The sequence below is a fragment of the Schistocerca americana genome, chromosome X (genome assembly GCF_021461395.2).
Source record: "Schistocerca americana isolate TAMUIC-IGC-003095 chromosome X, iqSchAmer2.1, whole genome shotgun sequence".
Lineage (NCBI taxonomy): Eukaryota > Metazoa > Arthropoda > Insecta > Orthoptera > Acrididae > Schistocerca > Schistocerca americana.
The window spans coordinates 216,456,194-216,567,482 of record NC_060130.1 but is presented as its reverse complement, the minus strand read 5'-3'; the positions used below and the strand labels follow the sequence as shown (position 1 = coordinate 216,567,482).

At 43.3% G+C, this 111,289-nt stretch overlaps 1 protein-coding gene across 1 annotated transcript; it reads right to left on the bottom strand.

Moving 5' to 3' along the window:
* Positions 1 to 11,850: 11,850 nt before the first annotated feature.
* Positions 11,851 to 98,936, bottom strand: LOC124556610 (heat shock 70 kDa protein 14-like). The gene is made up of 6 exons (XM_047130577.1): positions 98,791 to 98,936; positions 97,609 to 97,789; positions 97,367 to 97,447; positions 96,987 to 97,221; positions 46,010 to 46,208; positions 11,851 to 11,941 (listed from the first exon to the last, which is right to left on the bottom strand). The coding sequence occupies exons 2-6, from the start codon at positions 97,666 to 97,668 to the stop codon at positions 11,884 to 11,886; spliced, it is 633 nt and encodes a 210-aa protein (XP_046986533.1). The 5' UTR covers positions 97,669 to 97,789; positions 98,791 to 98,936; the 3' UTR covers positions 11,851 to 11,883.
* Positions 98,937 to 111,289: the final 12,353 nt, after the last annotated feature.

Sequence of the window (111,289 nt, the reverse complement as noted above, 5' to 3'; positions counted from 1 at the left end):
AGGTGGAGATTTGAACCTCACTCATCTTGAAAGTGAGTTCCGATTTTGGTTTGTTATATCAACTCAATTTGAAAAAATTTAAGAGAGTCATTTGATGATTACATTTCAATTATGTACCTTTTTGCAGCTCTCTCTCTCTCTCTCTCTCTCTCTCTCTCTCTCTCTCTCTCTCTCTCTCTCTCTCTCTCTCTCTCTCTCTCTCTCTCTCTCTCACACACACACACACACACACACACACACACACACACACACACACACACACACTCTCAGAGGAGCACCTTTCCCTTTCTGTCTTGCCTTCCTTACTTTCCTGCAGTTGGCTGGCTCTACTTGTGTGCTAACAAACCATGTCAAAGTCTGAAGTATCCATATACCTCACCACCATAAACACACTGAACAATGGATGCCCATACAGGACATGGGGATTTGCACCTAAATTATATTAGTATTTTTTCACACTGCTATGTAGGTTTAAGATCATTATCAAGATCTATAACATCTACCACAGTCTCTGCAAACACACTTTGGTTTACATAGATAACATAACCAAATATCTGCATTTTACAGTTCTGAAAAATTACACCCTGTTACTGAATTTTCCTTAGCATAAAATGCAAAAGAGACAGAGCCTCAGAATGTAGAACAGCTGTACAGCCGGTACTAGACTGTCTGTGATTCTAAACTGTTACTTCCGGAGCCAACTAAACCAAATAACCAGAAATGAAAGAAGTCATCACCAGCCAATGGCACTGCCCGATAACTATGACCTGCTGCCTTTTCAGGGATTGGGATTCTGTTGTATAGGGGTAATTATAAGGAATGTTACTTACAACCAGTGAGGTGCCAGTATTGTAATTTGGCTCGGAATGACTTCCTATGCATGTGAGTGGTGCCAGCTGTGTGCAGCAATGGCCACAAAGTGCATCAGTGTTCTGATTAACACTGGGCTATTATCCTTCATAAGGAATAGTGTAGTTTGTTCTTGTAACCGTGTCTGTGTGTATTGTGGTTGATGCTTTCATTAGAGTGGTGTGTTAAGAGTTCGCACAAATGCCAAAAACAGAAACAATGACAATCCAGGAAATGGATGAACTCTTGGCAAGGCAGTTTGCCGAGCTAAAGGAGATAAATGAAGCTTTGCAAAGAGAGGGAGACTTTTAATAGCGAGAATGAGCATAAACAAGTGGATGTAGTGGAAGCAAAAGCTTTGGTTAGTTCACCTATCCCTTCTGTGGATCCTGTCACAGCTAATCTAGCAACTCCTTTTTCGGGTAGGGCAACCGAGGATGTCTCAGTGTTCAGTGATGACCTGGAAGCTGCCACTAGGTTGGGCAGTTGGTCAGACAAGACATCCTTGGATGTGTCTAAATTACAGTTGGTTGTGATGCAAGCAGCATACATCAGTACCATCAAGTGCTGGATAAAGCACAGACATTTAAGCAGCTTAAGAAGGCCCACTAACCACGTTATCGCCGAAGCAGAATATCGCAAAGTTTTTTTAGAGAACAGCTTAATGGGTTGTCTCAAAAGTGAAGCGAGTTGGTAGAGGCATTCATAGGCAGAAGTAGGAAAATCAATGCTAACTTGTACGAGCTTACACAGAAAGTAGAAGCAGACAGAATTACTCCACAAGAAGAGGAGAACAGGAATCAGATGTGTTTTTAAGAGGACTTCCAGCAGACATGTCAAGGAGGGCGACAATGGAAAACCCGAAGGATTTTGGTGCCACCATTATGGCTGCTAAGCAAGTGGAAGAGATCAATATTGTGGCCTGAGGACAAGATAAGGGTTGTGTGTTTCTTTTTCTACACAAAGGTGAAATGCTACAGCTGTGGACATATGGACCATGTTAAAAAGCAATGCAGAAAACTTCAGTGTTACAAATGTGGGTGGGTACTGACCTTCAGATGATGCGTGTTGCAGAGGTACTGGAATGCAATAACAAGATGGACATGTTGCACTATATTGTGCACTGAAGCCTGGTACATGTGAAGGAAATAGATGGGGATTGTATGGTTTTGGAAAGTGTGGATGATTTTAGCTCTGATAAGTTGACCTTATAGATTGCAAACTTGGAGATCATGGACGAGTATAATCTGGGTAGGTCGTGTGAGGACCTTTGCCACAACCAGACCATCAACACAATTGCATTATGCGAGAAGGTAAAACAATTTGGAGGGAAGAGATAAGTCAACAATGAAAGTCTTGTTAATATGATTTGTCAACCTGTTCAATCCTGGTCAATCATTACCTGCAATACTGGTAACTCGCCATACCATACCAACGGTTAACAATGCTCTAGTGTATAAGAAGCCGTACAGGATACCTAGGCACCTATAACCTATACTGGAAGAATTTATTGATCAACTGCTGGCTGAGGGCAATACTGAATCAAGTTACAGTCCATGGGCAGCTACCATTGTAACAGTCCTGAAAAAAATCATAGAATGGAACAAGAAAGCATAGATTTTGCTGCATGAGCGGTGATGGACAGACATCCTGTACTAAATATAATGGAGATTAGAGAGAACTTAAGTCAATGTAAATACTTCACAATGTGTATGAGGAGTGGTTATCACTGTTGGAAGTGGTTCTGGAAGAGCGGCCAAAGACCACATTTACTGTCCCTTGGAGTCACTATCAATATTTTAGGGTGCCATTTGGTCTGAAGAATGTGCCAGCTATCTCGGAGGCTATTAGTATCCGACGGAGTGCTCAGAGGATTAAAATCAATACTGTTTTTTATCTCAACAACATAATTGCATTTTCTAAGGATATGGAAGAGCACATGCAATGATCAGAGGAATTCTTTAAGAGGCTAAATCCAGCACAGTTAACACTCTGTAATGAGAGGAAGATGTGAAAATTGACGCACGCCTAACTTCTGCAGAATGTGCTTTCTTACCACCACAAACTACATAGCAATTTCAATCATTTTTATGGTTCTGTAATTACTAATGGGAATTCATTGAAGAGTTTGCCGAAATTGCTAAGCTATTGAATCATTTGTTGAAAAAAGGTGTGGAATTTCCATAGTCAACTTTTAGACAGCATTTGAAAAATTGAAGGGAGCATTGACAACAAACCTGGTACTGATATTCCCAAACTATGAGGGACAATTTATTCTGTCATGTTTCACTAGGCATTGCCTCCACCTCAGAAGGTATGGGAAGGGGAAGCTGGCAAAGCTTGTAGACGACAGTGTAGTGGGTGTTGGTAGGATCACTCATGGAAAAATTCCATGTAGTAGTTGATGTTGAAGCTGCACCTATTTTAGAGTGAAGACAGCTGATATGTATACCTGCTAAAAGGAAGTCCCTCTAACTAAAGGCTTGTATTCAGAGGAAGTCATGTTTCCAAGAAGAGAAGGAATTAGCATATTTCATCAAAATATAAAAGGTATTAGAGATAAAGTTAGTGAACTGCTTACAGATGTGATTCTGGAATTATTGGTATATTGGAGTACCACATAATAATTTGACAATTCAGGGGCTTCCTTTACCAGGATACAGATTAGCTGGCTGTTTTTCAAGGAGTTCTTTGTGGGGTGGGGAAGTTGCTTCTTGTTGTTGTGGTCTTCAGTCCTGACACTGGTTTGATGCAGCTCTCCATGCCACTCTATCCTGTGCAAGCTTCTTCATCTCCCAGTACCTACTGCAACCTACATCCTTGTCAATCTGCTTAGTGTATTCATCTCTTGGTCTCCCTCTACGATTTTTACCCTCCACGCTGCCCTCCAATACTAAATTGGTGATCCCTTGATGCCTAAGAACATGTCCTACCAACCGATCCCTTCTTCTAGTCAAGTTGTGCCACAAACTGCTCTTCTCCCCAATCCTATTCAACACCTCCTCATTAGTTATGTGATCTACCCATCTAATCATAAGCATTCTTCTGTAGCACCACATTTCGAACGCTTCTATTCTCTTCTTGTCTAAACTATTTATTGTCCATGTTTCACTTCCATACATGGCTACACTCCACACAAATACTTTCAGAAACGACTTCCTGACACTTAAATCTATACTCGATGTTAACAAATTTCTCTTCTTCAGAAATGCATTCCTTGCCACTGCTAGTCTACATTTTATATCCTCTCTACTTCGACCATCATCAGTTATTTTGCTCCCCAAATAGCAAAACTCCTTTACTACTTTAAGCGTCTCATTTCCTAATGTAATACCCTCAGCATCACCCAACTTAATTCGACAACATTCCATTATCCTCATTTTGCTTTTGTTGATATTCATCTTATATCCTCCTTTCAAGACACTATCCATTCCGTTCAACTGCTCTTCCAAGTCCTTTGCTGTCTGTGACAGAATTACAATGTAATCGGCAAACCTCAAAGTTTTTATTACTTCTCCATGTATTTTAACACCTACTCCAAATTTTTCTTTTGTTTCCTTCATTGCTTCCTCAACATACAGATTGAATAACATCGGGGAGAGGCTACAACCCTGTCTCACTCCTTTCCCAACCACTGCTTCCCTTTCATGCCCCTCAACTCTTATAACTGCCATCTGGTTTCTGTACAAATTGAGAATAGCCACTCGCTCCCTAAATTTTACCCCCGCCACCTTTAGAATTTGAAAGAGAGTATTCCAGTCAACATTGTCAAAAGCTTTCTCTAAGTCTACAAATGCTAGAAATGTAGGTTTGCCTTTCCTTAATCTTTCTTCTAAGATAAGTCGTAGGGTCAGTATTGCCTCACGTGTTCCAATATTTCTACGGAATCCAAACTGATCTTCCCCTAGGTCGGCTTCTACTAGATTTTTCATTCGTCTGTAAAGAATTCGCATTAGTATTTTGCAACCGTGACTTATTAAACTGATAGTTCGGTAATTTTCACATCTGTCAACACCTGCTTTCTTTGGGATTGGAATTATTATATTCTTCTTGAAGTCTGAGGATATTTCGCCTGTCTCATACATCTTGCTCACCAGATGGTAGAGTTTTGTCAGGACTGACTCTCCCAAGGCCGTCAGTAGTTCTAATGGAATGTTATCCACTCCCGGGGCCTTGTTTCGACTTAGGTCTTTCAGTGCTCTGTCCAACTCTTTATGCAGTATCAGATCTCCCATTTGATCTTCATCTACATCCTCTTCCATTTCCATAATATTATCCTCAAGTACATCGCCCTTGTATAGACCTTCTATATACTCCTCCCACCTTTCTGCTTTCCCTTCTTTGCTTAGAACTGGGTTTCCATCTGAGCTCTTAATATTCATACAAGTGGTTCTCTTTTCTCCGAAGGTCTCTTTAATTTTCCTGTAGGCAGTATCTATCTTACCCCTAGTGAGATAAGCCTCTACATCCTTACATTTATCCTCTAGCCACCCCTGCTTAGCCATTTTGCACTTCCTGTCGATCTCATTTTTGAGACGTTTGTATTCCTTTTTGCCTGCTTCATTTACTGCATGTTTGTATTTTCTCCTCTCATCAATTAAATTCAATATTTCTTCTGTTACCCAAGGACTTCTACTAGCCCTCGTCTTTTTACCTACTTGATCCTTTGCTGCCTTCACTACTTCATCCCTCAAAGCTACCCATTCTTCTTCTACTGTATTTCTTTCCCCCATTCCTACCATTTGTTCTCTTACGCTCTCCCTGAAACTCTGTACAACCTCTGGTTTAGTCAGTTTATCCAGGTCCCATCTCCTTAAATTCCCACTTTTTTGCAGTTTCTTCAGTTTTAATCTACAGTTCATAACCAATAGATTGTGGTCAGAGCCCACATCTGCCCCTGGAAATGTCTTACAATTTAAAACCTGGTTCCTAAATCTCTGTCTTACCATTATATAATCTATCTGAAATCTGTCAGTTTCTCCAGGCTTCTTCCATGTATACGACCTTCTTTTATGATTCTTGAACCAAGTGTTAGCTATGATTAAGTTGTGCTCTGTGCAAAATTCTACCAGGCGGCTTCCTCTTTCATTTCTTAGCACCAATCCATGTTTACCTACTACGTTTCCTTCTCTCCCTTTTCCTACTACCGAATTCCAGTCACCCATGACTATTAAATTTTCGTCTCCCTTCACTATCTGAATAATTTCTTTTATTTCGTCATACATTTCTTAAATTTCTTCGTCATCTGCAGAGCTAGCTGGCATATAAACTTGTACTACTGTAGTAGGCATGTATTTTAAATTAACTAAGGCATTTGATTGTGTAGATCACAAAATACTGCTCCAGAAGTTGGACCATTACGGAATACGGGGAGTAGCTCACAACTGGTTCACCTCTTATTTTAGCAATAGACAGCAAGAGGTTATTATTCACAATGTTGAGAATGGCTGTGATGTGGGGGTCTCAGTGGGGTACAGTCAAGTGGGGGCAGACCCAGGGATCAGTGTTGGTGCCACTCCTGTTCCTTATTTATATAAATGACATGCCCTCTAGTATTACGGGTAACTAAAATATTTCTGTTTGCTGATGACACTAGCTTGGTAGTAAAGGATGTTGTGTCCAACATTGGCTTGGTTTCAAATAGTGCAGTTCATGACCTAAGTTCATGGCTTGTAGAAAATAAATTAACTCCAAATCACAGTAAGACTCAGTTTTTACAGTTTCTAACACACAATTCAACAAAACCTGACATTTTAATTTCACAGAGTGGGCATATTTAGTGAAACTGAACAGTTAAAATTTCTAGGTACTCAGATAGATAGTAAACTGTCGTGGGAAGCCCACATTTAAGATCTTGTTCAAAGACTTAATGCTGCCATTTTTACTATTGGAACAATATCTGAAGCGAGCGATCATTCGACACAAAAATTAGTCTACTTTGCTTATTTTTATTTGCTTGTATCATATGGTGGTATATTTTGGGGTAAGTTCTTGTTGTATTGTAGATTGCATTTACTTAAATTTATGGATTGACTTTTTTTGGGTTCATATACATTTTATTTTCATCTATTATTACTTTTATGTTGTAATTTCATGTACTGACATGTTCCATGACCTGGGAGATTCTCTCCTCAATTTGGTCCTATGGAACTTGACATGTAAATAAAATAAAATTAATTTGAATGTTGATCTTTGTGCATCATTATCTGACAGGCCATTACTAAATTTGATCACAATGTGCTTCTCAATTTGAAGACAAGCTATTGAAAACAATACGTATGATCCTGCGACTATTTCCCCACGCTCTAGTTGGAAAGTGTGACATCTTTATCAGATTGGAAGTTTATTAATGTTATTTTTGCTGTAAATTAGTCAAAAATATAATATTGAAATCTTGACCAAATTAATTTGATGTGTATCTTATAAACTGAGATTGACAAAGTCCTAAGTCTGGAAAGTAAAGTCATCTCACCGAACTGAGAGGTGAAGTGAAAACTATACTGAAAAATAACCCATCTTTAATCCAGTTTCTAAAAATATGGATTGTACCTAGTAAGATGTCCTAGGTCTTTGAGGCATGTGGTTTACAATATATCATGTGAGTTTGGTGTGAATTATTACAACAGTGTAATCACATTATTAATGAACAGTGCAAGAAACACTCCAAAATGTATAACTAAGACGTTGTGAGAAACCATTCATTGCAAAGCATGGTGTTACCAACACACACAAATTATTATTTGACAACACTGAAATCCTGGCACACACCTTGTGTTACTGGGATTCATTTATCAAGAAAGCAGTGGAGATTCAACATGGAGGAAAGATCTAGAAAACAATATAAACTCCATACTAATGCGAGTGGCTGATCTGTTTCCTTATCATTGTTGTGGTATTATTGGTAAAGCGAGCATAAGCATGAGCATGAGCAGTGCTAAAGAAAGCATGAGAGCTTTAAATCTGACAGATATGTGTTGACTAGAGTTTGTTTACATCTTACAGCTTGTCATACCGAGGTATTAAGGAGACATTTTGGGAACTTGCTTACCTGTGTTACCTGTTTTGGTGAATTTCAGTAGTTGTTTCTGTTCGAGTGAGTGTATGTTCAGTGAATTCTGGAAGTAGTCAAAGTTACAGGTTTTTAGTTATCCCAAGATAGATACCAGAGACTTTATGCTCATTTCATTAATAATGTATCAAGTTACCTCTTCATTTTAATATTTGGTGGCTAAAATCTGCTTCATTTTAAATTATCAAGACTTTTTATTAAAAAAAAAAATTACACGGACTTGATCAAATCTGGTAGACGTAATATTACTGAATATATTGCTGTGTTAGTCTAGAACAAAATTAGGGAAGTAGAACCCAACAACATACAGATACTAACTTTATATAAATTAATCCATCGAGTAGGAGGAGTTGTCAAACAGAAATTATTTCAGTTGCTTTTAAAACTTTTATTATGTGCCTGCACCCTTAATTTGTAGGTGATGTTTTCAAATATTTTTACAGCTGAGTAAGTTAAGTTGTGAATAGTGGAGGCAATTTTTGTTCCAAGTGTTAGACTTACAAACAATACTACTATTTTTAAATTGTGCCTGATGCCTCACAACAAACTTCATAAGAGAGGTTGTTAGGATGCCAAAATTTTTAAACAATTGTCTTCATGAAGTTTGAGGATGACCACCAGATATCCTTACAGAATATTTCTGTATGATGAATATCTTGGTTGTAAAGGATGTTGTGTGCAACATTGGCTCGGATTCAAATAGTGCAGTTCATGACCTAAGTTTGTGGCTTGTAGAAAATAAACTAATGCTAAATCACAGTAAGACTAAGTTTTTAGTTTCTTGCACACAATTCAACAAAACCTGACATTTTAATTGCAAAGAATGGGCATATGATTAGTGAAACTGTAAAGTTCAAATTTCTAGGTGTTCAGATAGATGGTAAACGGTTGTGGAAAAGCCAAGTTCAGGATCTTGTTCAAAGACTTTGTGCTGCCACTTTTACTATTCGAATGATATCTGAAGTGAGTGATCATTCGACATGAAAATTAGCCTACTTTGCTTATTTTCATTCGCTTATATCATATGGTATTATATTTTGGGGTAACTCATCCCACTCTAAAACGATATTTTTGGCTCAGAAAGAGGCAGTTCAGGCAATAAGTGGTGTAGGTTCATGAACCTCTTGTCGAACCCTGTTCACGAGTCTGTGTATTTTGACATTGGCCTCTCAATATATATATTCCTTAAAGTCATTTCTTGTTAACAATATTAGCTCATTCCCAAGAATAAGTAGCTTTCACTCAGTTAATACTTGCCAGAAATCAAACCTGCATTTGGATCAGACTTCCTTAACTGTTGTGCAGAAGGGTGTGCAGTATACTGCTGCATCCATTTTCAATAAGCTACCACAAAAATTCAAAACTCTTTCAAATCGAAACCGAAGAGTTTCCTCATAACTCACTCCTTCTATTCAACCACAGAGATGGAAATGTTGGCTGTTATTTATGCTATTACGTATTTCCACTGTTATTCGTACACGAAAAAGTTTAAAGTTGTGAAGGACCATGCTGTGTTGAAGTGATTGCTGGGACCACAAGAGGCTCCAAGTATGTTAACGTATTGTGCTCTGAAATCAAGTGAATTTAACTATGAAGGCACATACCAATCAGGAAAGAAAAACAGAATTCTGAGAGCCCAAGAAGGAAGATTTGATTTCTAGTATTTAGGGCACAGCTGCAGTCCACAAAGCACTATGGCCTGTTGTGTAGGAAGATGAAATACAGCCCCAGTGTTGTGCCAACTGCACTTTACATGATTAACGACTATCATATGACCTTATACATGGTATTTCATTACGAATGGTCTATATTCAGGGATATTAAAGGAACGATCATTCGAAGCAAAAAAATCTGGTAAAGATGGACTCCAAAATGCATGTCGTAAGTGCTATGAATACCTCATATTCGATACTGTGAACCAAATCTCTTCTACCATGAGCTCTTTGCTTTCCATATTTTGGTAGGGGGTAGTATGGACCAAACCAAGAAAAAATGGTGTAGTAAACATAGGCTCTAAAATGCATACCTTAAGAGCTATGAACCCTTGTTCAGTAGAAAAGATGTCTTTCACAGTAGCAAAGCTATTAAAGATATGCATTTTTGAGTCCACGTTTACCTGACAATTTTTTCTTGTTGTGGTCCATTCTACCTCATCCCAAAATATGGAAAGCATGTTTCATAGTATCAAATATGAGGAAAGCTCATAACTGTTACAGTATGCATTTTAAAGCAAGTACAGTGGCAAAGACAATGGTGAAAAGCTGGTTGCTGAAGTTTAGTGTTCCTGATACAATAATTACAGATCAGGGCACTAATTTTATATCCAGTATGATTAAGCACCTACACTCCTGGAAATTGAAATAAGAACACCGTGAATTTGTTGTCCCAGGAAGGGGAAACTTTATTGACACATTCCTGGGGTCAGATACATCACATGATCACACTGACAGAACCACAGGCACATAGACACAGGCATCAGAGCATGCACAATGTCGGCACTAGTACAGTGTATATCCACCTTTCGCAGCAATGCAGGCTGCTACTCTCCCATGAAGACGATCGTAGAGATGCTGGATGTAGTCCTGTTGAACGGCTTGCCATGCCATTTCCACCTGGCGCCTCAGTTGGACCAGCGTTCGTGCTGGACGTGCAGACCGCATGAGACGACGCTTCATCCAGTCCCAAACATGCTCAATGGGGGGACAGATCCGGAGATATTGCTGGCCAGGGTAGTTGACTTACACCTTCAACAGCACGTTGGGTGGCACGGGATACATGCGGACGTGCATTGTCCTGTTGGAACAGCAAGTTCCCTTGCCGGTCTAGGAATGGTAGAACGATGGGTTCGATGACGGTTTGGATGTACCGTGCACTATTCAGTGTCCCCTCGACGATCACTAGTGGTGTACGGCCAGTGTAGGAGATCGCTCCCCACACCATGATGCCGGGTGTTGGCCCTGTGTGCCTCGGTCGTATGCAGTCCTGATTGTGGCGCTCACCTGCACGGCGCCAAACACGCATACGACCATCATTGGCACCAAGGCAGAAGCGACTCTCATCGCTGAAGACGACACGTCTCCATTCGTCCCTCCATTCACGCCTGTCGCGACACCACTGGAGGTGGGCTGCACGATGTTGGGGCGTGAGCGGAAGACGGCCTAACGGTGTGCGGGACCGTAGCCCAGCTTCATGGAGACTGTTGCGAATGGTCCTCGCCGATACCCCAGGAGCAACAGTGTCCCTAATTTGCTGGGAAGTGGCGGTGCGGTCCCCTACGGCACTGTGTAGGATCCTATGGTCTTGGCGTGCATCCGTGCGTCGCTGCGGTCCAGTCCCAGGTCGACGGGCACGTGCACCTTCCACCGACCACTGGCGACAACATCGATGTACTGTGGAGACCTCACGCCCCACGTGCTGAGCAATTCGGCGGTACGTCTACCCGGCCTCCCGCATGCCCACTATACGCCCTCGCTCAAAGTCCGTCAACTGCACATACGGTTCACGTCCACGCTGTCGCGGCATGCTACCAGTGTTAAAGATTGCGATGGAGCTCCGTATGCCACGGCAAACTGGCTGACACTGACGGCGGCGGTGCACAAATGCTGCGCAGCTAGCGCCATTCGACGGCCAACACCGCGGTTCCTGGTGTGTCCGCTGTGCCGTGCGTGTGATCATTGCTTGTACAGCCCTCTCGCAGTGTCTGGAGCAAGTATGGTGGGTCTGACACACCGGTGTCAATGTGTTCTTTTTTCCACTTCCAGGAGTGTGTCATTTACTAAGCACTCACAAACTCAGGACTAGCCCTTGGCTCCCTCAGTCTATCAGGAAAACAGAATACATTCACTGTACAGTTGGTAAGATGTTGAGTTGTTGTTGTTGTGAACTTCCATCACAATGATTGGTACATTTACCTTTTGTATGTCATGTCAGCTTACAATTCTGATGTCTAGTGTAGTGTTGGTCCATCACCATATGAGGTAATATATGGTACAAATCTGCCTTCTGTTTTTGTGGTGATTAAGCCTAAAATTGGAAAAACTGGGAATCAGTTACAAAGTTTGCAATGACATTACACGATGTTTGTAAGAAGGTAAAGAAAGCAAACACAGATGCACTAGAGAGTCAATAGCAAATAGGATCACACATAGACCAATTACCACAGTTCAGAATTGGTCAATGGGTCTTAGTGATGAATCCCTGCTCACCTACGAACAAAACAATGAAATTTCTGATGACGCCACAGACCATAGCAGGTCATAAAAATGAAGTCACTCATTAATGTAAAGTTATAATTACGAACAAAGACTCCCATTGTTCATGATGGACATGTTAAGCCATCTAAGGGAACTGTGATGCTCTGCTGCAAGTGCTGACATCACTGCCAGTAGAGAGCACTAAATCTAAGAAAGCAAGGGAAGAAGGATGAGCAAAGTGTGCATTATGTGTCTTACGCAATTAGATCACAATGAGGAGTAACAATGATTGTTTTGTTTTGTTTTAAGACATTAAAACAAGTAAGGTCATATGCGTCCATGTCAGAACAGTAGAACACAAAGATGAGAAAGGAGTTAAAAGCAACTACAAGTTAAGCCCAATCAACGGACAGCCTCTCTTGGAGAAACAGCCATAAAGACAATGGAGGTCCTGAACTAAAGATTAAATGTCTTTCGCCATACTGCTACAACGGATAAAAAGCAAAACACGGTCAACAGCTCTCTCACTGTTCACTAAAATGGCCGATAAATTGGATGGCAAACATACAGTACAACTTAAGTGGTTAAAAAAGGGCATCCCATAAGGAAATGCCGAACAGTTAAACGTTGATGACAATGAGCATTAAGAAAGTGGTGGGAAACACCACTTAACAAATGATGGCTAAAAAGACAGTGCCCAACACTCAACCTAGCTAAAATGATCTCCTCATGGCAAGGGGGCCAAGAGAAGGTTGTCCAAGCTACTGGGAGAGGTTTAATTCCCCGCAGCTTATTACTGTGAAGGGAAGACTAGTGGTAATGCCAAAGTGACACCACTTGCTGACAGATGGCGATAAGCAGATCATCTGAAGGAATGGAAGAACTAGCTGGCTGAGGTAGGAGGACTGCAACCTTGGCAGCAGCATCAGCAGCCTCGTTTCGCATCAGACCAATGTGACCAGGAACCCACATAAACATCACTGTGGCCCCATCAAGAGTGAGGAAGTGAAAGCTTTCCTGGACCCACTGCACTAAGGGATGGATGATGTGCATCACACATAGGCTCTGAGGGTCTAGAGTCACAGCAAATGACACAATCGAACAGCCTGTGTCGCTGGATGTATAATGTGGCCTCATACAGGGTCCCGCTCTGCTGTAAATACTGAGCAGTCTTCCAAAAGCTGACACCAAAAATGCTCTGTGGAAATAACGAAAGCACACCCAATACTATGGCCAGTCGGAGAGCCATTAGCATTCAAAAAGGTACTACCGCGAAGTTCCGTACAAAGATCGAAAAATCTTATGGGGATAGAGTGAGTCTGGAGTAGTCTCCTTATGAATCAAATGAAGTACAAGGTGAACGTGAGCCGCTGCATGAAGCCAAGGTGGTGAAGGGTTCGCACCCAAAGGAAAAGTGGCAGGTAGTTTTAAGTTAAGCTGCTGGTGCAATAACCGAAAGGAAACTCCAGGAGATAACAGAAGAGGGACATGCACCATACTGACGGTTAAAGGAGGAGGCATAGGATGAGTGGCCAGGCACGGCAGACAAACGGCATGCATACCTGCTGAGGAGAGCATGTACGTACAGTATGTAGTGAGTTGTTTGGGTGCACGACAGCAAGGTCTTCAGCGCCCTCTCCCAGTAACAGATTAAGATGGGTGCCAAGAAAATACTCAGAATAGTAAGATAAAACAGAACGTAAAATAGAGGTAACAAGCTTGGAAAAATATGTGCCTACCCACACCGAAGTGTGGGACGAAGCATGCCGTCAGCAGTAAAACTTGGACAACACAGGAAGAAAGTGGTAGAGGGACCTAAAACATTATAGCAGATGGGAGTGGCTAGCTGACCACAAGGAAAAAAGGGAGGAGCCAGCCACTTTGCAAGACACAAAAACCTCCAGCCTAGAAGTTTAGACCAGAGTCCAGACACCTCACAAAACTTGAAAATCCTAGACACACACATCTCATCATTAGCTAAAACACAGGGCAGATCCCCATCAACTTGTGCTTCTGCCCTTGCATCACGGTATGAAATGCAGTCTGTTAAAACGTGCCAGACAGAGATGTGCGCACCACAAGCATCACAAAACGGGGGATCCTCCCCCCCCCCCCCCCCCCCCCTAGTGGCCAACCGAAGCCCTTCATGGTGCACAACGTTCAACATCTTTAAGTAAGAAGGCCTCTAAGACCCATACACCAGGCACCCATAATCGAGCTGAGATAGCACAAACGCCCTGTAAAACTGGAGCAGACAAGTCCTGTCAGCTACCCATGTACTGTGGCTAAGATATTTTAAAATACTTAAAGCCTAAGTGACAGTCGTTTTAGGTCTTTAAGATGAGGTAACCATGTAAACTTTGAGCAAAAAACGGGCCTCACAAATCTCACCGTGTCTTTAAAAGCAAGGACAGTGTCCCTCATCCTCAACTCGGTAAAAGGTTGAAAACGAACGAGAACGGTGAAAAAGAATACATGTGGACTTCTCAGTGGAAAACTTGAAACCACTCTTCTGCGCCCAATCATCCAAATGTCTAAGAGTAAGTTGCAACTGATGCGTTGTTGTTGCAAGGCTTGAAGAAGAGCAAAACAAAGAGAAATCATCCACAAACAAGGAACACTGGACAGGACTTTTCACTATGGAGGTAATGCTATTAGTAGTGATGGCAAAGACAGTCACACTTAAAACACTACCCTGAGGGACACCGTTCTCCTGCTCAAAGCAGTCAAACAGGACGTCACCAATTTGGTATCTAAAATATCGTGGCGAGAGGAAAGACTGAATAAAAAGAGGAAGACAGCCACGAAAATCCCATTCATGAAGCTGCTCCAGGATGAGATGCCTCCAAGTGGTATCGTACGCCTTCTCGATGTCAAAAAATGCACCTAGAAGGTGATGATGGTGGTGGAAAACTTGCTGTATAGCCGGCTCCAGGAGGGCAAGGTTATCGAAGGTGGAACAAACCCTCCTGAACCCACACTGAAAGCGACTAAGGACTTGCCGGGATTCTAACATCCAGACAAGGCGCCGGTTGACCATCCGCTCCCAGGTCTTTCTTGTGCAACTAGTGAGGGCAACACTATGGTAGCTACTTGGGCTCATGCGGTCTTTCCAGGTTTTAAAAAGGGAATTAAAACTGCCTCATGCCACGAGTCAGGAAAGTGACATGACGCCCAAATGGCATTAAAAAGTGTGAGGAGGATTTCTTTGTTGCGCCTTGTGAGGTGCCGTAGCATACAGTAATGGATCCTGTCGTGACCAGGTGATGTGTCACGATAATGCAGAATCCAACTCCCACATGGAAAATGGGCAATTGTAAATTTCATTAGAGGTGGACTGGAAGTCCAGAGTATACCTCTCAGCAAACGCTCTATGGCACTGGAAACCCGGATCCTGACTGGCTGTTGCAGTAACCGTGGCAAAATACGCTGCCATAGCGTGGGCAATGTCTCGTGGATCCGTGTGGAGAGTGCCATTATTCATTACAGCAGCCATGGTTCACCTCCCTCCTCTCCCAGAAATTCTCCTGATGGTCTCCCACACAATGGAACTTTTGGTGGAACGATTAATGGCGTTCAGGCACTGTTGCCACGACCTCTTCTTGCTCTCTCTAATAATGCAGCGACATTTTGCCCTCGTCACCTGAAAGGTTGTAAGATTCTCAGCAGTCGGTCGACACGAACTGGCGCAGAGCCGCACGCCTGGTCCTGATTGCAGAGCAGCATTCGGCACTCCACCAAGGGCCAGGTTGCCTCTTCCGGTGGCCTGTGGACTGTGGAATGGATGTTGCAGTGGCATGGTGGACCATTTTGGGGCCCACGCCATGTCGCAGGTGAATCCAGAGTGGGACGTGATCACTGCCGTGCAAGTCAGTGACCACTTCCCATTGAGCACTGGCGGCAAGAGCTGGAGAGCGAAGCGAGAGGTCAATGGCAGAGAATGACCCAGTCACTGTGCAGAAGTGAGTGCTCTGTCCTCCATTGAGCAAGTAGGCACAGGATGACAGGAGAAGCCTCTCAACTGCTCTACCCCTGGGACAGGTAATGGCAGAGCCCCAAAGTGCATTGTGGGCATTAAAATCACCACAAATAATGAACGGCTGGGGGAGCTGTGTAAGGAGGTCAGTGAGGGCTGCTTCATCAAGTGCATCATGTGGAGGCAAGTAAAGAGAACATACGGTCAATGGATGACGCACGTGCACAGACACAGCGACGGCCTGTAAAGTCGTCGTATGAGGGAGAGGCGAGGAGTGGTAGTCCATCCTGACGAAAATACCTACGCCTCCTCCAGCTCTCTCTCCACGAAGGCTGTCCTTTTCGTAGAGTGTATAGCCTCATAGCTCAAGGGAGTATGATGGATGGAAATAAGTCTCCTGGGGACACACACACATAGTGGTCTACCCTGAGAGAGTAGACAACGTTCCTCCACATGCGTCCTGAACCCCTGCAAGTTCCACTGAAGTATGGGAGCTACCTATGACGGTGGTAGCACCTTCATCCTGTCTCTCCGATGGGGTGGGGACACTACAGCAGGTGGAGCAGCAGGAGTGAGGCGAGAGGATTGCCCCACACATACGTTTTCCTCCATCAGCTCTGGGGAAGAGACAGAAGAAGCATCACATAAAACGACATCTGCATGGTCGGACGGTTTACCACATGATCTGACCCACTGTTGCTGCTGTATAGGAACTTTCTGCGGTTTGGTGGGCTTTGGGGGAGCCGACGTGGGAATGGTAATGGACGTACTGGGCTTTGGAACAGCCTCAGCTGTCGGAGGCGCCAAGGGCTGGCCCAAGTTCGCCACTGTACCTGTGTCTGCCGTTCAAGTAGGGGCTACAGGCTCAAACACTGGCTGCGTTGCACGTGCACTGACATCTGCAGGTGTTAGTGCTAACACTCACCACCTCTGTCTGCGTAGAGGCATCGGCCATTGGAGTAGACTGCTGAACCATGGATGCAAAAGATGTAGCAAATGTGGCAGGTTGCATTGACTTTTACATCTTCTCGGCCTCACCATAGCAGATACGCTCAGTTGTTTTAATTTCCTGGACTTTGCATTCCTCTAAAAATGTTCGGCAGTCCCTACTCCAAACAGGGTGGTTCCAGAGCAATTTATACATTTGGTTGGAGACAAGCACCCAACTCCTTCATGAGCAGCCTTACCGCAGTTGCCTATGTCGCTTCGCTTTTACACCATAAGGTGGTATGCCCAAAACGCTGGCATTTAAAACAGTGCATTGGGGTCGGGAAATAAGGCCTCACACTAAGGCGAAGAAAGCCAGCTTCAACATGGTCAGGAAGTTTCGTGCTACTGAAGGTCAGAATAAAGGAGTTGGATTTGCTAAGATTGCCATCAATTCTCTTCATGATATGTTGTACATCAACGATACCTTCCGAAGGCCACTCACGTTGCAGTTCTTCCCTGGGAATGTCGACTAGATCCCGGCATGTCACAACATCTTTGCTATAATTCAAGGCGCTGTGCATTTCAGTGTCTACGGCATACTCCCCAAGGCATTTAGCAGATTAGAGGTTAGTTGCTTGTTGGGAAGTGGAAGTTTCCACTAGGAAGGTCCCATTACGGAAACGCTTCAACGATTTTAAGGAGCCACAGATTACCTTCAATCTCTTTTGTATATAGAAGGGCGAAACCTTCTCGAAACTACCCTCCTCCTGTTTCACAATGAGAAACACATTCTGATTACCAGAATGCATTCTGTTACCAAAGACTTTACATGTCAAAGAAGTGCCAGAGTCAGGGGGACTGCGTGCACGAGCCATCTTAAGAGAGTGGGTGTTAGAACCTTCCAGCAGCCCACCCTTTCTGCTGGGAGGAGGAAAAGAGGATTTCAAAGGATCCATTTCGGTCCCATGAGCAGCTAGGGAACTAGAAGTCCACCTAGACAGAGCCCCGCGTGCCTAGGTAAGCCTTATAGAACTGAGGTGCAGCAGGTTCCCCAGAGGTTGTCCACTAACGAGTGTTCCACCTCAACAGCCATGCATCTTATAAGCGCGCAGCACACCTTGAGACTGAGGGGTTGTTTATAAGAGGTTCATTCCATCCTCACGATCCGGGCGGTCAAGCCAAGATCCCCATTCCCTGAGACACACAACATTCCACTGCCGCACAGCATGGTGGTCGCTGAAATATGCCCACAGCTTACAGTGACGGAACTGGCGGCACTTACCAGTTCCCAGCTCATGAACCCCAGGGTCGCCAAGCCCGTACCAGGCACATGAATGCTGGGCCCCTGGGGGCACTGAGGAGAGCGTCATGTATTGTGAGACAGTCACAGTTTGGCAGCTTCTGCATAGAGACTCTCAACCAGGGTAGTGAGAAAGGCGCCAGTGGCCAAACGGATGCCACCATGATGGATTGTGCTTAGACGACGTAAGATGAATGGATGTACAGATGCATAAATGAAACATTCATAGTCTACTTTCAAAAGGACAAGGGACCGGTGCAAATGGAGGAGGGTGATCCAATCTGTTCCCCAGGAAGTACCACAGAGAACACACAGGATACTGAGGGACAGAGTACAGTGGGCAGCCCGGTAAGTCAGGTGGGGGGGGGGGGGGGGGGGGGGGACCAAGAAAGTTTCCAATTGAGCATGAGCCCCAGAATTTCGTAGTTTCAACAAATGGAAGAGCAACAGCCCCAAGATATAAAGATGGTGGAAGATACCCATTGTGCCACCAGAAATTCATACAAACAGTTTTGTCAGTGGAAAACTGAAAGCCATTGTCGATACTCCATGATTAAAGAAGATCGAGACAGTGCTGGAGACACTGCACAAGCAGACAAGTCCATGGAGAATAACAATAGATGGCAAAATTGTCAACGAAAAGGGAGCAGGAAATGCCTGTTGGGAGACAGCCCATAACAGGGTTAATGGCGACACCAATGAGAACGACAGGATGGAATCGTGAGGCACACCGTTTTCCTCGATAAAGTTCTCCGACAAGGCAGAACCCACACATACCTTGAAAACCCTGCCTTTTGAAAATTCCTGAAGGAAATGGGGCAAGTGGCCTTGAAAGCCCAACATGTATTGAGTAGAGACAATAACAGTCCTCCAGCAGGTGTCCCAGGCTTCGTCCAAATCAAAAAAACACGGCCACAGTCTGACATTTCCACAGAAAACCATTATCGTATGAGTTCACATAGTGATAAGATGGTCAATTGCAGAACGGCGTGCTCAAAATCCACATTGTACAGTGGTTAGTAAATTGCGAGACTCAAGCCACGATACCAGCCTGTCATGACTCGTACATTCCATCACATTGCAAACAAAGCTGGTGAGAGAAATAGGGCAATAGAGAGAAGGAAGGCGTCTGTCCTAACTGGGCTTGGGTACGTGTATGACAGTGGCTTCACGTAAGCATCTGGGAAACATGCCCACTGTCCAGATACGATTGTACATATGAAGGAGAAAGTGGTTGCCCGAAATAGAAAGGTGAACATCGTCCAGCCCTGGGGTGGAGGAGTGGGATGAAATGTGAACATGATTTAGCTCCCTCATAGTAAAAGCAGTGTTGTAACACTCAATTCTGGGAAGAGAAGGGTATCACCTGAGCCTCATCCCCTCGTTTCCGATGGATGAAGGCAGGGTGACAGTGGGTGGAGCTCAACACCTCCGCAAAATAGTGGTGTTGGAAGATAGCAATAGGATCCACTACATCATCATCTGCTATGGTCAGGACGGAAACTGTGGAATGGACCTTGGTCCCAGAGAGCCGCCTGAGTTTGGCCCACACGATGGAAGAGGGAGTGGAACTGTTAAAAGAACTAGTATTCAGCTGTCTTTTTTGCCATCCCAAAGAACACGACAACACTGCACATGCAAGTGTTTATAACAATTACAGTTCTGCATCATAGGATGATGGTCAAAAACGAGGAGCCCATGTCTCCGTGTGCAAATTGGATCACAGTATACCTCAGTCAACCATGGGACAGGGACATCGTGTGGTGAAGACGAAGTGCGAGGAATGGAATATTTTGTGGTGGTTAGGATAACTTTGGCAAGGGATTCTACCTGGTCATCACAATTGTGGAAAAGTTGTTTGCCAAAGGTCGCTAGGGGGGAGTAAAGCCGCCAGTCGGCTTTAAAAAGCAGCCATTTTGGTTTGCACATTGGGGGGGGGGGGGGGGGGGGGGGGAGAGGGGGCGAAGGGGGGGGGGGCGGGCGGGGGGGAGTGTGTAGGAGTCAGCAAATGGATAGCGCACAGTAGTAAATGGTCACTCAAGTATTTATCACAGAGAATAGACCACTCGAGGCTACGGGCAAACTGGGCAGTGCGGAATAAGAGGTCCAAATGGGAATCAGTGGGTGTCGAGTCTGACAGGAACATGGGTGTTCCAGCATTAAGGCAGATGAGGTTGAGTTAATTGAGGTCAGCCAAGATGGCATGTCAAGGACAGGTTTGCAAAGAGCCCCAAAGGGGATGATGTGCATTAAAGTCATCGAGCAGCAAAAAGGGGTGAGGGAGTTGCCCAATCAGCTGGAGGTAGTCTGCCCTGGTGACACCGAAAGATGGAGGAATGTAAACAGTACGAAGAGAAAAGGTGAAGCAAGGAAGGAAAATGCGGACTGCAACAGCTTGCAGCTAGGTGTTCAGGGAGCCGATGTGACTATGAAGGTCATCCCAGATGAGCAGCATGACTCTCCTACGAGATGGAATGCCATCCTCATGGGGGAGGTCAAAGCGGACAAGAAAGAAATGCAAAAGGTCAAAGTGATTGTGAGGACACAATTTTGTTTCCTGGAAGCACAGAATAAGAAGACACTGCTATTCCAAGAGCATCCATAATTCCTACTTGTTGGATCTAAGGCCATGAATGTTCCACTGGATGAGAGGTCTTAATGAGGAAAGGGGAGGGGAGAAAAAGTGAAGGGGTGTCACCTAGGCAGCTGCCAAGTGCCAGCCTTTGAAGATACTCTGCTACAGGGAATGGCACAGAGGCTGGAGGATCTTGCTCCACGAGATCTACAGAGGCATCGACATTCTCCCACAGTCACTGTGTGGAGTCCAGGGCAGAAAAACATTTGGTGTTGCGCACTGGTGACACGGAGGTCAGCCAGGTGAGGGTACCACATGGTGAAACCATTGATGAGGATCTCCATGCAGGCGAAGGAGAAGACCGTTTGCCTCTGTTTTACTTCTTGGAGTCTTTGTGGTTGGCAGATGATGATTCAGGTGTTTGTTGGCTGGAGGGACGTGAAAAGTCTTTGTAGGAGTATTCCTTCTGTTCTTTCCAGCCTGCTGGTTGTGGAACAGGTGATTTCGCCGAGTGAGGTGAAAATTTGGTGGCCGGTTGCACAGTTGGAGCAGAAAGAGATTGGGATGCTACCATGACAGGGCGATTTTACAACATCTTTTGTGGAACGAGATGCAGCAGGAATGGTATCGTTAACTGCCGGATGGTAAAACGCAGGGTTTCTGACTAGCCAACAACTTACGACTGACTGGGTAAGGTACTTTTTCCTTCACCCAGATCTCCTGGATAGCCCACTCATCAAGATACGTGGGACAATCAAGGAAGGAGGCTGCGTGGTAGCCATTGGAATGATACAGCGAGGAGGAGGAGGAGGAGGAGGAGGAGGAGGAGGAGGAGGAGGAGGAGGCAGACACTTGTTCTTGTGAGCATCCATACCACAGGTTAAACATTTGGCCAGGTGTCGACAGGACAGTCGAGTGTGGTTGTAACGATGACACAGGCAGCAGCGCATTGGGTTTGGAATGTACAGTCAGACTGTGATAACTTCATAGCCTGCTTTGATCTTTGATAGAACCACAACCCTATCAAATGCGAGGAAAAGAGAGCGGGCGGGCACTAAAGATGCGTCTCCCTTTTTCATCACCCAATGGACTTCAATGAAGCCTTAATCAAAGAGGTAAGTTTGGATTTCTGCCTCAGGCAGACCATCGATCAGCCTACTGTAAATAACACCAACGAAGAATTCAGTGTTCCACGGGCCTCGTCACAGTTGTGCTTAACAATCACAAGTAGTCTCCAAAAGTACAGTGCCTCTATGTAAACAAGAGCAGGATTTTACAGGGCCAGTGGTTGCATCAATACCTTTCTGAATAATGACTGAATTAATCGTAGCAAAAGACTGACGTCTTCAGTACACGAAACCACAAGGAACTGCAGTGCAGCTGGGAGGGTCTTTGAATCGTTAGATTCTTTCAGTTTATGTTTTGTGTACTGAGATGATGACGTTGGCTCACTGAAGGAAATACCCCACGATTGCCAGCGTCTCTGATGGCACGCTCCCTGTGCCCGGCCTGTACCAAGGGATAAGTGCGAACCCTACCTGTCGACCCGGGGATGGGAATTACACATTAGCCAGTCATCTGTTATGCATCAGATGCATGGGCCAGCCTTCAGGAGAGTGCAGAGAGGAAGAAGAAAAAGAGGATTCTCAAACACTGAAGTGGAGGAAAGATAGGAGAATGGGAAAAAAAAACAGTGGAATGACTGTTCTGATATCAGGCTACTGAAAATGCAGGATACATTCCCAAAAATATCCCGTACATGCTGCGCAAGGGAGGGGAAAAAAGAGTAGCAAGAGGATAGACGTGCAGCACGAAAGGGAAAAGATGCTGCAAAGGCTGGGGCTTCGTGGTAGCCAAGCATGAACTCGCCAAAGAATGACGACACTCCTGGGGGGTGGGTGGGGGCGTGTTGTGTTTTGGGGCTTCCTTCACAAACATTCAAACGGGTGCAATAACCCCTTGTGATTCCACATCCCTTCACGGGAGGTGTAGTGGACGCATTACAAAACTGACAATTCAAAACGAGAGTTTTAACCTCTTGCCACTGAAGTTGAGACGTGATGCACAAGAGATAAGGAACAAAATACAAAGACTGCAGGAAACATTTGTGGAATTGCATTGGGAAGCAGAAAAAGGAGTATTAACAAAAATACAGGGAGAATACCAGCGGTTATGACTTTTGTATGAGAGACAGAGAGAACAGTTATATTAGGTAACGGACTTAGCACCACGAGCATTGGTGAGATTAACAAGAATGGGGTAACAGTTCAAATATCAGTGTAGTTCCCACTGTTGAGGGGGGATACACGGTTCATCTGCGCTCAGTGAAATGGAGAGTCATAGGACAATTTGTATTGGTAAAGCAGAGGAAGTGTCACTAGTCTTAGACCGGAAGGAAACCTACGTACTGATGTTGGCATACGATCATGCTGAAGAAGGAACGGTACAGTATGTCTGAAGAGGTGGGTTCAGGCTAGTGTGCTGGCATGTGAAATACAACTACTTTCAGAGGAGCCAGAAGCAGCCAGATGTCAGAAGGGAGCACTAACATTGCACCCATATTTTCCAAAATTAGGTTCACTCTGTATTTTCCCCCACAGGTGGCAATAGTGAACTGCTAAGAGCAAGAAAGGCCAAAGGGAATCACAAGGTTAGAGTTACAGGACGACGGAATGCTAGTCAATGGTATGTAGCAGGGACAATGTTTCGGCTTCCAGCTACTATCACTGGAATAACGATGAGAAATCTGACCCAGCATTTATTGTATTGGCTGGAGATACAGCCAGACATGTTGACTACTAAGAACGTAACCTTTCTGAATGAAACACCCAGGATCTCCTCAATTCATTAGATGAGTTGACAGCATCACAATGGGGGCAGACAGCCACTGAACACATGGCACAGTATGTATGGGAGCATCGCAATAACCAACACCACAGTGTTTTAACTACATCAGTTTCTAGTGTTGTATTGATTCTGACAGCATTTTCTGTTCTCTATATCTACCTTAAATAGAAACCCAAACACCACCCTTGAACTGAGAAGTACATCAAACACCAATCAACTGGATAACTGGTAGCAATTAAGGATTACCCAAGTAAGATAGAAGTACAACCTACTTTTTAAATGACAAGGAATAAGTGTGATTGATAATTGTAAAATGTTTGAGAGAATGTGTTAAGATGTGAGAAAGGGATCAAATGATTGTACTAGTTTGTAAATAACTCAGTGGGAAGACATTTTTGTGGGGGCACAAGATTGTCCAGAGGACTGACCTTAGTTAAGATGTTTCACCATTAAGAATATGGTCAATGAACTTGCGATTTAGACCAGACTAGAATAAGGAAGAAACAAAGTGTCCCATATACTAAGGTCATTTTGTGAATATATATCAAGAGTTATAGAAGCACTTTAAACAAAATCTGGGGCATACTTTTTAAAGGAGATGGGTGTGTGGCACCACAAAATATTGTACTTGGTGTAGCCAGGTAAAAATTAAGACACCTTCCCTGGTATTGCAAGAAGCCATAGAAAGCATGAGTGTTAAGCAATGCCCTAGTCTGACCCCAATTCTGTAAAACGACAACATATGGAGAGACGTGGCAGCACTCTGTTGATCACAAACTATGAAGAAAAAAAAAACTTGTTCAGAGTGTAAGAACATTCATTCAAGGATCTGACAAAGCAGAAGATGTTAGCCAGTGCCTCCAAAGAGTGAAGTTGGTTAATATTACCTCTCTGGTTATGTTCCTCCAGGAGATGACAAAACAAGAACGGCAGAACGAATTTATTTATCACCAGTCGAAAGTGGTGTCAGGCTACTACGGTTTGTTGCCTTTTCCAGGCTTGGGGTGCCGCTGTCTGAAGTGACCAGCAGACTCTCGTAGTCCCTTCACCGCCCCTGTATCGGATCCCTATTCTCAGATGTTCCCAGACATGCTAAGTCTGCCGACACCCAGCTACGAAGAGCAACCTATGTTGATCTGCTGTCTACTCATCTAACAGTCTGCAAGCTTCTACAGAATCACAAATCCCATCCTGGGAACTCTACCACTGCTAGTCACAGTGCCACTATTCGTGCCGTGTCTGATGTAACAATATTAGTGCCTCTCTTCCGGCGGGTTTCCTGGTGGCCTACAGTATGAGCGTGGAGACTTGCAGCCAGACTTCCACCATTGCAAGGGTAAGTGGGCTTCCTGTTACCCACTTCTGCCTCTGTTGGCAGACTCCAATGCTGGGGATTGCATCTCCTGTTTTGGGAGCCGCAACGTGGTCTGGTACGCCTCTGCGAACCCTGTGCCGAGATGTTCTGCTACAACTAGGCAGTGCAGCAGACAAGCGGGACAATGACCTGCTGCTTCTGACATCAATCACCACGACAACACTGGCCATGAGCTGACAATAGCATTCCTCGACTGGGCGCGCACTGCTCGACCTACAAGCACTAGTGGCCTGGAGCAAAGTCCCGACTACTGTTGTTCTCTGAATAACAAATGTTAACGTTGTCAACACTGTTTTTGTAACATCCCAAAAGGAATCTGCCAGGTATCCACTCACCTCACAGCTGCCCACCCTGACCTGGGTGACTAATAATGACCTTCTGACCTTGATCTACCCATCACTGCCAGGGACCTCAACAGTCGACCAATGCGGTCATTACAATATGCACTGGTACTGCCCACTTAAAACTCTACAGATATTTCCCTTGGATGCTGTTGAGCCATTACAATCATCGTTACCATTATTTCAACTCTCAATTTTGGGGGGGGGGGGGGGGGGGGGGGGGTGCTAATGCCAGAAAATGCTGGAATTGTATTGGAATCCCAGTAGTGCAGTGACATTTGAATCCTAGTAGTGCAGTGAAGTTCACTGTGATTAATGTATATTCTACTTGTGTGTGTTCCTTGTGTTAGTTATATTAGTTATTAATTTCTATACTCTATATAGTGTTAAGAATGTAGGTTGCAGTAGGTACAGGGAGATTATGCTTGCGCAGGATAGAATAGCATGGAGAGCTGCATCAAACCAGTCTCTGGACTGAAGACCACAACAACAACAAAAAAAACATAGTGTTAATATAAAATGAACACTCCTTGGGTCCATCTGCATCACCACTAATTCAAAGGGACAATCTGGCAGGAGCAGTATGATTTTGCAAAACAGACTTATGATTTAGCTGTGTACACAGAGTGGGGACTCACTTTGTTACTGTTCTGTTCAGTTTACAAACCCATTATAGCATCAACATTATGCTGAATTTAATTTCACCTTTGCCTGTTATGTGCCACAATCTGCACAAAACCCCAGCTCCTAAAAACATTTCTGCCCTATTACAATTTGGTGACTGTTGCACATCACTCTTTTGAAGAGCCTCCATTCAAAAAATTTGAAGTTCAAGAGCAGTGCAGGAAATATTCACTGAATTTAAGAGATTTAAGAGACTGTGTCAAGAAGTAAAGTCACACAAAAGACCATGCATTGTTTAATACTTGGCTCATCCAGTTTTGCATTGATCCTCCCATATAATATTCTCCACAACTGTGGGCTGAGAAAATTGTGAGCAAATTTAAAGTAACTAACTGTGGGAATATACAACATGACTGTTTGTGCAGTTATCACTTTTAAAGCCACACAGTAAATACAGGCAATATTGCAAATTTCAACAATACAGCAAAGCCTACCAATTATTTCTGGTAATACCTAGCGTAAACAGCAACAATCGAATATGCATTCCCTGGTTATAAGCCCAGGTAAACAAAACCAAATGATTCATTATGAACTGGCTGAGAATGCAGATAATTTTTAGTTCCTTTCTATAGTTCCACTGGACTGACCATTCACAGTAAGATACCTGCTTTCTGGTGTGTTCCAATTTTTTTCCCCCTAAACAGTATTGGATGAGAAAGCAGTACATTTCACGACAATTTCAACAAAGCAATAGAAAAACATCTCCAAATTTTAGCACTGTATTACAGTATAAGCAAACTGCACAACCACTTCAAATACTGTAACATGGCAGTAATTACTAAATTTGTCAAACATTTATCAGAGCTGGTTAGAATGAGACATGGGCAGCACTGGGATTTCAAATCCAGCCTCACCATTGGCGAATAAACACTTTCAATATTCTCTCAATGAATAGCAATCTGTAATTTGTTTTATACACTAGTAGTTTCATATGCCCTCTTACCTGAAACTGCTTCTTAGATCAGTATTTGGAAACTGAACTCAGGAATTTATCAACAATATGTTTCAAGGCAGTCCATTCATCCTCATTTACAGACTATCGTAAGACATTGTGTATAATAATAATCTTCTACAGATACACAATTTCACTTCCATTTTCTAAGGAAAGTATTTATTGATAAACTACAAAGCAAGGGACTGTCTAAGTGCTGCTTAAATTGTTTATTGAGATTCTCATGTGCAGTATAAACAGAAACAGTTTATCACACATACCAAACACACGGAAAGAAATAAATGATGTTCCAATAAACTCATCAAATGTACAATATGCTGAAATGTCCGTAAGGGAGGAAAAGTGAAAAGACAATTGTTGGAAACACATTCCATGATCTCATCTATTCATTACATGCAAAATTGTTAATATATTGTAGTTTCCAAAAATCAAGAAATATGCCATCTATTCAAGTGCCACAACCACTGCACAATTTTTGAGATGAAAAGAGCAAGTAACATTTTTTAATCTCTGTGAAGATACTTAAAAGGACCAAAAATTATGATTTAATGTCCTCTTAAGGGCAAAGTCATCAGAGTAGGAACAAAAGCTTGGATTGGTTGGGGGGGGGGGGGGGGAGGAGGAAATCACCAATCAGCAGTGTCCTTTTCAAAGGAACCATCCTGAGATTTGTCTTAAGAGATTTAGGGAAGCCACAGAAAATAAAACTCTGGATGGCCACATGGGGATTTGAAAAACTGACCTCTTGAATGTCAGACCACCATATTAGCCACTTGTTTCCCCCTGCTAGCTCAGATATTTAAAGAAAATTTGTTTAACTTCTTTTTTCTATAAAATACTTATAAAGGTTGGCCCACAGGAAATAGTATATCTTCAATCGGCCACCCTGCAAAGGTGTAGATTATTCACACCATCTACTGCATCTAATCAGGTCCACATCATATGCCATTCAGTTCAGTATGGAACGCTGGCCAGTGCATGTGCATACTGAGGCAATAGGGGAGTTATGTCACGTGCAGAGCATTGCAGCAGTCTATGCTCCATGGTAGACTCTGCCTTTTCCATGTTCCAGACAGATGAAACAATGGTGTAAGACAGACTGTGGAGCCAGTGTGAAACATAAGGGACCTGAAATGACAATCTGAATGCCAGTAAATATCCAATGATTTCATGCAGCTCTGCAACAAAGCCCACAGTGATCAGTCTGTCACCATTCCAGACCATCACAGATCCTTCACACGTCTTTGCTGGGGATTGTGAAATAGGATTTGAAGTTTCCTCCTTATAAGATGCAAGTGGCTCAACAGTTACAGTGGGGAGACAAAAGTGAGTTGGTACAATTTCCACGCAATGTTACTGGATAGAATTGACCAGTAAGAGGTATTTCTGATGAATCTCGTGATGTTTGATGAAGCAAACTTTCATATGAATAGGTTTATCAATAAATCAATCTTTCAATATTACTCTAGACACAAATCTGTAGCTCATTCATGAAAAGTTGCAGAATAGCCCACATGTCATCATCTGGTGTGCTTTTTGACAGTTCACTGGAATCATTGGGCCATATTTTTTTGACAACAATGGGAAGTCAGTACGTGTCAGTTCTGAGCAGTATGCAGCCTTTATCAATAATTTCTTCAGTCCACACATTGCAGGGAAGTTTTCATCTAAACACAATATGGTTTGCAATTACTAAACTGAGGTGCCACTTTCCACATCGATTACTATTATGATTCAGTGTTATCCCATGGCTAGTGAGAGCACCTGATCTTTCGGCAGCAAATTTTTTTCTGTGGGATCATCTTAAGAAAAAAGCTTTTTATATGGCTCCACAATACTGATCAATTGAAAGCCATGATACATAAAGACACAGAGAAAATTCTTCAAGAAATAGTTGAGAATTCAACAAGGACCTTTCACAAACCTCTTTAGCAATGTATCACCAATGATGTACATTTTATGAAATAAACTTTTGTTTGGCTTTTCAATAATGGAAACGTGTGTAGAACAGTTACCTGTAAGTTATACTGGTCTAAATATAAGCTAAACTTCATAATAACCAAATGAAAAAGTACTACTTCCTGAGGGCAACCCTGTATTGGAACAATTTATTAAGCACTTCTGTGATTTTCTTGGTATGGTTAAACAAATGTATGATGAATTGTAAACCTCTTATTTGAATCTCATCCATTAACCCAACTTGGTAAGGACACCAAACTGCCAAAGAATTGGTCAAATGAAGGTTTCATAGGTGAGCTCCTTTGTGAATAAATTGCACTTCCTACGAATCCTTTCAATAAATAAAAGCCTGGCTGGCATCTGATTTCCCCAAAGTCAGATTTTTGTGTCTATTCCACCTTATATCACTAAGCACATGAACTCTACATCCTGATTTCTACGACTGATCACTGATTGGGTACTCAAACATTATTATACTTTTCATTTATCTAGAAGCACAATATTAGATTTATTTATACTGACAGTCAGTAATCAGTCTTTGCACCAAATACTGATAAATTACAAGTCTTTCTGGAATTTGTAACAATTTTCTAATGTCAGTATTATCTGGCACAACATAACACAATAAAGTGAACAGTAATCCTACTGAAACTTCTTGGTGGATTAAAACTGTGTGCCAAATTAAGATCTGAACTGGTAGGAACCTTTGCCTTTTATGGGTAAATGCTCTACCAAGGGAGTTATCCAGAAACGACTTGCAACCCCCCCCCCCCCCCCCCCAGTTCTAATGATATTAATACTGCACTTCTGTTCAGTACACAGGATGCTACTTTATTTCTATCTGTGGATCCCTTTACTAACAACATAGTGGACTCTTATTTGCAAGCAAGTCTTCAATCCTGCTTCATGCCTGTTCCGATATTTTAAAAGCATATAGCTTATTTACTATGCAACAGTGTAGAACTGCACAGCACATGTGATCACAAGGTTTTCCTGAAATGAAAATTATTTAATTGTGACAAATCAAAAGTTGAAACTCATGCTTTCAATTTTCTCGTCCTTATAGACAGGAAATCGAATTCGAGCTACTAGGTGCCACCTCCAGACACTCCTACATTGCTGTAGGATAGGCACGGGTAACCTGCAGGCCTAATTCACATAATTACTTAAGCTCACACACCACTTTTCAAGTGATGCAATAGTAGTGCCTCAGGTGCAGGAAGTGAAAACTGTAGCACCTGTGACAATGTTTATGGGAGTGACACACCACTATAAATGGCACCCTGCTGCCATTTAAATCAGCACATTTCCTGAGTAGTCAGTAGTTTTCATGTCATTGTCACCTGTTACCAATGTTTACAATCCATCAATGTGTAACACAGATGTAGGCAGTACGCAATAAGTAACATGTGGGGGGAGTCAGCGGTGGTATAATTGCATTATGCATGTGCAGAGTAAGCAAAACTGACAGTGGTCTGTGTCACGAGTTGCAAACCCGAGGCAAGGTGAGCATCAGCAGAAATATCCAAAAATAGGTCTTGGATGGAGTACAATGTGAGCGCTTCACACTCTCCCCAAAAATTTCTTCTGCAGGTCAAACTGAAACCAATGATGGGCCGAATCCGGCCTGCAGGCAACTGGTTGCCCACCTATCCTATACATCATCACTACTATTGTCAGTTCTCGAACAGCCAATCACATAAAATTCAAGAAAGGAAAAGCATTGCAGCATATGCAATAACAAGTATCACAAGCATAAATTTCAGATCACTCCAACTTCTTCAATAGATACCAGGATTTTAACTCTCAAGAGTAAGAATTTCTCATAAGGATGATAGTATTTCAAGCAAAATATTAAAAGCATGTACTTCAGTTACAGCTGATGTTTACATCCATATTTTTAATGCATCACTTTCACAAGGTATCTTTCGAGACCAGCCAGAGCCCAACAATATTAGAACACTTTTTAAGAAAGGTAATAGGACAGACGTTAATAACTAATGACTAATTTCACTATGAACTTCATTTTCTAAAGTTGCTGCAAAAGGTAATGTATTGAAGAATGGTCATGCCTATCTACAAATAAACTGTCAGTCAAAATTTGAATGCCAGATGAGTCTCTCCACTAAATATGGCATCTACCATTTCACTGACCACATACTGAAATATCTGACTAGCGAGTCAATACCTACCAGGACGTTCTTGTGATGTATGTATGACATTTGATTTTGTAAATCACAACATTGTTTTGGATAAACTTAAAAAGTTCAGTTTTCAAGGTACAATGCTTAAAGTGGTTGAATTTATACTGCACTGAGAGGAAGAAAATGGCCATGTTAGATAGCTCATGAAGTTTTAATGATGAATCTCCCCCCGAGTGTGGACAAATTATTACAGGCATTCCATAGAGTTCAATTCTGGGAAAACTCCTGTTCATGATATGTATAAATGATCTTCCACCTTACAGTAATAAAGCAGAAATGGTGTTCTTTGATGATAATGCACCAATCACATTCAAGTCCTTCAGAGGTGTGACAACAGACTGATCAATAAAAGAAATGCTAAAAAATATTGATTCTTGGAATATTACTTAGAAAACATACACTTCACTGAAATCTGTACAAGGCAAGATGTATCACCAGCACCAATAATAGAGCACTGGGAGATAGGAAGCATGTAAAATCAATTGTTCAAAATTCCTAGGTGCACATATAGACCAAAACTTGAATAGAAAATCACATATTACAGATTTCTTAAAATGCTTGAATTCAGCAACATTTTCTCTACATGTAATTGCTGATTTTTTTACTGAAAGCATTAAAAACCAGCTTACTTTGCACATTGTCATTCATTGATGTGACTGGAAATAGTTTTTTGAGGCAATTCTACACACAGACACTAAGTATTCATCACACAGAAATATTCTGTAAGGATATCTGATGGTCATCCTCAAACTTCATGAAGGCAATTGTTTAAAAATTTTGGCATCCTAACAACCTCTCTTATGAAGTTTGTTGTGAGGCATCAGGCACAATTTAAAAATAGTAGTATTGTTTGTAAGTCTAACACTTGGAACAAAAATTGCCTCCACTATTCACAACTTAACTTACTCAGCTGTAAAAATATTTGAAAACATCACCTACAAATTAAGGGTGCAGGCACATAATAAAAGTTTTAAAAGCAACTGAAATAATTTCTGTTTGACAACTCCTCCTACTCGATGGATTAATTTATATAAAGTTAGTATCTGTATGTTGTTGGGTTCTACTTCCCTAATTTTGTTCTAGACTAACACAGCAATATATTCAGTAATATTACGTCTACCAGATTTGATCAAGTCCGTGTAATTTTTTTTTTTAATAAAAAGTCTTGATAATTTAAAATGAAGCAGATTTTAGCCACCAAATATTAAAATGAAGAGGTAACTTGATACATTATTAATGAAATGAGCATAAAGTCTCTGGTATCTATCTTGGGATAACTAAAAACCTGTAACTTTGACTACTTCCAGAATTCACTGAACATACACTCACTCGAACAGAAACAACTACTGAAATTCACCAAAACAGGTAACACAGGTAAGCAAGTTCCCAAAATGTCTCCTTAATACCTCGGTATGACAAGCTGTAAGATGTAAACAAACTCTAGTCAACACATATCTGTCAGATTTAAAGCTCTCATGCTTTCTTTAGCACTGCTCATGCTCATGCTCGCTTTACCAATAATACCACAACAATGATAAGGAAACAGATCAGCCACTCGCATTAGTATGGGGTTTATATTGTTTTCTAGATCTTTCCTCCATGTTGGGATTCAGGTGACGCCATCAACTCCATTAAAAAATTTAGGACACTTGTGGATCTCCACTGCTTTCTTGATAAATGAATCCCAGTAACACAAGGTGTGTGCCAGGATTTCAGCGTTGTCAAATAATAATTTGTGTGTGTTGGTAACACCTTGCTTTGCAATGAATGGTTTCTCACAACGTCTTAGTTATACATTTTGGAGTGTTTCTTGCACTGTTCATTAATAATGTGATTACACTGTTGTAATAATTCACACCAAACTCACATGATATATTGTAAACCACATGCCTCAAAGACCTAGGACATCTTACTAGGTACAATCCATATTTTTAGAAACTGGATTAAAGATGGGTTATTTTTCAGTATAGTTTTCACTTCACCTCTCAGTTCGGTGAGATGACTTTACTTTCCAGACTTAGGACTTTGTCAATCTCAGTTTATAAGATACACATCAAATTAATTTGGTAAAGATTTCAATATTATATTTTTGACTAATTTACAGCAAAAATAACATTAATAAACTTCCAATCTGATAAAGATGTCACACTTTCCAACTAGAGCGTGGGGAAATAGTCGCAGGATCATACGTATTGTTTTCAATAGCTTGTCTTCAAATTGAGAAGCACATTGTGATCAAATTTAGTAATGGCCTGTCAGATAATGATGCACAAAAATCAACATTCAAATTAATTTTATTTATTTTATTTACATGTCAAGTTCCATAGGACCAAATTGAGGAGAGAATCTCCCAGGTCATGGAACATGTCAGTACATGAAATTACAACATAAAAGTAATAATAGATAAAAATAAAATGTATATGAACCCAAAAAAAGTCAATCCATAAATTTAAGTAAATGCAATCTACAATACAACAAGAACTTACCCCAAAATATACCACCATATGATACAAGCAAATTAAAATAAGCAAAGTAGACTAATTTTTGTGTCGAATGATCACTCACTTCAGATATTGTTCCAATAAAAAAAAATGGCATCATTAAGTCTTTGAACAAGATCCTAAATGTGGACTTCCCACGACAGTTTACTATCTATCTGAGCACCTAGAAATTTTAACTGTTCAGTTTCACTAAATATGTCCACTCTGTGAAATTAAAATGTCAGGTTTTGTTGAATTGTGTGTTAGAAACTGTAAAAACTGAGTCTTACTGTGATTTGGAGTTAATTTATTTTCTACAAGCCATGAACTTAGGTCATGAACTGCACTATTTGAAACCAAGCCAATGTTGGACACAACATCCTTTACTACCAAGCTAGTGTCATCAGCAAACAGAAATATTTTAGAGTTACCCATAATACTAGACGGCATATCATTTATATAAATAAGGAACAGGAGTGGCCCCAACACTGAAACAGACTCACATTCCACAACAGCAAATCACAGATTTAGAGATATGGGTCCTATTGCAACATAGGCATTTAAATCTAATACTGCAGAGCGTATCTGGCAAGAGCTCTACAAAAATACAGGATAAAACAATTCATTGCATCAACACAGTAAGTAGACCTCTGAACAAAATTAAAACTATAATGCAAGTTGTGAAAGAAGTTTGACAGTAGTAGGTGGCTGCTCATCATATTACATCTCATCACGGTTCGTGTTTTGAGACAGCCTTCTTTTCTGCAGCTACCCAACAAAAGCATGAACATTTAATCAGTTATTAAAATAGTGGAAGGACTCATCTGTAAATAAAAAGTATCAATTAGGCTGGAAATGACCTGTACAAATTATGTTAGAGGTACTCTGTCTCAAAGACATGCTGAACAGGGGACTCACTCACTTTCCAGATAGGTTAAAACATGAATTAGGTAAAAATCACTTTATAACTTATGGAGACAATGTAGACAATATCAAGCCAATTTTCTTTCTATCAGTAATTTTTTTTTTGGTTCTCCGGAGAAGATGATGTTTATGAAAAAAGGAACATATGGCCAAGGACGGCAATCCATCTCGTGGTGGAGTCGAGCTGCTTATTCGTGATGACATTCGTAGTCAAACCCTCTCACTCAACATCCGGCTGCAAGCTGTTGCAGTGCGCATTCTCCTTCCTCGCTTCACCTTTTCTCTTTGTACCGCCTAAATCCCTGTCATTCGGTTTCAGCAGGGCAGACTTCCTCTAGCTCGTTGGCAAATTCCCAAATCTTTTTGCTGCTCAGTGACTTTGATGCGCATCACCCCCTTTGCAGCTCTTTGTGAACCTGTCCGTAAAGTGCCCTCTCGGCTGACCTTCTCGATCAACTCAACCTCTTCTGCCTTAACACTGGAGCACCAACGTTCCTTTCAGACTCGACACACTCTTATTCCCATTTGGACCTCTCATTCTGCACTGCCCAGCTTGCCCGTCGTCTCGAGTGGTGTGTTCTCTTTTAGACATACTTGAGCAACCATTTCCCCACATCCTATCTGTTTGCCAACTCCTCCCTCATCTACTTACTAAATTAATTGGCAGCTTTCAAAGGCAGACTGGAGGCTTTACTCCTCCCTGGTGACCTTTGACAAACGACATTTCCCCAGTTGTGATGACCTTACAAACGCTACCCTTACTGCTGCAGAATGTTCCATTCCTCACATTTCCACTTTACCACATCATGTCACAGTCCTTGGTGGACTGACGCGTACCGTGACAATTCATGTGCAGAGACACACTCTCAGCGTTTTTAACACTGGAGAACTGCATTTGATGTAAACAGTCGCGTGCGCAGTGTCATCACCCTCTTTGGGATGCCAAAGGAGCTAGCTGGATTTCATTTACTAATTCTTTTAACAGTTCCGCTCTGTCTTCCATTGTGTGGGCTAAATTCCAACGACTCTCTGGGCCTAAGGTCAATTCACCAATTTCTGGCCTGAACGGAGCAGATGATGTCATTGTGGAACCCATTGCTATATCCACCACCTAGGGCCACTATTTTGCAAATATTTCAAGCTCCACCCATTACCGCCCTACCTTCCTCCATTGGAAACAAATGGAGGAGGCTTGGGTAATACCCTTCTCCTCTTAGAATTTTAAATGCTACAATGCAGCCTTTCCTATGTGGGAGCTGATCACTCTCACTGTATCCCTATCTTTCACCCCACAGCTGGATGATGTTCGCATTCAGATGTTGCAGCACCTTTCTCTTGCGGGCAAACATTTTCTGCTTAACACATACAACCACATCTGGGCAGATGGCATGCTCCCCAGACGCTGGTATGAAGCCTTCATCATACCCATTCCTCAGCCCAATAAGGACAAAGACCTACCTTCTAGCTACCACCCCATTTTCCTCACTAGCTATGTTTGCAAGGTTTAGAACATATGATTAATGCCCGGGTGGTATGGTGACTCAAGTCTCGCAAATTACTAACGACTGCATAGTGTGGATTTCAGGCGTGCCATTCTGAAGTTGACCATCTCACCACTTTGGCAACCCATGTCATGAACTGTTTTCTGCAACAATAACTGACTGTGGATGTGCTTTTTGATCTGGAGAAATCCTTCGACACCAGCTGGAGGACCGGTGCCCTCTGTACTCTTTACATGTGGGGCTTTCCAGTCTGCCTGCCACGTTTCCTTCCGGAATTTTTAAAAGACAGACTTCTCAAAGTACGTGTGGAATGTGACTTGTAGGACACTTTTATCCATGAAAATTGGATGCCTCAGGGGTCCATCCTGACATTCGTTGTCCTTGCTATTGCCATTGACCCTATTATGGCCTGTCTCCCGCTGGGTATTTCCGGGTCCCTTTTTGTTGACGATTTTGCCATCTATTGCAGTTCCCCATGGACTTGTCTCCTTGAGGGAAGTCTTCAGCATTGTCTCATTGTCTTTACTCATGCAGCATCAACAATGGCTTTCGCTTTTCCACTGACATAACCATTTGTATGAATTTCTGGCTGCACAATGGGTTTCTTCCACCTTCTTTATACCGGGTGATCAAAAAGTCAGTATACATTTGAAAACTTAATAAACCATGAAATAATGTAGATAGAGGGGTAAAAATTGACACACATGCTTGGAATGACATGGGGTTTTACTAGAAGCGAAGAAAAAAAAAAAAACCTTTTGCTAGACGCGTGAAAGATCTCTTGTGCGTGTCGTTTGGTGATGATCGTTTGCTCAGCTGCCACTTTCGTCATGCTTGGCCTCCCAGGTCCCCAGACCTCAGTCCATGCGATTATTGGCTTTGGGGTTACCTGAAGTCGCAAGTGTATCGTGATCGACCGACATCTCTAGGGATGCTGAAAGACCACATCCGACGCCAATGCCCCACCATAACTCTGGACATGCTTTGTAGTGCTGTTCACATTATTCCTCGACTACAGCTATTGTTGAGGAATGATGGTGGACATATTGAGCATTTCCTGTAAAGAACATCATCTATGATTTGTCTTATTTTGTTATGCTAATTATTGCTATTCTGATCAGATGAAGCACAATCTGTCTGACATTTTTTGAACTTTTGTATTTTTTGGTTCTAATAAAACCCCATGTCATTCCAAGTATGTGTGTCAACTTGTACCTCTCTATCTACATTATTCTGTGATTTATTCAGTTCTCAAATTTATACTGACTTTTTGATCACCCGGTCTTGGGCCTGTTGCTCTACCGTTTGTTGAAACTACGAAATTCCTGCGGCTCATGATTGATAGAAACTTTCTTGGTCCTCCCACATGTCTTACCTGGCTGCCCGCTGTACCCTGTCCGTCAGTGTTCTACGGGTCCTCAGTGGTACTTCCTGGGGAGTGGTCTGGACCACCCTCCTCCGTTTGTACAGATCCCTTGGCCTTTTGAGAGTAGACTATGGATGCTCCGTTTATGCATCTGCACATCCATCCATCTTACACTGTCTAAATACAATCTACCACCATCGAATCCATGTGGCCACTGGCACCTTTTACACCAGCCCAGTTGAAAGTCTCTATGCAGAAGCTGCCTAACTACTGTGGTCATAACGATATGAGGTTCTCCTTAGCAGATACACATGCCATTTGTCTGCCATACCTGGCCACTCATCTTATGTCGCCTCCGTCAACGACTCATTTGACCGCCAGTAGGTGTGTCCCTCTTCTCCGTTACCTCCTGGAGTTCGCTTTTGATTACTGCTCCAGCAACCTCACTTCACGCTATCTGCCACTTTCCCGATGGATGTGTACCCTTCGCCACCCTGACTTTCTGTGGTGGCCCATGTTCACCTTGAACTTGATTCGCTTCCTTAGGAAACTTCTCCAGATTCGATCTATCGGTGTAAGTTTCTCAACCTTTGCACGGAACTTGGTGATAGTACCTTTGTGTACACTGTTGGCTCTCTGAGTGACCATGGTGTCTGGTATGCCTGATCATTGCCACCGACCATTTTCGATATCTGCTTCCAGAACACTGCTCAGTATTAACAGCAGAGCTCTTTGCTATGTATCAGGCCACACGGTACATCCAGCGACACAGGCTTTTCAATTTCGTCATCTGCTTGGATTCTCTCAGTGATTTTCTGAGCCTCTGTATGCTGTACACTGTCTATCCCTTAGTGCAACAGGTCAAAGAAAGCTTCCACTTGCTCTGTCTTGATGGATGGTCTGACAGGAAACAAAGCTGCTGACACTGTTGCCAAAGCTGCTGACACTGTTGCCAAGTCTGCAGTCCTTCTACATCATCCAGCTAGTTCTTCCATTCCTTCCAATGATCTCCATGTTGTCTTTTATCAGAAGGTGGTGTCACTTTGACATGACAATTGGTCTTCCATTCATGGGAACAAACTCCAGGGAATGAAACATCTCCCAGAAGCTTGGCCGATCTCCTCTCTCAGCCCTTTCGCCGCAAGGAGATGATTTTAGCTAGGTTACGTACTGGGTACTGTCTTTTTAGCCATCGTCATTTGTCAAGTGGTGACCCACCATCACTTTGTGCTCACTGTCATCAACCTTTGACCATTAGCTGTTTCCTGACCAAATGTCTCTCTTTTAACCACTTACGTTCTACTGTATGTTTGCTGTCTGAGTTATCGGTCGTTTTAGCAAACGGCACATTGGATGTTGATTGTGTTTTACTTTTTATCCATCATAGCAATATAGCGAACGACATTTAATATTTAATTCATGGTCTTCATAGTCTCTATGACATATTTCGTGTACCTTTCTCCAAGAGTAAGTCCTTGTTTCACCTGCCTTTCCTTCCGTTGATTGGGCTTAACGTGCAGTCACATTTAACTCCTTTTTCATCTTGGTGTTCAAAGGTTCTGACATGGGCGTGTATGACTTTAGTGTGTTGTTGAAGTTACAGTTTGTATGCGGGACAGGAGTGCCAACAGAAATTATTTCTTTTTTCTCTTTTTGCAAGTAGTTTGTAACAACTGTTCACAGCTTGTGACTGGTGGATTACTATTGTAAATAATCTGTTCTTAATTATGACTACAATAAAAACACCACCATTCTTATTTAATTAGTGATGACATTATAACATCTAACAATGGAAAATCCAGGATGGAATAATGTCAATATTATGAAAAAGATAGATTGCCAATCACCATATAGCAGAGATTTTGAGTCGCAATCTCTCTCTCTCTCTCTCTCTCTCTCTCTCTCTCTCTCTCTCTCTGTGTCTGTCTGTCTGTCTGTCTGTCTGTGTGTAAACTTACTTGTTTGACAGTATTTTAATTATGCCTATCTGCAATTCAACATTTCTGCTACATGCAGAGTAGCACTATCCCTTTCATAATACTAACATGGTTTTATGTATTTTAGGTATGCTAGATTCACAATTTCTGACTCATGATGATGACCTATTCAATCGGCAGTTTATATTTCAGAATATAACATTCTTAAGAGTTGTTGGTTGGTTGACTGGATGATTAAAGGGACCAAACTACTAGGTCATCAGTCCCTTTTTCCTCAGACAGACAGGTCTACATGCCTGTAGATCAGATAGCCTACCACACGAAACCCACGGGAGGAAAACCCCAAGGTCTATGAAGGTGAGATAATGGACAAGAAGAAGAAAGAAAGAAAGAAACAAAGACAGAGAGAGCACAAGAAAGGTGTTCCCTCTAGGGAGCAGCCAGAAGCCTCCGAAAGCACAGTGCAATGCAATGAGGGAACATACATCCCAGTCTCCCCCCCCCCCCCCCCCTTACCAGATGTAGCCCACTCAGAAATCACCTAGGAAAGAGACTAGCAACATGGACACGACGAGAGAAGTACAGAGAGACAAAAGACGAACAAGTCTAACAGACCATGGAAGGGGGGGGGGGGGGGGGGGGGGGGAGTAAAAGAGCAGGTAAGGTGAGGACCAGGCTGCACCACAATGCCCAGATAGTCACAGCACGGACTTGGCAGAGGAGGCAAAGAGTGTTCTGCCAACCCATCAATGGGCCAATATGGGTAAGTGGACCTACCTTGAAGAGAGCAGTGAAAGCTCCCTTCAAGAATAAAACGTAAAACTAAGTCAGCCACTGAGGCATTGTCTCCTAACACCAGAGACAGCGAGTGAGGGAGATTAAGAGCCCATTGCATGGTGGTTAAGTTCGGACAGTCCAGCAAAATGTGGACTACCAGCAAATGGGAACCACAATGACAGAGAGGTGGGTCTTTGCGACAGAAGAGATGACCAAGAGTTAGCCAAGTATGGCCAATACACAGCCAGCAAAAGGACGATCAAGTCTTTGAGAGAGGCCCACATGAAGGACGTCCACAGATTTGTAGTCTCCTTAATCACCCTACTTTGTTTGGCAAAGTCAGAGTGAGCCATTCCAGATTCCCTAACCTTCATGGCATAATACTGATCAGAGGTTCATTACTGGAATACCAACATCACAAATCAGTTTACAGGTAGCCAGTTTGGCCAGGCTACCAGCAAGTTCATTTCCCAGGATCCTGATGTGGCCTGGGGTCCAGACATACAGGGAACCCTGGATAGCAATTACCAAGGGACAGTGAAGGTAACATTGGTCAAGGGATGCAAACTGCACAAGGAGTTGCTGAAGATGAGAGAGGATCCACCGGTGCAGAAACTAATATGTTCAAGAGCACGAGAGATGGCTACCAACTCCGCAGTGAAAACATTACAACCATTTGGCAGGGAGCACAGTTCAGTGTCCCATGCGAGTATAAGCAAAGCCCACGTGACCAGCACCCATTAAGTCATCAGTACAGACTACTTCTGAACCCCAAGATATGACAAGAATGGCTAAAAATTGGTGGCAGACGGCCTCAGAAGGAACAGAGTCTTTCAGATCTGGTGATAGGTCAAGACAACGCTGTGGCCGAGGGATGCACCATGAATGTGTAGTGAATGGGCCTGGAGGAGAGGTGATAGAGGAAACAACTGGAGTTCAGAGAGGAGAGACAGGATGTGGATTGCGATTGTAATCCTTGATCTGGACTGCTGTTGCGGGGGATGGATTGCGGTGTTTCGACGGGATTCTTTCAGGGCTTTGTAAAGCTGTGGAAAGGTAGTACGATCTGCATCCCAGCTGGTGTTACTCAGGCAGTGGAGACTATTAAGGTGCAGCTAACACTTTCGATCAGTCTAGCTTAGATGGGGAATCCACATCAACTTAGGATCTAAGACCAGTCCAAAAAACCAAAACGTTCCCACCACATTGAGTAGTTGGCTGTTGAGGTAAAGTTCTGGTTGTGGGTGAACACTACAATGTTGACAGAAGTGCATAACATGAGTTTCGACACTGTAAAGTGAAAGCCATGGGTGAGGTCCCATGACTGCGCCTTTCCTATGGCACCTTGCAGTCGATGTTCAGCGACATCCATACTAACAGAGCCCTGTGGTACCCCATTCTCTCGTCGGATTGTGGGAGGAGGAGGGGGGGGGGGGGTGGTATTGTGGGAAGCAGCAAGTTGAACCTGCAAAGTATGGTGGGATAAGAAGATGTGTACAGTAGCTAGGATGTGGTGTCTTAAGCCTTTTTCAGGTCGAAGAAGATGGCTATAAGGTGTTGATATTGGACAAAAGCTGTTTGGATGGCAGACTCCAAGCAATCCAGATTTTCAGTACAGAGTCACCTCGGCAAAAACCGCCCTGGGATGGAGGCAGAAGACCCCGAGACTCAAGGAGCCAACACAGCCGCCAGCTCACCATGCATTCAAACAACTTGTAGAGAACACTGGTGAGATTAACTGGGTAATAACTATTCATCTCTAGAGGGTGCTTGCCCTGTTTCAGTACTGGGATGACGATGATTTGTCGCTGTTGCAATGGGAAGTCGCCCTCACTCCAGGATGCAGTTAAAGATGGCAAGGATATGACACTGACAATCCACAGATAGGTGCTTGATCATCTGGTTGAGGATGTGGTCCGATCCTGGGGCAGTGGGCTAGGACACTGACAAATCCCCACTCACTGAATGGAGCATTATACGGATCCAGGTGGTGTGCAGTAAAAGATAACTGCTTTTGCTCTACCCACTTTTTTAGGACACAAAAAAGGGTTGACAGTTCTCAGACTCAGAGGCCGTAGCATAATACAGAGAAAAATGTGGCATCTGTGTTAGTGTAGATGGCACCATTCAACGTACCACCACCAGGTACACCTGCAGGTGTCTGGTATCTGTAGATACATCTGACCTTGGCTCAAACCTATGAAGGGAAGGTTCATGGTCTGATGGTTGAAGCGTACTGTTCCTAGCATTCTTGTTTCCATCGTTTTATTGGATGACAGACCCAGGCATGGAGCCACTGAAAGGCAATAACGTGCTCCATCGATGGGTGCCACTTACGGTGCTGGAGAGCTCGCCTACGATCTCTAATGGCCTCTGCAATTTCTGATGACCATTCAGGTATTGTCTTCTGTCGGGGTGCACAGAAGGAACAGGGAATCGCCAAAATCAGCTGCTCAAATAATGGTTGTAGTTGTATTCTGGACTGCCTCATCAATATCTCCATGCAGTGGGGAGCCAAGGGCAACAAAAGAGGCAAAAGCATCCCAGTCAACACAGCTGAGAGTCCATCTGGGCAGGTGTCCATGGGAGTGACGCTTTCTTTCACATCACTTTGGTATAATGTCACCCTGACCTTTTCAGGTAATGAATCACCATCAAAGGCCAACATGAAGGCACTGGTAGCGACACTGTTGACCTTTGGTCCCCAATGTACATGACTAACAAAGTGTGCACCCTGGCACTCCAAGTTGGTGCGTAGCTCAGCATCAGATTGTAAGAGCAGGTCTCTGTGAAAATAATTCCCTGAACCATATTTAGACTATTATGGGGAGTGACAGTCACCGGTATGTCACCCACCTTGTTAAGAGCTAGTAGCACCCGTGATTGGGCAGAGGATACTGTTTTGATCAAAATTGACCCACTTTTCATTTTAGAAATGGCTGCCACTTCCCCAAGCTTGACTTCTATGTTCTCCACAAAGAAGAAGGGTTCTGTGGCCAAGAAGGAATCCCCAGCAATCCTTGAGCAAACTAATTATTGGGGGGACAGGGGGGGGGGGGGGATATTTCTCTGCTTGCCGCTTAGCCCTATGGAAGGAAATATTTTATGGACATATCTCTCTGCACTTAAATCGTACTTTCCTTCCATAGAGACTGCTGGGATCATACAGCTGCCGGCGGAAGATAACTTCATCCGATTCATTTGCGGCTCATCCGCCATGGTGCCACCCACTTCGAATGGGGGCTCTTGCCATGTGCGCCACCCAGCCTCAGAAAATGGCTACGTGGCCAGTAATCCGTTGCTCGGAGTCCCCGTGTCCCAGTCACAATGGGCACATGCACATAAACCTTGGCATACATGGGAAGTTTTCAGCTCACACACCAACAATACGATACCCACGTGGCCAGGGGGCTACCACTGTGCAGCTATTTGATGACCACCATGACAGGATGGCCACCATGCTGGAGTTTACACTGCATTGGGTGACCTTCCCTGCATGGTAAACATTTCTGGAGAATCTGAAAACTGATGGCAGGTCAAACCTAACAACGGGGACTATGTCTTTACTTAATGAAAAGTTGTAGAAAACAAAAAAAAAAAAAAAGCAGAAACTCTAATCCCAGTCACAAACAAGATCTGAGCTGGGTCTGCATCAAGAAAACCATACAATGGAGAGACAGAGGGAGAAAGTGACAGTGGAAGTATAAGCTTGCAGGACAGAAACGAAGTAATGCTGCAAAGCATGGGGCCCCATGGTAGCCAAGCAGGTAGGTACTGACACGAGAGTTGTGAGCCCTCAGGGGCTAAATGAGTAATATTGTCATTGAACCTTGGTGGGTCCTTCCCCACATCTCACTACATCCCATCACACAAACTCAACCAGCATGTTTCTGACAAGGCTTGTGAATTTCTCCCATTAATCAATATTCTCCTTCCCAGATGTAAATAGTTGCTCAGATAGTTTGTTGTCATTTTATTGACACATCATGCACAACTTTTCATTCAACACCACTGATCAATGATGCTGCTGTAGCTCTGTGTTTGTTGATTCATCCATTTATTTTCACTGAATTGAAAAGTTCACATTTTTTTATTGACAGCATAAATTGTATACTTACATCGTATGTATTCTACTTAGTTGGCTGTCCAAGATAATTTTCAGATAAGATATTTAGTACAATTTCACTAGAACCGCCATCCTGCCATCTGTGTCATGCATGGCTGGCTAACAGGAACCTCTCCTATGGCTAAAACACGATCAGGTAATTTATCAGAAATATTTTTCCACAAATCTTCCGTAGCATTCCATGCCATCTCAACTGATGTAGTGTGTCACCAATAGATAGTTTTAGTAAGAAATTTTGGCCCACCTTTAAGGCTTAACTTTACCCAAATTATCTATTGTTGACTGCATTTATCTCATTACACAAAAATAGACTTGTCACATATATATTCCAGTCAGAATTTAAGATTTTGTTTCTAGTTTTACCCAATTTTCTGTTCCACTTGCTACACAAGCAATGCTGTTTAAGCAAGTCACAGTAATTCAGTGATCTTGCCTTTAATACTTGTCCAGTTACCTAATATTCAGTTTTCATTTTCACAGTTGACTTACATGGCTATTTGATCTCCTCAATATGACATACATGTGAAGTGATCATGGCTCTTTGATGTTCAACATCTAAAGGTAAACAGGCTTACAAAGTAATTTATCTAAAAAAAAAAAGATGCAAACTATACTGCAAACTATACATATTGCGCTATTGAAGGAAATCCTTTCTGCAGGTACTGCATGCCTAACCAATTCAGGGAGGCACTTTAAAATTCTACATCCAATACAGATTAAGTCAAGAAATCTGCACCCAAGATCACCAAAAAAATCAATGGAGCCTCTAGTTTAAATCTACCTGGCTCCAAACCAAGGATTCCAATCAATACTGGGCATGAAATAACAAATTGTGAACTGTGATTCCATTAGACGAGTGACAGTAACCCTGTTCACCACCAAAAGGAACTAAGATGTTGACAAGCATTACTTACAACCAGCTGTAACCATTGCACTAAACAGATGGCTGCAGAGCTGCTTCTGTATCTCAGACGAGACCTTCCCACAGTAAACATATGGGATATCCAAAGGACTTCCTTTATGATCTGATTGTTATTTTCCAGAGGAGATCCATCATCTGCGTTAAATTGGAACACCTAATAATGAGCAATCTGACCGTAGTCTAGATCATGCAGGATCATTGACCTCAGGGTCAAAAGATAAAGCAACTGATGTGGGTTCATGTAACAACAGTCAACATGTCTTTCTCATATACACTTCACTATAAAATAATATTTTACTGCTATTTATGCAGATTTCCTCAACAAACTGAACCACTGACATCTTAACATCAAAGTTTCATCTGTTAATAAGAAATTAATAATTTATTTGGAGAAATGTAACCCACAAAACACAGCACTGAAACGTATCACTGTGGAATGTTTATCAGCTCTATTGATGAAAACATCAGCCTATGTGCACATGCTATGCAGTGTTTTGGGGCCAAAGCCCTCAGAGTAAAGTCTCAGGAGAAAACATGCATTCCTCCAATCTTATGTAGGCTAGTCAATAGTGGAAACAACAATTTCAATAATGAGCAGCATATTCGCCCTAAAATATATGTTAACAATGTTGAACACCTCATTTAGTAGCTAAAGATCATTCAGATTGTTTCATAACTTATCACCAATACCAAGAATAACATACTGCATTACAGCACTCACCCTCTCTCATCTGGGGACTCAACACCACAGCCTTGAGCAAGCAAGGCTGCTATAGGTTCACTAATTACTTGCAGAACATCGAATCCTGCATCTTCTGCTGCACGTGCCAGTGCCTGACGACTACACTTCGAAAAATTTAAGGGGACACACAGGACTGTGCGCAGATCTGTATCTGGAGGTACACATGTGGAAGCAAAGCCTGAAACAAATAACAAAAAATAAAGAAATGCTTTACATTACTACCAAACCACAAGCTTCATATTTGTTTACAAACACTATATTTATTGTTGATTGACAGCTAGCTGGCTGGTCGTCAGTAGAGTCAATGCCTACAGCTTATTCTTTTCCATCAAATAATTTGAAACACTTAAAAAACTCACAGTGAATGGGCCAAAGAGTTTTGTTACTGCAAAGTATTGATTCCACTGTGAGAGTACTTATTAGTTACACGTTCAAAAGGAAAACTCTAATAGTTTAATCATTTTGTGTAATAGGACAGTGTGAAATAATGAGTGAAAAGTCACTGAGACCAAATCATTCTCTCTATTTCAGCAATCATATTCCCACTTGACAGCTTCTACAAGCAAAACATGTCAAAGCACTACACCAAAGGAAGTCAGCATTTAGAAGATAGAAGTATATCTGTGATAATACAGGATCGATGTATTTAACCATAGCACTACCTGATAAAATCTGTAGCCACTCTTTGGTGGCTATGTCTTTTTATCCTGCACAAAAAATGTGTATAAAATTTTAAACCCCAAAACTTCTTCAAATTGGCTGCCTTGTCAGGATCCAATTCTGTACAGATTGCTCGCAAAGATAGCAGCCAAAGTAAGATTGTAATTTTGACATGTTACATATACACTGTCCAGTCACATTAATGTGACCATCAGTCGAAAGCCTGAATAACCACCTTTTGCTGCATAGACCACTGCGAGACATGCAGGAATAGTGATAGTGAAGTTCTGGAGGGTAACGACACGGATATGGAGCCATGCAGACTCCAGTGCCATGGCCAGAAAGTGACAGGTTTCTCTTGAGAATCCACCGCGAGAACAGCTCAATCGAGGTGGTCCCACAGATTATCAACCGGGTTTAAATCCAGAGGGTCTGGTGGCCAGGGGGGTACAGTAAATTCATCCTGGTGCTCTTCATACCACACACATACACTGTGAGCTCTGTGACACATTACATTGTCCTGCTGGTAAATGCCACTGTGTGAAGGAAAACACGAACTGCATGTATGAGTGAACATGGTAACCAAGGCTAGATGCATACTTATATCAATCATCTGTGCCTTTCAGAATGACAAAATAACTCGGGTAATGCCTTGAATATATTCCCCAGACCATAAAGCTCCCTCCTCCAGCCTGGACCCCTGTGCTTTCAGATGATTCACACCGTGCACACCAATGGCCAGCTGTCCAACAAAGAATCATAATAATATGAGTAAATATACTGCTACAGATTTCTGAAAACAACTATCAGACAACATATATAAGTGCCTGAAGGTCAGTGCTCTTAGTATCTTTTCTTAATAATGTCTGTAGCTTCTGTCTGTAGTTTTTATGCTTATACTAGCAATTAGTGAATAATGGAAATCCAGTCAACCATGTTTTAAGACAAAGATAAAGAAAAGTAGGAAAAATAATGTCTAAGGTAGGGTGGACAGTGATCAGTGATGTCTGAGTAAGCTGTATTGCCTACTCAAGTTGTGTACACACACACACACACACACACACACACACACACACACACACACACACACACACACAAGTTACATCTCTTACAACATTAGACAGTATAAATTGTAATTATAATGTTTCTACTTTGGAGCAAAGCAGTTTGATACATTTCTTAGAGTAGCTTAATACATTTAATCAAGAAACAAATTTGCTAACTGAAAACCATGTTTGCACTACTTTCTAACAAAAGAACAATCTCTGTGAATTTAGTTTAGTAACGGCATTGGTGAGCTCTACTGTAAAGAATGGAAAGTTTAAAAAGTCATCACCCCTCTGTGTCATAAAAGTTGAAGTATTAGTTTATTTGGCCAAAGATGCTGTCAACAACCATTCCATGGTACACTTGGATGTATACAACTAAAATGAATTTGGGGGACCACAGGAAACCTAAATCAGGCTGGCTGGACTGGGATCCAAACAACTTTCCTCCAAAATACAAGAACAGCATTCTTGATCACTAACCACCACATTCCATCAGTGAAGCCTAAAGAAGTCTACACACACTTTTGGTAAAACTCCATCTTATTCTTTACACTCCCTATACAGTTTTTGATGTACAAATCTAAAACCACTCCTGATCATAACTGTTTGTTGAACAGATAAATTATGCTTGAATTCAGTAAGTTCCCAAGGTAATTATTTGATTCATTACTGTACTCATACTTAAAAAGACAGATTCATCTCAGATATTTAACCAGAGTTATGTCAGTAACAAGCATTTCACGGCAAGTCACATGGGGGATAACAACTGCAAAGCAAAGCAATAATCTGAAGGTCCCATCATGATCATAGTCCATGGTGGGCTTCAGTTTATTAGTAAAATATTGGAAAACTGTGGTATCCTTACAAATTTACTATGGAATATTCCTCAACCATCTGGGGTGAGTGACTGAAGCTCTGATAAAGTCAGAGGCTACACATGTGATCTGGAAGACATTGTGAGAAATATGTCAACAAACTGATGAAAATGAATATTGGAAACTTTAAGTGGTTCATCCCGCAGTTCTCCACATTTCTTCCCATAAATGTGTATTACGTAAATTTAAATAAATTCAACAGAAACAGCACGAGGTACAGAAATTAAACTATTACAGCATGTGAATGAGCAGATAGGTATTTGCAGACAAACTGTGAGAGACACACTGCACCTGTGGTCATACAGCTCAGGGAGTAGAAGTATTGACTACGAAAGGCATAGGTTCAAGTCTCAGATTCAGTCAAGTGAAAAGTTTTATTCTGAAGGAAAATTTAATTACATGTACACTCCAATGTAAAGTGAAAGATTCATTTTTATTAAACACATGTAATCATATCAGCCATTTCAAATGGAAAAAAAAGTAGCAAAAGGCAATTATTACTTCTTGTTCATTCTTACGACACAAACCCAGGCCCGAGGACTGCATGGGTAGCAGAGGCCAGCAGACTGCACAGTTACAACAAGAGTGATGGAAGGTCAGGACAGAGGGACTGGTCCCCCACCTCCACAGGCACACACACTGTTATCCTCTCAACCATCCTCCAGTGATAAGGGACACGAGGCACAGGTGGCGGTCATCTTAGTTCCAGCCTGAGCATCGGAAGTGAAGACAGGGTGCCAAATGCGATTGTGGTCACAGCCAGAGCTGTTTCGTGTTGGTGGGTCAGACAGTCATGTCTGGCCTTAACATCAAGCCACTGATGCTCTCTGTCACCAATGATGACCCCTTGGGTCCATCCCAGACACCAACTGCATATGCATGCCCAGACAGACATTCCACCCACAGGCAGGCCTATATGCAGGTTTGGCACACAGCACAGGATGCAGGAGGTCTAATGGTGTACAATACCAACTCAAATGCAGTATTTCAGCCAGATGATGTCTGCAAGGTCTTCAGCAGCTGTGTTTTAAATGTATGGACCATCTGCTCAATCTCCCCATTAGGAGCAAGGTGAAACAGGGTGGTGATCGCATTACAGCCACAGAAAGCCTAAAGCTGCATCTACGTAAATGGGGGCTAATTATCCAACACCAGGGAATAAGTGGCACTCCCTCAAGGTAGAATACCATCATGAGGTCACAAGTGGTAGAAATGGTGGTAATGAACAGCATCCACACCACGTAAGGGAAGTTTTGAGAGGGTGGCCACCACCAAAAGCCACATAACAACCTGAAATGTCACGGTAAAATCAACGAGGACCTTCTCCGACAAGTTATCAGGATGGGGCCACGACGAGGAACCTTGACCGTGGGACAAGTGATTGAGAGATCAGGCATGACACGAGCCGTATGCGCATTCAATGTCTGCATTGATGTTGGGCCAGTACACGTGCTGTGGGGCTAGTGCCTCCATACATGTCCTCCACCAATGACAAGCACAAAGGAGCTGGAGGATGCGGGGACAGAGCGAGGATAGAATGATGGTCAGGTTTTCGAGAGTCCTCTGCAGCCATCATTAAAACATCATTTGTAGCATTGAATCAGTAGCATAACATGAAATAATTGTGAAAGGCTAGATCAGTAAGGCTCAAAACATTCTCTGGACACCTCTCCAGTACCTCAGACAAAACTTTCAACAGGACAGGATCGTGAAACAACACAGTGGATACCTCACGTGCAGTCAGAAGGAATTGAACCAGGATTTATTGTGGATGTTGGTCCAGGGGAAACAAACTGTTTCCTTGTGGTTGAACTGCACATTGGCACCAAGAGGAAGTGGGGCTAGGGTGTTCACGTTGGTGAGTTGGGTGAAAGTGGATTTCAATTGATACCCAATCAAAAACAATGCCCAATTCTGCAGACAATGCATCATATTTTCCAGGAGTTTAGAACAATGCACAAACAACAAAATCAAGGCTTTGAGCTTTGCAGTCGCTCAACAGGTGTAATTTGCTGCCATACAGTCTACATTCCAGAGGTGAAAGCAACTGGCCATTCACTACTACCCGACACCTTATGAGACAAAACAACCGCTATACCATATCGGGAAGTGTCTGTCTCGAGTGTCAAGGGCAGGTCCAATGCATATAGTGTCAGTCACAATACCACCTTGAAACTGTACTTAATGTTCTGATATGTCAATTGGCAGGTGGTCAACCACACAAATTTGACACCCTTCTTGCATAGTCGATCTAGGGGATCTGTGATTTGTGCCACCTAGGGAATAAACTTGGCACAGAACATGATTCTACCCAGAAACAACTAGCTGCTTAAGGTCAGTAATGGCCAACATATTAGTGATTACGTGAATGTGGTCACACGTGTGCACGATACTATAGCGACCTGGGGTCACTGGGGCCTCTAAGGTACAGAGGCTGTGAAGTGGTGGGTTGTGGAAGCAGTGGTGCTGGCCACGGATGGGCAGGTATAGTGTATTTTATTTTTCTTGAATTACAGCACTGGAGTGTCTGGATAAAGGAGACCATAATTAGGGTGTTTTGGGGTGCAGCAAATGCAGAGCGCATAAGATATCAGCTGTTGTTGGTGCAAAACTTGCAGAAATGGAATCCCCTGCCTCTGTGAGAAGACTAATCACGGGGCTAGTCCGGAAGGCACCAGTCGCAAGTCGGACCCCACAATGGTGGATGGGATCTAGTATCTGCAATGTCGAAGGTGACACAAAACCATAGACAAGACTCCCGTAGTCTAAACGAGACTGGGCCAGTGCTTTGTACAATCGCAGGAGAATAGAGTGGTCTGCACCTCAGGTGGTATCGCACAGACATCTGAGAACATTGAGACGTAACCAGCACATCATCTTCAGCTGGCGAAGACGAGGAAGCCCTGTCAACCGGACATCGAAGACCAGACCCAAGAAGAGATGGGTGTCCACCACCTCGAGGGATTGGCCATTGAGGAACAGGTCCGGATGTGGATGGACTATATGGCGACGGCAGAAATACGTGACATACAATATGGTCACCAAAAACTGAAAGCCACGGGAGAGAGCCCAAAATTGCACCTGGTAGATTGCCCCCCTGTAGACGGCTTTCTGCAGCGCCCACGACAGAGGAAGCGACATACGTACAAAAATCGTCAACATACAAAGACGCGAACACTGTCGGCCCAGCAGCCACTACCAGTCCATTAATGGCGATGAAAAAAAGAGGGACGCTCAATACAGAACTCTGTGGAACCCCATTTTCTTACCGACGGGAAGTGCTGTAGGAGGAACCAACTTGGACCCGGAAAGAGCGACATGAAAGAAAGTTATGGATAAAAATGGGCAGAGCACCACAAAGGCCCCAGTCGTGAAGGGTGGTGAGGATGTGGTGGCACCAGCTGGTGTCGTAGGCTTTATGCAGGTCAAAGAAGACTGCAATGAGGTGTTGCCAATGGGCAAAAGCCGACCGGACAGCAGACTCCAGGTGGACTAAGTTATCCAATGTAGAGCGGCCACGGCAGAAACCACCTTGAGTCGCTGACAAAAGGTCACAGAATTCGAGGATCCAAAACAGCCGCCAACTCACCAGGCATTCAACGAGCTTGCAGAGGGTGTTGGTAAGGCTAATTGGACAGTAGCTATCCAACTGAAGAGGTGGCTGCCCAGGCTTCAACACCGGAATAACAATGCTTTCCTGCCACTGGGTAGGAAATACCCCCTCACTCCACAGATGATTGAAAAGGGTCTGTACACGACGGTGGCCAGCCACCGGTAAGTGATGGAGCATTTGGTTACGTATCCAATCCGGTCCAGGAGACGTGTCAGGACGAAGGGTGAGGGTTCTGGCGAATTCCCGCTCGCTAAATGGGGCATTATAAGGCTCCAAGTAGAGAGAAATGAGAGACAAAGGCAGTCGTTACGAGCGCTGTTTGAGGAGGAGGAGGAGGAACAAGGGCGGATATTGAGTCGACGCAGAGGCTTGGGCAAAGTGTTGAGCGAAACACTCTGCGACAAAGTACAGATGGGAAGGACAACACCATGCACAGAAATTCCTGCAACGGGACAATAGCCAAAAATTCGCCCGAGTCTTGCCCAGTCTTGTGAAGAGCAGGTGTGCGGTCCTATGGCAGATACATACCATTACCAGCAAATCCGTTTCTGAAATTTGATTGCAGCAATTTCCAGAGTCCACTATGGGACCATCATACTATCATTTGACAGGGGAGGGGGTAACCCCGAGGAAGAAGGGATGGCTGAAACAGCTGTGGCAAGAATGGTGGCAGTTAAAGTCTGTATAGACTCATCAATACTACGGTGTGGTAGTATGGGGGGGATGGTAGCAGAGGAGAAGGCACCCCAATCAGCTTTAGAGAAGGCCCACCTGGGAGGGTGACGGAGCAAGACATACTGAAGGAAGGTCAAAACAATCGGGTAATGATCGCTGTCACATAAGTCATCGTGGACACCCCACTGAATGGAGGGAAGAAGGCTGTGACTGCAGATGATGAGGCCAATGGAAGAGAAAGTGCAGTGTGCCACACTAAAGTCTGTGGGAGTACCGGTGTTACAGAGGTCAAGCGCTGCCACAACAGATTCAACTGTCCTGCCCAGGGCAATAGTCGGGTGACTACCCCAAAGAGGGTTGTGGGCACTGAAGTCCCCTACAAGCAGGGAGGGAGAAGGGAGTTGTTGAAGAAGGGTGGTTAGGGCAAGGGATGTGGGTGGCCTGTCAGGCAGGAGGTAGCCTGTCAGGCAGGAGGTAGAGATTACAGATTGTGATTGTAGTGGTCAGGTTGACCCTGACAGCAATTGCTTCCCGAGTGGTATGGAGGGGAACCCATTTACTAAAAATGTCTTTGCGCACCAAGGTGCAAACACCACCAGAAGCCTGCACAGGGCCAATCTGGTTTCAACAGAAAGCATGGAACCCATGAAGGGTGGGTGAGTAAGAATTGACAAAATGGGTCTCTTGGAGAACAATACAAGCAGCAGAGTAGGAGGAAAGAAGGGGCTGCAACTCCGGGAGGTGACGCAAATAGCCATTACAATTCCACTGGAGGATTCTCAAGCTGGAGTCCAAATGGCAAGCGAACGGACCGGAGCCGGTCACGCCACCGAGTCGCCATCCGTCACCGATAAGGATGGAGTAATGTCCATATAGGTGGGGTCAGACTGTTGGTTCATTGGCTGGAGGAGGGGAAGGTGGCACATCAGGGGGGTACCTGAGGGGCCTTGCGCTTGTTCCCTTGTTCTTGTGTTTCTGCTGCTTCTCTTGTGATGGAACAGAAGGGCAGACTGCAGTGTGGTACGACACAGTATTACACCTGGCAATAGCGGCCCCCACCGGCCGCAGATCGTGCGGCCTATGTGGAGCTGCAGATCGCCTTTCAGGGGGTGCCGGGAAGAGGAGTCCCGGGAGGGAGCTCCAGTACCATCGGCTGCTGAAGAAGGGGAGCGCTTCTCTGGCGGGGGAGGGGGAGGGGGATTAGCACCCAAAGGGGTGAGGGTGAGGGTGAATTTGGGCGTGGCTTGGAAGAGGAGGGGGTACGAAGGGGAGTGGACGTAACTGAAGCAAAAGCAGAAGTTAGAGGCACAGGATGGAGCCGGTCATACTTTCGACAAGCCTCGGTGTAGGTAAGTCGATCTAAAGTCTTGTACTCTTGAATCCGTCCTCCTTTCACATACACCAGGCATGCTGGCGAGTGCGGAGGATGCTGCGCATCACAACTGATGCACACAGGCGGGGGACCACAGGCACTCCCCTCATGGAGGGGGCCCCCCACAGTCACCACAGAGGTGATAACTGGTGGAGCGGGAAGACCTGTGTCCAAACCGTAAGCATTTAAAGCATCTCATCGGTGGTGGAATGTAAGGTTTTACATCATACCGATACACCACCACCTTTACCTTCTCTGGGAGGATATCCCCCTCGAAGGCCAGAAAAAAAGGAGTCTATCAGTGTGATTGTTTTTAAGGCCTCGCTGAACAATGTGGATAAATCGGACTCCTTGCCGCTCGAGGTTTGCATGGAGCTCCTTGTCAGTTTGGAGAAGAAGATCCCAGTAGAAAATGATACCCTGTACCGAGTTCAAAGATTAGTGGGGTGCGACGCAGACTGTGCTGTGGTCATAAGTCCCCTAGAACTTAGAACTACTTAAACCTAACTAACCTAAGGACATCACACACATCCATGCCCGAGGCAGGATTCGAACCTGTGACCGTAGCGGTTGTGCGGTTCCAGACTGTAGCGCCTTTAACCGCTCGGCCACTCCGGCCAGCCTCTGCAGACTGGGCAGGAGAATATGTCTTTATGAGCAAAGAACCGGACTGCATTTTACTCGTGGATTCCACTCCATGATACTTATCTTCAATCGCCTCAACAAAAAAACAAAGGCTTGGTCGTGGCAAAACTCTCACCACCTGTCCTGATACAAACCAGGTACCGAGGGAAAGGTTTCAACCCAAGTCGGCAAGCTTGACCTCCTTCCCATGGGGTGGCGAGGGAGGGGAAGGCCAAAGGATCAGAAGGACTATCATGTCTACTATCACTCTTAGAAATGGCCAAAGAATGGCCAGGATATTGAAGCCTTTCCCGCTTCATATGCAAGGCGTCTGCCCTAGTACCACCCACCCTGACCAGGGGCTCGCCCAGTGGGCACCACCCCGCCATAGCGAGGGCCATCTGGCACGGCAGCCATTGCTGGGAGTTCTGATGCCCCAAAGTGATGAGCATCAACTCCTTGGCATACACGAGCCGTTAACAGCTCAGGTACTAGCAGTGTGATCCCTGTGTTGTCAGGGGGCTCAGCCAGTTGGGTACTTAACAGCCCCACCACACAGACTTGCTACCATGCTGGTGACCTAGCATGAAGGGGGGCCAGGGTGCAAGGGGAAAATGGAGGGGTGGGGAGGGGAGGGTGAGATGAGCCTCCAACATGGAAAATAGGCAGGGAGTTCATCCCCAAATGGCTCACACTGACCGAAAATGTTGGAAATGGTCAAACTCCAAGGGGACCAAAACGCTGAAAAGGAGATGGATACAGCAAACTAAACAATAGCACATACCAAAACAAAGCCGGGAGGAAAGCCAAGTCGACATGAATTCCACCAAGAGGGAAAGGAGGGGGCAGGGGGAAAGGAGCAAGGACAGGAAAGGAAAGGAGAGGAACAGGGACGGTAATGCAGGTCTGGGAAAAGGAAGGAGACTGCAAATAGCTCGGAGCCCCGTGCACGCCACACACGTACCCACGAAGGGACTGTCGGCCCCCTGGATGGACATACGACGGAACTTCCAACATTGAAAGCACCACATTGGGGGAGGGATATAGGGCTTCACATCACAGCAGTAGACCATCACCTTGATCTTCTCAGGTAATGTATCTCCCTCGAAGGCCAAGATGAAGGCACCGGTGGCAACCTGCTTATCCCTCGGACCCTGATGGACACGTCGAACGAAATGTACACTTCGCCGTTCTAAACTGGTGCACAGCTCATCGTCGGACTGCAAAAGAAGGTCCCTGTGAATTATGATACCCTGGACCATATTTAAGTGCTTATGGGGCACGATGATTACAGAAACATCCCCCAGCTTGTCACAAGTGAGTAACACCCGTGACTGGGCAGAGGATGCTGTTTTGGTCAAGACTGACCCAGATCTCATCTTGGACAATCCCTGAAACACCCCCCCCCCCCCCCCACAAACTTCTCCTCTAAACGCTCAACAGAAAACTGAGGCTTCATTATCATGAAAGATTCCCGATCAGCTCTCAAGCATATGAAGTAGCGGGGCGAATAAGAGCTGCTGCCATCCTTAACCTGATGTTCCTCCCATGGTGTGACCAGGGAGGGGAACAATTTGGGGTCTTAATTCTGTGTGTTGAATTGAGCCTGTGAACGCTGAAAGACTACTGGTGTTTGACCACCAGTAAGAGATGATGTACTACGCTTGATCGGGTGTCATCTGCCCTGATGCCACCCACTCCGACCAGGGGGGCTCCCCACAGGTGCCATCCAGCCACAGCAAGAGATGATGTAGTACACGTCATGGCATGTCATTCACCCTCATGCCACCCACTCCGACCAGGGGCCCTCACCACGGGCACCACCCAGCTTCAGCAAAGGCACCAGGGAGATGGATATCTACTCCTTGGCATATGTGAGGAGTTAACGGCGCAGGCATCAGCACAGTGATCCCTGTGTTGTCAGGGGGCTACAACCAATAGGGTACACTGCAGCCCCACCGCAACAGACTGACTACCATGTTGGATATGAGGTGCAAAGAAGTCCATGATCATTGTCAGCACAGAAAGAGACACCGCACAGTGGATGGAGGAAAAGGCACGCGGGAAGATACCCTCACGAAACATATGGAGAATGAGTGGAACTGCAAAGTCACGGTGATAAAGAACGCTGAAGGTTTCAGTGCACTAGGGACACGATGCACCATGTAAGGCCCCCTTCCCCAATTAGCTCGCTTTTCACAAGAATTTTGGAGAATGGAGATCAAACCCTACGGGGGCCTTCACTGAAGGCCAAAACATTTGAGACTCCTTTTAGTTGCCTGTTATGACAGGCAGGAATACCTTGGGCCTATTCTAACCCCTGGAACCACAGGGGGGTCCTACGCTGCTGCAGGTATCCTGGTGCTGAGCACCTTCGTCCACTAGGGCAAGTTCCACTTTTGAGGGCTGATATCCCCTGCTTTAATTACCGAGTTCCCTATGCCACAGCAGACCTTGGCACAAGCAGCCTCGCCGTGCATAGTTGGTGCATATGCCACTGCACAGATCAGGGCGTCAGCATTCCTCTGGTCACTTGCATCACAGCTGGCCTCAGCTCTCCTATACACACTGTCCTCACCACATGCCACAAGGGGGAGTAGTCGGTACGATGCAGCACTACGAGTGTTGTAGCTCGAGCCTGAATAAAATATTTGACTAATGAGATGCTTTTTTCACATGTTAATGATGGCCAACATCTCGACAACCACCCACCGCTGTTATCATCCAACCCTACCACCATAGAAGCCATCCACGTAGTGTTGGAAAAGTTGACCACCGCTGATGTTTGCAGCTTCATGCATCATCACATCACAGCCGCAACTCTCAGTATCAACATACAGTGGAGTGAGTGAAGAATTTTTGTTTTCCCTACTTTCGTGTGCACGGGAGGTGGGTTCAAGGAAGGACGTCAGCTGGTTTTATGGGTAGCACTTGTGAAGCTGTTAGAACCAGCTGATTCATCAGACTTTTGTGGCAATGGCAATGTATGGTCATCTGCTAGCCAGTGTGCCAAGTCATAGAAGTTAATGAGTAGGCATCAAAGTGTGAATAATACAGTATGGTTACGAATGTGAAAAACATTGTTTTACAGTGATGTTGTTTTGTATAATTGGTTATGTACTGCAGGTAAGGTTTCCGCAATGGTCAAATTTGGAACATAGGTGTTCCAGAGCAGGAGGCGATTCAGTTGTTGGTTAATCAAGTAGTGCAATGACGACAGATAATGAAGAGTTGCCTAGGCAACTTGTCACTAGGAAGGAAAAGGAGGTACTGTCCAAGCCAGCTAGTTCTCCAACAGATTCAGCTGCCATTAATTTGATTACTCCCTTCTCAGCTGAGGATGTGATGTCTTTCTTAGATGACCTGGGAGCCACAGCAAAGGTCTGGGGTAGGGTGGATAGTCACCTATTGCAAATGGCATGCAGGATGTTGATACAAGCAAGAACTAGTGTGACATGTATGAAACGCTTAAAAATTGCACCGATATTTGAGGAGTGGAGGCAGGGCTTCCAATAATGCTATAAAAAATTACAATGGTGTTAGATTTTAACATGAGCAGTGAAGTGGGATAGCGAAGGAATACAATGAGACAGTGGGAAGTTATGCTGAGAGAATCTGGAAAGTTAGTGAACACACAGATGAGCTGGCGAGGGGGGAGGGTCGAGGGAGTGGGGTGAGGGCGGGGGGGGGGGGGGGGGGGGGGGGGGTGAGGAGACACACAGGATTATACTCCAAGAAGCTGGACATAATAGGGCACTAGATGCCTTCCACAGGAGCATGCCACCCAACATATCTACGAGGGTTCAGACAGATAGTCTGACAGACCTGGAAGCTGCCATTAGGTTGGTACGCAGTTAGAGGAGATTGGTATAGCAATAGGGGCGTGCAACAAACAAAGTGCGTTTTCTGCTGACATAAGGTGTCACAGGTGTGGAAGATCAGGGCATGTCCAGAGTCAATGTCATCAGCCTCAGTATGAAAAGCGCATTGGGGTTGGACACCAGTTACAAGATTGTAGAAGCAATGCACATAGTAACAAAGGGGAAAATACACAAGTGTTAAACGTGTCAAGGATGTATTATTTATAAATTCAACAAATTGTGTCAGGAGACATCAGATCTTTCAAAGGGGAGAGAGGGAGAGTAATTAGTTTCCTTTTCCCAGATTGCTGGGCACCAGAGATGGGGATCAGGGGAATCCTATCGTGGCAGTGCTGTATCTCTTCAGCAAGAGTGGAACGGCGGTGCCAGAGGATCATCAGTTGGAAAGTTAAGTTATATTTACCAGCCAAGAGGATGTTATCATCAGTCACTGACTGATGGTGACACTGTCATTTAATGCATGGGAGATGATGAATAAGGTGAGGAGGTTGGAGGATATGTTATCAATGTTACATCAAAAAGCAAAGAAAAAGATGTGTTTGGAGAAGTATAGGGGAATACAGCACATTGCATACGTTCTACAAATGATTAAGGGGCAAACACAGCAAGGGAACCAGAGTGTGCTGAAAAATAATGCCTCTGAATTTTTTTATGTAAAAACTCTTAACACTTTTTAAATAAAACGAAAATTATGAATATTCTACATCTTTATAATTCATGTCTACATGTTTGCAGCCATCTGCCACTAGAGGTCTCCGAGTTGAGCATAAAACAAGTCTGTGCACGAGAAACAGCGTGCTGTAATCGGGTTCTGAAATTGAAGAGCCTGTCCACACATGAATCACCCACTCCTTCAGCATGACAATGCCAAACCCCACATGGGCACTGCGACATCTGCAACAATTTAATGCCTTGAGTTCATTGTTATTGATCATCCTCCACACAGTCCAACTTGGTCCCATCCAATTTTCATCTGTTTCCATAACTTACAGAACATATTCGAGGCCTTCACTTTGATAGTGATGAAGTGTTGCAAGCAGAGGTGAGGTTGTAGCTCCATCAACAAAGTCAAACATTCTACAGTGGCGGTATCAACAAACTTGTCTCTGGAAAAAAGGACATTTTGTCTATGGAATGCGTGACTGATTATTTTGTAAAATTTTTTTTGTTTATTTGTAGACGCAATCACATATTTATGACACAGTCATTACCAGTTTCATCCATACAATAACAATTTTCAGATTCTAAAGGCGGCATACACTGAACACAGGTTCATGCGTTGTCGAACCCATGAACCTGTGTTCAGTGTATGCCGCCTTTAGAATCTAAAGATGGTCATTGCATGGCTGAAACCGGTTATGACTGTGTCATAAACATGTGATTGTGTCTATAAATAAAAAAAAAATTTTTTTTAAATTACAAACTTGTCTCATTTGTGGAAATGTGTCCATCACCTGTGTGTATGGTGAGAAACAAATATTTAGACATGAAGACATGGTAATAACATCTGTTTTATATAGCAAGCTTTAAGAGTTTTCACATAAAAAATTCGGGGGCATTACTTTTTGGCATGTCCTCGTAGTACTAAATACCTTGCAACAGCACAAATGTGGTTGGTTGGATGCTGGGGGATGGGGATTTTAAAAAAAGAGTGATGGGGCTGTAGATGATGGGCATATCCAAGAGCTGACTTGGCGAGACTCAGTATCAGGAGTGGGCATAAAGTGGTGATTGGATCCTTCTATCGATTGCCACATTCCCCTCCTGATTTAACTGAAAATTTTAAACCAAACCTCAGTTAACTTATGCTTAAGTTCCCCAATCACACAGTAATCATCCAACAATAAATTGGGAGACTTGCAGTTTTCTTAGTAGTGAACATGACCAGACATCATGTACTAAATACCTTTGCTGACAATTACCTAGAACAAATAGTTCAGAACCCCACTCATGATGGAAATATATTGGATCAATAAAGCAACTAAGGGACTTGATCTCTTTGAGAATGTCTACATCAAAACTGGTATTAGTGATCATGACACGAATGTTGCAACAATGATTACCAAAGTACAAAGGTAAACTAACACAAAGGTATATATGTTCAGTAAACTAGGCAAAAAATCAGTAGTGCCATATCTCAATGATGAACTTTAAACTATCAGCACACGGCAGGAGCATGTTGAGAAACTCTGGCTCAAGTTTAAAAGAATAGTTGGCCAGGCACTGGAAAGATATGTACCCAGTAGAACAGTTCATAATGGGAGGAAACCTCCACGATTTACAGTCACTGTAAAGAAACTTCTAAAGAAACTGAGACTACTACATAACAGGTGTAAAAGAAAGCATAGGGCTATGGATAGGAGATGCCGAGTGAAACATACTTGGCTGTCAAGAAAGGAATGCATGAAGCCTTCAATGACTACTGCAGCAGATTACTGTCAAATGATCTTACATAAAGCTCAAAGAAATTCTGGTTGTATGTAAAGGTTGTTAGTGGCACCAAAGTTAATGTATAGTCACTTGCATATGAGATACAAACTGAAATTAAGGGTAGCAAAGGAAAAGCACAAACGATTAACTGTTTTTCAAATGTTCCTTTTCACAGGAAAACCCTGGAGAATTGCCCCAGTTTAATCTTTCTACCACTGAAAAGATGAGCGCAGTAAGTGTTAGTGGAGCTGAGAAACAGCTGAAAGCATGAAAACTGAACAAAGCTGATGGCCTGATGGAATCCCTATCAGAGTCCATCCCAAATTTGGGGCCGAGTTACCCTCCCTTCTAACTATAACCTATCTAATATCACAAAGAAAAAACTGTGTCCAGTAGTTGGAAGAAAGTACATATCACATATGTTTACAATGAGGATAGTAGAAATGATCCACAAAACTACCGTCCATTATCCTTGAGATTCATTTCTTGTAGAATCTTAGAACATGTTCTGAGCTCAAACATAATGTGGTATTACAAACAGAATGAAAACTTCGAACATATGAAACCTAACTCACACTTCTCTCACGTGACTTACTGAAAGCTATGGATCAGGGCAGTCAGGTAGATGCAGTATTTCTTGAATTCTGAAAGGCATCCAACTCACAACCACATCTATGAATATTGTCAAATGTATGTTCATATGGGGTGTCAAGTGAAATTTGTGACTGAATTGAAGATTTTTTGGTAGGGAGGACACAGCATGTTATCATGGATGGAGATCACCATCAGATGTAGTACATGCAACTTCAGGTGTGCCCCAGGAAAGTGTGTTGGGGTCCTTGCTATTCATGTTTTATATTAATGACCTTGAAGACAGTATTAATAGTAACCTCAGACTTTTTGCAGATGATTCAGTTACCTACAATGAAGTACTGTCTGAAAGAAGCTGTATAAATATTCAGTCAGATCTCGGTAAGATTTCAATGTGATGCAAAGATTGGCAACTTGATTTAAATGTTCACAAATGTAAAATTGTGTACTTCACAAAATGATAAAAAAGGGCGTTATCCTATGACTGGTATATCAACAAGTCACAGATGGAATTGGCCAACTAATACAAAAAGCCGAGTTTTAACACTTTGTATGGTTATGAACTGGTATGATCACATAGTCTCAGTCACAGGTAAAGCAGGTGGTAGACTTTGGTTTATTGGTAGAATACTGGAGAAATGCAACCAGTTTATGAAGGAGATTGCTTACAAATCACTATTACAACCTATTCTAGAATACCACTCATATGTCTGTGACCCATACCAAATACGACTAACATGGGATATTGTACGAGGGTAATCCCAAAAGTAAGGTCTCCTATTTTTTTTATAAGTACATAGACCTGTTTATTTCTACAATAGTTTACATCAGTTTACAGCTTGAACATTTAGCTATTTTTCGACATAATCACCAATTCTGTCGATGCATTTTTGTAGACACTGTGGCAGTTTTAGTATGCCCATGTCATACCAGCTCGCCGCCATGCTGTTCAGAAAGTTGTGAACCTCTTCTTTCACCACATTGTTGGAGCTGAATCGCTTTCCAGCCAAATGTCCTTTCAACCCAGGGAACAGGCACTGGGTGCCAAGTCAGGGCTACAGGGTGGGTGGGCGATTGTGTTCCACTGAAACTGTTGCAGGAGGGCAACGGTTTGCCGAGCGATGTGTGGGCGAGCATTGTCACGGAGAATGTGTACGCCCTTGCTCAACATTCCTCTTCTCTGGTTCTGAATTGCTTGTTTGAGTTTTTTCAGTCTCACAGTACCTGTCAGCATTAATTGTGGTCCCAGCGATTTTAGGGGGGGGCTGACCTTTCTGAGCGAATTTGCCTAAAATTTTCTGGCTGAATATGGCTCTTAAAATTCTTTTCATATGGCCACATTTCATTTCTTCCAACAAAATGCTGTCCAAGATATAACAGCTCAAAGTTGCCAGAAATTCACACTCACTCCGACTATATCCCAGCCAGTATTGCTTCGAGGAACGTTAAACTTAACCAGTGTTCATCAGGGACATGAACAAATGTTTACATAAGGTGATGCCCGAGCAGGAAAACATTCTGAAATTTGGCAGTCTGACATGGAATGACCCAGGAACAATGTGACTGGGATTACATGGCTGTGGATTGCTAATTAGCGAGACAATTTACAAAATAACGGGGCCTACATTTCACCTTACAGCTACTGTTATGGGGACCACCAGTATGAACATAACATAAACACAGTTGTACTAGCCGGACAAACCACTAGTGGTGCTCCCGGCATTAAATCTGACCTAACTCAATGGTACATTAGAATCTGACCTCATCCTCTGCCTGAACCAACTCGTAGCAACCCAGGACGGAGTATATATCTGTGGAATAAATCCTTCAGCATGTGCAGCAGTAGCAGGAAAAAGTGTCTTACAGTTATGACCATTATGATCATTAGTCTCACAGTACCCAGCACCACAACACTTCTGACTCTGTTCTGTGCAGCCTTCATCTGCCTTAAATGGAGGGCTGCCCATCCATGTGAACCCCCACTACACCAGCTACCAGCAGACTGGATTATCAATCATGTATAATCCACAAAAAAGTGGGAAATTAAGGGTTAAAAATTGCTGTTATATGTGAGCATTTAATGTACAAAAGCTATGGAATCTGTTTCCTAGCATTTAAAATGGTCGGCAGATTTTTTACTTATGTGACAGAATGCTGATGCACCTAACAGCATGGTACACTTAAGTGGCTTTTATTTCTTTTTTTATGGCAAACGACATTTTGCATAAGTGCCAACAATGCTAACAGTTGAATTCTGTTGTGCAATTTTACAAGGAGTCCATGAGATGAATTTACTGTCAAGTAACTGTAAGCAAGAGTGGGCATTTGAGCACACTATCCTGTCAGTTGTAGTGGAGATTTCAGGCACGTTACTACGTTACTAGATACACGTAAACTGAAAACCAGTTAGCTAGAATTGTAGATTGAGTTGAGAGCTGCTGAACACTGCGGTTCAAGCTGACGAGCACATAAGGAGCAAATGAATATATTGTACACTGTTTTTCATGTACATTGAGTCTTTGCAGATCAACCAGAGGCAGAGACCCGGTATACTGAAGAAGGGAGGTATGTAGAGCAGCCACTATTTTTGGGGCACTACTATGAAAATAGTAGCTCTGCCTCAGTAGGTACAAAATGCCTTCTAAGCTGGCGGGAGCCAAAACACTGTCATGGCAGTTGTGGCAACTGGCATGTTCATACACTCTGGGCCGATCCAGCCTCAGCATTGCAATACTGATGACACAGCAAGAGGACAGGATTTCTGCAGGACTGGCTGGGCAGTTTCCACAACTTTGAGTGATGGACTTTTTACACCATACGTGGTTAGAAGCAGTGCATTGGCTCAACAAATGAGCACCTAACGAGTACAAACACCCAGTATTTCTAGCCAAAGGGTTCTAATCTGGCAGCACCAACCATGAAGAGAGGTGATATGGTTCTACAAGCAACCACCATGAGTCTGAGCCTTCACCACAATCAGTCTGACTACAGGCCCCGAGTCTACCTTCTTAGACTTTACACCTTCCCACCAGTGATCTGGCTTCCAGGGCATTCCGGCCACAGCACAGCAGAGCCCAGGAGGGTACCAATTCAAAACCAGGGCAGTGCAGGTTGCTTAACCTTCACAATTCAGTATTGTATGGCCATTTATTGCAACACATAGGGTTAGGTACATAATGCCTAAGTCGGAGGAACCTTGCCATAATGCAGCATCGGAGAAATGAAGGTTGCAGTTGAGGTGGCAGTCTTCTCAATTGCCCCATTGTTCCTTGATGTCCTTGTTCCACATCCATTATCTCCTGTGATGCCATTCTCATTTTAGTTCTGAGATATCTATGACAATAATATCATTGCATGTGACCACACCCTTGCTCGAGTTACGTCATAGTCACCCAATTTTTGTGAGTTCTTAAGAAGTTCTGCTCGACCAATAAGGAACCATTTCGTAACCGCTTAGTAGATTTTAAGGAAAGCCCTTCCAAGCCTTTACAAATGCTCAGGCACGCATTGGCAATTCCACAGTTTTCTCCACAAATGAATTTTCTTTTGATACATTTTTTCAGGTAGCAATTTTTCCATGGAATACTTGTGATTACAGAAATGTAAAACAGTTTTGGGAAAAACCACCTACTGGAAATTGTTGAAATCAGTAACAGTTCATCTTCCAGTAACATTTATCCTCAAAAACTGAAACCCATTTTCTTTATCACAGATTTCCAGTTTCTGTGCTTATGCACATTTTCTCTGAGCTACTCAAAGTAAAACATCACATGCTTTTGGTGGAAGAATCTGCAGGGCCAACAGGGTTTTACACTTCTGGAATTACCTGTCACAAAGACAGCTCAAGCTAGAAAGTGTTCTTGATTCACTTTGTAGGAAGTACCAGAAATTTGTTATATGTGGTGACTCAATAAAAATTTTGTATATGATGGTGAGGAGGAAAAAAAAAGAGGCTGTTTGTAGAGCTCCGAAATTAATATGATCTGATGCAGATTGTGTTTTTTCCAACTAGGGTGCAGAGGAACAGTAGCACAGCCATAGACAATACTTTTATTCTTTCTTCGTTACTAGGATGAGCATTCTGTTAGGAAAAGGGTGAACAGCCTCTCAGACCACGATGCACAAATCCTAACACTCAAAGGCTTTAGTACTCAAACAAATGTTACATTTAATTACAAACTATGTAGGAAAGTTAATCCAACAGCATTAGAGAGTTTTTTAAACCTTGTCAAGGAACAAGTGTGGCAGGATGTTTATAGTGCCAATAACAGATGATAAATGTAATGCTTTCCGTAACACATTTCTCATGCTCTCTGAGAGTGGCTTCCCATTAGAACGTTCTGAACGGGGTACTACCAGTAATAGGCAGCCTGGGTGCTGACTAGTGGGATATCATGTAGAACAAAGCAGGAATTATATGAAAATGTTAGAAGTAGTCACAACCAAGTGACAGTAGTGAGGTGCTTACAAATGTTATTAGGAAGGCTAAGAGTATGTGGTATGCAAACAGAAAAGCTAATTCACAAGATAAAATTAAAACCATATGGTCAGTTGTGAAGGAAGCGTCCGGTCAGCAGCACAAGCTCGACAATATTAAGTCAGTTCGCAGTAAAAATATTTCTGTTACTGATAAATCAGATATATGTACGGTATTTAACAATCATTTTCTGCACATTGCTGGTGAATTAAATAAAAATTTAGTTCCTATAGGGAATCATATAACTTTCTTGGCAAATGCCTTTCTGAGATTGATGTCTGAAATACTCCTCTGTGAAACAGACAAGAGGGAGATTGAGTCAGTAATTAAATCACTGAAGACTAAGGACTCTCATGGTTATGATGGAGTGCCTAGCAGAATATTAAATACTGTGCTGCACATGTTAGCCTTGTATTTAGCCATATTCGTAATTTTTCCTTTAGGAATGGTCAGTTTCCTGAACGATTAAAGTACTCAGTAGTAAAGCCACTTTATAAGAAGGAAGAAAGGGATAATGTAGATAATTTTAGAGCTATTTCTATGCCATCAGTGTTTGCTACAGTTATTGAAAAGGCTGTGTATGTAAGGATAATTGATCATTTTATATCACACGATTTGCTATCAAATGTAGAGTTCGGCTTTAGAAGTTGTTTAACAACTGAAAATGCTATATTCTCTTTCCTCTATGAGGTACTGGATGGGTTAAACAGAAGGTCTCGAATGCCAGGCATATTTTTTTATTTAACTCCGGCATTTGACTGTGTTGATCACAAAATATTGTTCCAGAAGTTGGCCCATTATGGAATACGGTGATTAACTCACAATTGGTTCACCTCTTACTTTAGCAACAGTGAGTAAAAGGTCATTATTCATAATGTTGAGAATGGCTGTGATGTGGGGTCTCAGTGGGGATGCCCCAGGGATCAGTGTTGGGGCCACTCTAGTTCCTTATTCATATAAATGATATGTCTTCTAATATTGCGAGTAACTCTAAAATAATTCTGTTTCCTGATGACACTAGCTTGGTAGTAAAAGATGTTGTGTGCAACATTGGCTTGGTTTCAAACAGAGCAGTTCATGACGTAAGTTCATGGCTTGTAGAAAATAAACCATGTCCAAATCACAGTAAGACTCACACAATACAACTAAACCTGATGTTTTAATTTCACAGAATGGGCATATGATTAGTGAAACTGAAAAGTTCAAATCTCTAGGTGTTCAGATAGATAGTAAGCTGTTGTGGAAAGCCCACACTCAGGATCTTGCTAAAAGACTTAATGCTGCCATTTTTACTATTCGAATTGTATCTGAAGTGAGTGATCATTCGACACGAAAATTGGTCTACTTTGCTTATTTTCATTCACTTATGCCGTATGATGTTATATTTTGGGGTAACTCTTCACATTCTAAAAGGATATTTTTGGCTCAGAAATGGGCAGTTCAGGCAATAAGTGGTGCAAGTTCACGAACCTCTTGTCAACCCCTGTTCATGAGCCTGGGTATTTTGACATTGGCCTCTCAATATATATATTCCTTACTGTCATTTCTTGTTAACAATATTAGCTTATTCCCAAGAGTAAGTAGCTTTCACTCAGTTAATACTTGGCAGAAATCAAACCTGCATTTGGATCAGACTTCCTTAACTGTTGTGCAGAAGGGTGTGCAGTATACTGCTGCATCCATTTTCAATAAGCTACCACTCGAATTCAAGAATCTTAGCAGTGATCCACGAGCTTTCAAGTCAAAACTGAAGAGTTTCCTTGTGGGTCACTACTCCTATTCTGTCGAGGAGTACCTTGAAAACTTAAGCTGCTTCTTGTTGTATTGTTGATTGCGTTTACTCAAATTTACGGACTAACTTTTTTCGGGTTCATAAGCATTTATTTTTATCTGTTATTACTTTTATGTTTTAATTTCATGTACTGACATGTTCCATGACCTTGGAGATTTCCTCCTCAATTTGGTCATACGGAGCTTGAGGTGAAAATAAAAAATAAATAAATAAATTTATACACTTCCTATGTGATTCCCCCTTTGGGACTGATTCAAGCTGACTCAAAATTAAGAAACAGTATAGAATACGTGAACAAGTTTGGAAAGTTAGCTTTCTCTTAAGAAAGTGCAGCAAACTGTAATCAACCGAGAATTTGGGACATTAAGAGAGGGAACACATTTTTCTCTCTGTGCAAATAGTAGGATTTAAAGTCTCACAATAAAATGTCATTAGATATGAAGCACAAGCTTGGAAGAGATGAAGCACAAGCTTGGAAGTAGAAGGGTGGGGAAGGAAGTTGGCTACATCCTTTTTACAGGGACCAACCCAAGCATCTGTCTTTAACAATTTAGGGAAACCCCAGAAGATCTGTATCTGAATGATTGGATGATTGTGTGAACCACAATCTTTCAGAAAGGAAGTTCAACTTCCACTTGGTCTTTCCCAGTAATAAATACTGGACCTGCATTCAGGAGGATGGTGGTTCAAATCACTTGGTCTATCACAGCAAAAGAACACTTGCAAACAGTCTACACACATATGATTGAATCACCAACAACAGATAATTAAAACTGTACCACTAACAGCTGTATGAATCAGATGAAGTAGTGTCACATAAGTATGCCACTGAAAGGCATGGTCTCCTTATGGCGATATTTGAATAGCAATCACTGTAAAAATGAAGTTGCGGCAACAGTGTGCATACATAGTCAGAGGATGAGCAAACGACTAATTGGCAATTCATGTAGAAGAGGACATTAGCACAGGGAGAACTGACCTTCCCCTCCTCACCACCAACTTAGCTATGCTACTATAGAAGACTTTTCTGGCAGACACTGGAGTGGTAGTGATACATTATCCAGAACACCACATGGTTTTGAATCAGTTGATTAACCATCAAATGTGGGGAAGCTTCAGTTAGTAGTTTTGAGAGATTTGGTTATGATCAAACTTTCTTCGCCAAATCTCCCTTAACTGGCATCACTAGTATAACAAAATTTGCAGTGTCAGGCATTACCCATACCCACCCACCCACCCTCCCTCCCTCCCTTTCCTGTGCATTAGAATTAAACTGGATCAAAAATTTTCAGGAAACATAACTTACCCCTTCTCTTGCAATTTTTTTTAAATTTCATTTACAATCTACGGGGTGAGCCAAACAGAAGTAGCACTGGGAACATAGTTCCAGTGTACAATGAAACACAGCAGAGAAAAGGAAATACAGTACTAACAGAAAACAGCAGATCTTGAAAGTAATCACCATTTATCTCTTGGCACTTTTGGGCCCTTATCAGCAAGTTGCTGAAGATGGATCGAAGCTGATCTGCTGGAATTACTGCAATATCATCTGATATGTTCTGCTGCAGTTCTTGAAGACAACGAGGGTTGTGGCAATACACCTTAGACTTGAGGGCTCCCCACACAAATTAATCACACAATGATAGATCAAGTGACCTGCTTGGCCAGCCAGGGCCGCAACAAGACTGACCTCTCCTAACAACTCAGTAAGGCATGTAGACTGTGTAAATGTGCTCTAAAGGTTCAGCCGGCTGTATGGGGAGTTGCTCCATCGTGCTGGAAGTAACTGTATGTCTTTTCCCTCTGTCAATGCTGCCACAAATGGTCGTATAATCATATATTCTTGCCTGAGCTACTTTTATTTGCCCCACACTGTACGTACCAGAATACTAGGAGAAGATATGTCTATTACTCAATAAAGGTATTTAGACTTCAGCCGCCAGTTCTAGTTTGCATGACAAGAAAGGTCAAATATGCCAAAGTGCATTAGATATGGTGGAAATGTACACATCAGGCTACACCATATATCAATCTGTTATCAAAATCTTTATGTTTGATACACATTCGTTGACTTTGCCTGCTCACGATCAAATTGCAGCCTTCCAAATTAATGTAAACCTGTCATGAAAATCACTGTTTCGGGATAGGTGGCACTACCATACTCCAGCCAGCAGCTGGTGATCTAATATTAATTAGTGTGAAGCAGCCATACCTAGAAGAAAATTTAGCTCAAGCTGATAATTATATTTCTTATAAATCTTAATGTCAAGATGAGAAAACTAATACATCTCTGTGATCCAAGAGCAGTACGGGTCATTCCTTTAAAATTATATTTTGGTAGCTCCTAAGGCGACCATGACAGGATTTAGTCATATTCAGTACATGGGTACCTACATATCTTAATAGAAAACTGCCAAATAGCACTGTTATAACTAACCATTTTTGATAAATTCAGGTTTGAAGACACAATGGTGTGTACTGGTCATTAGTAAAGAACCAAATTCTGTATTTCACACACTTGCTACTCACTAATGAGGTGACCTACAGACCTCAAGTTTTTTAGGCATCTACTACGCCAGTCAGTAAGTTGATATATTGCATAAAAAGTAGGATACATCTTCAGTTTTTTATTAAAAATGTTGAGAAACACAGTTTTCCATTATGTACTTTACATTTGTGATTTCTTAAAATCATAACATTCCAGAGGGGAACAGTACAGACTTCATCTTATGCACTGTAACTCTTTAGTGCTAGTATCAAGTATAAATGGCAATTGAAACTGGTAGTTCTTACCTTCACTTAAAGATGACTCCATCACAAAAAAAGTCAAATTTGACGAATTTCAAAGTCCTGTGGGGTAAATGGACAACTGTATCACAACTTTATTTTTTGCTGAAATTTTTACATATCGGGTAACAACGTTAGGTGCAAAGAAGAAAATGAAAATGCCACTTACACATGCCATCCACATTCAACACTACAGGGCACCGATAAATAAAAACGTGTATTCTTTGATTTTTTTTCCTAAATATATGTGTGGTTCACCTGTGGATAAGAACTGTAAACACTTCAGAGCTGAAAACAGTTATCAGTCATTTTCTCAGTACATATGTTGCACAACATGGCACTGATCGAAGTAGTAGGTAGTGATTCAGCTACCGTAAAAAACAGGTTGATCCAAAATGTGTGTAAAATGTAACAGAAATGTAAGAAATGGTATCTTGGGTGATTTGTGGGATCATTGGAATCACTTCACTTGTGCAAACATTACCACAAATGACCAACCTGAAGAAAGCACAGACTGGATTTGTCCTAGGTAACATTGTAAAACTTATCTGATGAAGATAAAAATTCTTTGTTATGAATTATTGCTGAGCTACAAGAGTACTTAAAAATACTGAGTGATGAAAACCAAAGACTCCAGCATACCTTGGAAGAGAGTAATCATCAGGTATGTCTCAATATATCTAAAACAGAAGGATTGCCAGAAAGCAAGGTTAGGACTTTAATAACTCACAATAACAGGTCCAGCAGAGCATGGGAAACTATGAAATCAAAGAGGAGTCCTTACAAACCCATCAACATGAGAAGGATTTTGTTCTATCAATTAACAACAAACACAATTCATTGCAAAACATGGATGATATTGAAATTGCATCAGCACGCTCATCTGATAAGGCAATGCAAGACACTCAAAACTTAGTAAATAGCAAACTAGTATATAAGAAGAAATGTAAAATCAAGATTAACACAGACAGTTATGCACAAGGATTATCAGTTATGTTCATAGAAAGTGGACCTTCTGTGCCGGAAGAGTTTAAAATAGAAGGAATTGTTAAATTAGGGGCTGGTTTGCAAGATGTTTCAACATCTATTAAGAAAGACAGCACAGCCCCCAAGGACAAAGACTTTGTAGTTGTAATGGCTGGAGCGAACATCATCAGTGGAAATGAGAGGAAGACAGCTACATTGACAATGAAGAAGACACTAAGTGTTAACCCACACCAATATGATTATCATCGATGTGCTTCATCAACATGATTTGCCTCAGTAGTCATGTGTGACTAAGGAAGTGGAGCAAACCAAGAAGAAGTACAAAGCTATCTGTAAACACTTTAGGAATGTTTCCTTACCTAACACTAGTAGTTACCGCAGAGTTTGGCATACCAAGCATGGCCAACATCTCAACAAACTAGGTAAATGTGTTTTAAGTGATGCAAGTCTAAGAATATTATTGGATAAACTTAGGTAGGAAGACAGATCAATACTCTGGGTTATGTTTCAACTGAGATAAGAAACTTACAGGATTAGACCAGGTTGGATGTTCCAGTGTCACATGAACACAACCTGATCAACTTTTACATAGTAACATTGGCCTACGTCAATTAAGTATATACGAAAAAAGTAATGCCAAAAGTAGAGTTTAGGACAGGCTACCTCAATGTTCAAGGTATGGCAGATACAAATCTAATAGTTAATGATTTTTCAAATGAAAACATGTTGGACATTTTATATTTAAGTGAACATTGGTGTAAAAAGGAAGGGCTCAGGTACAAAGTACTGAATGATTACACATTACCTAGTTGGTATAATAGAGGACTCGTCTTCATCACTTGCATGGGGGAGGTGGGGGGGGGGGGGGGGGAGGAGGAGGTAGCAACACACATAAAAACATCTCTTGGGCCAAACTGTGGTAGGTCATATCTCAACACCCTTTGTGTTGAAATGCATTAATGCAATTGGAAATATCACATCTAGTAACAGAGTCTTGATCTAGATGTAGGAGTAGTGTACAGGCCACTGATGACCTCTTAATGTACATCTGTACTATACCAAAATGGGAAACAGACAAATTCTCATCAGTGGGGATGTCAGTTCAAGTTTTGACATACTGCAGCACAAAAAAACTGTGACTGAGCTCAAACATGTGCTTCAACAATTTAACCTTTTGTATGTTAACTGTAAACCTACAAGAGGCCCTACCTGTCTTGGTAATATATTTACAAATATTAAGAGAACTTTTATGTCCTCTAATGTAATTAGTGTCTCTTTCTCAATCATGATGCAGTATTTATTAGACGTAGTATTGTAACTTCCAACACCTCCAAACCAAAATCTAAAACTGTGACTACTAGAGCAATTAGTAAAGAGAAGATTGATAGGTTTAGACATGCCCTCACTTTTTAAAACTGGGACTCCCTTTTCAGTAGGCTTCAACGTTGTTCCTCTGATATTGTTTTCACTGAGTTTTTCTCTGCATTTTTAAATATGTTTGAAAGCAACATTCCTCTGGAAAAATTACAGGAATATTAGTAGCAGCTTAAAAAAAAAGGAATGGTGTACTCCAGAGTTAGGGCAATTGAAAGATACTGTCATAATGTATTCTGGTGCAAATATAAAAATTATCCTGAACTGCATAAAGTATTGTATGCTAAAGGTATATATAGGTATAAAGGTATATACAAGTATAAATAAAATAGAAAGAAACATTCCACATGGGAAAAATATATTAAAAACAAAGATTCCATGACTTACCAAGCGGGAAAACGCTGGTAGATAGGCACAATAAAAAAACACACACAAACACACACACAAAATTTCAAGCTTTCGCAACCCACGGTTGCTTCGTCAGGAAAGAGGGAAGGAGAGGGAAAGATGAAAGGATGTGGGTTTTAAGGGAGAGAGTAAGGAGTCATTCCAATCCCGGGAGCGGAAAGACTTACCTTAAGGGGAAAAAAGGACAGGTACACACTCCACACATATACAGACACAATCAGACATATTTAAAGGCAAAGAGTATGGGCAGAGATGTCAGTCAGCCTTTAAATATGTCTGCTTGTGTCTGTACATGTGCGGATGGATATATATATATATATATATATATATATATATATATATATGTGTGTGTGTGTGTGTGTGTGTGTGTGTGTGTGTGTGTGTGTGTGTGTGTGTGTGTGTGTGCGCGCGCCCACACACACACACACACACACACACACACACACACACACACACACACACACACACAGATATATCCATCCGCACATGTACAGACACAAGCAGACATATTTAAAGGCTGACTGACATCTCTGCCCATACTCTTTGCCTTTAAATATGTCTGATTGTGTCTGTATATGTGTGGATGGATATCTGTGTGTGTGTGTGTGTGTGTGTGTGTGTGTGTGTGTGTGTGTGTGTGTGTGTGTGTGTGTGCGCGCGCGCGAGTGTATACCTGTCCTTTTTTCCCCCTAAGGTAAGTCTTTCCGCTCGTGGGATTGGAATGACTCCTTACCCTCTCCCTTAAAACCCATATCCTTTCATCTTTCCCTCTCCTTCACTCTTTCCTGACGAAGCAACCGTGGATTGCGAAAGCTCGAAATTTTGTGTGTGTGTGTGTGTTTGTGTGTGTTTTTTTATTGTGCCTATATACAAGTATAGATAGGTAATCGATGAAGCAAATGAACTACATAATATAGCAAACTGAAAAGTCCCATAACAAACATAAAAAGCCATCAACTCTATTGTACACACCAAACAAAATGATATTGCCATAACCCAAGAAGAATTTAATAAATTTTGCATCCAATCTATTGAAAATATTAGTAGTACCACAAACAAACCTCCATGAAAATGCACTTAGTATAATGGATAACTGGTTCGAAAAGCATCCCCTGGGCATGTTTACTTACACGGAAGAATGTCCAAAAACCATTCCGAAAATAGTGAAAAATTTCAAAAGCTAAGCTAGTGTTGATACCTATAAACTGTCTTGCAATTTGTTGAAAGACGTTATTGACTGTATAATTTATCCCCTAACTTACTGTGAAAATATATGTCTAGGTGATAGTAAGTTTCTTGATCTACTAGAAATTTCTGGAGTTGTGCCTATATATAAAAAAGGCAAAAAGAACAGTCCCGCTAGTCGTAGGCCTATATCCATAATCCCTGTACTCTATAAAATTTTTTATGATCAAGTTAGTGTTTATCAAACAATGGAAACTGCAGGTAGGAATATATATAACCACACACACACACACACACACACACACACACACACACACACACACACACACACACACACACACACACACACAGTCACCAACTCCAGCATTCTGGCTCGAGAGGTTGGAGTTGGCGGTCACGTGTGCTTGCTTGTGTGTGTGAACGATGTTTGTGTGTCTCTCTTACTGATGAAGGCTGTCTTTTAACTGTGCCTGTCTGCAACTTAATGTATCTTCCTTATGGTAAGCAGCAATCTGTCCTTTCTGCCAAGTTAGTGTTTACTTGGATAAATTGGATACAATTAGTGACAGATAATTTGGATTTAGAAAAAGTAAATCCACAACTGATGGAATGGATTCTCTAGTAAAATTTGTCCTAGATGTGTTCGAGGCTAAGGGGTATTCCCAAGCTACATTCTGTACCTGAGCAGAGCTTTGACTGTACAGAGCATGATACTTTGTTGAATAAGCTATTCTACTATGGTTTTGATGGCAACAGCTTAAATATGTTTCAATCTTTGCTAGAGAACTGCACACCAAGTTTTTTTTTTTTGGTGGTTTTAGGGCGCACAACGTCAATAGTCATTAGCGCCCAGACTACGTTAGGAATGCACCACGAGGCACAAGTTTAAAACAGCAACTAAAAGGGAAAACACGATAAAAGACAGATTGACAGGCATAGGATTAAAAAAACAGCATAATCAAATGCCCTTAGACAAGTTGATAAAACGAAGACCGCGAGCAGCTGCTCCTGGGTCATTCGCTAAAATGGCATCTAGAGTACATGGCAGGCCAAGATCAAGACGCAGTATATTAAAATCCGGACAGGACGTTAAAATGTGGCGGACCGTCAGCAATTGCCCACATGGGCAGAACGGCGCCGGCGCAGCCGTCAGCAGATGGCGATGGCTGAACCGGCAGTGTCCAATTCGTAACAGGGCCATAACGACCTCCTCCTGCCGAGAAGGGTGTGAGGAGGACGTCCAAGCCGCGGGAAGAGGTTTTAAGGCCCGAAGCCTTTTTTTTTTTTTTTTTTTTTTTTAGGGCGCAAAACTGCTATGGTCATTAGCGCCCGGTCCGTGACTTAGGAAACAGTAAAAACCGAAAATGGAAACCAGCAGCAGTGGGAACGAAACTCAAAAAATTGGAGAAATTAAAAGCAGAAGAAAGGCTTAAAAATCCACTACAGAAAGGGGTTGGTTGTCCAAAAAAAAGCGTCAAATGACTGACGTCATTTCATTGGCACTAATAAACTTGAGAACGCGAACGGCCGAGCGCGTGTCATCTGCTAAAATTGACGATATATCAGGCGACAACTGTAGACAGGCGCGTAACGGAGTAAAATGGGGGCACTCAATTAAAAGGTGTCTTACCGTCCAAAGCTGAGAGCAGTGGGGACAGAGTGCGTAGGGATCGCCGCTTAAAAGATGTCTATGGCTAAAAAGACAGTGCTCTATCCGGAGTCTAGTTAAAATTACCTCCTCCCGACGATGCGTTCGGGAGGAAGAGGTCCAAGCACAAGGAAGAGCTTTCACGTCCCGCAATTTATTATGGAGAAGTGTCGACCAATCTGCGTGCCATAAAAGAACAACACGATGACATAAAACGCTCCGTAGATCGGCGACGGGAATCGATTGAATAGCTGGCCGAAGAAGAGAGACTGCAGCCTCGCCCGCAATATAGGCCGCCTCATTTCCACAGATACCAACGTGTCCCGGGAGCCAGACGAACGCCACCGAGACGACCCCAGGTGGAGCAAGCGCAGACAGTCCTGAATCCAGTGGACCAGAGGGTGCACAGGGTAAAGAGCTAGGAGACTGAGGAGAGAGCTGAGAGAATCTGAGCAGATAACATACTGTATCCGCTGATGGCGGTGGGTGTAGTGGACAGCCTGGAGAACAGCGTAAAGCTCCGCAGTATAAACCGAACACTGGTCAGGAAGCCGAAATTGATTTAGGGTGTCGCCAACAATATAGGCACTCCCTACACCTAACGATGTTTTCGAGCCATCAGTGTAAATAAATGTGGCTTCCTTCATTTGTGCACATAGAGCAGCAAATGCCCGACGATAAACAAGAGAAGGGGTACCATCCTAGGGAAATTGACAAAGGTCACGGAGCAGGCAGATCCGGGGACAGAGCCAAGGCGGTGCTGTACCCCAAGTTGTCAGGAAGGTTTTAGGAAAGCGGAAGGAAAGAGAATGGAGCAGTTGACGAAAGCGGACTCCCAGTGGTAGTAGGGAGGAGGGGCGGCCTGCATACCCTACATCAAAGGAGGTGTTGAAAAAAATGTCATGGGCTGGATTAGCAGGCATGGAAGACAGATGGCTAGCATAACGACTCAGAAGGACTGCTCGCCAATTGGACAGCGGAGGTTCAGCAGTCTCAGCATAAAGGCTTTCCACAGGGCTGGTGTAAAAAGCTCCGGACACTAAACGTAATCCTCGGTGGTGGACAGAGTCGAGACGACAAAGAATAGACGGCCGAGCAGAGGAGTAAACTATGCTTCCATAGTCCAATTTCGAGTGCACTAAGGCGCAATAGAGGCGGAGAAGGATCACTCGGTCTGCTCCCCAGGACGTACCATTCAGGACACGGAGGGTGTTGAGCGATCGCAGACAGCGAGCCGAAAGATAGGAAACGTGGGAGGACCAGCACAGTTTTCTGTCAAACATAAGACCCAAGAATTTAGCGACGTCCGAAAATGGAAGGTAGACAGGTCTTAGATGTAAGGAGGGTGGAAGAAACTCCTTACGTCGCCAAAAATTAACACAAACGGTCTTACTGGGAGAAAAACGGAAGCCGGTTTCGGTGCTCCAAGAGTAGAGGCGATCGAGACATCCTTGAAGACGTCGTTCAAGAAGGCTGGTCTGTTGAGAGCTGCAGTAGATCGCAAAATCGTCCACAAAGAGGGAGCCCGAGACATCAGGAAAGAGACAATCCATAATTGGATTTATGGCAATAGCAAACAGTACAACACTTAGCACGGAGCCCTGGGGTACCCCGTTTTCTTGGGAGAAAGTACGGGAGAGAGTAGTGTTCACCCGCACCCTAAATGTGCGCTCTGCCATAAATTCGCGAAGAAAAAGGGGCAGCCGGCCTCGAAAGCCCCAAGAGAACAGTGTGCGGAGGATGCCTGTCCTCCAACAGGTATCGTATGCTCTCTCCGGATCAAAAAATATTGCTACCGTTTGGCGTTCCCGGAGAAAATTGTTCATGATATAAGTGGAGAGAGAAACAAGATGGTCAACTGCAGAACGATGCTTTCGGAAACTGCATTGGGCAGGTGTTAAAAGACTGCGGGATTCCAGCCACCAAGCTAAAGGGCAATTCACCATACGCTCCAAAACCTTACATACACTACTCGTGAGAGAAATGGGGCGATAGCTAGAGGGGAGATGTTTGTCCTTTCCAGGTTTCGGAACAGGAATGACGATAGCTTCCCGCCATCGTCTGGGAAAAGTACTGTCGGTCCAAATTCGATTATAAAGGCCAAGGAGGTAACGCAGACTATGGGTTGATAAATGCAGCAATATTTTGATGTGGATACCATCCGGTCCTGGGGCGGAGGAGCGAGAAGAATAGAGTGCATGTTGGAGTTCCCGCATGGACAAGACAGTATTATAGCTTTCGTGATTTTGAGAGAAGAAAGCAAGAGGTTGCACTTCCGCTGCATGTTTCCTCGGGAAAAACGCTGGCGGGTAATTTGAAGGGCTTGAAATCTCAGCAAAGTGTTTACCCAAGGAGCTAGAAATTGCGACGGGGTCCACTAACGTATCACACGCGACAGTGAGCCCAGAGACCGGGGAGAAACTAGGCGCGCCTGATAACCGTCGAATCCGACGCCAAACTTCCGAGGAGGGAGTGAAGGTGTTAAATGAGCTAATAAAGAATTTCCAGCTTGCCTTCTTGCTATCGCGGATGACGCAACGACATCGCGCACGGAACTGCTTATAGCGGATAGAGTTGGCCAAAGTAGGATGGTGGCGGACAACGCGAAGAGCACGTCGCCGCTCACGTATTGCGTCACGGCATGCCTCGTTCTACCAAGGAACTAGGGGGCGCTGTGGCAATTCGGAGGTGCGTGGTATTGAACGTTCCGCAGCTGTAAGAATAACGTTGATAGTATGTGTGACCTCATCGTCGACGCTAGGAAAGTGACGGTCATCGAATGTCGCTAGAGACGAAAAAAGTGTCCAATCGGCTTGGGCAAACTTCCAGCGTCGCGGGCGCATATAGGGCAGTTGAGGCTGCAGTCTAAGGACACATGGAAAGTGATCACTCGAGTGTGTATCATCAAGGGCGAACCATTCGAAGCGCCGAGCTAGCGGAACAGTACCGACCGAAAGGTCCAAATGAGAGAAATTTGTCATGGAGGCAGACAAAAATGTAGGGACCCCAGTGTTGAGGCAAACTAGATCCACTTGGTGGAAGACATCTAGCAATAGTGAGCCACGTGGACAAGGATGTGGAGATCCCCAAAGCGGGTGGTGGGCATCGAAGTCCCCAACCAGCAAATAGGGGGGTGGAAGCTGACCAAGAAGATGAAGGAGATCAGCTCGTGCCATTGGTGTGGATGATGGAATGTATACAGTACAAAGAGAAAAGGTATATCCAGGAAGGAGTGCCTTCAACAGAGGGGAGATCAAATCGGACGGACTGAAAATGGGGGAGAACAAAGCGGTCATGGGGACGCAGCTTTGTTTCCTGAAGACAGAAGATGACCGGCGAGTAGGATCGTAAGAGGATCGACAATTCATCCCGATTGGCTCGAATGCTGCGGATATTCCAGTGGATAATGGACATAGGGTGAACAGAAAATGGAGGAATGTGACCAAGGTTGCCGTCAACTCAATGACTGCTCAGAGCTTGCGACCGACAGCATGGAATGGCATTCAGCCGAAGGCAGAAGATCCTGATCCATAGGTTGTTCAGTAGCAGCTCCTGCCACCAGCGATCGGCCGGTTGATTGGTTGCCAGCAGTGCGTCTCGGCGACACAGAAGACGGCCGAGAGCGATTTCCGCCAGGTGGTGCTGTAGATGAGACACGCCTTGGCGGAGAAAGAGATGAACTGGGTTTCTTATTAGCCTTCTTGGAAATATGATGTTTAGATGAAGGAGGAACCGATGGTTGTGAAGTTGGGGTACGTAAAAAATCTTCATGAGTACGCTCTTTTTTCGAAGTCTTGGTGTCTGACTTTTGGGCTCGAGATTTAGCAGAACCCGATGAAGAGTGAGCCATAGAGTGGGCAGGCGAAAGTGGTGAGGCTGAACGGGCGATCTTTGCGCTGGCCGATCTGACGACCGTGGCACTAAAGGTGAGGTCGCAAGTCTGCGTGGCCGCCTCCTTTGTTGGCCGAGGATAAGCAAGGACAGTGCTGTATTTTCCTGTCTGAGGCATGGTGGGCTGTCGACTGGCGAATAATTTTCGAGCAGCAAAGGTTGACAGCTTTTCCTTCACTCTGATTTCCTGGATGAGCTTTTCGTCTTTAAAAATGGGGCAATCTCGAGAGGAAGCAGCGTGGTCACCCATACAGTTGATGCAGCGAGGGGATGGACGTGGACAAGCACCCTCATGGGCATCCTTGCAACACGTAACACATTTGGCCAGATTGGAACAGGACTGGCTGGTGTGATTGAACCGCTGACATCGATAGCAACGCGTAGGGTTTGGGACGTAAGGGCGAACGGAAATTATCTCATAGCCTGCTTTGATTTTGGATGGGAGTTGAACTTTGTCAAATGTCAAGAAGACAGTGCGGGTTGGAATGATGTTCATGTCAACCCTTTTCATAACTCTATGAACAGCCGTTACACCCTGGTCAGACAGGTAGTGCTGAATTTCATCGTCAGACAATCCATCGAGGGAGCGTGTATAAACGACTCCACGCGTGGAATTTAAAGTACGGTGCGGTTCCATGTGGACAGGGAAGGTGTGGAGAAGTGAAGTACGCAGCAATTTTTGTGCCTGGAGGGCACTGACTGTTTCTAACAACAAGGTGCCATTCCGTAATCTGGAACAAGACTTTACAGGACCCGCAATTGCGTCGACACCTTTCTGAATAATGAAAGGGTTGACCATGGAGAAGTCATGACCTTCATCAGACCGAGAAACAACAAGGAACTGTGGCAACGATGGAAGAACTGTCTGTGGCTGAGACTCAGTGAACTTACGCTTGTGAGCAGACATAGTGGAAGGTGAGGAAACCATTGCAGAAGAATTCCCCACGATTACCGGCGTCTCCGATGGCGCGCTCCTCCCTTGTGGGGGCCCTCTCTGAGGGCACTCCCGCCTTAGGTGATTGTTCACACCTCCCGACAAACGGATGGAGAGACCAATCGGCACTTTCGGAAGGTATCAGCTCGGGTAATCACCCCTCCCTGGACCTGGCTGTTACCAGGGGGTACGTACGTGTCCTTCCTGTCTAACCGGGGCGGGGAATTACGCATTACCCCGGCACCGGCTACGCACGAAAATGCGTGGGTCGGCCTTCAGACACACACAGGGAGGAAGAAAGAGAAAGGGAAAAACAAAGAAAGGGAAAGGAAAGAAGAGACGTTTCAAATGCCGCAGCGGAGAAAAGGGTAAAGAGAAGAGGTAAGGAAAAGAGAAGGACAAAGGAAGGATGAAGACATACAAGCAGAGAAGGCGAAGAATGCATTACATTTACGAGTGTCCATCTCCGGACGTAGGCACAAACCATACTCCCAGAGGGGGAGAAAGGAAAGGAAAGAGCCAGAGGTGAGGGGAGGGGGGGGGCGAAGACGGGGGATAGGGAAGGATGCGGAAAAGGAAGGTATGCAGCCCGGAAAGGAAGGAGGGCCATATTAGCTCGGGGTCCCGTGCTCGCTACGCACGTATCCACAAAAGAGTTCGTAAGTGCAGCCCAATCGGCATGCCACAGCGATAAAATGCGCAGACAAATGACCCTGCTACAATCTGATGAAAGGACACAACAAGAAGCTGTCCGAGGCTGGAGGACCGCAGCCTTGGCTGCGGCATCTGCAGCTTCATTCCCAGGGATACTGACCTGGCCAGGAACCCACATAAAGCTAACCGGAGAACCGTCGTCCACCAGCTGCTGAAGAGAGCGTTGGATCCGGTGCACGAAAGGATGAACCAGATATGGATCACTGAGGCTCTGGATGGCGCTCAGGGAATCGGAGCAGATGACATAAGCAGAATGTCGGTGGCGGCAGATGTAAAGAACAGCCTGGTAGACAGCAAAGAGCTCAGCTGTGAAGACCGAACAATGGCCATGGAGCCGGTATTTGAAACTTTGTGCCCCGACAATAAAAGAACACCCGACCCCATCATTGGTCTTAGAGTCACCTGTATAAATGAAGGTCATATTAATGAAATTCGAATGAAGTTCGACAAAACGGGAGTGGTATACCGAACCGGGGGTAACCTCCTTTGGGAGCGAGCTGAAGTCAAGGTGAACGCGAACCTGAGCCTGGAGCCAAGGTGGCGTGTGGCTATCGCCCACTCTAAAGGTTGCAGGGAGTGAAAAATCAAGGTGTTGAAGGAGGCGACGAAAGCGAACTCCAGGGGGTAGCAGGGCAGAGACATACAACCAGTATTGACGGTCGAGAGAGTCGTCAAAAAAGGAACGATAAGACAGGTGGTCGGGCATTGACAGTAGCCGACAGGCAAACCGACAAAGTAGTATATCGCGCCGGTAGGTGAGTGGCAATTCACCGGCTTCGGCATGAAGACTCTCGACAAGACTAGTATAAAACGCTCCGATCGCAAGACGTAAACCCCGATGTTGTATGGAGTTGAGGCGGCATAAGATGGACGGCCGTGCAGAGGAGTATACGAAGCTCCCATAATCCAGCTTGGAGCGGACGATCGACCGATATAGGCGAAGTAGGACGGTTCGATCCGCTCCCCATGACATACCACTGAGAACACGGAGGACATGTAGAGAACAGGTACAACGGGCAGCCAAATATGACACATGTGGAGACCAGCTAAGTTTCCTGTCAAATGTAAGACCTAAAAATTTTGTTGTCTCCACGAATGGGAGAGCAACAGGACCGAGTCGTAAGGACGGTGGGAGAAATTCTTTGTAGCGCCAGAAATTAATACAGACCGTCTTCTCGGCAGAAAAACAGAAGCCATTGGCGACACTCCAGGAGTAAAGACGGTCAAGAGAACGCTGAAGACAGCGCTCCAGGAAACATGTACACTGCGCGCTGCAATAGATGGTAAAATCGTCCACGAAAAGGGAGTCTGATACATCAGCTGGGAGGCAATCCATTATTGGATTGATCGCTATGGCGAAGAGAGCGACGCTCAAAACTGAGCCCTGTGGCACCCCAGTCTCCTGGCGAAAGGTGTCTGACAGGACAGAACCCACACATACCCTGAACTGTCGATCCATTAAAAAGGAACAAATAAAAAGTGGGAGGCGACCGCGAAGGCCCCATGTATGAATGGTGCGAAGAATGCCCGCCCTCCAACAGGTGTCGTAAGCCTTCTCCAAATCAAAGAACACAGCCGTGGTCGGGCGCTTCCACAAGAAGTTATTCATAATGAAGGTCGACAAGGTAACCAGATGGTCAACAGCAGAGCGGCGCCTATGAAATCCAAATTGTACATTGGTAAGTAGGCGTCGAGATTCGAGCATCCAAACCAAACGAGAGTTAACCATTCGCTCCATCACCTTACAGACACAGCTGGTAAGCGAGATGGGTCGATAACTGGAAGGCAAGTGCTTGTCCTTCCCCGGCTTAGGAATCGGTACAACAATAGACTCGCGCCAGCATGCGGGAACATGTCCCTCAATCCAGACGCGAGTGTAAGTATGAAGAAGTAAACCTTTACCCGCAGGAGAAAGGTTCTTCAGCATCTGAATATGAATAGAATCAGGCCCTGGAGTGGAGGACCGTGACCGGGCACGTGCATTTACGAGTTCCCGCATGGTGAATGGGGCATTATAACTTACACGATTCGAGGAGCGGAAGTTAGGTGGCCTAGCCTCCTCTGCCTGTTTTCGGGGGAGGAAGACAGGGTGGTAATGAGCGGAGCTCGAAACCTCTGCGAAAAAGCGGCCGAAGGCATTGGAGACATCCTCAGGGGCCACAAGGACGTCATTTGCGACCGTCAAGCCAGAAACTGGTGAGTGGACCTTAGTGCCAAATAGCCGGCGCAGGCTACCCCAGACAACAGAAGAAGGAGTAAAACTGTTGAAGGTGCTTGTGAAAGCAGCCCAGCTGGCTTTCTTGCTTTCTTTAATAATACGATGACACTGCGCACGTAATCATTTATAATTGATACAATTCGCCACTGTAGGGTGGCGTTTAAAGGTGCATAAAGCACGTCGACAAGCATGTAAAGCGTCTCTACATGCTGCGGTCCACCAGGGGACCGGTACGCGATGTGGAGAAGAAGTAGTGTGAGGGATGGAATATTCAGCAGCAGTGAGAATGACTTCCATGTGGCGTGCGACCTGACTATCGCAGCTTGTGAAGGTTTGATCCTGAAAGGTCGCCCTGGAAGAGAAGAGCCCCCAGTCTGCTTTGGAGATGTTCCAACTAGTTGAGCACGGAGAGGGGGTAAGATGCAGGAGATGGATAACACACGGGAAGTAGTCGCTCGAATATGTATCAGAAAGTGCATACCACTCAAACCGGCATGCAAGTTGGGGAGTACATATAGAGAGGTCTAAATGGGAATAGGTGTGAGATGTGTCCGAAAGAAAAGTAGGGGCGCCAGTATTGAGGCAGACAAGATTGAGCTGGTTGAAAAGGTCTGCTAACAGGGAGCCCCTCGGGCAGGATGCTGGAGAGCCCCAAAGGGGATGGTGGGCATTGAAGTCTGCAATTAACAAAAATGGTGCAGGTAGCTGAGCAGTAATTTGCATCATGTCTGCCCTGGTAACGGTAGACGACGATGGAGTGTAAACGGTACAAATGGAAAATGTAAAAGTGGGGAGAGTAATTCGGATGGCAACTGCCTGCAGGCCGGTGTGCAATGTGATGGGATCGTAGTAAATATCATCCCGGACCAGCAACATAACCCCTCCATGAGCCGGAATACCTACCACAGGGTGTAGGTCAAAACGCACAGAGGTGTAGTGTGCCAAGGCAATTTGATCGCATGGATGTAGCTTCGTTTCCTGGAGGGCTATGACGAGCGGACAGTGCAAGCGGAGCAGCAACTTTAAGTCCTCTTGGTTCGAGCGAATGCTGCGAATATTCCAGTGAATAAGTGCCATCGTGAGAAGAAAAGGAAGATGAAAGAAGGGGTCACCTTGAAGGCCGCTGAGGGCCTGGCTTCGAGCGAGCTCTGCCGCCGCTATCAGTAGGCCGACAGTCGTCGTCCATTGGTTCTATAGGTTCATCGGCCATCTTAACAAGATGGCCAAGAGGGGGAGCTTCCTCTGCAGGTGAACAGCCAGATGTTCGGCTACCAGCGGTGCGGCCAGGCGAAAGGGATGACGGCCTGGGGCGGCAACTGCTGGGTGGCGCAGGAGAAGAAATGTGCCGTGGCGGAGAAGGAGAACTGTGCTTCCTATGAGCCTTCTTGGAAGGTCGTTTAGTTGAAGTACTGGTCGATGGCTGGGAGTTCGAGGTACGTAGGAAGTCTGCACGGGACGGTTCCTTCTTGAAGGCCTGTGCATCTGACTTCTGGGTCTTCGTCTTGGCAGAAGCTGATGAAGGTGCTTGTGTCTGAGGGGTGACGGGAGGAAGAGGAGACATCGACCGCGCGATCTTAGCACTGGCCGAACGGACGACCGTGGTGCTGAAGGTCACATCGCATGTCTGTGTCGCCACCTCCATGGTAGTCTGAGGAGAGGCAAGGACAGTACTGTATCTCCCCGCTGGGAGCAGCGTGGGTTTCCTACTAGCAAACAGCTTGCGAGCAGCCGAGGTGGACACTTTCTCTTTGACCCGAATTTCTTGGATACAGCATTCTTCCTTGTAGATGGGACAGTTGCGGGAGGACACTGCATGGTCACCATGACAGTTCACACAACGAGGAGACGGAGGTGGGCAGTCACCCTCATGGACATCCCTGCCACAAGTGACACATTTAGCCGCACTGGAACAAGACTGGCGAGTGTGATTACAATGCTGACACTGGTAGCAGCGCGTAGGTGTCAGGACATAGGGGCGAACAGAAATAACCTCGTAGCCCGCTTTGATGCGCGACGGCAGCTGAACACTATCAAAGGTCAAGAAAAGTGTCCGGGTCGGTACAAGGTCATTGTTGACATTTTTCATGACCCTACGGACAGCCGTCACGCCCTGCTCAGCGAGGAAAGACTGAATCTCCTCGTCAGTCAATCCGTCGAGTGATTTAGTATAAACAACACTATGAGACGAATTCAAAGTGCGGTGAGCCTCCACCCGGACAGGGAATGTGTACAGGAGTGTGGCCCGAAGCAGTTTTTGTGCCTGAAAGGCGCTCTCAGTTTCTAGTAACAAGGTACCATTACGCAACCTGGTACAACACTTGACCGATCCGGCTATGGCATCTACGCCCTTCTAGATAACGAAAGGGTTGACAGAGGAAAAATCCTTTCCGTCCTCAGATCGAGAAACTACCACAAACTGTGGGGCAGGCGGTAGTACTTTTGTCACTGGTGGCTGGTCAAGTTTCCGTTTGTGGGCAGAAGTTGAGAGAGAAGAAGAGAAATCCATTGCGGAGGAATCCCCCATGATTGCCAGCGTCTCCGATGGCACGCTCCTTCCTAGTGGGGACCCTCTCAGAGGGCACTCCCGCCTTAGGTGAATATTTACACCTCAGGTCACACCTCCCGAGAAACAGACAGAGGGACCAATCGGCATGGTCAGAAGGTATCAGCTCAGGCAATCACCCCTCCCTGGGCCTGGCCTGTACCAGGGGGTACGTGCGTGCCTTACTTGTCTACCCAGGGCGGGGAGTTACGCGTTACCCCGTCACCGGCTATGCGTGCGAACGCGTGGGTCGGCCTTCAGGCGCGCACTGGGAGGAAGGAAGAAGAGGAAAAAGAAGGGAGAGAGGGAGAGAGAGGACAGACTGTCTCAAACGTCGAGACGGAGACTGAAGAAGGCAAGGAGAAGGAGGCAAGGAAGACAGTGAGACGGAGAAGAACAAAGAAAGGAACCAACAATGGAAGGAAGAAATGAGAAGAAGTGAAAAACGAAAATGACCACAAATATAGGTCGTGGAACCGTCCGTCTCAGGACGCAGGCGCTAACTACCCCCTTGAGGGGGAGGGACTCCTTTTAGTCGCCTCTTACGACAGGCAGGAATACCTCGGGCCTATTCTAACCCCCGGACCCGCAGGGAGGCACACACCAAGTTGTGTGCATTGATAGCGAGAAGTCAAATTTGGTTTATGTTATGCCTGGAGTGCTACAAGGATCCGTGTTCAGACCTTTATTGTTTTTATTACTAATCTGTGTTTATTTATAAATTCTCACATGACATCATCAGCAACATTGACTGGATATGCCAGTTGCTATTATAGCCGACCAACAGGCTACAACAGGGAAGCTGACAAGCTCGCACACTATCGCACAAAGAAACCGCCAACACCGCCCTACACTGTTAATCCAATATACAACCTATCAAGACACTAAATGATGATGAACCTAACTGTTACTGGTATGCTGACACTGACCGAGAAGCTGCAGCCACCGAGAAACGCCACTGCACAACATCAAAGGCATCTGCCTGCAAGATACCCACTAGAATCAAAATCTAGCCTTGCGTGACATGTTGCAGACAGCAAGAAAACTGCTACTGCTCGTAAAATCTGACCCAACTATCACACAGGTTTCTTTCCCTTGGCTCTTGCCTTGGCACTTTTTTCCCTTTTGCCCTTCAAATCACTACCCTTCGATCAACTTTCGACTCAATCTATCTCCAGATGAGCGGATATGATTGGTTAATCATAACCAGACATATGCAAACATCGCAGTACCTACAAGGCCAACACAAAACATCTTTGCATATTGGTTAGTTTTCACTGAGTGAGGCCTCGCAGGATGTGGGTACTGCGATGTTTTCTTACTAAATGAAAGTAAAACACAGGTACTTAATTTTAGCCTCTAAGAGATTCCTAACCATCATGAATTAAAAACTACAAAACTTTTAGGTGTTCTTACTGACAATAAATTGGCCTGGAAACCACACATTAAAAATATATTTTCTAGACTTTTCAAGAGTTATTTATTTAACTACAAATTTATATCTAAAAACACAGATGATGTGACTTACTGAACGAAAGTGCTGGCAGGTCGATAGACACACAAACATACACATGAAATTCAAGCTTTCGCAACAAACTGTTGCCTCACCAGGAAAGAGGGAAGGAGAGGGAAAGACGAAAGGATGTGGGTTTTAAGGAAGAGGGTAAGGAGTCATTCCAATCCCGGGAGCGGAAAGACTTACCTTAGGGGGAAAAAAGGGGTATACACTCGCACACACTCACATATCCATCCCCACATACACAAGCGTGTCTGTGTGTGTGTGTGTGTGTGTGTGTGTGTGTGTGTGTGTGTGTGTGGGCGCGCGCGCAGAGAGAGAGAGAGAGAGAGAGAGAGAGAGAGAGAGAGAGAGAGAGAGAGAGAGCGCGCGCGCACGAGTGTATACCTGTCCTTTTTCCCCCTAAGGTAAGTCTTTCCGCTCCCAGGATTGGAATGACTCCTTACCCTCTCCCTTAAAACCCACATCCTTTCGTCTTTCCCTCTCCTTCCCTCTTTCCTGATGAGGCAACAGTTTGTTGTGAAAGCTTGAATTTCATGTGTATGTTTGTGTTTGTTTGTGTGCGTGTCTATCGACCTGCCAGCACTTCCGTTCGGAAAGTCACATCATCTGTGTTTTTAGATATATTTTTCCCACGTGGAATGTTTCCCTCTATTATATTCATAACTACAAATTTAAAAAGATATGTTCCAAATAACTATGCAAGATCACGAAATTTTGCTTTCTTCCAATATATCATATCATACGGAATTTTTTAATGGGGTAGCAGTTGTTAAGCAAATGACATTTTATTGTTGCAGAAGAAAGTAATAAGAATAATAACAGATTCTGATAAAACAGAACATTGTAAACTTCTGTTCATTAAACTGGAATGTCTGACAACAGTAAACTTATTCATCTATAATGTTTTATTGTATGTTAGAAACAACGTTTCTAATTTCACACTGAGAACTGATGTACATAGTTTTGACACTAGAAACAGCACACATGTAGACATACCATACCACACATCATCTAAATCACGTAACTCCTACCTAGCCTTTGGATTAAGGATGTTTAATAGGCCAAGGGTAGATTTTACAGAATTGCCTATTAATATTTTTAAAGCTAAATTGTATAAGCGGGTCGACGGAAGCGTTCAATCCCACCTGTCGGCTTTGACTCGTGACATAAGGCTGTTGTTGTGTGTGATGTCACCACGGCGCGGAGTTTAGTTTGTGAGAGTGGCGTGTTTGTAGGTGTTGTTTTGATGTGATCGGTGGTGGTCTCCAGTGGTGTATTTGCATGTTAGGTGATGTTTTTGGTTTAGTGTGCGTGTGTGGCGTGTTTATAGGTGGCGTATTGTTGCAGTCGGTGGTTCTCTCTGGTGGTGTGTTTATGGGTAGCGTGTTATGTGGCATATGGGGTTCACTTGTGTGGTAGCATTGCATGTGTATAGTATCAGTGGTGACTGTGCCTTCAGTGGAATATATTTCAATGAATTAATGATTTTGGTTTTGTTATGTTGACGTTACTGTAGTTTCTTTCCTGTTCATGTGTAAATTTTGGTAAATTTCTTTGCTTATGTCTTTGGTAGGTATGGATATGACTGACAAGGTCAACAGTTTTTGGTTGTCTGCGATGATGGGGGACAGTGCATTGTCCCTAATAGAATTTCTTCAGCAATGCGGGCTGTTGGCTGAAGTCGTGAAGTGTTCAGTGTGTTGTGAAGCAATGAGACTTACTAAAGTTTTGGCGTCTCTGACCAGGGATGGCTATATGTGGATATGTCGTAAGGATAACAGGTCAAGGGAAGTGTTTGATTGCAATATTGATTTCCTAGAGTGTGTGTGTGTTTTTCGATGTATTTTCATGTTTGTTATGTGTACGTAATGAAGTCATAGGCGCCATATTGGAGTCATAGTGGACGGTCGTTTCCGCCATATTTGTGACTTCATGGGTCAAAGCAGACGGGTGGAATCACACGCTTCTGTATACGCTACTAGTAAACAACCTCTTTACCCAGTTGACAAATGTTTTGGAAATGAAAATGCTGCTCTCTAACATATAATTTCTAGTTTTACCTATTTCATGTAAACTAAATTACATTGATATAGTAGTTCATATAGAAATGTACGCTTATGACTGTCTATTGCTGTAAGAGCTGAATGATAATAATTTATTATTATTATTGTTATTATTTCTTTCTTTCTTTTCTCAGACGCTATGTATGGTCAAAAATGGAAAGTGACGCGGACCTTCATCAAGCGTGACTTCCTTTTAACTGTGCGGTGTATGTTATATCGCATTTAGGAACTTTCGGGTAATTGAACATGTATCAATAATTACGGATTTCTGTAGTTGCATATACAAGTCTGGATGTAGCTGTATTGCATTGATTTACTGGTGGATATTGTGTGGTATGACTCCTGTAGTTGATAGTATACTTGGTATAATGTCAACTTTATCCTGATGCCACATGTCCTTGACTTCCTCAGCCAGTTGGATGTATTTTTCAATTTTTGCTCCTGTTTTCTTTCGTATATTTGTTGTATTGGGTATGGATATTTCAATTAGTTGTGTTAATTTCTTCTTTTAGTGGTGAGTATGATGTCAGGTTTGTTATGTGTTGTTGTTTTGTCTGTTATTATGGTTCCGTTCCAGTATAATTTGTATTCATCATTCTCCAGTACATTTTGTGGTGCATACTTGTATGTGGGAACATGTTTTATAAGTTTATGTTGTAAGCCAAGCTGTTGATGTATTATTTTTGCTACATTGTCATGTCTTCTGGGGTATTCTGTATTTGCTAGTATTTTACATCCACTTGTGATGTGATCTACTGTTTCTATTTGTTGTTTGCAAAGTCTGCATTTATTTGTTGTGGTATTGGGATCTTTAATAATATGCTTGCTGTAATATCTGTTTATTGTTTGATCCTGTATTGCAATCATGAATCCTTCCGTCTCACTGTATATATTGCCTTTTCTTCGGATGTTGGATGTGTCTTGATCGATGTGTGGCTGTGTTAGATGATACGGGTGCTTGCCATGTAGTGTTTTCTTTTTCCAATTTACTTTCTTCGTACCTGTTGATGTTATGTGATCTAAAGGGTTGTAGAAGTGGTTATGAAATTGCAGTGGTGTAACCGATGTATTTATATGAGTGATTGCCTTGTGTATTTTGCTAGTATCTGCTCATTCTAGAAAGAATTTTCTTAAATTGTCTACCTGTCCATAATGTAGGTTTTTTTATATCGATAAATCCCCTTCCTCCTTCCTTTCTGCTTAATGCGAATCTTTCAGTTGCTGAATGTATGTGATGTATTCTATACTTGTGGCATTGTGATCGTGTAAGTGTATTGAGTGCTTCTAGGTCTGCGTTACTCCATTTCACTACTCCAAATGAGTAGGTCAATATTGGTATAGCATAAGTATTTGTAGCTTTTGTCTTGTTTCTTGCTGTCAATTCTGTTTTCAGTATTTTTGTTAGTCTTTGTCTATATTTTTCTTTTAGTTCTTCTTTAATATTTGTATTATCTATTCCTATTTTTTGTCTGTATCCTAGATATTTGTAGGCATCTGTTTTTTCCATCGCTTCTATGCAGTCGCTGTGGTTATCCAATACGTAATCTTCTTGTTTAGTGTGTTTTCCCTTGACAATGCTATTTTTCTTACATTTGTCTGTTCCAAAAGCCATATTTATATCATTGCTGAATACTTCTGCTATCTTTAGTAATTGGTTGAGTTGTTGATTTGTTGCTGCCAGTAGTTTTAGATCATCCATGTATAGCAAACGTATGATTTTGTGTGGGTATGTTCCAGTAATATTGTATCCATAATTTGTATTATTTAGCATGTTGGATAGTGGGTTCAGAGCAAGGCAGAACCAGAAAGGACTTAATGAGTCTCCTTGGTATATTCCACGCTTAATCTGTATTGGCTGTGATGTGATATTATTTGAATTTGTTTGGATATTAAGTGTGGTTTTCCAATTTTTCATTACTATGTTTAGGAACTGTATCAATTTAGGATCTACTTTGTATATTTCCAATATTTGTAGTAACCATGAGTGGGGTACACTATCAAAAGCTTTTTGGTAATCAATGTATGTGGAGTGTAGCGACCTTTGTTTAGTTTTAGCTTGATATGTCACCTCTGCATCTATTATCAGTTGCTCTTTACATCCTCGTGCTCCTGTGCAACACCCTTTTTGTTCTTCATTTCTAATTTTGTTCTGTGTTGTATGTGTCAAATTTCTGTGTAATGACTGAAATTAATATTTTGTATATTGTTGGTAGGCATGTTATGGGGCGATATTTACCTGGGTTTGCTGTGTCTGCTTTATCTTTAGGTTTCAGATAAGTTATTCCATGTGCAAGTGTATCAGGGAATGTGTATGGGTCTGCAATGTAACTGTTAAATAATTTAGTTAGATGTGAATGTGTTGAGGTGAACTTCTTTAGCCATAAATTTGCTATTTTATCTTTTCCAGGGGCTTTCCAATTGTGAGTAGAATTAATTGCTTGGGTGACTTCATGTTGCAAAATTATCACTTCAGGCATTTGTTGCATCATCTTGTATGTGTCTGTTTCTGCTTGTATCCACCGTGCATGCCTGTTATGTTGTACCGGGTTTTACCATATGTTGCTCCAGAAGTGTTCCATGTCTGTTATGTTTGGTGGATTGTCTGTTTTAAAGTGTGTGTTATCTATTGTCTGGTAAAATTTCTTTTGGTTTGTGTTGAATGTTTGGTTTTGTTTCCTTCTATTTTCACTTTTTTTGTATCTTCTAAGTCGTTTGGCCAATGCTTGTAATTTCTGCTGCTTTTCATCTAATTGCTCTATCGCATCTTGTTGTGAGATTTTACCTAACCTTTTTCGTTTTTTTCTGACATTTCATTTCTTATAAATTGTATTAGCTGTCCGATGTCTTTTCTCAGTTTTTCTATTCTGATCTGTAGCCTGTGTTGCCATGCTGGTTTTGTGGGTTTCTTCTGTGTGTTGGTTGGTTCTGATCTCTGCCTAGTGTGTATATGTAGTGTAGTGAGTGCTGCTATATAAACCAGTAGTTGTAACTCTTCCATAGTTGTATTTTCATTTATTTTGTTGTGTATGATTGTGTTGATAGTTTTTATTGTTGTTTCGACTTGTGGGTTATTTGGTGGTCTACGCAAGAATGGTCTAATGTCTGTATTTGTGTCTTTGTATTCTATATATGTCAGCCGATTTTTTTCTTCTGTATCTAACATGTGTGTCACTTCGTGTTCTATTTGTGCTTGTTCAGTTGGCTGTCTTAAGATTTAGTTTTCCTCTGATTGTTTAATTGATGCGTGTTGTCCTTTGTTTGTTTGCTCTGGGATGTTTGAGTCCATTACTGTATTTTCTTCTTCTTCTGATTGCACATTATTTTGTTCCAGTATTTGTTGTACTTGTTGTTTGAGGTTTTCTAATTCTGACTGGGGTATCCTGTTATTTTTTATTATTACACGGATCTGATCAGCTAGTCGTCGTTCTGTTAAAAATTTTAATTCTGGGTATCTGATGATAAATGTTGTGTATACTTGTGATCTGTATCCAGTTGTGTTGGTTCCTAGGTTTGTTGCTTGGTAACAACGGAACATGAGGTGTCGATTAACTTCATCTGACCATCTCATCCTCTGTTTTTGTTTTCCTTCTAGGGTGGTTGCAGGAAGCATATCCTGCAAAACACCTCTATTTGGATTTGAATCATTTTCCAGTTGGCTAGCAGTGTCGTTAGCATTGTGGGCGGGCATAGGGTTCAAGCGTCATCCCCGACCATGACGGCGCTTGTCCGAGGCTTCTTTAGTTCTATCCTGAACCAACTAATCACACTAAAAGGGGGGTTAGCCCTATTAGTGGTTTTTTCTTTTTCGTCGCCTTTTACGACTGGCACAACATACCGGAGGCCTATTCTTTTCCCGGGCCTCCACGGGATTTTTTATTATTATTTCATTGTTAGTTGTCTTTTCAGTGTAAAGAATTACAATAGATAACTTTGGTGCACAAATGAGGTGATATATTCTTATTCTGTTACTGTAAATTAAAAACAAACTTCAGTGAAAAGTAAGAAAAGCAGCAAGCAATAACGAGAGACGTTAAGAACTTTGAATATCTACCAGTATATGCTGATATAAAACCTCCACAAAGAAAAATTTCATAAAAAAATAAAAAAATCAAATACAAAGATGGAAACTGCATTTTTAAAACACACACACCTTGCATATAACTGTTTTCCTTGATATCTTGATGCAAAAATGAAATGAGTTCACTTAAAGGTGAGAGATATGATTTTTCTCCAAAGCACTTATTGTCATGTATATAAAACTGTGCACCATGTCTTTGTAATGATAGGGCATCTGCTTTAGACGTCACAATGGCAAAGGGTAGCCAAACAGCATCATTCCAACTGGACCATGAAAGGAATTGTGAATCTGTAGGGGGCATATAGTTAATCTCAACATCTTTAAATTCACGTGATTGGTGGAAAATGTGTCTTGTGTACCAGATTTTGTAGAATTTGAAAGCCACATTCTGCTCAACCTGCAATTGTTCCCAAAAAGCATTTTCACGAGTTTCCATAGCAACAGTGCTCCCATTTGCATTCATTGGAATTCTCTTCATTAGAAAGGTGATAGTAGCAATGACTAGAAATGCTTGTTTCAATTGGGTTTCTGAAACTGTCATTGTGCTGTACCTGTATTTCAAGAAACCTTCATGCAATTTTATGTGAATCTTCTTGTTATGAACCATAGTGGAAGGAGTCTTTAATTCCTTGCACAAAGTCTTGAAATATTATCATTTTCGTGAGATATCACTACTTCTTCTGTGACAATTCCAGGTAACATCTTTTGACCACTCCTGCATTCTGGAGCAGCAATTACACCATGACTCTCTTTAATTGTTCTTTCTCCAAGTCCGATGTGCTCTAGGACACCAACAGTAGAAGTTACTCTGACAATACTTAATAAAGGTGGAGCAGATAATAAAAACTTGAAACTGTCCACTACGAGCTGAATTCTACATTTCTGAGTGAGGAGCTCCTTATATCGGAAAATTGGTTGCATTGTTCACAGGGCACTCCAGACAATACCGAGTGCTAATATGCTCTGCTTCTTCACAGATCAAATAACATTAAGGTTTCTCAGAACACAGGTACAGTATAGCAATGACATTTCCAGTAATATGATTGCACCACACATTACTACTCACTATAATTAACACCTTTATAATAAAGAGACTTCCAACATATAAAAAAGGAGCAGTGTCACAATGGGAGCTCATGAAATGGTTTGCAGAAAAGGCTGCAAGTCAGGCAGAACGTGGCTTTCAAATACAACAAAATCTGGCACACAGGACCCATTTCCCAGGCATCACATGAGTTTAAAGATGTTGAGATTAACTGCATGCCTACTGCTGATTTACAATTCCCTTCATGGCTAGCTTGGAAAGATGCTGTTTGGGTCCCCTTCTCCAATGCCACATGTCAGGCAGATTCCCATCATTACAAAGACACAGTGAGGAGTTGTATAAACATGACAATAAGTACTTTGGAAAAAAATAATATCTCTCACATTTAAGTGAACTCATTTTGCTTCTGCATCAAGATGTCGAGGAAAACAGTTATATGCAAAGTGGAAGGGTTTTAAAGTTAGTTTCCTTCTTTATATTTGAATTTGTTTATCAAAATGTTCTTTGTAAAATTTTTATATCTGTACATATAAGTACACATTTAAAGTTATTACTGTGTCTCATTACTGCTTACACCATTTCTTATGTTTCATTTAACTTGTCTTTTTAAGTTGCAGTGACAGAATATGGATGTATCACCTCATTTGTGCACCCACATTGTCCCTCAATTCTTTACACAGGAAAGACACTTAACAGAGAAATACAACATACAAACTGAGAAAAATGATTCATAACTGTTTTCAGCTCTAAATTGTTTACAGTTCTGACCTACAGGTCAATTTTTCAAGGAATACACGTTTTTATTATTAATGCCCTGTATTCTTTGCAGATAAGATTGCTGACAGATATACAAACATTTCAGCAAAAAATCATATTGTGATTCTATTATCTATGTACCCCACAGGACTTTGAAATTCGTCAAATTTGCCTTTTTTTTGTGATGGAGTCATCTTTAAGTGAAGGTAAGAACTACCAATTTAAATGCCAAAAGCTTGTCATTGTTATTTATACTTAATGCTAGCACTAAAGAGTTATAGTGCGTAAGATGAAGTCTGCATTTTTTCCCTCTGTGAAGTTATAATTTTTAAAAAATCACACATGTAAAGCACATCACGGAGAAAGAGCAATTCTCAACGTTTTTCATAAAAAACAGAGATGTATCCTACTTTTTATGCAATATATCAACTTAATGACTCACACAGTACATGGCTAAAATACTTGATGTCTGTAGGTCACCTCATTACTGAATAGCAAGTGTCTGAGAATACGGAAACCGGTTCCTCACTAATGACTGGGTACCCACCCATGAATCTTCAAACCTGAATTTATCAAAAATGGTAAGAGTTAGAAAAGTGCTATTTGGCAGTTTTACTACTGAGACATGTGGGCATCCATGTTCCAAATATGATTAAATTCTGAAATAGCCACATTTTCACCCCCTGTGAGATTACATGGATTGAACCATACTAGCTACTCGTAGGAATATGAGATTGGGGCATTACGCATAAAAACATTTCTACATACCAAACAGCTTTTTGTATATGCGGGTCATGACTCCTTCTGGGGTATACGCAGCAATCTTGTATTCATCTCGGATTTCATATTTCAGGCCTCCTTCGGTCACTATTTTACATTTCACTGACTTTATATGATGCTCAAGTTCGTCGTCAGGAATACTGTCATTTAAGAGTTTCTTATTCCGAACAATAGCACATGTGGCATTTCTAACAAGAGCTGCCTTCGCTGGGAGTCCAACAGCCTGAAACACATTCGATCTCTTAAATTTTGACCACGAAGCGGAATTACGGAACAGTGGTAAACCAACTAAATTAAGAAGTAACAGGCAATTTCAGCTTAGAGGGCACTATTCAAATAAACTGCTGCTTAGTACAAAATTTCCTTACCTCTTCACCGTCTACAAACGCGACTATTGCAGGCATTATTCTGTTGCCACTGTCGTCTGCTATAATATCAACTTTCCCATCCTGAGAAACAAAACGTAAAATAATGTAAAAGTCACATTGATATGATCTTATTAGAACGTTTCTCACGAATACATTCGAGCTAGAAAAATAATCGTTCATGACTTCACTTCTGGCACATTAGAAGTTCTCAGTGAACAACAAATATGAAAAACATTACCAACCTTACAATACGCCAAGCAGGCAGAAGAATTACCCACATGAATGCCAAAAACACCAGCCATTTTGCTAGTCTTCGACGACAACAAACCTTACACGATGAGCGAACAACACACCACTGCCGCCAAAACTTAAATATTCACGCGTCTTTGTTTTCCTCTGCATAGCGTTCAAAGAAGTATTCTGCTGTCAAAGACGTAATCAAGGATGTTAGAAGGGGAGATATGTGAGTCATAAAAATAAGAAATACGAAAATATTCAGTAATTAGTACGAATTTCATTTTTCCAGATGCCACTAGCGAAATAGCGCATTATTAAAGAAATAAAAATATCAATACTGAATTGTTAATTGAAAACATTTTCATAAAAAACAAAAATGAAATTGTGATCCACATTATCTTTCGCGTTTCATGGTGTTTTTTCTGTCTAGCTTAAAAATCTGATATTTGTTAATTGCAATGAGCGCAATTTTCCATCAACTCGTTTAGTATAATTAATTCTGTAAAGGAATGTCTGTCGGTAATAACGCGGATAAGTCAAGGCTGTGCATAAATAAGCCAAAATCGTTTTGCCTATTTATTTGTTATCATCTCACCAAAATTAAAGAGCAAAAGAGTGGGATCATGTAGAAATGTGTAATGACCATATATGACAGACTTAATTAGTATTTGCATTTGTAATGGGTGAATTTTTCCCTGTGAACTGTTGTGATACCTGCGTATTACGAACGCGAGATCATTTTACTTTGCGTTCGTCTTTAGTATCCGAAAGATTTGCAGCTCCTGCTGGGTGATAAATTAGTGTTGTAGAAGCTGTTTAAAGTCGTAGCAAACACCGCAGTACCTTGATCTCTGTTGTTAAACACTATTTGTATGTAATTTCGTCAGTGTCATTCCAACCCATCTTATCGTGCTTTATTAATTGAGACATGGATGTAAGAACATACTAGCAGTGCGGGACTGCATGAAACAAATACTGCACTATATGACCATAACGAATGTTCCTGATGCGTTGCTACATTCTCTTTCCACCTTTAAAACCCTGCAGCAAAAGTTAAAAGTGTGTGAATCACATATACAGAAAGCTTATGTGGCACTGGCAACAATAAAATAGTTTGGCTTCTACAGAACTTCAGCCTAAATTTGTATTGTCTCATGCATACGTATCTTTCACCTAGACAATGGTACCATATTCTTTAAGGTCTTCCTTTTTTTTCTAGTTGTGTTACAAAAAATGCCGCAACACTCCGGTCACAATTTTCAGTTTTTACGTTTTCTCGCAAGGAGTCAATTTCTTCCTAGGCTATTCGCCTAAATAATTCACTGAAAATACTTCACAACCCACGTTATCGCACTAACTACAGGAACTCAAAACCACTTTAGCACGATGACAACCCAAACTCAAATGAACACAATGTTACCCGTTAAACTCAGCACGTCTACATTTACCAGCAGAGGGCACCAGCAAATATAACAACATGGCACCTAGAAACACAACCAACTCAAAAACTCCGCATCGTAGTGACGTCACACACCACAATACCATTAAGTCACGGGTCAAAGCAGACGGGTGGAATCGGACGCTTCCGTTGATCCAGCCAGAAGGCATAAACAATACAACAAAAAAAAACTTCTTTAGGTTGGCCATTGCCACTGCTTGTTCTGTCATTGCGCATTCAAGAACGCAATTATGAAATTAATTTCACTGACGAAAGTGCCAATCATAATGTGTGAGGCGGTGATGGTTGGTACAATTTTAATTAAAATCTATAATACAAGCGTAAATTTCCTATCCAATCCTCATAAAAGTATATTTATATATTCTGTATGTGGTATATTTTGAGTTATTTAGTTTCAATGTCAAGTAGTAAGGGGTACCCTTTACTACTTGAAATTAGTACAGTTACTAAGCACACCTCCTTCCGCATGGAAAGAAACCTGATAGTTTCATTATATTGCACTGATAAATGAAAATGGAAGTGGCACATATACACACTTTCATGTTATTCTATGGAAGTCTCTAGGAGACAACACATTTAAGTTAAGAAAGGTTCCCCTATACCCGGGGTCACCTTGACTGCTGGCTAGTGACAGTCTGGGATAGGAAGGGAAAAGATTAATTGGAGGATGTGAAGTCATACTGCATATTAATGCAAGGGCCTACTAAATTAATTTTCTGGTGGTAAGTCCATTGCTCTATATAGATTAGAATCACAATTCTAGCAAATTTTAGTTTCACTTTGCAGGCCTGTAATTTCCACAGGGTTCTCATATACATCTACATCCATACTCCGCAAGCCATCTGACAGTGTATGGCAGAGATTGGTAGCTGTTCATCTCTTACCAAGGTGATTGAACATAGAAAATGTGGCAGAAATCAGAGATGTTTAACTTGAAAGGATTGCTTTGTGTTGTTTACGTAGAATGATCCACTAATGTCCTTTTTCGTTACATTCCTCACAGAATCAAGCAAATACTTCCCGCCTTCCTCCCCGCATCTGATCTAATCCTCTGGAAACTGATTTAGTTGAATGTCAAACATTGCTCACATTGAAGCTACCACTTTGGAAACAGCTGCTGACATTTCAGGTAATGTAATGTAATGTATTAAGTGCTCTAGATTGCTGTATGTGTACCCATCCATGCAAAAGTAAATACATCCAAAAATAATTTAGTCTTCCTCTGATAACTAAATTATAACTGGGAATTCACACACAATGTTCTACAGAGAACTTTAAAGCGTGGCTAACAAGCTATATCTTTGGCCCGGTTTTTTATATATATATATATATATATATATATATATATCAATATACCACGTGGGAAAAATTATATATAAAAACAAAGATGAGGTGACTTACCGAACAAAAGCGCTGGCAGGTCGATAGACACACAAACAAACACAAACACACACACAAAATTCAAGCTTTCGCAACAAACTGTTGCCTCATCAGGAAAGAGGGAAGGAGAGGGGAAGACGAAAGGAAGTGGGTATTAAATATGTCTGCTTGTGTCTGTATGTGTGGATGGATATGTGCGTGTGTGCGAGTGTATACCTGTCCTTTTTTCCCCCTAAGGTAAGTCTTTCCGCTCCCGGGATTGGAATGACTCCTTACCCTCTCCCTTAAAACCCACTTCCTTTCGTCTTCCCCTCTCCTTCCCTCTTTCCTGATGAGGCAACAGTTTGTTGCGAAAGCTTGAATTTTGTGTGTGTGTTTGTGTTTGTTTGTGTGTCTATCGACCTGCCAGCGCTTTTGTTCGGTAAGTCACCTCATCTTTGTTTTTATATATATATATATATATATATATATATATATATATATATATATATATATATATATATATATATGTGTGTGTGTGTGTGTGTATGTGCTGGCAGTTTATTGTGACAACAGAAATACCACCCTGTAATTTGTATATGGTTAGGAAATCGGTGTATTTACACATTGTAATGTGCTGTGATTGTATATCTCACATTGTACCTGAATTTTATTGTAAATGACTAATACATTTTTTAAATGCATGACATGGAGCTATCTATCTTTCATTGCGCTACAAGTTCCAGCATTATTTATTCACCAGTTAAATGTCATAGGAATAAGAACAATCTACATGAAGATTACCTACCAGCTGTCCACCTGGATGAATGGCCACTACCAAACTATAGCCAAGAGGAAAGTAGACCACCTTGTGGCACAACATGCAGCTGAACATAACATGCCTGATTGCAATGGCTGCTTCACCAACCAAGCCATCCACCACCAGCTTTTCTAAACTGCACAGATGGCAGTTACCCTTACAACACATTCTGTGATCCTGTAATTATCCCGGACTCAACCTATGGTAACATACTGTCCCCACACCCTCCACCCAACATTTCCCACCCTCTCTGTCCTATTACCTCCTCCCCATTCTTATCGCCTACACTCTTTCTTTGTCATCCTCTGCTAATGCACCTGTCCATCTTTCTCTGCTCCTCTCCTTTTTCATTCCATTTTCCCCACCTCCCTGCTCCACAACCTCATGATGCTGTGCCTGTTAGCGTTCTAGTACCTGCACACCTCTCAAGATGACACTTCTCTCTTCCCTAACCTATACACTGCTAGTACTTCCCCTTCCCTCACCCCATTCAAATTACTGCTTCTATCTCACAGTATAGTTGCACTCCAGCCTGTGCTGCCAGAGTTGGCAGTCAGGAAACGATGGAGAGGCTTCGTCCTGCCATAGCCCTAACAGTTCACAACCCCACAACAGACCACAGCAGTCCACCCACCCCACTGCCGCCCCACACCTAACCCAGGTTTATTGTGCAGTTCAGCCCCCATTTGACCCCCCCCCCCCCCCCTCAGGGAACATCTCATACCAGACAAGTGTAACCCCCAAATGTTTGCGTGATAGAGTAATTATGGTTTACGTGTACATGGAGACAGAATTTGACATAGTGTAACTGAGGTGGAATAAGGAGAACCAGCCCTCAATCGCTGAGGCTTCCCACTCGGGAAACAGTGCATTAGACTGCATGGATATCTGGGTGGGCTATGCGTGAGGTGTGCTTGCTTGTAGTAATGAATGGTGTGTGTTTCTCTTTTTCCAATTGACTGTGGCCGAAAGCTTATGTGTAAGTGTCTTTTAATTGGGCCTATCTGCAACTTAGCAGGTTATCTGTATGGCAAGTAGTAATCTATCTTTTCCTGCTCTGTTAAAAGTACCAGATACATAATGTAAAAGAAAAAGATGGAAAAAGTTTCACACAAAGATGAAAGTTCCAGGTATTGAAAATGAGATCTTTTTATCAAAACAAAGTTATTTATCAAAATGCAAGTATAGCTTCAGGTCTCTGATTGTTAACAAAAATTCAGTCTTTGAAGCAATCAAACTATGTGTGTATCTGAAGTACAAAACATAAAAGATGCTACTGAAGTAATTTCATTCTTCTATAATATTGTTAAAAAAAATACAGATTATTGGCACTACTGATATATGTAATAGATTAATGTGCACATCACAACAAGCAAAGTTTGATTACTGCACTATGCTTTAAAGAGAACAAAATGTGTGTGCATTATTTATCAAAATATTTAAAGATCTGTTGTATAAATTACGAAACACATGTAACATTACTGTTGACCTAACTTTCAGCTTATAAGTGCACTTGCCAATGACTGAAAAATGCTGTCACTCAGTTCAAACTACATGACACCTCAATGAAACAACATTGATACACCTTCATACAGGTTGGAAATGAGGGTTGATATGCTTTGAACTATCCATTTTCAGCTATTTTAGAAAGTCACCCAGGCATTATAGTGCATCCATGCTAAGTTATTAACTTTATCTTGTATTACAAAATGTTCTTGATCTTCTGCTGACATTGCTAACTTATGCTATTACATAGTGGAGACTACAAGAATCTTTGATGAAATAACATGCTGAACAGTAGACTGTGACTGCCACAACCTTAATTATGGTGACTGCCATGGTTGATACTACTGAGCATAATGATGGTCATTTGACATGGTGACTACCATTACCCTGAATGTATGATGGGTACTGTTAGGGTATGAGGCTACTTGACACTTTGCCCCTATACAGGGTGTTACAAAAAGGTATGGTCAAACTTTCAGGAAACATTTCTCACACACAAATAAAGAAAAGATTTTATGTGGACATGTGTCCAGAAACGCTTAATTTCCATGTTATAGCTCATTTTAGTTTCTTCCACCTACGCTCAATGGAGCACGTTATCATGATTTCATACGGGATACTCTACCTGTGCTGCTAGAACATGCGCCTTTACAAGTACGACACAACATGTGGTTCATGCACGATGGAGCTCCTGCACATTTCAGACGAAGTATAAGTACGCTTCTCAGCAACAGATTCGGTGACCGATGGATTGCTAGAGGCAGACCAATTCCATGGCCTCCATTCTCTCCTGACTTCAACCCTCTTGACATTCATTTATGGGGGCATTTGAAAGCTCTTGTCTACATAACCCCGGTACGAAATGTAGAGACTCTTCGTACTCGTATTGTGGACGGCTGTGATACAATACGCCATTCTCCAGGGCTGCATCGGTGCATCAGGGATTCCATGCGACGGAGGGTGGATGCATGTATCCATGCTAACGGAGGACATTTTGAACATTTCCTGTAACAAAGTGTTTGAAGTCACACTGGTACATTCTGTTGCTGTGTGTTTCCATTCCATGATTAATGTGATTTCGAGAGAAGTAATAAAATGAGCTCTAACATGGAAAGTAAGTGTTTCCGGACACATGTCCACATAACATATTTTCTTTCTTTGTGTGTGAGAAATGTTTCTTGAAAGTTTGGCCGTATCTTTTTGTAATACCCTGTATGTCACCATGATACAGCAAAATTGTAACCAGTTATCCCATTTTACATACAGTTATAGATAAAAAACCAGCTCCTGGCCAGGCCGTGAATGCCAAAGGGGTATCCACTGGCCACCGTGTCATCCTCCGCATTGCAGTGTCAAGCAGATGTGTTATTGAGGGACATGTGTGATCAGCACACTGCTGTCTTGGCCTTTTGGCAGATTTTCTGGACAGTGGAGCCACTACTAGTCAGTCAAGTAGCTCCTCAGTTGCAATCACAAGGCTGAGTACTTCCCATACCAGTCCTCCACCAAGGAAAAATCCTTGGCAGTATGGAGGACTTGAACCCAGGTCGTCCGTGTGCCAACCATTTATGCTGACCAGTAACTTATGTAGGCAGACAGTTATAGATTAGGCAAAAATGTAATTGTACAAATTGCCACATACATTGTCATTGGTACACGAAATTATAACAAATTGCCCCAATACACCTCGTGTTTCACAGAACTAACAAATTGTATCGTACGTCATCATTGTGACATGAAATTGTAACAAATTGCACCATATGTTGCTAAATAAGAATATGTATAAATGACATCAGCATAAATGACAATGTATGAAACAATTTCTTAGCAGTTTGTGTAACAATGACAACGAAAAGGGCTGTCTACTACCGTTTTGTGCAAGAATGTTGATGTATGTGGCTATTTTTGATAATTTTGTGTAAGAGTTGTGATATCTTGCACTTTCGTGCAACAACGTAGATGTATGGGGCAATTTGTTACAATTTTGTAAAGTAGTGCTGATGAATGGACCCATTTCTTTGAATTTTGTTTGGTGTTTGGGATACTATATAAGATCCAGAGCCAATAGCTGATACTCACTGTTGGGTTATAGCCACATGTGTCAACTTCTGCTGTTAGAATACTATTTGAGACCCAGTAGCTGACACTCACTGCCAGGTTATCCCACATACACTACAAGCTTTTGGTATTAGAATACAGTTTTGAGATCCAGTAGCTGAGACCAACTGACAGGGCATTATTTTTTTAATTGTTGAGTAAAATCATACATTACAAGTAATGGTAGTTGTACTGATCAGGATGATAGCAATCATCATGTAAACTTACTATCATGACACCAGTAGTATCCAACATGCGTTTCAGCTCATGGTAGACACCTTAATTGGGATAATGGCAGCCGCCAGTGTTAAGAATACTATTTGGGATTCAGTAGCTGACACCCACTCGCTGGTTATATCACATACACACACTGTCACCATTGATTTGGGGTATGGTGGAATTTGTTACAATTTTATGTAACATGGTGATGTATTGTGGCAGTCAGCTACAAATGTGCTGTAACATAATGATGCATAGGGCAATTTGTTGCCATTTTGCTGTAACAGGCCTGTGTATGGGGTAGATTTGGAAATTTGTGTCAAGTTCTATGGGACTAAACTGCAGAGGTCATCGGTCCCTAGCCTTGTTGTTGTTGTGGTCTTCAGTCCTGAGACCGGTTTGATGCAGCTCTCCATGCTACTCTATCCTGTGCAAGCTTCTTCACCTCCCAATACGTACTGCAGCCTACACCCTTCTGAATCTGCTTAGTGTATTCATCGCTTGGTCTCCCTCTGCGATTTTTACCCTCCACACTGCTCTCCAATACTAAATTGGTGATCCCTTGATGTCTCAGAACATGTCCTGCCAACGGATCCCTTCTTCTTGTCAAGTTGTGCCACAAACTGCTCTTCTCCCCAATCCTATTCAATACTTCCTCATTAGTTACGTGATCTACCCATCTAATCTTCAGCATTCTTCTGTAGCACCACATTTCGAAAGCTTCTATTCTCTTCTTGTCCAAACTATTTATCGTCCATGTTTCACTTCCATACATGGCTACACTCCATACAAATACTTTCAGAGACAACTTCCTGACACTTAAATCTATACTCGATGTTAACAAATTTCTCTTCTTCAGAAACGCTTTCCTTGCCATTGCCAGTCTACATATTATATCCTCTCTACTTCGACCATCATCAGTTACTTTCCTCCCCAAATAGCAAAATTCGTTTACTACTTTAAGTGTCTCATTTCCTAATCTAATTCCCTCAGCAGCGCCTGACTTAATTCGACTACATTCCATTATCCTCGTTTTGCTTTTGTTGATGTTCATTTATATCCTCCTTTCAAGACACTGTCCATTCCGTTCAACTGCTCTTCCAAGTCCTTTGCTGTCTCTGACAGAATTACAATGTCATTTCTTCTCCATCGATTTTAATACCTTCTCCGAATTTTTCTTTTGTTTCCTTTACTGCTTGCTCAATATGCAGATTGAATAACATTGGGGAGAGGCTACAACCCTGTCTCACTCCCTTCCCAACCACTGCTTCCCTTTCATGGCCCTCGACTCATAACTGCCATCTGGTTTCTGTACAAATTGTACATAGCCTTTCGCTCCCTGTATTTTACCCCTGCCACCTTCAGAATTTGAAAGAGATTATTCCAGTCAACATTGTCAAAAGCTTTCTCCAAGTCTACAAATGCTACAAACGTAGGTTTGCCTTTCCTTAATCTTTCTTCTAAGATAAGTCGTAGGGTCAGTATTGCCTCACGTGTTCCCATATTTCTACGAAATCCAAACTGATCTTCCCCGACGTCAGCTTCTACCAGTTTTTCCATTCGTCTGTACAGAATTCGCGTTAATATTTTGCATCTGTGACTTATTAAACTGACAGTTCGGTAATTTTCACATCTGTCAACGCGTGCTTTCTTTGGGATTGGAATTATTATATTCTTCTTGAAGTCTGAGGGTATTTCGCCTGTCTGATACATTTTGCTCAGCAGATGGTAGAGTTTTGTCAGGACTGGCTCTCCCAAGGCTGTCAGTAGTTGTAATGGAATGTTGTCTACTTCCCAGGGCCTTGTTTCGACTTAGGTCTTTCAGAGCTCTATCAAATTTTTCACGCAGTATCATATCTCCCATTTCATCTTCATCTACATCCTCTTCCATTTCCATAATTTTTTTTTTTTTTTTTTTTTTTTTTTTTTTTTTTTTTGCGTTTAAGGTCGCAGTGTTAGAGCACATAGAATCTAGTAAAACTCAAGGGGGGGGGGGGACCCCAGAAAGTTCTTACAAAGATGCAGATAAAATAAGTGAAGGAGTTAGATGTCTTTGGACAAGCCAGTCAAAGCAATGAAACGAAGAACACGAGCAGCTGCTCGAGCGTCATCAGCTAAAATATCCTGTAAAGTAGATGGCAGAGACAGGACAACACGAGATTGACTAAAATGGGGACATGACAATAAAACATGGCGCACTGTTAATGCATGACCACAAGGGCACTGCGGGGCTGGGTCACCGGAGAGCAGGTAGGCTAAACCGGCAATGCCCAATCCGCAACCTGGTCAGAAGGATCCTTCTTGCCGAGATGGTCGGGAGGAGGTTGTCCAAGCAGTTGGGAACGGTTCTACTGCCCGGAGCTTGTTTCCTTGAAGTGATGACCAAGTATCCCACCACAAAGACACAAGCCTCTTTCAAACAACTCCACTAATGTCAGATGACCGGACACAATGGGAGGCTGGCCGATGCAGGAGGACTGCAGCCTTGGCTGCAGCATCAGCAGCCTCATTCCCAGGCACTCCTACATGGCCGGGAACCCACAGAAAGCTGACAGGAGAGCCATCAGCAGCAGAAGAATGGAGGGACTGCTGGATCCGTTGCACCAAGGGATGGACCGGATATGGAGCTCCAAGGCTCTGAAGAGCACTGAGTGAATCAGAGCAGAGTACATACGATGAATGGCGGTGCGGTGGGCATACTGAACGGCCTGATGGAGAGCAAAAAGCTCGGCCGTAAAGCTGGAACACTGGTCGAGGAGCCAGTATTTAAAGGTGCCGGCCCCGACGACAAAGGCACAGCTGACACCATCGTCAGTTTTGGAGCCATCAGTGTAAATAAAGGTGTGACTGGCAAGTCGCGCACGAAGTTCGACAAACCGTGAGCAATACACTGCAGCCAGAGTGCCCTCCTCCGGGAGCGAGCTGAGGTCGAGATAAATATGAACCGGAGCCTGGAGCCACGGTGGTGTCGGGCTCTCACCCTCTCTGAAGGTGGTAGGGAGGGCAAAATCCAATTGTCGAAACAGGCGACGAAAGCGGACTCCAGGGGGCAGCAGGGCAGACACATACAACCTATACTGACGGTCGAGAGAATCGGCGAAGAAGGACTGATAAGAGGGGTGGTCGGGCATTGACAAAAGCCGGCAGGCATACCGACAAAGCAGTACGTCGCGCCGGTAGGTCAATGGTAATTCGGCAGCTTCAGCATAAAGACTCTCGATGGGACTAGTGTAGAATGCTCCGGTCGCAAGACGTAACCCCCAATGGTGGATGGAGTTGAGACGGCGTAAGAGGGATGGCCGAGCAGACGAGTAGACGAGGCTCCTATAATCCAGCTTTGATCGGACTATGGACCGATACAAGCGAAGCAGGACAGTGCGATCCGCTCCCCAAGATGAACCAATAAGTACTCTAAGGACATTAAGGGAACGTGTACAAAGGGCAGCCAAATAAGAGATGTGCAGAGACCAACAAAGTTTCCTGTCCAGTGTGAGCCCTAGAAACTTAGTTGTGTCCACGAATGGGAGAACAACGGGACCGAGATGTAAGGATGGCGGAAGGAACGCTTTATATCGCCAAAAGTTGATGCAAACCGTCTTCTCTTCAGAGAACCAGAAGCCATTTGCCACACTCCATGAGTATAGGCTGTCTAGACAACGCTGAAGGCAGCGCTCCAGGAGGCATGTTCTCTGGGCACTGCAGTAAATCGCAAAGTCATCGACAAAAAGAGAGCCTGAGACATTAGGTGAAATGCAATCCATAATCGGATTGATCGCTATGGCAAAAAGGGCTACGCTCAAGACGGAGCCCTGAGGCACTCCGTTCTCCTGGAGGACGACGTCGGACAATACGGAACCCACACGTACGCTAAACTTTCGATCTGTTAAAAAGGAATCAATAAAAAGAGGCAGGCGACCGCGTAGACCCCACCTGTGCGTAGTGCGGAGGATCGCTCCCCTCCAACAGGTATCATAAGCCTTCTCCAAATCGAAGAACACGGCTGCCGTTTGGCGCTTTCGCAAAAAGTTGTTCATGATGAATGTCGACAAGGTCACAAGGTGGTCAACAGCGGAGCGGCGGCGACGAAAGCCGCATTGAACATTGGTAAGTAGCCATCAAGATTCAAGAATCCAAACTAACCAAGCGTTAACCATGCGCTCCATCACCTTACACACACAGCTTGTAAGAGAAATGGGGCGGTAACTAGAAGGAAGGTGTCTATCCTTCCCGGGTTTGGGTATAGGAACAACGACAGCGTCACGCCAACGCATGGGGACTTGACCTTCGGTCCAGACGCGATTGTAGGTACGAAGAAGGAAGCTTTTGCCTGCCGGAGAAACGTGGGCCAGCATCTGAGCGTGAATGGCATCTGGCCCCGGAGCAGAGGACCGGGACAGTGCAAGTGCACGTTCGAGTTCCCGCATAGTAAAGGGGGTATTATAATTTTCCAGATTCAGCGAGTGGAAGGAAGGTCGCCGAGCCTCTTCTGCCTCTTTCCTGGGAAGGAAGGCAGGGTGGTAATGGGCGGAGCTTGAAACCTCCGCGAAAAAGCGGCCAAAGGCGTTGGAGACATCCACAGGATCAACAAGGACCTCATTACCTGAAGTCAGGCCAGGTACCGAGGAGTGGGCCTTAATGCCCGACAGCCGGCGCAGGCCACCCCAGACGACAGAAGAGGGAGTAAAACTGTTAAAGGCGCTGGTGAAAGAGGCCCAACAAGCTTTTTTGCTGTCTTGGATGACTCTACGGCATTGCGCTCGGAGTCGTTTGTATCCAATACAATGCGCCAACGTAGGATGGCGGCGAAAGATGCGTAAAGCACGTCGTTGAGCATGGATAGCGTCTCCACAAGCCTCATTCCACCAGGGGACGGGAACGCGACGTGAAGAAGAGGTAGTATGAGGTATGGAACGTTCGGCAGCATGGATGATAACAGCCGTGAGGTATTCGACCTGAATGTCACAACTGAGAAGGTCGTGGTCTGGAAAGGTCGCCAGGGAGGAGTAAAGTCCCCAGTCAGCTTTCGGTATGTTCCAGCTCGAAGGACGTGGGGATGGGGTGTGGTGCAGGAGATGAACGACACAGGGGAAGTGGCCGCTCGAATAGGTGTCAGAAAGGACATACCACTCGAACCGATGGGCAAGAGTGGTAGAACAAATCGAGAGGTCCAAGTGGGAGTAGGTATGAGTAGAGTCCGAGAGGAAAGTCGGGGCGCCAGTATTGAAGCAGACAAGATTGAGATGGTTGAAGACATCCGCCAAGAGGGAGCCTCTCTGACAGGATGGAGGAGAGCCCCAAAGGGGATGATGGGCATTGAAGTCGCCAAACAATAAAAACGACGGAGGAAGCTGAACAATCAGGTGCATCATGTCAGTCCGACTAACTGCGGATGACGATGGAGTGTAGACGGTACAAACGGAAAAAGTAAAGGCAGAAAGAGTAATACGGACAGCTATTGCTTGGTGTGGGGTGGTCAATGGGATAAGATGGTAATAGACATCGTCCCGAACGAGCAACATGACCCCACAATGAGCTGGAATACCGTCCACAGGGGTGAGGTCAGACCGTTCCGAGGTATAGTGGGGAAAAGCAATACGGTCAGTTGGGCGCAACTTGGTTTCCTGGAGACCAAGGACCAGCGGGCAGTGCACGCGGAGGAGCAGTTGTAATTCCTCCCGATTAGATCGAATACCTGTTATGTTCCAATGTAACAAAGCCATCGCTAGTCAGAAAAAAGGGGGGAACGAAACGGGTGAAGAGCTGGTCACCTCGACGGCCACGGAGGACCAGGTTTCGAGGGAACAACGCTACAATCGGCGGGAGGCGGATCCTGTTCCATCGAGTCGACGCCAGCTGCGGCCGCTTTGCCGGGTTGCGTAGGAGGGGCAGCATCATTCGCCGACGAGAGGCCAGCTAAGCGCCTGGCAGCAGAGCGTCCCGGCAAAACTGAGGACGGCCGGGAGCAGCGACTCACGGATGGAGCGTCAGACGAAACGCGCCGGGGTGGAGAGGTGCATAAAGACTTCTTCTTGGAGGCCTTCTGGGAAGTCCGATGAGGCACGGGGATGGTGGGCTGGACCCGAAGAAGGTCCTCACGCGCGGGGTCCGTTTTGGAACGCCGGACCTCGGAATCCGGGGTCCAGAACGTTTCCCCGATGGACGCCTGAGAAGAAGATCGCTCCTCAGGCGGTGGAGGGGGAGGAGGAGGAAGGGTGGCCCCTGGGGC

Excerpts from the sequence above, each read along its gene's own strand:
- LOC124556610 (XM_047130577.1), bottom strand. The coding sequence starts at position 97,668 with ATGGCTGGTGTTTTTGGCATTCATGTGGGTAATTCTTCTGCCTGCTTG. Across the intron at positions 97,222-97,366 it reads CGTTTGTAGACGGTGAAGAG|GCTGTTGGACTCCCAGCGAA; the intron begins GTAAGGAAATTT and ends AATGTGTTTCAG. Across the intron at positions 46,209-96,986 it reads CATATACAAAAAGCTGTTTG|GCTTTGCTTCCACATGTGTA; the intron begins GTATGTAGAAAT and ends TATTTGTTTCAG.